The following is a 144,179-nucleotide window of genomic DNA, read 5'->3' as shown; positions in this document are numbered from 1 at the left end:
AATCACGTCTATGTTCCTATAAGCCTGACTTTGAAGCTGGAATATGCGACACATCCTCACATATGGTGGAAACCCATTTAGTTGATTCTCTGTAATGTGGTACCCCTCAGGCAGAACTGTGACTGTATAAAGAGCTTCATATCTATCAGGCTGGGTGCAGGGCAATGTGAGGTCCTTGGATCAGCAGCAGCAGCAGCAGCAGCATCACCTGGGAACTTTGTTAGAAATGCAAGTTCCTGGTCCCACCCCAATCTACTGAATTAGAAATTCTGTGGGTGGGACCCAGCAACCTGTGTTTTAACAGGCCCTCTTGGTGAATCTATTGTACACTTAAATTTGAGAAACACTGCATTCGCTCAGGTGAATAGTCTATTCTTGGCCCTGAAAAATCTTTTTCCTAAAATATGATTTTCAGAATGAAACTTTTTTCCCCACAATACTATAATCGCTTCCCCCCACTCCTGTCCGCCCCCACCAGCATAACCTAGCAAAACAAAAATGCACAGCCACAACAATAGTTTCCTGTTAATTCATTCTTCAGTTTCCTTGAAATTTTTCTCATGCAATAATTGCTAACATTTTATGACACTAGTATTCCAGGAAACATAATTCAGAAATCATTGCTCTCTTGCTAGAGTAACTTTCTGAAATGCATGCATAAGCAGGACACATGTTCCGTGAACTAGAGAAAATGGCCACTTACCACAGACTGGCCACTTCTTGCCCTTTCTCCCAAGAAATGGAGGGGTTTCCATTCTCCTTTCCCTTTCCCTGCAGAATCTGGGGAGCTCTATTTTTAAACCTAAATCTTTGAGTATTAACCATTTTAAAATTTGCAAAATTTGAGGTACATACTCCTCATAGCCAGTACATTAACCCCAGAAGCCCAGGAAGGTGCAGGACCCTGTTCACATGGGGCCATTAGAAGTCACCTTCACAAATACTCCCTGTTTAGCATCATTGGTCTCTTCTGCTCTCTCTGAGTCCTTCCAGGGGCTCAGAAAGGCCTCTCTTCCCCAGGAACTGGAACAGTCCTGAACACGGAATCCCTGGCCATCCAGTATACTCTCAGTGCTCTCTGACGGCCCCTGAGCCAGTGAGGGGCTCCTGAAGCCCTGAAGCTCAGGGTAAGAAGCAGCCACCAGAAGCTTTACAAAGAGCTCCCCCCATCTCAAAAAAGGTCCTCATTCCTTTTTTGAAATAGAATTTTAATTCTATTCTCTTATTTTTGCTTTCTTATCTTTCTTTTTTTTGTCTTTTGGAAGTTTTTAACTTTTTAAAAAGTCTTATCTTTTTGATGAAAAATAAAGCTTTTTTACAAGTTACAGGTAAGGTTATTATTCCTGCTCTTATCCAGCTGTGCTCATGTGTCGATTACAGTAGACCAAGGGTCAGCACACCAAGCCAGTGGACCAAATCTGGCCCACCTGTTTTTGTAGTTTTCTTGAAATATAGGCATGCATATACACTTGCTAAAAGGGTTGCTTTGGGGCTAAAAGGGCAGATCTGAGTAGTGATGGTTTGGTCCATCCAGGGACTGTTTGGTCCACAAAGCCTGAAATGTTAACTGTTTGGTCCTTTACAGAGAAAGTCTGTTGACCCCTGGATTACATGGAACATGGAGAAAACTCTACTTTTGCCATGACTAGGCTGAGAGTTTTGGAAATAGTTATGTGCCTGGTGTGAGCAATGATTTCTGCAGATTAAAAGGAGCTGACTCCACTAGCCTTCTCAGAGGAATGAGTTCAACAGTCTGTCCTGTGGCCGAGAAGCAGGTCACTTCTTCCCCCTGGTTGCCATCTGACTCAGGAGGTGTCAGGGGTGGTATTTGTTTACCATCTGTTTGCATGAACAGAGTAGAGTGGGTTGTCCAGTGGGACTCTCCCCACAGTGAAAACACTTTAGCTAAGGATGGGAAGTCCAAGCTGAGAAGCTGAATCACCACCAGCAGCAATTTCTGCCCCCATCAACACTGCCAAATGAGTCAGTTCTCTGGGAGCCAGCTATCTTCCTGTGAAGATGACTCTGAGGGAGGGTATGACTGCTGTGGTTTGGTTGGGAAACAGAAATACCACTACCTCCCATGTAGCCCATGCTCGATCTGGTGGGGGATGGGTGGGGGTGCTGTAGGCCTGAAAGAGAAAGCCCAGGGCTTCCAGTGAAGGAAGAAATGTCCACTCTGGAGACCATCTTAATTCTGCTCCTTCATCGTTGTTGTTGCTGTTTAGTTGCTAAGTCATGTCCAGCTCTTTTGTGACCCCATGGATTGTAGCTTACCAGGCTCCTCTGTCCATGGAATTCTCCAGGCAAGAATACTAGAGTGGGCTGCCTTCTCCTTCCCTAGGGTATCTTCCCTTTCTTGACCCAGGGATCGAACACAGGTTTCCTGCATTGGTAGGTGGATTCTTTACCACTGAACCACCAGGGAAGACCCTCCCTCATTGTTGGATGGGAGCAAATTCCCTGGTAATGTTGTTCTCTTGCATTTTCCTTCCTCACTATCTTCCCCTCCCCTCCTTCAAGGTTCCACTTCCTAATATCCCGAGGCCCAGAACTGGGTGCCTGGGCTGAGATTAGAGGAGAACATCAGAAGTAGAAAAGGCTGATGTAACATCCTTTGGCCAAGGAACACCAGGATGGGGCGGAACTAGGGTGAGGAAGGAGAGGCAGCAAGGGTGCAAAAATGTAAAAGGCGCTGCTTGCTATGGTGGCCCTAGTCCCACCCTGCTTGAGGAACACCCCTGCAATTGGACAAGGGGGTTCTTTACTCACTGCAGAGATGTAGACTGTTAGCAAGGACTTAACAGGGTTGGGGCTTGTGCGTGGTGATTTGGGGAAGGGTTTAAGGAAGCAGAGCTTGCTTGCTGTCAGGAGCAGGGGTCCTTCTATGATTGTGTATCTTAGTAAATTTTGTCTAGAAGGAGGAAAGACTCGAGTGAAGCTGAAGCTCACTCTAAAGAAGCAGCAGTCATCTGAGCCAGGATAGGGAGATGTTTGGTCATTTCTGAGGTTTGGACAGTGTTCATTTCTTTTTTTTTTCATGTCCAGATGTGACTGTGGAGTGGAAACAATGTTAATGTCTTTTTTTTTTTTTTTTGGTCCATGTTCATATGTGATCACAGAATGGCCTATTTTTCTCCTTATCCATCAGTCACAGAATGGCCATGTTGGACGGTATTGTTCTATGAAGTGGTTTATGTGCAACAGAAGAACACCAGGGTCTCACTGACAGTGCCACCCTGCTCCTGGCTAGCAGCAGCCATTTTTTTTCTCTTTCTTACACATCACTTCACTTTTTTCAACGTCACAAAGTCACTGGAAAGTGGAAACAGAGAGAACTTTAGAAACCAACTGGTTCAAAGTTCTCATGTTTAAGCTCAGGAAATGAAAGCTCAGAGATGCTACCTGCCTTACTAATGTCACACAGTCAATTAGTGTCATAGTTGGCACTGGGATCCATGATTCTTGACTCTGGAAGCGCTGAATACACAGGCAGCCTCATCCGGAGGTGCAGAGAGAGCCTACCCTGCTCTCCCTCTTTCTGTGCTCCAGCCTGCCCAGTCCTTAAGTTCCCCCAACAGGTTCTTTATCATCTTAGGCTGTACCCACTAGCTGTTTCCTCTGCTTGGAATGCTCTTCCTCCCCTCCGATCTGTATCTCCTGCTTAATCCATTCCATCTTGTCCTTAGTGACTGGCTCAAACACCACCTCTCAAGAAGGCCCCTCCTGATGCCCCAGGTCTCACTCTCCTGTGCTCCGTGCATCATTCTAACACTTCCCAGCCAGAGTCCTTCTGAGTCTCCATGCAATCAGGGGTCTGGTCTATCAGGTTCCCTGCTCAGGACACAGAAGATGCTCCCTAATGAATGGACACTTTACCCCAAGCCTGCTGGAGGCTCTGCTACTAGAATTCTTTTTGTAGTTAAAAAAAAAAAAAAAAAAAAGGATTCTGAAATCCCTGGGGCTTCTATATAAACAGTACAGTCTTATTGCAAGTAAAGAATACAACAGGCTAAAGTAAAAATGCTGAGGTGTTGCAAGGAGGTGGAGGTTGAATTTGATGATCTTATTCCAATGTCGTCTTTCCTGTGATTGCTATCTGGACATGCGGGTGTGCTTGAAAGGACTCCTTGTGCAGCCAGGAGCCCTTCACATGCCTGAACCAGAGAAAGGTCCTAGAGTCTGCAGCTGTAACTGCATCATTGTCTAAAATGTCAGAAGAGAATTTGGAGTACACTGGCATGGAAAAGGGTAGAAAGTTAAGATAGTTCAGACAGCTCTTACACATACAAATTATTTTTTGCAGGGGAGAGAGGGTATATGAATCTAACTGAGATTCAGCTGATGAAAACTACGGCTGCTCATCCCAGAAACATGCACATAATTCTATATTTCTCAGGGGTTTCATGTACCTGAAAAACAAGGTGAGGTGACTTGCCCACAGAGGTAGAGCGCAAATGGAAGGCTTGTTTCCTCATTCCTCATGGAGCATCCTTTCCTTTATACCAAAACATTTATTCTATTATGAGCAGCAACAGGGCATAACCTTTGAAGGCACAGGTTCAGGATGAACCTGGGATTCAAATCTCTGCTTCAACAACTACTGTTGGTGACTTGGAGCAAGTTGTTTAATTTCTGTGACTTTGTTTCCTCATCTGTATAACAATACTGGAACAACAATAGCAGGGTTGCTGTAATGGTAATATTAAAGTAACACTTGTGAGAATCTGGCAGAGAACCTATCACATAGTAAATGCTCAAGAAACCTTGGTTCTTATATGATGAAGATAGTGACTCCCCACTTGAGTTGAGCAGAACTGTCAGTTTGTCAGGGCTTCCCTGGTGGCTCAGTGGTAAAGAATCCACCTGCAATTCAGAAGCTGCAGGAGACATGGGCTCAATCCCTGGGTAGGGAAGATGCCCTGGAGGAGGGCATGGCAACCCACTCCAGTATTCTTGCCTGGAGAATCCCCATGGATAGAGGAGGCTGGTGGGCTGCAGTCCATGGGGTCGCAGAGGACACGACTGAAGTGACTTAGCCCGCACGCACATCAGTCTGTCATTTCCCTCTGGTCCTAGAAGTCACCTGGTTTAGTTCACTTGCAGCATGGCTACCTTCAAACAGCAAGTGTATGATGATGAGACAGGACTGCTTCAGAAAGCCAGGCAAGCCACCCAACAGCTTGATTAGAGAAATGGAACCGTCCCAGATGCAGTTAGCCTCTTGTCCACAGGGTGGATGAGATTAGCCGTGTGACACACTCTTAACATGTAAATCCATGGCTAATTCATTTCAATGTATGACAAAAACTACTGCAATGATGTAAAGTAATTAGCCTCCAACTAATAAAAATAAATGGGAAAAAAAGGGAAATAAATAAATACGTTTGATTAAAAAAAATAAAAAAATAAAGTAGTTAAAAAAAAAAAAACATGAGACCACGGTCAAAACATTTGCTGACATCTCTAAGGTGACGCAGGGCAGATGGTTACACTCATGAAGCTGCAGAAAATCTGAACTGACGGCAAGCAGAACAGCAAGGAAAGTCTGTTATAGATTTCATAGGGAGATTCCAAACGTGCAAAGCCACCAATTTGACGGGTGAATGCAACAACTTGGAAGCCTGCTAGTGAAGAATCCAAGAGAAAGCCCTTGGGCTAAAGGAATCTGGTGGAGGAGACAGTGGTCTAGACAGGGTCTGGAGACCCTGGTTCTAGTCTTGGCTTCGCCCCTGGCCCCGGAGACCAGCTGCTGCCCGCACCCTGGGCATTGGTCTCTTTATTTGTATGCTGGTTGAGGATCCGTCTACGCAGGCGGAGCCTCAGTAGAGGCTGGGCCTAGAATGGCCACTCTTCCTGTCCCCTCCCCTCGTTTGTGACAGGGTCCCTCTTCTCCTTCCCACCCACCGTCCACCACCTGGGGACTCAACCACCGTCCTGTGGCCAGCGCCGTGCGGTGAGAGAACGCCCCACCGGACGCGGGCTTGCTCGTTTCCCCGCCGTCAGCAGCCCGCCCGCCGCCCCTGCGCAGCCCTCGGCCTTTCAGCCTGCCCGTCCGCGCCCGCATCCGCGGCGGGGCCGGCTGTGCTGGAGCAGAAAGATTGAAGATCGATTTTCAGCCCCATCACGGCCGTGGCGTCAGCAGGGAAGAGAGGCTGTTTTGACTTGAGATGCGGTGGGGCTGGAGGAGAGGCCCTCCGGCCTGGCCCTGCGGAGAGGGGACGCTGTTTTTGAGCCTTCCTGGTCCAGGCTGGCCACTCCTCCAAAGGGACGCCCCTTCGCGCGTATGCTGGGCTTAGAGGATCCCGGCCAAGGGTCCTCGCTCCTCCAGGGGTTATTGATAACGTAAGACCAGTGACATACTATAAGCAGAACGAATATGTAATTAGAATCCAGTCATACTTGGGCCAGAAGGCATCTTAGAATACATTTGGCTTAAATCTCTCATTTGTAAGTAAGTACAAAACTTTTTTAGTGTGCACTTTTTACGAGAGGAAGTATAACAACAGAAATGAAATAATTCATATTTTAAGTCAAGACAAGAAAAATTTAAACGAAAAAATTTTCTCTTCCAGTTTTTGCCTTCTCCATGCTCTCTGTTGTGCATTATGCCTTAACCAGACCTCCCCAATGGCAGAAATACCCTCTTAGCAATAAAAATTAAGTTTTCTTCTGGTATCAGCCCTGTAGCTCCCTAGACAGTAACATTTCTTTCTCAATCCTGTAAGGATGACCTTACAGGTCACAATGTTTTACCACTTGCCCTGCATGTGCAGACATCTTTGATGAACTTTATGTACAAATGCCAATATATTATATTATTTCCCTTAAAGATATCAACTAGTGGAGACTGGTCAGCTGACTTGGGAAGATACTGGGCACCACGTAATGGAAGTTCTTAGCTTAAATACTTACTTATGATCCTATTAATGTTACTAGCTATATTACTTGTATTCTGCCCATTTTATAACGTTATTATTTCTTGCATTACCAAATGTGTGACTGAGCCTCCAATAAGATTAACAATGATTAGATGACTTGAAACAATTGACCAAATATATAGTCCTATAAGATCAATGATTGTAATAGTGTAGCTCTAGATACAGAAAGAAGTGATAAGAGAGAATCATTTTTCTTAGACTATAAAAGACTAGTAAGACAGGTGATTCAGAGGCTTTTGACTACTGTTAAAAAGTAGCCAAGTCCAGTAACAGCACATGGAGTGGCCTATCAATAAAATCCTCACCTGACCTGGGAATGAACATTCCTAACACCATGGGACGAACTGGTCACAAAATGCCACCCAAACCTTGGTCGAAATTAAGACTGAAGGGAAAGAAAGGAAGCGCAAGTGTTAATCACTTCAGTCGTGTCTGACTCTTTGCAATGCCGTGGACTGTAGCCCACCAGGTTCCTCTGTTCATGGAATTCTCCAGTCAAGGATACTGGAGTGGGTAGCCATTCCCTTCCCCAGGAATCTTCCCAACCCAGGATCAAACCCAGGTCTCCTGCATTGCAGGCAGATTCTTTATCGTCTGAGCCACCAGGGAAGCCCATGAAGGGGAAGGGATGGCAAAATAAAGAATGTTGCCCACAACCTAGTACTACATGAATCCAGTCATTTGCCTCTGCAGGGCTGCTGACCTACAATACACCCTGAAAGGAATTCAGGGTGAAGTTCAGGGTGAAGTTCAGGATGAAGCACTCTATGCTCTGGGAAAACTGACAGAACTGGCCCTAAGATACATATTTTCAGGAGAAGTTTTTTATGAACCTGGATTCTGGCATCTTCCCATACTTAGGAAAGCACTACTATAGTTAATTAAGATGTCTGTTCCTCACGACTAGCAGCAACCTTCCACCAAGATGTGTGCCTGAGTGCATGTATCTCTTTCACCAAAATCACATACTTACTTCAAATCACAAAATACCCCCTTATTCTTCAGAACAGTTCTCTGTGCTCTCTGAGAGACTGTTTTCCTGGTTATAATCCTCAGTTTGGCTTGAATAAAGTGTTCTATTTCTTTCTTAGATTGACTATTGGTTAATTTATTTTTGTTGACAGAAAGATCCATCCCACTGGAACATTTACACATTATGTCCAAATAATATAGAATTTTACATTTAGAAAGGATATTAGAGGTCTTCCAGCTCACTCCCTCATTTCAGTTATTGTGACTTAGTGACAGAGAAGAGCATCATCTTAATAGAAATGCAAATAAACCCACACACTCCAGAAGAAAGTAAAAAATTTTGCTTCTAGTGTTATGTCCTGATTTTGAAGGTGAGAGGGAAAAGTGCGCGTGTGTGTGTGTGTGTGTGTGTGTTAGGCACTCAGTCATCTCCAACTCTTTGCAACCCTATGGACTATAGCCTACCAGGCTCCTCTGTCCATGGGATTCTCCAGGCAAGGATACTGGAGTGGGTTGCTATTGTCTTCTCCAGGGGATCTTCCAGACCCAGGGACTGAACCTGGGTCTCCTGCATTGCAGGCAGTTTATCGTCTGAGCCACCAGGGAAGTCCCAAGGAAAAGTACAGAGGCTGGCAAAAAGTGTTTAGCAGACTTAAAATGTATTTAAAATTTAAGACTGTTTACAATAAAATATGCACTTAGTATAGAATATCTTTATAGTGTTGTGGGATCATTAAATTTTAACCTCCAAGTGTCTGTCTATCTTGTAAGGACCTGATTGCACACAGGCAAGGCTGTGTGAATAAATGGTGGTCATCCTAGGAATCTGAGGATTAGGTCATTCATAAAAAAATGCTAATATGTGACTGAGAATTGCAGAGAGGATAGATCAGCAGGTATCTGAGGGATGTATTTGAAAGGAGTGGTGTTAGGGGATGGAAAGTGTGGACAGGGGGCACAGCAGGGGTGGCACAGTGTGGTTCTGTTCTTAGGCGACAACCTTTACATTACAGAATTGTTGTTCTAGCACACGTAAAAGTGTCGGTCCTCAATAAACAGACACAGCTCTGGCTGTGTTCTAATCAGCCTTCTTCCTAAGTCACCAATCCTTCAGTCCCTTGGGTTTTCAGGGTCTTGATTCCAGCCAGAGACAGATACAAAGATGGATCTATTTATGGAGAGAGCAAGAGGTGTGATCTCAATTTGAGGAGCTCAGATTCCTTCCTTTTCTTTGCATCTGGCAACACTATTTCTAAATGATGGAACTCCATGACCAACAAGTGAGGACTGGCATGCAAAGACAGTGCAGGATCACAACAGAAGACTGTGCAGTCCTAAAAAACACACAAGAAAACTACCTGAAGACATGGAACAATACTCATGATATGTTGTTAAATAAATTTAAAAAGCAAATTTACAGAACAGTATATACAGTGAAATTAATTTGTTCTGAAAATATGAATAGACAAAGGAAGGAAATATGGAGAATTATTCACATCCTTGTGAGCTAAATAGGGAAGAGATTATTAGTGACAGTTCCACAGTGCTGAAAACAAACAACAGGAAAAACAAAATTACTTGAGATTCATGGGGATTAAGCAATTTACTTGCCCAATATTATATAACTGGCAATTGACAAAGCCTTAGCTGGAACCGGATTTTACATTCCTGATTCAATATTCTTCCACTGCACCATTTTAATCCACTCCTTCTCAGATCGTTGGTGTCCCTCTTAAGTACATACATTTCAGGAAGGGCACGTTCCTTTCACGTAGCCATACTGACATGGCCATGGGGTCATTTAGGTGTCATCCTCCTGGCTTCCTGAATCTCTCATGGGCAAGTGGTGTTGGCAAGCTGCCAACTTTATGCACACATTCTCTGCACCTCGCCTCTCAGAGCTGATGGGGACCTTGAGAATTACTTAGCAAATGAGAAAACCAAAGTTCAAAATAAAGTGAATAGTGTTTACCCCTAGCTGGGAATGGACACTCCCAAGGGCCTCTTTGAGTCCCCATTACCTCACTTTGTAGAATCTACTCTGAAATAACGCTGTTGTCTTTTGAGGCTATCCCAGGAGAACAATCCCACCTTAAACTCGGAAGAAAGAGGCCAGGCAGTTCTCCTTTTCTGATAGAATTCTCAGTTGATGTGCCTGGGTTAGGACCTCACATACTTGTAGCCCACTAGGCTCCTCTGTCTATGGGATTATCCTGGCAAGAATACTGGAATGGGCTGCAATTTTCTCCTCCAGGGTATCTTCCTGACCCAGAGACCGAACTCGAGTTGAGCCTGCATTGGCAGGCAGATTCTTTACCACTTGAGCAACCCAGGAAGCCCCTTAGATAGGGAAGAAGGGGTTTAATAGATGTGGATGCAGATGTTTTAAGTAGAGAATGTGCTAGCTTACTGGATTTCAAAATATTTGGGAGAAGATGGGAGCTAAATAGACAAACAAGAGAGAGGTGAATAAAAGGTATTTGCCAAAGCTGTTCATTAAATCCTCTAACAATCTCCACAAATGCTTTCCTTACTCATAGGATAAATTTTGTGAGATTCAGAGAGGTGAAGCAACTTGGCCAAGTCACACTGTAACAAATGATGGAGAAAGAATTTAAACCTAGAGTGAACTGTTCCCAGAAGACTTCACCGGTATACTGGAGATTTTTGCTGTTTTTATTGTTGCTCTGGCCACCTGATGCAAAAGCCGATTCATTGGAAAAGACCCTGATGCTGGGAAAGATTGAGGGCAGGAGGAGAAGAGGGCAACAGAGGATGGGATGATTAGATAGCATCACTGACTCAATGAACACAAATTTGAGCAAAATCCAGGAGACAGTGAAGGACGGGGAGCTGGCATGCTGCAGTCCATGGGGCCACAAACAGCGGGACATGACTTAGCCACTGAACAACAAAAACAATTGTTACATCTTTCTAGCTGTAATAGATCAGTGAAGATTCTATATCTTTAACAAATACTTGACTTTGGGTGGCTTAATAAAAACTGCAGAATTAGAGTCTCTGCCATACCAATTGGATTCACTCTTCATATTCATCGAATGAAAGATTATTAAATTCGAAGTTTCCTCCAATCCATGCTTCTCTGTGCAGTGGGAGTGAACTTTGAATACAGGAATGTGGTCATTTCATGTTCTTGTTTAAGTCATTTCAGTGGCTTCCTTTGCTGTGAGGGTCAAGACCACAGTTGCTGTCATGGCCTACAAGGCCCTGCTTGTTTCAGTCCCTGCCAGCTCCCAACCTCATTTTCTGCTCCACAGCCCATCACTCTCACTTCTCCAGCCATGACTATGTCCTGTTCTTCCAGACTCTGGGCCTTTGCTTCTTTCATTCCTTCCCCTGGGAATCTGCTTCTCCTTATCCTTTGCTATGTTTGTCCTGATCGTTATTTGGATCTCAGCACATCTATCATTTACTTAAGGAAAATTCCCCTGAATCCTCCCTACCTGCTCCCCATCCACCCACATAAGATTAGGTCCCCTCAGCTACTTGATCACATAGAATACTACTTTCCCATCATTGCATTTAAGTTCTAACAGAAGATTCATTTCTGTAATTATTTACTGCTTGTCTCCTTCACTAGAAAGTAAGCTCCATGGGGATGAGGGCTGTTTGGTTCTCTGTTGTATCTCCAGTGGACACACAATGCCTTACATATAGTAAACACTCAATAAATATATGACGAATGAACACCAATAACGATTTCCCTGATGATGAAATGGTTACGAATCTGCCAGCCAATGCAGGGAACATGAGCTCTATACCTGGTCTGAGAAGATTCCACATGCCTCAGGGCCGGCCACTAAGCCTGGGCACCAAAACTACTGAATCTGTGTTCTAGAAACAGCAAACTGAAATTACTGAGTCCACATGCTGAAACTACTGAAGCTCATGCACTCTGGGGCCTGTGCTCTGTAACAAGGGAAGCTGCTGCAATGAGAAGCCCACACACCGCAACTAGAGAGTAGCCCCTGATCATAACTAGAGAAAACTTTTGAGCAGCAATGAAGACCCAGCACAGCCAAAAATAAATAAATAAATAAAGTAAAAAAGAATTAAAAGTAGAATACAAATAAAAAAGCAGACATTCCAAAAGGTGAAATTATATCTATAAATTACTTTTGAGTAATAGTAGATCATTACTGCTGAGGTACTGTTTCATGTATCAAAGTCACTGATGACATATACACTGACACCTTTCTTAGAGAGTCAATAGAGTCCAATCTTTTGTAATAACAATACCAAAAGTAATAACTAGCATTTACTGAGCACTCCTGATGTGCCACACTGTACCAATACCTAAAATTTAGCCCAACTCAACCACTTATTAGGATGGTACATTTATTACTCCCATTTTTATGTGAGATAACTGGTAGTTTTAAATCTTCCCTTTTTAAATGCATCATGGGAATTCAGATTCCCTTGTTCTGAGAAAGGTGATTTGAGGAGTTTCAAATGTCAAAAGAACTTTCAGGTAAATAGTAAATTGACCAGATCCTTTTAGAATTCCAAGATAGACACTCCAGACTGAGACCACTCACACCTTTACCCGCACCGCCTGCCCTCACTGGCTGCTGAGAGCTAGAAATGCCAGGGGTAATGAGTCAAACAGTGTCCCGCTGGCCTTCTCTGATTCTCCTTGTCCATGCTCGGGTATTGGAAAGTCAAGTAAAATGAGCTTAAGGCCAAGGGCAAAGCAGCCTTGAAGGGATAATAAACCTGCAACCTGAGGAGAGCAGAAGGGAAGAGAATGGACCTACCCACTTATGCTTTGATGATGTGATCATGGAGTGATTGTGTTTGTAGGAAGTGTGCCTATCAAAAAACAAGATTAATTTGACAAACATACTTAAGTAATAGTGCCTTATATTTGTGCAGGGCTTGCCAATTTGTAAAACAGCTGTCACAACCATGACTTAATTTGATTCTCATAACAGCTCATGAAAAGTGGACATTATGAACATCTCATTAAAGATGAGCAAACAGAGGCTCCACAAGGGTAAGGACCTTGATTGAGGTCACAGCCCTCAAGTCAGGGCACAAGTCTGGCTCGGTTCCAGAGTTTATGGTTCCCTAGGCTTCTGCCACTCTGTGCACACCGTCTTCAGAGACAGCCCTCAGAGGGCAGCTCTTGTTGATGCTCAGAACAATTCTGATATGGGTGACCCTCTTGGAACCAGTTTCTGAGCTGTCCAAGAAAACCAATTACACCTGACTTGGCAATAAAGTCTTGTTACTTAGCTTAATCATTACCTTCACCAGACTTAGCTGGTTCCTGGCAACTTGGACCTATTTCTGAAAATCAAATCCTCCTTCAAAGGTGGAAATTTGGCCAAAACTCATATTCAAAGAATGGCAAATACAGAGAAATGCCTGGAATCATGTTTACCAAATAATTAGTGATAAACTTTTAGGTATTTAAAAGCAATCTTTTAATTTTTGTTTCTTTTTCTATATTACTTGAAATCACTACAATAAACCATGTTTCATTTTAATGAGAAAAATAGAAAGGAATTTCTTAAATGAAGAAAAATGACAGAAGCAAATATGCCAAAATACTAACAGCAGCTAATTCTGAGTTGTAGATATAGCTGGTTGTCATTTGTGTATGTTTTCCTTAACCCAATTCCCAACAATCTTTGGAGCAACAGAAGCATCATGGAATAAGTGGAAAGCCTTTCAAAAGCCTTTTCTTAAAAGGAGACCACACTCACATGGCTGTGCACCCAACAGCGTGTTGGTAGAAAATCAGTAAGTTAGTTTATGCTTCATTCGTAGTCCAACCGTCCAGTTGTACCCTTGGTTCCTAGAGAGCGGTAATCATAACAAGGCCCAGCTTACACATATGTGCAGGCAAGGCTCTTTCTCCATTTGTTAGATGGTGCAGCTTCCATGTTTGAGAAAGTAGCAAAGGCAAGGATAACACTACTTCCTCCTTTCTTCTACCCTCCCCCTTACAGGTCCAGAAAACTCTGGTTTGTGTCCTTTCAGTGATACAGATTAGTCTCTTGGTGATGCATTCCACACTCCTGAGGTTAATAAATGACTCTGAAGAAAAGCAAGTCATTTATCATGGGCTTTTGTGTGACCCTCAGTCCAGTCCATGAAAAAATACTGTGCTATGGGCGCTTTCAAACAAGGCTTTGGCCTCACTGACCCATTGCCACGTGTCCAGTTAGGGGATACGTTCTTTTTTGGTCATTTTCATTCCAAGGACTCCTGTGCAGCCAAGAGAGATTTTATTGGGCTAAATTTTAGCCATTAGAGTCTAACCTGTAAAGTGTTCCTATACAGTCCAAGTTCAAAGTGAATGACAACTGAGCTTACTTGAATAGTTGGTCACTGTTCCCTGCTGGTCTAGAGTTGGGACTCAGATGTGGCATTAGATGATCCTGATGTTTCCAGCCCAGCATTCCCACCTCCCACCCAGCCCACTATCTCCCAGAGGTTTATAAACATTCTTAACGAAGAGGGAACAATAAGGTTGTGTCTCTATCCTCTTGTCCGTGACACACAAATGAGAAACAGGAGAACTGGGTTCTCTTCTAACTCTGAAACTGCTTGTTCACCACTTCCTCTCCCATTTAAGACATCATGAAACTACTGTGACATATTTTAGAGAGGATCTGAAGAAAGCCCCCCCCCCCCTTTTTTAGAAGACAGCACAAAATAAAGATTTTAATGGGTAAAATGTATACTCTCCATTAAAGAATCTTCAAATGGATACTGCAGGTAGAAAAAAATAACACAGTCATAGTAGAGTAGAGTAGATTCAACAAACCTAAAAGAAAAAATGATAGACTGTGGTGAGACTGTGGTGCAGAGATCAGAGGGACGAAGAGATAAGGAAACAGTATATAAAACAACAAAAATGCAGGCCCTTGTAAAAGTCACCTTGGAGTTTTCCAGAAGAGGGGCTGACACAGGATCACATGTTGAGGAGCTAAATGTGGACAGACAATGCCCTGATACAGGTCCTGGATAACAGGCAGAATCTGGTTGAGAGCAGCAACCACATGGGAGAAATGAGAAAGGCATCTTCAAGAGGAGGCTTGTGCCTCTTAGAAACCATAGTGAAATAGTGAGGTGCCACCCTAAGCAAGTCATCCTAGAGTATCCTTGACCTTTTCTTGCTGAGGTTGTCAAAATGGCAGACAGAGAATAAGTGATTTCAGTAGTTCAGACAGGTTCTTTTTTTCAAGTATTTTAAAAAAAGTCTTTACTGAATTTGTTACAATATTGCTTCTATTTTATATTTTGGTTCTTTGATCTCGAGGCATGTGGGGTCTTGCTCCCCGACTAGGGATTGAACCCTCACCCCCTTCACTGGAAGGTGAAGTCATATCCACTGGACTACCAGGAAAGTCCCAGATAGGTGTTTTTGACACTGGCTTAGTAGCAGCACATAAATAGAAAAAAAAAGAAGGGTCTATAATGCCTCATAAAGACAATATATGAACCTCAGGGTCAGGTGATTGCTAAAGCAATGGATCATTAGCAAGGACCAGGGGAACCAAGAACCTTATCAGCAGCATCTCGGCCTAGACTTCATACGTGGTATGGTGTCCAAGTATATGCACTTCACTCTTAGAGAAGGGGACCCAGACAAGCTGGCTTACATTCAAAGAAGGCAAGCAGGACAATGAAAGCTTGGAAATGAAGCCATGGAGAGGAAACAACTGTGGGAATGCTGAGAGTTTGCCTGGAGAAAACAATTCTCACTTGGACCATGATTGGGATCTTCAGGGTGCCAAGAGAAATCTTAGATTTTTTTTTTCTAGATGAGTATCGGGAATAGGGCTGGACAGATAGGCAAAAATTCCAGGGAGACAGATATTGGTGTGATGTAAGGAAGAATATTCTAACCATCAGAATTGTAGAGCAGTGCACTAGGCTTCCAGCACAAGAAAAATCTCTGATTACAACAAGAAGGACTATTCAACAATGGAAATAATGCCTCCCAAAGTGAAGGTGAAAAAGTCAGAAGGAGGCTGGATAATCAGGTGAGAGGGAAACAGAGAGGTCACTGGCACAAGGGTGAGTGTGGACATTAGATGCAGGTCCAACTAGAAGAACTTGCAATTCTAAGAACCATCTCAAATTTACACTGAGCATTTTTCTCTCTTGAAACTTGAAGTTCTTTTACCTCTAGTTTCACAAGATTCAGTGAATCACAGACAGTGTTAGGCAACTTGCTTAAAAATTGTTTGTGGCCAGTTCAGATCAAAACTCTTCCTAGGGACTTTCTTCTTGGTTCAGTGGTTAAGAATCTGACTGACAATACATAGGACATGGGTTGGATCTCTGGTCTGGGAAGATTCCACATGCCTCCGAGCAACTAAGCCCATGTGTCATAATTACTGAGCCCATGAGCTGCAATTACTGAAGGCCACACATCCTAGAGCCTGTACTCCACAACAAGAGAAGCCACTGCAATGAGAAGCCTGCCCACTGCAATGAAGAGTAGCCCCCACTCACTGCGACTAGAGAAAGCCCTTGCATAGCAATGGAAGCCCTAGTGTCATCAAACAAAAACAAAATAAAGAAAACCTTTCCAGGAGCTCCCACTTTGGGCCTCTCATGAGCACCAACAGTGATGGTGTCCACGGGGCAGCACAGCCTTTCTGAGTGCTTGTCAATTGGCGGCCAGCGGGCTCTGGGCCTCTGAGAAGGTATCAGTGGCTTCAAAGGGTTTAACCTATTGCAGGTTAAAGCAATGAGTTATATTGTTGTTAGTGGGGGTGACAGAAGTGGTCCTTGGCAAAATAGATTTAATATTCTTAGTTTAGAAATCATAACATTTACTTTGACAATGCAAATAACATTGAAGGAGAGTGATTTAAAATTTTTTTAAGGTATAGCTTTTGAATGGATTTCTCTGGTGGCTCAGATGGTAAAGCATCTGCCTACAGTGTGGGAGACCTGGGTTCGATTCCTGGGTTGGGAAGATCCCCTGGAGAAGGAAATGGCAACCCACTCCAGCACTCTTGCCTGGAAAATCCCATGGACGGAGGAGCCTGGTAGGCTATAGTCCATGGGGTCTCAGAGAGTCAGACACGACTGAGCGACTTCACTTTCACTTTTGAATAGCTGACAAACATTTAATTTAAAAGAGCTTTTTGGATTGCTTTTTTAATGCTTGCATTTTTTCCCTTAATGCCTTAAAAATATAAAAGCTGTGAGATGTTCCCTTTGACACACGGTACTATTTCCGTTTCTCTTGAAACATTGGGCATAATGTCATTTACTCTGTGATCACAGTAAGAAGAATCTGGGCTCCAGTGAGCTGGTGGGATCAAATGTATCAGTCTGAGAAACCAAGATTTATTATTAAAATGAAGCTTCATCATTAAAATAAGCTGAAGACAAAACAACAACAACAACAACAACAACAACAACACCCAAACCCTTCCTAGGAATATATTTCTCCATGGTTTCTATGTACTTATACCAATGAAGCTACTTGAGTTTACCCAGAGGCAAGATACTATATAAATCTAAGACAAGTTTTTCAGATTTTTTACAGTAAATATGGGGATACTGATTTTTATGTTTTAAGTATGTCAATAAATTGAATCAAGCAGTCCTAATGACAAACTTGTGAAATAAAGTAAGTGAATGAATTCAGTTACTCTGGTTGACCTTTGGCAAGTCACTCCTGCTGTCTGGGCCCTGCTGGACCAGTGAAGATCACCTCTGCAGATCTTTCCAGCTCTGACATGTTATACACTACCAAACCTAGAGGCAGCTTTAAGACGTGACACCCCAGAGAGCCAGCTAGCCCTTGACTGGTTGGCAGCAGGTATGGAAGGGGAGAAAAGAACTCACACCCTTCTTATTTTTATCAGTTGCTTATTCACACTGTTGATGAGTAAAAACCCAAATTTGAAAGCATCATATGCTTCCAGTCCTATGTGCAGAGTAAGTCTGTGGCTCTCTTTGGCACTTCTGGTGTTGCCTTCCCTCCAGCTCGGCAAAGCCCCAACCTCCTCCTCCTCCAGTGACTCCCTGTCCCACCCTTGCCACCTTGCAGGCCTGAGCCCAAGTCAAAGCCTCTGGCAGGAATTACAGCTCCTGAAGTGAGGAAGGTGACTTTGAGCCTTGTTTGTTTGTAATACTCCCCTCTTTCCTTTCTACTTTAAGACTAAATCCAGCTTATCTGCTTAATAGGAAACTTGCATTAAGCCTGTGACTTCTTGGGGCTTGGGTTTCTGGTTTATACAGCACTTACCAGCTTACCTGGCGGAGGCCCATCACTGTGTGGGACAGATCGTTTAAATGGCCATGCTGCCACTTCTTCCCAGCACTACGTGGGTCTGTCATTCTTCCCCTCAATGTTCTTTGTGGGATGCAAACTGAATGATCTGCCCCACCTGATGTGTTTGTTTACTCATGGCTCCTTTCATGCTTTTATGTGAATTCCTTACACTGTTCATTGTCTCAAATCTCCTGCACTTCCCTCTTTTTCCATCCTCCCATGTTTGGAGGTAGCTGACTGTCATCCTCCAGGGATGCTACTCATGGTTAGCTGCTGTCACTCTTTGGAGTTTTCCTTGTCTCTGTTCTGCCCACTGTTAGGATATTTTAAAGAGAGTATTAGGACATTGTTTTTCAAAGCATGATTCCAAAACCAGCAGCATTAGCATCATCTGAGAACTTCTTAGAAATGTGAATTCTCAGGCTCCAATTCAGACCTTCTGAGTTATAAACTCTGGAGTGGGGCCCAACAATGTGTGATGCTGGTACCCATCCATTGTGTTATGACATGGCTTTGGTTGGGAACCCACAACCACTCAAATCTTTCCCTCAAGGTTTCAGAGGAAAATGCATGTGCAGAGAATATTAGTTGGGCTTTGCCACTCAACCCCAATGTCAAACTCTAGTGACTGAAGGGTGGACCACACAGAGGATCCTCTTTCTCCACTATGTTAGCCTAAGTAATCCAGACTAAGGCAAGAAAGCCTGACTCTTTGTCTGAGGTTAACTTTGAGTTGAGTTCTTTCCAATCAAGTACGAGAAAAGTGGACTCCAAAGTACACAGAAACTCGGTGCTAGAGGTGCTGAACACAGCATGTAATGATAAAATGTTAAAAGCCTTCCCTTTAAAATCAGGAATAAGACATTAACATTTAACATTTTCCCAGAAGTTTCAGACAGTTTAGTAACTTAATGAAAAGATGTAAGTGTAAGGTTTAGAAAAAAAATAAAATTATCATTAATTATAGACAACATGATAATCTAAGAATCTATGTTCAAATAATTGGAATTACTAAGAGAAATTAGCAAAGTTACTAGACATACTATAATACAAAAAAGTCAATTGCATTTCTATAGTAACAGAAATATATACTTTATAAGCAGATATTATTTATAATAGAAAAAAGTAAGTTTCTCAAAAATAGAATGAATTATAGATGTGCACGAACTTTATGGAAAATTTCAAACATTACTGAAAAACTTTAAAGAAAATTTAAATAAAGGGAGATCTCTTTTGTGTTCATGGATATGTTATGATATCAACATTGTTATGATGTCAATTCTTCCCAAGTAGATCTATAAATTCACTGCAATTCTAATAAAAATCTCAACAGGTATATGTGTGCATGTGTGTACTTGATAGTGGGTATGTGTGTTGCATGTGCACAACTTGACAAACTTCTGGAAATTATATGGATGAGCAATGGGCTGAGAATAGTCAATACTCCTGAAGAAGAATATAGAAGGAAGACTCATCTTACCAGCTGCCAAAACAACATTATGCTGGAATAATTGAGACAATTGATAATGGCAGAGAAGACAAATATTACAGAACAGAGAGCCCAAAAGCAGATTCATGTATACATGGATGATTCATGAATAACTGGCAGCATTTGTACCAGTAAGGGAAAGGGCAGACTATGCAATAAGAGTATTGGGACAACTGGTTAACCATGTGGGAAAAAATCAATTGGATATGTACTCAGATTATACACAAAAATCAATTAAAAATGGCTTGAAGATTTAAATGTGACAGACAAAAAATTTTAAAATTTAGGAGAAAATATAGAATGTCTTTATAACCTTAAATATAGAAAGATTTCTTAATTAAAAAAAAGCACAAACAACAAAAGAAAAATGAGAAATTCAACTATATTAAACTAAGAACTACCATTCATATAAAGGTCCTATAAAGTGAAAAGGTAAGCTGCAAGTAGGAAGAGGATAGTTGCAGCACTGTAACTGAAAAAAGTGGTATTCAGAATATACAACATTCCTTTGTAAGAAAAATAGAAACCTCCCAATAGGAAAACAATGGGCAAAAGACATCAACAGATATTTCATAGAGGAAAAAGCCAGTCAACAAGGAAAGAAACATATATATATTTATAATCAAATTAAAATCATAACAATTTAGCGGCAACTCAACTGTTGGCAATGATGTGAATAAATGAGAAGTCTCATACACTAATGGTGGAAGTCTGAATTGGTCAAATCACTTTGCAAATCCATTTCACATTATCTAGTAAACATGAAAATGTGCATACCTTAAGCCAAGCACTTCTACACCTAGGTAAAATACACTAGAGATTTTTGGACAATATGTCAAGGATTAATGTACAAAAATGTTTATAACAACTTTTTTTTTTTTAAACAACAGCAGGAAACTACAAATATTAGTTGCTGGTTGACAGGAGGATATATAAATTTTAGTATACATGAACAATAAAATTCCATACAGCAGTGAAAATGAATGAACCATAGCTATTGCCATTAACATGGATTACTCTCACAAATAAAATATTTTTTTAAATGTACATTGAAGAAGAATGCAAAGACCATGACTCTATTTGTACAAAGTTCAAAACAATGCAAATTAAACAATTTAGGGATTGTTTAGGGATACACAGGTGTTTCTCATAAAAGGTAAAACACAAATCTCTCATCCTAAAAAACCAAGCATTAACAGTAAACCAGAGATTATGGACTGTTTTCCTATGGAAAAAAAACAGAAAAAAAAAATCCTACATCATGTTGTAAATAGAATATTAATAAAACCAATAGAAATCCTATGTTTTTATATTCTATTATTTTATTTATATTAAAATAATTATATTTTATTAAGAATTTATATTCTTAATAAAAAAATACTACTGCAAATGCTGGGCTTCCCAGGTGGCACTAGTGGTAAAGAACCCTCCTGCCAATGCAGGAGATATAAGAGATTCAGGTTCAATCCCTGGGAGCATCCCCTGGAGGAGGAAATGGCAATCTACTCCAGTATTCTTGCCTGGAGAATCCCATAGACAGAGGAGCCTGGTGGGCTACAGTCCACGGGGTCACAAAGAGTCAGGACATGACTGAAGCGACTTAGCATGCGTGCATGCTCTGCAAATATGAGAAAAGAGAAAGACAGCTTTTTATGAGAAGGTTTAAAAGAGGCTGAGAAAGTTGCCTCAGGACAAAATGCCTGAAGATCAGGGAATGTGTAACAAGCACTTTCCATACAGGATATGATGCCAAAGTTAGCCAAGAGGAGAACTTGGCATGGATGAGCCTGGTGAGCAGAGATTCAGAGCATGCTGCATCCAGCTGTGTTAATATACTCTGTGGTCAGTTGCTGATCCTTGGTGATACAGAATGTTTACGTATGGGTAAAAATATTGTATAAACAATGTGACATCTGTGTATAATGACACAATTTCCTTATTTATTGCAACTTAAATATTTATTGGTATTTGTTTATTAAATATTTATTTACTGATTGCATATGAACTAACGTTCATTACAGTAACACCAAGTTGTAGAATAATGAACTGAACACGTGTATTCCATAAAACTATAAGGTAAGGGAATGTGAAATACAAATTTGGGAGTGAAAAAATGAGTAGGACTTGATTAGAGGCATATATGGGTCCCAAAAAACTAATTTTCTTAAGCTGGATTTTAAGTAATCAGGAATCCATTCTATTATTATTCTTTAAACTATCATGTAAATTATCTCCAGTATGAATGACAGATTTCATAATAAGAAGCCAAACAAAGGATGTTTGATGCTTTCATAGTAAACATTAGCAACCTAAATAAAAAACTGAAGTTAGTTATATAATTTACTAAGAAAAAAACTTCAGACTATTTTTGTTTAAGAACAAAATTTGCTAACTGTAAAATAGGCAAGCAATATAAAAAGGTATGAAGAAGAAATTAAAAGAAACAGGAAATTAAAATTACCCAAAAAATCCATCATCAAGAAACTTCCCTTTGGTGACTCTATACAGACATAGATGTATAATTTTACAGAAATGGGATCCTCATTTATTCCAGTCTGCAACCTCATTTATTTATTGCCATAAATACAGAATAATCATATTCAATGTCTTTATAGTAGTTTATGGAATATATGAATCAAAATGTACATAGCTAGTGATATACTCCTGGGCATTTAATATATTTCTTATTTTTTACTATTACAAACAACATTTCAATCAACCTAGTTTTAAATACTTCTTTTTAACACATAACAGAGATCTCCTTAGGATTATTCTCAGAGGTGGAAATGATGTGTCACAAACTATTTTTTTGGGTAGTCAGGGAAAATATGTATATATTTTATAGAGGAAATGCTAATTAGTATTTTGTTTAGTATTTTGTTTTTCTGAGGTTAAACTGTTCCATACACAGCTTAGGTCCTAAAGAAAAAGGCACATGTCAGAAAACACACCCCTCTCAGAAGAGTGTGTGGTGAAACTTGTTTGTTTGTTTTTTCCATAAAAGAACTGAATTCCTTTTGGGAGGATTGCTTTTAAATTACCTGAAACAACGCTTCAGGAAGGCCCAAAGCAGAAGCTGAGAAGATCAGACCAAGGATTGCCGGCTAAATGGAGAATATAAATAGTTGAGAGAGACAGGTGGGCCCTGTTGAAACAGAAAAGGGAAATGCAAAAGGGCTGGTGAAGGAAGCAGCAGACAGATGGTGAGAGTGGTGAGAGAAGAAAGAAGAGCTGAGGCAAGAATGAGGGCTGTTCGCAACGACGCCTTGAGGCCTGATGGAAGGGGAGGCAGTGTATGAGTGCAGATCAGTGCGAGTCAACAGCGCAGGCTGTTTGGAAGTGACTTGGTCAGAACACCAAAGCACAATAGGCCAATGAGAAAAAGTGAATGAAAACCTGCACTAACCAACCCCCCTCCCGCCCCTCAAAAAACCCCTAAAACAACAACAACAACAAAACCGAGAAGCTAGAATTCGGTGTCTGGAGAAATGCTTGTTTGTGGGGGAAATTGTAAATAGAAAGTGGGAACACTGGTAAATATGAACAAAGTCCACACGTTCAAACAACGAGCAGCCATTTTCCTAATCAAAAAATAAACAAATAAATAAAAATTAAAAAACCTCAGTGTCAATTTAAAAAGTAATTATTACATATAAAAAAAGATACAAGAAAATAAAAAATCAGTCTTAATTCTATCCCTTTAATCTCACAAACTCTTCATAGTTTTTATATATACTACATATCTGAAATCCTATAGTATGCTAGTTATTACATAATGAACACATTTCTATGCCACCAAATGTTCTTTTTTGCAAATAATTTATAATGACTGCTTGGTATTTCACTGTCTCTATGTATCATACTTAATTTAGCTAGTTCCTTTCTGTTGGACATGGAGCCTGTTTCAAATTTTTCATATTATGAAAATTGTTGCTCTGAACGTCCTTGATATCCCAGGTGGCTCTGTGGCCAATGCAAGAGACTCAGGAGAAGCCAGTTTGATCCCTGAGTCAGGAAGATCCCCTGAAAGTAGGAAATGGCAACCCCCCTCCAGTGTTCTTGCCTGGAAAATTCCATGGACAGAGGACCCTGGCAGGCTACAGTCCATGGTGTCACAAAGAGTCGGACACAACTGAGCACAGCACAGCAGAACTTCCTTAGGGTTAAATCTTCACACATACTAATGATCATTTCCTTAGCACAACTTCAGTCATGGAAATCGTTAAAGTGTAAGAACATTTTTAAAACTTTTAATATGCACTGCCAAATTGCCCTCCAGAAAGGGTGTACCCATTGACACTGTCACAACCATGTATATGAGAGCTTTTGGCAAAGTCATATTTTCTGAAGGATGGAAGAAAGTTCTCAGAAACTAAATTTTGACTATGAGCTTTTGAATCTAGCCTGTTCCACTTGCTGGCCATGAGACCTCAGGCAAGTCCCTTAACCTCCTAAACCTGTTTCCCCACTGTATTGTGATAAAATCTAACTAAAGTTTTTGACAGGCTTAAACAATATATATTCAATATATTCAAACAAATATATTCAATATAAAAATGCTTAGTACCACGACTGATAACATTGTAAACCCTGAGGAAATAGTAAAGGGCAGTCCTCACAATGACTTTTTTCCTAGAGTTTCACTTGGAAATCTTCCAAGAATATGGAATGAGGCCCCAAGGTGAGGGAATGGAGGCCCCAGGAGACACTGAGGGAGGGTGTCAGGATCACCCCAGAGCTGGCTCATAACCAGGGTCACAAAAAGCCTTCTGAATGAGAAACCTAACTGAATGTAAAATCATGGACTAATGCAGGTGGCAGTTTAGCAGTGCAGCTCCATGAGGCAGATACAACCAACTTTTCATACTAATCGACAGGGAGGAAATGAAAGCATCACAGAAATCTCAGCCTTCGCTACGAGGCCCAGCTGCTCGGCAGACCCTTTACAAATTTTTGGGAAGTTACAAGGCCTGAGACATGTAAGCCATCAGAGTCACTTTATAATGCCACCTGTACAATATTGGGAAAAGTGACCTCAGAAGAAAGAGGGAGGGAGAAAGGGAAGGAAGGAAAGAGTGAAACTGGGAAGTAAAACAAAGGACATGAGATTTGAAGAAATATGAAAGGAGAGGATGTCTAGAAACCCTCAAGAAGATCCAAGGGTTAAAGGCACCGAAGGTTCTTGGCTGCCCAGCACAGGACCCCATGGAAAAAGTTCCTTCTCATGACACTGTGGACATGAGCAAACCACCCACAACTGCACTGCAGGGAAGGGCATTAAGAAGGGTTCAACCTCACCTATTTTCCACCTTCTCACTGATGTGGCTTGATTTTACCAAATTAAGCAGGGACAGGAGGAGACTGGGAGGATAGGAAAGGAGGACAGCAGGAAGCAGGGTAAGGCAGGCATCAGTCCCCATCCCAGCTGTTCCAAGGGGGACCCAGAGATATAACAGACGGGCCCTTCCTTTAAGGAGTTCCAAGTCCAGTTAGGAAGACAAAATCCCTTGGTATGAAAATGCAAACATACAGGCTAAATGGCCAGATAAGAATAAAAGATGTAGAGGGGTGTGGGCTGTGTCAGGACAAAGCTAGGAAAGCTTCCTAGTGCAGAATGCCTGGATGGGATCTGGATGGGTGATGAGAAGAGGGGTGTTCTACACTGGGGAACTAAGCAGCTGGGGCAGGACTGAGAAAGCATGTCACGGGAGACTTGGTGACGTGTACCACTGTACTAAAGAGGTAGGACAGTAAAATGGAAAGTAAATTGTTCCTCTCACTCACTGGGAGTCCTAGCACCTCAGTTTTCTCACCTCTAAAGTCAAGATAACATGTCTTCCTTTCAGGGTTGTTGCAGGATGAAAGAATAATATGAATAGAGCACTAATACCATTACTGGCGCCTGATAGGTGTTTAGAAAGTGATAGATAAGTTTATTATATTACTACTCCTGGACATAAAAACACAGCATAGAAATAAAAGGACAGGAGAATGAAAAACTAAAAAGCAAGCTGAAGATATCCAGAAATGAAAATGTTCACATTAAAAGGATGCAACATAAGGGGTGTTAAAAATTAAGGCATGGATTACAGCAGGACTACTTAGTGTGTGATCCATGGATCAGCATCACCAACATCACTTTGGGAGATGTAAAAGGTGGACATTTGTCTTCTCCCCAGACTTACTAACTCAGAACTTCTAGGGGTGGAGCTCAATAATCTGCATGTTAGTAATATTGTTTTTGCTTTTCAGTCGTCCAGTCATGTCCAAGTCTTTGCAACCCCATGGACTGCAGCATGCCAGGTCTCCCTATCCTTCACCATCTCCCGAAGTTTGTCCAAGTTCATGGCCATTGCATCAGTGATGCCGTCTAGGCATCTGATCCACTGATGCCCTCTTCTACTTCTGTCCTCGATCCTTCCCAGCATCAGGGACTTTTCCAATGAGTTGGCTGTTTGAATCAGATGACCAAAATACTGGAGCTTCAGCTTCAGCATCAGCCCTTCAAATGGGCATTCAGGGTTGATTTCCCTTAAGACTGACTGGTTCGATCTCCCTTCTGTCAAAGGGACTTTCAGGAGTCTTCTCAGTTGCACCACAGTTCGAAGGCATCAATTCTTTGTCACTTTGCCTTCTTTACAGTCCAGCTTTCACAATATATTATTTCCAAAGAAACTTTGGAAAGAAGAGGTTAGCTCAAAGTAGATACACCTGATTTCAGTTAGTTTTGCCCTCAAAACTAATCTTTTCACTTGTGCATGAGGGTTATTAATTTATAAAAAGAATCTTAGAGATTCTATAAGGAAAGTAACAGTATAGAAAAGAATTAATATTCAATCTTAATTATGGTAGTAGAAAATAGCCACAGTAAGTGGAATAAAGTTATGGTAGTTTATGTTATTTAATCATGATAATTAAATTCTAAAAAAGCTTTGTTTTTAGAGCTTTGAAGATTTGAGAATTGTAAACATACAATGATTCATTCAAGTCACAAAACAACCCTTTTGTGGTAGGTACTTTTGTCATTCCCAGTGTATAGATGAGCAAAGTGAGACATGGAGAGGTATCTAAGCCTAAAGGGCTAATAACTGGCAGAGTTAGGATTTGAATCTAGGTCATGAGACTCTAAATCCACACTTCTAGCTGCTAGTCTGTGCTGCTTCACCCCCACCATAGTTTATTTAACCTCTACATTATTATTGGACACACAGGTTGTTTCTAGTGTTTCACTTCCATTAATAAACACTGTGAAGAACACATCTGGGTATAAATTTTTAACCATATTCCCAGTCATTTCTTTAGGATAGAAATTCAGAAACTGAAATCCTTGGTCAACCGTGATCAACAATTTTAAGGCAGTTATTTTACAGACAATATGTTAAAAGAATAGCCATTTCCTCACTGCACCAGCATTATCTTTACAGTCTTAGTGTTTTGTTTTTGGCTGCACCATGCAGCATGTGGGATCTTAGTTCCCTGACAAGGGATGGAACCCTCGCCTCCTGCACTGGAGGCACGGAGTCTTAATCACTGGACCACCAGAGGAGTCCTCAGTCTTGGTATTCTTGACAAACAAACTGGTATATCACTTAAAAAAATTCTTACTTCTTTTATTAAGTAAAGTTAAAATATTTATATATGTTCACCAACTATGTGCTTTTCCTCATTTAAAAACTCTTAATATCCTTTGCCCACTTTTTTGAATCCATGGTTTTAAATTCTAAGAGTTCTTTCAAAATATTGAAACTTTTAACCATCTGGCATACTTGCTGCAATAGTTTTTAGTTTATTTTCTTTTTAATTGTGACTTTCTATATATAAGTGTTTTAAATGTTTATGTAATAAAATCTAACAAAATTTTCCTTTATGATTCTCTGTTACTTTTTCACTTTGAAAGAACTTCCTAATTCTTGTAAAATATCCTCTGCTTTCCTCCCCACCTCCCAAAATAGAAACTTTCCAATCCTCAAGTTTTAACTTGAGGTTACTCTTTTGAGTATATTTACAGTAAGAAGGGGCAGCAGAGGGTTAGATGGTTAGATAACATCACTATCTCAATGGACATGAATTTGAGCAAACTCTGGGAGACGGTGGAAGACAGAGGAGCCTGGAGTGCTGCAGTTCATGGGGGTCACAAAGGGTTGGACATGACTTAGCAACTGAAAAACAATAACAGGAGTAAGAAGTTGATTTTTTTTCAGAAAGCTAAACAAGCCATGTGTGTTCATTTTTTTTCTTTTCAGTTGGACATCCTTTGAGTTCCACTAAACATGCATAGGACTGAGAGACAACCAAAAAATGGGAAGAGGAGAGGGCTAGAAATAGAGTCGGGAGAGGAGAGGGCTAGAAATAGAGTCGGGAGAATTAATCAGCTCTGTCATTTATAGCTGTGCTTCCTCTGGCAAGTCATTCTACCTTTCAGTGCATTAGTTTTCTCATTTGTAAATAGAGATGATGACACCTGACCTGCCCATCTCCCTTATTCATCGTGTGAGATATTCATCATGTGAGGATCAAATGAGTTAATGATGGAAAAGTGCTTTGTCAGTCACTGACTACTATACCAGCCTATATATTAGACTTGTTCACTCGGTATTCTCCTCCAGTGTACCAGGTAATATGCTGGATTCTGGGGTTTCAATGTTAAATAAGACATGCTGTCTGTGCTTGATGACCTTGAACAATGTGTATTAGCTCAGTTAAGTCCTTTAATAATCAATGAGGTAGATAATATTAATAACCCCAGTTTATAAATAAGGAAACTTGGACATAAAGAGATTGAACAACTTGTCTAAAGTCACACAATCAGTAAGGTGTAGAAGTGGGAGTAATCCAGGCAATCTAACGATAGAGCCGACTTTTAACCAATGTACTGCACTGCCTCTCCAAAGACAAGGCTGAAAATTGGCTGACAATTGCACAGAGCCAAACTTTAGTTGAAATATTTTCATTTTTAAGTGTGCAGAAAGAGAAGAACACCTGGCTTCCTCACTACCTTCTTCTCCTGGTCTCTCACATGAGAAACACTTAGGACAGAAGGGTCCCTGTGGGCAGTGGCTGTGGGTGCAGGGATGAGCAGACTGGGATCCTGAACCTGAAAGTGCTCATGATCTGACAGACTTGTGGTCTGAAGCTGTGGTGGAGAGCCTCGGCGTGTGTGTTCCCCTCTCACCAGCTCTCTCAGATCAGCTGGCACCCCCGCCTCTCCCTGGACACCCTCTTCCACAAAGGCTACCAGACTGGAGATCTAGGTAACACGTCTGGTGTCTCTGAGTGAACAGTGCCAACTCAATGTCTGACATGCAACTGGAGCTCAACTGAAGCTTGTTGAACTAAACTATGTCAAATTACAGAATATTTAGCAAGACTGAAGAAATGATCATTCTTTCAACCATCAATCTCTATTATGAGAAGAAAAAAAAAACTCCCCCCTGCCCCCTCAGTACAAGCAGTTCACCATTATGAGGGGGAACAATTAGAGTCTCTTTGAGCTTGCTTCTTTTTTTCCACATGAAAAACAATTTAAATAAGAAATACGCATGTCAGGAGCTCCAGCAACAAAAACGTGGATGAAAGAAGTCAAATAACTCCATTTTGCTATTTGATAGTAATTTTGCTCGTGTGTATTGAAAGATTTGTTGAAAGAAGAATATCTAAAATTAGCTTCCTCTCAGCAGGTTCATATTACCTTTGCCCCCATCACTGATAAGCATTCCCTGAAGGTGGAGGAAAACAGGTTTCTAACCAGTTCCCAGGGAGAGGGGGTGGTGTGTGTGTGAATCAGTCATAGATAAGAAATACATAAAAGTCAATTAATTCAGGTTACATAAACTAAGAAATCCTCATTCATCTTACTTTTTCCATGTAAGCCCCAGAGATGAGCTGTGGCAAAGGATACAGGCCAGGTAAGCAGCTACCAAATGCCAAGCACTGTATTAAACACTTTCCGTATCCAGTCCATAAGGAAATATTACCTCAGTTTTACAGGTATCAAAGGGATTTGTTGTTGTTATTAATATTTAGTCGCTAAGTTGTATCCAACTCTTTTGTGACCCTGTGGACTCTAGTCCACCTAGCTCTTTTGTCCATGGAATTTTCCAGGCAAGAATACTGGAATGGGTTGTCATTTCCTATTCCAGGCCATCTCCTCAACTCAGGGATCAAACCTGCCTGCATTGGCAGGCAGATTCTTTACCACTGTGCCACCTGGGATATCCACCAGTAAAAGCTGAGGCTCACAGAGCTTAGATATATTGCCCAAGGTCACAGAGACAGGAAGTTCACTTTTAACCAAACTCTAGACCATCCATGGCAGAGGCAGACCTCTTTTCCCCTTCATTCACATTTTGCCACCTTACTCCTTGAAAATGAAAGTCATTCAGCTCTGTCCGACTCTTTGTGGCCCCATGGAATAGTCCATGGAATTCTCCAGGCCAGAATACTGGAGTGGGTAGCTGATCCCTTCTCCAGGGGATCTTCCCAACCCAGGAATCAAACTGGAGTCTCCTGCATTGCAGGCAGATTCTTTACCAGCTGAGCTACCAGGGAGCACTTTATTCCTTGGCCCTGCCTAATTTAAAGTCTGTTCATCTCTCTGTCTTCAAGTAATCAGACAGTTGTTCAAGCAGCTGAATCCAAAAGAAAAGAATTCAATCAGCATTCCCCAGGATCCACATTTGGAGGGAACAGGCATAAAGCTCCTAGCAACTTTTCAGTAAACACTATCATATACATCTGGATTATTTTCAGTCTTATGAATGGGTGATGTGGCTACCAAAACTACACTGTATTATAAAGTATGTGTGTGTGTGTGTTTGTGTGTGTGTGTGTTAGTTGCTCAGACTCTTTGCAACCCCATGGGCTATAGCCCACCAGGCTCCTCTGTCCATGGAACTCTCCAGGCAAGAATACTACAGTGGGTTGCCATTCCCTTCTCCAGGGGATCTTCCCAACTCGGATCAAATCTGGGTCTCCTGCACTGCAGGTGGATTCCTTACAGTCTGAGCCAATAGGGAAGCCTGTGTTATAAAGTAGGGACCACTTAAACCCTCTAATTCTCACTGGCTTTAATAACATGCCTCAGCCAGAAGTTATTGGATTGTGTGAGGACACTTGAGAAAAGAGAAGGAAAAATTCAGTCATGCTAGTGTCAGGCAAGAGTTGCACCAAAAGTATCAGACATAAGCAACCTTTATATGTGCCACTTTATGACAATGGCAAATAAATGAAGTCTAATGTTCATCCACCTGGAACTAAAAGCCTCCCAGAAATGAGACAAAGAGAGAGAAAACGAAAGAGACAGGGTGAATGAATAAGTGAAATTCATTATGGATGAAGTATACCTTCTTGATCCTATCAAAGTTACAACATGGAAGGTGTCAAAAGATCTCTTAAATCAAAAAGACAGCTTTTCTGGGGTACCAATCATTAAATCCTCAGCATATAAACTAAATATCTGATCCGCAGTCCTGCTTGATACCTGGCTTCCTTTTGTTTATCCTAGGAGCACCTGGATGACAGTACCAAAGGATGACAGATCAGAATCCCACTGCTCACAACTAGTAAGTAATTGAGTTCTGTGGCATCTACTTTGCAGTTGTCTCAAGCACTTGTCTCCTTTTCTTCATGGTTCAGGCCATCATCACTATCATCTGAATGGCTATAATCTCTTTAAATGATTGGTTTAGTTGCTAAGCTGTGTCTGACTCTTGCGACCCCATGGACTGTAGCCTGCCAGGCTCCTCTGTCCATGGGAATTCTCCAGGCGAGAATACTGGAGTGGGTTGCCATTTCCTTCTCCAGCTTTAAATGACTGCTCTGCTCCAAACTTAACCCCCTTTCACCCAGTATCCACATGGAGCCAGAATAACTGTGCTCTAAATAAAACTGCTCCCTAAGTTAACTTCTTTGTGTAAAACCCTTCAGTGGCTCCCTTAGCCCTAGGATAAAAAATAACAGCCAGCAACAAGTGGGTGCATAATCTGTGCCAGGTACTCCATGACATAACCTCAGTTCCTGCAGCAACCTTATGAGGGAGAGACAACCTTCATTACCATTACTTATTACTAAATAAGTAATTATTATTTATTTATTACTAAATGACTTGATCAAGACCCCACGGCTGGAAAGTGGTAGAACCACGATGCATACCTGGGGCTGTCTGACCTCAGAGCACATACTTTAACCACAATGCTATCAACTGATGGCATGCAGGTTCTGTGACCTGGCATGTCTGCCACTCCAGCCTCATCTCTTAATGAGCTCCTCTTTGTTCCTCATGCCTCAGCTCTTCAAGCCAGTTGCATGTGCTGGACCTTGACACTCTGTTTCATGCCTGTTTGTTTTGGCACATGAATTTCTCTTCTAGAATGCCCTCTTCCCTTTGTCTATCTTTTGGAATATCTCATCTTTCAAGATTCAGCTCAAGTATTAACTCCTCCATGAACCTTTTTTGGACCCCCTCTCCTTTTCTGGTAGAAATGACCACTCCTTTCCCTTGTGCATCACTGTTCTCTACTTATGCTTCCATTACAGTAACCACAATACTTTCCCACCCTTACACAGATGAGTATGACTCTCTCCTCTTGGACTTCTATGAAGTCTCATCATCTTACTAATCCATCTTACCCACAGTATCTCACAGAGTGCTAGGTACATTGAAGGTTCACTGTAAATGTTGTTGAATGAATAAAAATATTTGTTTGCACATGAAATATGATGCCTGGTCAAAGCTCACCATGCCATTACATTGTGAGATTTATATTAATTTTACTTTATTGCATCAATGCAACTAGTAATTTTTTTTCTTTACCTAACAACTGTATATGAAACTTAAAGAGATACATGCAGCTTTAGGGCAACTAAAATCAAAGCAGTAGATAGGACTGGAGAGAAGACACTGTAGCTGACCTGCCACACCTGTTTTAGCTTGGGAAAGTATTCAGTGACAATAATAAGCTATCACCACACAAGCCAAATTTGGTATGGGAGTTATGCACATATCTACCTCAGCAGTGTGATGATTCACATTTGAAGCACAGTGCATACATTTTATTGTGCACAATAAAATAAACTGACAGACTAAAACTAATTTAAGCATTAAATTTAAAAGCAAGAACATCAGCAAAATGTTATGGAAAACCATGACCAACTCAGGGCAGTACAAAGGATGCTGTGATAACAAAGCATCTCTCCAAAATTCCAAAAATGTTAACTCTACATCTGTACATATGCAGTATTGCAAACACTACATCTGCTTTCATGACTGTTGTTAATGCTGTTCAGTGGACCAGTTGTGTCTGACTCTTTGTGACCTCATGGCTGCAGCACTCCAGGCCTCCCTGTCCCTCACCGTCTCATCAAGTTTGCCCAAGTTCATGTCCATTGCATCAGTGATACCATCCAGCCATCTTATCCACTGACGTCCTTTTCTCCTTCTGCCCTCAATCTTTCCCAGCATCAGGGACTTTTCCAATGAGTCGGCTTTTTGTATCAGAAGACCAAAACAACAAAATGCCTTCTTGATTACTGGCAACCAAATTGAATTTCTAACTGATTCCGATCCTACCTCAAAGCCACTTATACCCCCAACATTTCCATTTACTCCTGAATCTCAGCTCAAGGGAAACTTCCTTTAGAAAGTCTTCCCTGATCTCTAGGGTAGTCTATATATACACCCTCAAAGACCTTTATTTCTTTCCTTGACAAAGCTTATCTTAGTTTGTAATTACATATATTCAATACTCAGTTATCTTACTACTGGTTGCCTCCCTGAAGCATCTATAAACCCTAGGAGATCAAAGACCTCGCCTAGTTTCATTTATCATCTTTTCCTCAGTGACTGGTACATAGCCAGGCACTTTGCAAACATTTTGAATACATAAATGAGTGATGAATGGATTCCTTCACCTCTTATTTATTTACTGCCTTGTCCTAAGAACTATACCTGATTCCTTACCAGTCTGAAGGTGGTACTCAAACCATTCCTCTTCATTATTCCCCCACCTTACCACAAGGCTCAGTCCTTATTTTCTAATCTTCTCTCCTAATCCCCACTTCAAAAAGGTTCTTAAAAGTGGCAGTTTCTATCCAACCTGAACTTCCTGAACTGTGTGGGGTCAAGGTCATGCAACATAAAAAAATGAACACAGCAAAAGAAAACATTGTGACGGGAGTAGCTATTAGGTTATTTTAAATAGTCTACACAACTCCTAAAAAAAAACCCCATTAATTCAGTAAAAATAATTTAAATCGCTTCTATTTTATCACAAAGACAAAAGTGGCTTGATTTTCCCACTTCTTAATGTTTTGTTCCTGCATAGTTCTTGGAAACTAGTTGCTTGTGCTGGTTGTCAGCAAGAAGTAAGCTGACTCTGTGGTCTCCCAGCCACATCATCTGGGGCTCCTTCTTAAATGACAGGGTCCTGCCTCCAGAATTCTCTTCAGGGTCTTGATCTGCTCCCCCCTTCTAATCCCCTAACCCCCTCTAATTCCTTCTTCTATCCCTTCCCCTTTCCTCTTGACTACCACAAAGCTATGTCTTGAGCCCCTTCACATATATAAAAATCCACCCTATTAGGTTCCTACTGATGAAAAATCCTATGCCTGTTTCTTTGCTGGTCCTCGGTGGAGGCAACAGAAGTAATGAGCGCTGTGATTGGCAAAGCTCTGCTTTCAGGAACAGGAACTAGTGAAGTGTTAACTTTTGGAAGTCTAGAGCATTTCAGGAAATTTCCTTCATAAATTTTCATCAGTACCAGACTACTTAAATTGCATTTGGAAAGTCCAGTTTAAGGAAAAGAACTGGTAGTATAAAACTCAGGGACCTTTCCCCAAAGCCCCTTTCTTCGAATCTCTGGGAAAGTTAAGGCAAGTAAAAGAAATGTCCTCTTGGAAGTGGACTCACTACCCCAAGGGCTACTCTGGTGAAAGACGTTTAAAGAGATCAGGGGTGGGGCCAGCAAGGAACCCTAGAGATTAAGGGATGCAGGCGGTGGTGGTGACGTCATTTTCTTTGGATAGTTTCATTAGGCAGGAGGTGGGATAAAGAATCAAAAGGAGGGGACGGAAGAAGTAGGGTAAAAAAAGATATGGGTTAAAAAACAAGGGGGTATGAGTAGACACAAATGCTAGTATAGGAATATCTCTGGAAGATTTATTTTTTTATAAACAATGTATTGAAACTACAATTTTAAAAAATAAATAGTAAAAGATCATCAACCTGGTACTTCTTTTTTCTTCCTAAGAAATATGGTGTATGGTGAAGAGGCCTGGGGACTGACACCTTAGCTTGGTGTCAGTGAGGCTAGGTCCCCAAGGAGGCTGGAAGCTTAGGCCAAGTATCCTGAGAGGGGACTCATAGCCCACGAGGATGGATTCTGACACAGTAGCCTTCCATATGCATATGCTCCAGAAAACTGACTGTTCCCTGTTAACACACAGACAGGGAATACTTTATGACCATGGTTACAGGCAGAAACAAGGCGGAGGCAGAAGGTGGTACCCCGCAAGCCGCGTCTTGGTACGCACTCCCCTGTATCTAAGAGAGTGACCCACTGCCGCTTCTGAGGAGCGGTAAGCCTTTGGTCCTCTAAACTGGACCCTGACGTCCCCAGTGCCCTGAACTCAGCGTTCCCAGGGCTGAGCTGGTCCAGCTTGCGCCCGTTGCTTAGCCCCCTGCCCGCGACCCCCAGATCCTCCATTCCTTCTCCCCACCCGGGCCCTTTCTGCCCACCCTCCTCGCGGCCGGGGGTCCTACCTGGCGTCCTGGCCCAGGCTTCCTCACCCCGGGCAGCGCCGGCCCGTCGGCCGTGGGTCTCCACGAGGCGCGCTCAAGACGGCGCGCGGGGCCCACTCGCGATGTCAAGGTCACTGGCTCAAAGAGGCGCCAGTCCTCGGGGCCGGCCGAAGCAGCCCCCGCAGACCCTCTGGACCGCTGCCGCGGCCCCTGCCTCGGAGCTCCGCCCCTCTGGCGCCCGCCCCCTCGGGGTCCCCAACTGCAGAGCCCTGCTCCGCTCCACTTCGCTGGCGGGCTGCTCGCTAACCCTCCACCCGGAAGCCCCGGTTCCCTCACCGGCTTCCCAGTCGTGCTGAGCTGAGTCCCCCGGACCCGGCGCCAAGGACCGCGCGTCGGGTCTGGTTCTCCCGGCGGCGGGCCACGGGCTCGCCTCCTCTGCTGTTCTTTCCGGTGCTGTCTTGGGGTTCCCGGACCCCAGATCCAGCTCCCCAGGTCGGAAAGAACCCCCTCTTCCCTCCTTCTCCTCGGAGATGCAAAGAGGTTTAAGAGGCTGGGGGCTTACGACTCTGCCAACCTTCTCTGTACTAAGAGTGGGGAACTTTTTTTTTCCGACGAAAGGCCGGAGAGTCAAGGTAAAATAAATACAAATCGCGTACCAACATTCTTACTCATTCTGCAAGACTCAGTTCTAAGCTGCAGAAACTCCTTCGTGTTTGCAGGCAGCTCCCTCCTTCCACTCTCCTGCGCGAAAGGGCACTTCGGTCCTCCCTAGGCAGAGGCAGACACCTGTTGGGTGTAATTTCCTCTGCCCGACCTGACCGCCTGACCGTGAGCTCCTTGGAGACCGCGACCGGCCGCCCCTGCTCATTCCTGTCCCCATCCCCTGGCATGGCACCTGCCACCTATCAGGGGCGCGAATACTTTATGAGTAAGTGGAAAATTAATTTCTTTTGTAGAAAGCCAGTTATTTCCTTTTATCCTCAGATAACACATACTGTTTTACGTGAGCAATTTGCTACTCTCTATAAAGAGCCACAAGAGTTGTTATCCTCTTTGATGCATTAATTCCATTCTTGGGGAAATTTCCAGAACAAAAGATACTTATGTGTAGATGTTCATAGCAGAATTTTTTTTTTTTACAGTATGTTATAATTTAAAAAAAACCACAAAAGCAAAGAAACAAAGCCAACCTGTCAACAACAGGAAATTGGCAAAATAAAATATTTTCATATCTTTGGGTAACTTAATGAGCTATCATATAGTCGTTAAAATGATAAACATCAAGGCAGGAGTGCCTCAAAATGTTTTTAGAACAAGGAGCGATATTTATTTACTTATAAAACCAAAAAGAAAAAAAAAAGGAAAATATGAAGCAATGTGATAAAGTGTTTACAAAATAACATTAAGCCAAAAGAGTAAAAAATTGCATAGTTACCATGCTTAAAAATGTCAAGTAAAGAAAAATGCAGATTTTTTTCTCAGTAGACTGGGGTTAACACTTACCTTAAGGGATTCTTGGAGCATTAAATGAAGTATTGGAGAAAATTACCTGATACTCAGCAAACAGTTTTCCTTTTCCTGTTCCAAAGGGACAGACACTCACATCTAGAGTCACAAATACATTGTCATTCTAGCTCAGTTCTGCTGGTTTGACCCCCTTCCGTTCAAATGTAGGGTAAGAGAAGGAGTTGAACAAATGTGGAAGCACCAGGTTAAAGTGAAAGGCAGAATCTAGTTAATAGGAATAAATGTCAAGTCCTGACTCATCTCCAGCAGCACAAGTTCACAATGGGGGATTTGGCTCAGCAGCAGTCCGAATCAAAACATCTTAGAGATTTTAGTTGACTACCAGCACAGCCTGGTCTGTGCCCAAAGGATGAATTAATTCAGCCCCACACTGAGTGACACTGCAGTCTTAGCCCGAATTTGTATTCTTCAGTCATCAAGTTACAACCGGAGCAAAACGTTCAAGTATCCTTAAGAAAATCACTCTGAAGAGCTAGCGTTACTTCCATTTTAAAGATGAAGAAACTGGTTAAGGTGTTTAGGATTGTACAGCTAGGAAGTGGCAGAACCATGACCTGAATCTGATCAGGGTGAACACTGTCAAGGTGCTTTGCCAGTGGGTCCCTGAGTGTACACCTCCCATTAGAGGTATAGGCAATGCTTTTGAGTGGTACATAGACAATGGTGTTAAGTAACAGTGGATCATGTGGTGAAAAAGTTATGCTGTCTTCAATTCTGTTGAACCTATAGATGTTAAGACTTTGCTGACAAAGGTCCATCTCGTCAAAGCTATGGTTTTTTCAGTAGTCATGTATGGATGTGAGAGCTGGACTATAAAGAAGGCTTAACACTGAAGAACTGATGCCTTTGAACTGTGGTGTTGGAGAAGACTCTTGAGAGTCTCTTGGACTGCAAGGAGATCCAACCAGTCAATCCTAAAGGAAATCAGTCCTGAATATTCATTGGAAGGACTGATGCTAAAACTGAAACTCCAATACTTTGGTCACCTGATGCAAAGAACTGACTCATTGGAAAAGACCCTGATGCTGGGGACGATTGAAGGCAGGAGGAGAAGGGGATGACAGAGGATGAGATGGTTGGATGGCATCACCGACTCAATGGACATGAGTTTGGGCAAGCTCTGGGAGTTGGTGATGGACAGGGAAGCCTGGTGTGCTGCAGTCCATGGGGTCACAGAGTCGGACACGACTGAGCAACTGAACTGACTGATAGATGTTAAGAAAGAGGTATCATTCTGTGGTGCTCTTTGGGGTTTATCCTTCAAGGGAGTTAGTGTAACTTACTCCAAAATTCAGTCTCTTCAATGGCCAGATCCCTGGGAAGCTCTGATTTCAAAAATTTCATATTTTCTGGTTGGCAACTTCTAGCCTATTTGGTGTTTGACTTCCCACAGTATTATTCGTAACAAACAGGCATCTAACCTCTGCTTCAACCCGCAGAGTGAGGGGGTTGTGGTTAACACCCTTAAGGCAGCCCTTTTGAATCTTCCTAGACAGCTCTGATTGTCAGAAAGTTCTCATTTGTTTTGAACTGAAACCTGCCTCACCACACCTTGCATCCACTGATTATAACGAAGTATAAGGCATTATTTCCCAAATGTCAGGCACTTATGTACCAACTCTGTTCTGCCCTTTTTACCATATCTAAATATTACTTGTCCATTTAGCTCCTTAATATCTTCCTTTATAATTACCCAATTTTCTTAGCCAAGTAATTTCACCTTAATTGGAAACCACATCACTCTGTAAGTGAAAAACATACACCAATTAGAAAGTAGCAGCATAAGGAATAATATCAGAAGGAAGAAAGAGTGATGTTAATTTCTGCTTCGGAACTGATGCCTGGCAAAAGTGTTCATCCTGAGGCAGGCTCTCTCTTTGTTAGAACAGATTAGCAAGTGTTTGGGGGAGAATGGATACATGTATATATAGTATAGCTGAGTCCCTTCACTGTTCACCTGAAACCATCACATTCTTTGTTAATCGGCTATACCCCAATACAAAATAAAAAAAATTTTTTTTAATACATGGGAAGTGAAAAAGGTCAATAACAGTTAAAAAATTACTTTGGTGTAGGAAATTTACTTTGCAGTCATTTAGCCTAAAATTTATAGTGTACAGACCATTGACTGCCTTAGAGTTCTAGAATATTTTGCACATGACCTATCTTAGAGGTCACCTGGGTCTATCACCTCAAAGGTGAGAGTTCCTCTTGGGAGCTTCTTTGGCAGGTAAGCTGGAGAAAGAAGAGCTTTCAGAAGGCCCAGTGAAGGAATAATGGCTTCCACTCAGATAACTGCATCAAAGGAAAGCTCAACCAGTTGTCAGCTCTTTGGCTAGGAAGTTCTTTCCTGAGGCATTAGTGATGCCTTTCTTTCTCTCACATTCCATGTCCAGTCCATCTGCAAGTCTGTTGACTCTGATTTCCAAATACATCCAGAGTCATCTTATTTTCTCCACCTCCATCACTTCCAGTTCCTCTAAGCCAGCATTATCTTATCCTTAGAAAACCTTCTAACTGGTTCAGCACCTACCCTTTGCCGAGATCTCAGTTCTTCACATGGTAACTGGACTGATAGATTTAAAACAACATGGATATGTCATTTTCTTTGTTCAAAACTTTGTGTGTAATGACTTCCTGTCTCACTCAGAGTAAAGCCTAGTAAAATCCATGCCCCATGGAGACCAGCATTATCTGGCTCCTGGCTATTTCTTTGACATCATCCCCTATAATCTATCTTGGCTCCACACACACTGGTTCCTTTACTAGTTTTTGAATGTGCCCAGCACATCCTACCTTGAAGTCTTAGCATTTTATCAGCCTGAAACACTTTTCTCTCTCACTTCTTTTTCTCTCTGCTACCTTTGCAGAGATGCCTTCCTTTGGGATTCTTATCCTTTAATAGCAGAACCTCTCTTTCATCCCTCCTCATCACTTTTTTTTTTTTAATCTGTTTTACTATTTTTAGGCTCAGAGGTTAAAGTGTCTGCCTGCAATGTGGGAGACCTGGGTTCGATCCCTGGGTCAGGAAGATCCCCTGGAGAAGGAAATGACAACCCACTACAGTATTCTTGCCTGGAGAATCCCATGGACGGAGGAGCCTGGTGAGCTATAGTCCACGGGGTCGCAAAGAGTCAGACACAACTGAGTGACTTCACTTTCATTTTCACTATTTTTAAAAGATGTTATAAACTTTACTCATGGTTTGAGAGCAGTAAATTTGGGATCATAGAGAGGTTAGAGCAAATCATAGCGCAAAAAAACCAACTTGAAATGAATATTAAATACTCTATTCTTTAAAAACACTTAAGAAATTCAGCTATTGTGAATTTCTTGTTGGCTGTCTTTCCTCCTCAGTTCCCAGTCTCCTGTTTCATTACTGTTGGGTTTTCTCACAGTCTCACTGGTAGCCCAAGTTCTCTTAGTATTCTAATACCTCTCAGGGTGCTCTAAAAACTTGAGTGGGTCCTATATCTTTTGTTCATTTTTGTTTTAATTAACTAATTTCATTAAAGTGTAACATATGTTTAGAAATATGTACAATTTGACCAGTGCTCATACCCTTTTCCATTCTCTAAACACCCCAGAGAGTAACCACTAGCCTGACCTTTAACACCATATATTATTTATTTATAGTAATGGAATAATCCTATAAATACTCATTTATGCCTAGCTTCTTTCAGTCAACAATTTGTGAGCTTCAATCATACTGTGCTTTTTTATTGCTGTGTACTATTCCATTGTGTGACCATGAACATGTCACAATTTATTGATTCATTTTACTATTGATGGGCATTTGGATTGCTATCAGTTTTGAGCTATTATTAATAATGCTGCCATGAAATTATTTTTTAAAATATCAATAGAAATGTTTAATGTACAAGAAGAGATTTACAATAAAAAGATTTCCAGCCAGTGATAATTTCTCTTTCATTCGACATCTCCAAACCATTGCCATTGCTACATTTGGAAATGTTTATGTAACTGAATTGATATAAATAATCCAAAGGAATTCTATTTTTGATGTACAAGTGAATTTTCCTCTGAAGTTACCTTGGATAGTATTGGGCGCATTATTTTTTATTTTTAATTGGAGGATAATTGCTTTCCAAAGCGATGACAAACCTAGATAGTGTATTAAAAAGCAGAGACATCATTTTGCTGACAAGGTCTGCATAGTCCAAGCTATGGTTTTTCCAGTAGTCACATATGGATGTGAGAGTTGGACCATAAAGAAGTTTGAGAGCCAAAGAATTGATGCTTTTGAATTGTGGTGTTGGAGAAGACTCTTGAGAGTCCCTTGAACTGCAACGAGATCAAACTTGTCAACCCTAAAGGAAATCAAACCTGAATATTCATTGGAAGAATTGATGCTGAAGCTGAAGCTCCGATACTTTGGCCACTTGAATCGAAGAGCCAACTCATTGGATGTTGGGAAAGATTGAGGGCAGGTGGAGAAGGGGGCAACAGAGGATGAGATGGTTGGATAGTATCACCAACTCAATGGACATGAGTTTGAGCAAACTCTAGGAGATAGTAAAGCATAGGGAAGCCTACTGTGCTGCAGTCTATGGGGTCACAAAGAGTCAGACATGACTTAGCAACTGAACAGTAACAATTGCTTTATAATGTGTTGGTTTCTGCTATAAAATAACATGAATCAGCTGTAAATATACATATGAAATTCTTGTTTATATCTCTTCTGTTGGACAATACATAGGAATATAATTACTTGGTTAAAAGATTTGCATATGTTTAGTACTAGAACATATTGCCAAAGAATTTTCCAGAGTCACACCAATTTATATTTCCACCAGCAGTAAATAAGAATTCTTACTTATCTCCTTACCAACACTTAGTATAATCTTTTTGAAAAAAATTACTCTTGTGTATATAAAGTGATGTCTCTTTGTATTTTTTTTAATTTTTATTTTTCCATTTATTTTTATTAGTTGGAGGCTAATTACTTTACAACATTGCAGTGGTTTTTGCCATACATTGAAATGAATTAGCCATGGATTTACATGTATTCCCCATCCCGGTCTCTTTGTATTTTTCTTTTTTTTTTTTTTAATTTTTTATTTTTTTTATTAGTTGGAGGCTAATTACTTTACATCATTACAGTAGTTTTTGTTATACATTGATATGAATTAGCCATGGATTTACATGTACTCCCCATCCCAGTCCCCCCTCCCACCTCCCTCTCCACCCGATCCCTCTGGGTCTTCCCAGTGCACCAGGCCCGAGCACTTGTCTCATGTACCCAACCTGAGCTGGTTATCCGTTTCACCCTAGATAATATACATGTTTCAATGCTGTTCTCCTGAAACATCCCACCCTCGCCTTCTCCCAGAGTCCACAAGTCTGTTCCATACATCTCAGTCTCTTTTTCTGTTTTGCATATAGGGTTATCGTTACCATCTTTCTAAAGTCCATATATATGTGTTAGTATACTGTAATGGTCTTTATCTTTCTGGCTTACTTCGCTCTGTATAATGGGCTCCAGTTTCATCCATCTCATTAGATACACAAAAATAAACTCAAAATGGATTAAAGATCTAAATGTAAGACCAGAAACTATCAAACTCCTAGAGGAGAACATAGGCAAAACACTCTCCGACATAAATCACAGCAGGATCCTCTATGACCCACATCCCAGAATTTCAGAAATAAAAGCAAAAATAAACAAATGGGACCTAATGAAACTTAAAAGCTTTTGCACAACAAAGGAAACTATAAGCAAGGTGAAAAGACAGCCCTCAGATTGGGAGAAAATAATAGCAAACGAAGCAACAGACAAAGGATTAATCTCAAAAATATACAAGCAACTCCTCCAGCTCAACTCCAGAAAAATAAATGACCCAATCAAAAAATGGGCCAAAGAACTCAACAGACATTTCTCCAAGGAAGACATACAGATGGCTAACAAACACATGAAAAGATGCTCAACATCACTCATTATCAGAGAAATGCAAATCAAAACCACAATGAGGTACCATTATACGCCAGTCAGGATGGCTGCTATCCAAAAGTCTACAAGCAATAAATGCTGGAGAGGGTGTGGAGAAAAGGGAACCCTCTTTGTATTTTTAATTTGCATTTCCCTGATGACCACAGAAGTTGTACATTTCATATGTTTATTGACTATTTTTTTTTTATTTTTATTAGTTGGAGGCTAATTACTTTACATCATTACAGTAGTTTTTGTTATACATTGAAATGAATTAGCCATGGATTTACATGTATTCCCCATCCCGGTCTCTTTGTATTTTTAATTTGCATTTCCCTGATGACCACAGAAGTTGTACATTTCATATGTTTATTGACTATTTAGATATTCTCTTTAGTGAGGTGTCTATATCTCCCTTCCCTTCCCCCTTTTAAAAATTGGGTTATGTCTTTTTCCTTATGAATATTTGTTTTTTTCTGATATTCTAGGCTTTTTGTCAATTATTTATATTAAAAATATCTTTTTCAATTCTGTGGTTTGCCTTTTCACTCTAGATTGTGTCCAACTGGTCTATTTATCTATTCTTTTGCCAAAACACCACACTGTCTTATTTATCATGGCTTTATAGTAAGTCAAATAAGTGAAATCTGGTTCAGTAAGTTCTCTAACTTAATTCTTCTTTAAGATCATCTTGGCTACTCTTGGACCTTTGTATTTCCATATGCATTTTTAGAATCAGCTTGTCACACACACACACCAACACACACAGACTAATTTTTCATTGGGATTCCATTAAATCTCTAGAATAATTTTGGAGAAAACTGACATTGTTAAAACATTTAGATTTCTAATCCACAAACACTTTTTCTTCCACTTTAAGTTTTCTCTCATAAATAATTACAGTATTTTGTGTATAAGTCATGTACATATTTTGCTAGATTATTCCTAGGTATTTGATACTTTTTGTTGCAGCCGTATTTGGCATCCTTTCAAAACTGTATTCTTAATTGTTTGTTGCTGATACCTTGTTATATTTAACTTCTTAGGATACATCACCTCATCACCTGATATACTGTGTATTTGTGTCATTGTTTATCTCTCTAAAAATATAAATTGTGTGAGGATAGATAACTTTGTACATTTTGATCACTTCTTTATGCCCAGTACCTTAATAGTTCCTAACACATAATAGACTTCATACGTGTTTATTGATTTGGATCAACTTATACTGAGGTGAAATCTTCTTGCAACTCATACTTCCTTCCTCCAGAACAATACAGAATAAGTTTCCTTCCTCTTGTTTATGATGGGTCATCATCTATACCCAGCACCATTCCCTTCCCAAAGCCAAGTGCTTCAGTTCTTTCAGCAGTTTCTCATGACCCAGCTTTTAAAGACTCTCTCATTATATTCTCTCTCTCCCGTTAGTGCATGCTCTGGTTTGCCAATATTCGTTTTTAGTCTGGGCTCCCTGAATTGATCTGATCTATATATATGGTAAATTTAAAATATTACTTGCCTGAGCCGGATCATTTTAATTTGCTGTCACAATATTGATGCATAGTAAGATTGTGGTCAAACAGTATCCCCCAGCCTGTATTTTTGAAATAAAGCTCAATTATTTTAAAATATATGAAGAACTATTGCCAGAAGTGCTTATACACTGAAGCTAAAAAAGTTTAAGCTTTAGGGTCTTCTATTTGTATGACCCCTGTGAATGTAGGGAGATGTTGGGAGTTGGATAAAAAGATTTAACTCCAAGGCTTGGGTGATTTCTTTATCATGCTAATAAATATTCACTCCTTATTTTATTCCTTTATTTTTCTGTATTCATAATTTTTTAAATTAAAGAGGCCCCTCCAAATTCTATAGGCTTCAGGCCCCACAAAACCTGCATCTGCTCCCATTAAACTTTAGCCTAGCATTCCAGTTCATTGTGATCATTTTGAGTCTTGACCCTATCATAAATCATATTACTAAACTCTTATGTATCTAAAAAATTTGATAAGCAGGTCCTCCTTTATATTATTTTACTAACTCAAAATCTACAAACCCAGACAGTGTTAAAGACCAGGCCTTGCAGTTCTTTACTTATTTACAGCTTTGGGTGAATACCAATCTCTTTATCAACCCTCTGTAGATATCTAGTATATACTTGCTCAATCAGCTGCAGAATTTCTGACCCTATTATTATCTAGCTCTTATTTAACCATACAAGTGACATTACTATCAGGAGAAACTTGCCAGACTCAAGGAATCTAATACCATCCTTCTTGTTATAATCCTAGTTATTCTGTAAAAACAGAAATAACATTCATTTAGTTCAACTTGTATTGGTGAATTCCATGACTTGTCATTCTAAATACTAAAAAGAAAAAGTTTAATTTTTAAAAAATTTTTGCTTGAATTCAGCACCCTACCTTGTTTGTCTTTTGTGTCCAGAATCCATTTGTTGCCCATTATTGAAAATAAGGAGATTATTTGCCTTCTTTATCTATTCTTTGTGGTTTCTCAGTGTTGCATACAGGGACTTTTGTATTATACCTTTAATTTTTCTACTTCATGAGAATGAGATTTTCTGGAATTTGAGGAGTCAACCTGTTCCTAGGGGTTTGGTATCTTTATTATCTTTCTATCTACCTCAGACCTTTCTTTCCGATGTTAATTCTTCCCTTTTCTATTGGAAGTCCATTTTGATTAATTGAGAAGATAGAAGCAAACAGATCTAGAATAGTTTTTGCTTTTCTGCACCAGTAAACAACTACTCAAGCAATCTCTTGGAGGAAATTTAGTTTTCCTCTCTTTGCTCCTGTCCCAACAGAGCGTCTTCCTTGAGCCACAATCCTTTAGGAATATTAGAATTTTAATAAACTTTTAAAATTTACCAGTTTCTATTGTCCTAACCCAACTTTTTGCCACAGTTTCTCATGACTCAGCACTGACAGCCTTGTTATAAATTAATTTTGAACTAGCTATTCAATTCCTTTTTCATAAAGAGTTTTAATCTCATTGGGAAAAAGAGACCACACTCACGCAAGTATCAGAGAATTAGAAAAAAAAAAAAAAACCCCACACAATGAAGTCTTTTGTTTAGTGGAACTGGCAAAAGTCCTAGGACAGACAGACTCTACTCTTCAAAGAAGTGTAATTTGCAATTTCAGACAGCTCTCTCTGGACCCAAGCTGTTGACCATCACTCTTCTCTAGCTTCCATACCTGTAAGAACATTCCTTCACCTTCCTAACTCCAGGTACTAGTGTTGATGTCACCTGTAATAATATAAGGATCAGTTGGGCCAGTGGTAGATGTGCTGAAGAGAATATACACTCTCTCCTGACCTCTGCTTCTCTTTCCTCCCTCTGATTCCACCTTTTGTCTTTTCTCTCAAGTTTCCTCCTTTTCCAGCTTGGAGGAAAGGGGGGAGGAATTGGAGGAGCTCCCAGGTACTGGAGAGAACTTTACGGTGGCATCAAAGGAGAGCTAGCAGATAACTTTTTAAAAACCATTAGAGGAACAAAAAGTGAACAAAGTTTCTTTTTGATCAAGAAACAAAGAGCATGAAATAGAAAAACAAGACCCAAGAAGAATCACAGTAAATGGAGAACGTAAAAGAACATGACTTGAATGGATTCAACACATCACTAATCATAATAAATTATTAAAAGGCAGAAAACTGCAAGTATAGTTTTAAAAGAATCCAGCTATATATGTTGTTTCAAAAGACACACCAAAATTAAAATAACACAAGAAGATTTAAAATTATTGAATTAAAAATATATCTGATAAAGAGACTCATAGACTTAGAAAATGAACTTATGGTTGCCATGGTGGTGGTGGGGAAGGGCCAGCTACGGGGTTTGTGGTGGTCATATACACACCGCTATATTTAAAGTGGATAACCAACAAGGACCTACTGTATAGCACATGGAGCTCTGCTCAATGTTATGTGTCACCCTGGATGGGAGGGGAGTTTGGGGAAGAATGAATGCATGTATATATATGGCTGAGTCCCTTCCCTGTTCACCTGAACTATTGCAACATTGTTAATTGGCTATACCATAATACAAAGTAAAAAGTTAAAAAAAAGAAAAGCACTAAATATTAAAAAAAATACATCTGATAAATGCTTACAAAAAGAATATTAGTAACAGAAAAGGCTGAATTAAAAGCTAAAAGCATCAACTGGAAAAAATTTTACATTTTGTAGAAAGTATAATCTATCAAAAAGACAGGGCAATTTTCAATTCTTTATGCATCTATCAAGTTAATTTTGAAATAGATCTTGTGGGTGTTTTTTTTTAAACTTTAGGTATAAAAATTAAAATCAAAGTTTTTTTGTAAGTGAACTTTTTGTTTCAAGTGTTCATGTTTCTAGATAGCAGAAATGTAATCTTATTCAGTTCAGGCTTATGTCAGTTAGCTCAGATTTTCCATATTCCATTTACACTACCTTACAAATTCTTGGAGTTAAATTTGTTTTTCAGGGGACATACTTAATGCTGGGGAAGCGGGGCATCATTTTCTGTCTATTCTAGCATCTGCTTAGATGCTTATCGCTGACTGTTCTCTGATCATTAGTCCATGCAGATCAGAGAGGCAGTATTTTTATCTTCATTGCAAGGCCTTTTCAGATCTGACTCTCTCTTGGTTACTTCCATGTCCCTCTTGGAAAAATTTTGGAAGCTCCTATGAAATATTTGCCTGGTCAGTGAATGCAACCATCTCTACACTATGGCTTCCATTCCATATTTCATGCTAGAGAACTTTGAGTTTTTGCCACTTCTTCAAGGTTCACCCAGGAAGCAACAGGCAGATCCTTTCTGATTTTGGATTCTTCAACTCTGTCTGGAGTTTTTAGTGTGTCCTCTAACCAAAGGAAGTTAGCTCAGAGTGGGGAGGGGTAAGGAAGCTGGTCAGTTTCTCAAGGAGACACATCAGTCTCCAACTTTCTTAATTCCTTTCCAGTCTCCTGCTTCTAGCCTGAGGAATACTAATCTACTCTGAGGTAGTAAAAGCTAGCTATTATAACATCAGGAATTCTTGCAAATTTATTTTATGACTTTGGGTTGCTAATTCATCATGATTTAGACTGTTGAAACCCAAGCATGTGCAACTCAAAAGTTTTTGACTGATATTGGACTTTCTTTGCCTCTGTTTTTCTGTAGCAGCCTTCCTCACACAGAGAAATGAATGATTCAAAGTCTAGTTTGAACTATATATAAAATAGATAGCTAATAATACGGACCTACTGTATATAGCACAAGGGACTCTTCTCAATTCTCTGTATGCATAAAACTTTGTAGTCAATAGAGAATATTAATTCCTTTTAGTAATTTCTAGAATATATTTTTTAAGTTAACTATGTATTAAATCACAAAGAAAATCTCAACATTCTCCAAAGTAGACCTCATAAAAGCCACATTTCTTAAATATAATAAAATAATGAAATACACAGACATTTAAATTCTCTATGGTTGGATATTTTAAAATCTTTTTATTTGAAGTATAGTTGATTTACAGGGTTGTGTTAGTTTCAGGGTTACAGCAAAGTGATTCAGTTACGCATATAAAATATATGTATATTTTTTCAGATTCTTTTCCCTTATAGGTTATTAAAAAATTGGGTATAGTTCTCTGTGCTATATATTAGGTCTTTGTTGGTTTTCTATTTTACATATAGTAGTGTCTCATATCTGGAGGAGGGCATGGCAACCCACTTCAGTATTCTTGCCTGGAGAATCCCTATGGACAGAGGAGCCTGGTAGGCTACAGTCCATGGGGTTGCAAAGAGTCAGACATGACTAAGGGACTAAGCATAGCACAGCCCAGTGTCTCATATAGTCGCATCTACAATTGGACATTAACAAAAATTATTCTAAATAAAACTTAGGTTAAAGAAGAAGCAAAAACTGACATTATAGATTATTTAGCAATAAGTAGACCACATAAAAACCTGTTGAATTTAGTCAAAGCATTATTCAGACAAAAGTGTATAATCTTAAATTTTCTTCTTGGGAAGAAAATAAAAGCTAAACATAAAGTAGCTAAACATTTAAGTCCATAAAAGGACAGTAAATTCTCTAAAAATGTAGAAGACAGGAATTAATAGATGTTAAAAATGGAAATGAACAAAATACAAACATACAAAAAGAAATCCAGTGCTTCAGTTAAATCAGATACTATTTTTTTCTGGAGAAAACCAATAAAATAGATAAATGTGGTCAATCAAAAACAGACCAAAAAAATCACAAACTCGTTAGAAGCAAAAAAAGAACACATAACTACAGTGGTTTAAAGGAAAATTATTATATCAATATATTTGACAATATAGATAAAATGGAAAAATTAGTAGGAAAACATAAATGATCACAATCAAGCTCTTGACTTCTAGAATGACAGAATAAGAGCTTCTGAAAATCTCCTCCATAAAAGCATTTGGAACACTGGCAAAAATGGAAGCGGCCAGGTTTTTCAAAATTCTGGAAATTCACTACTGTCGAATAACAATCAGAGAAGTGTTTATTTAAGAAAACTTTCTGAACCTTAATTGAAACAGCAAATCTTGTGGCATTTTACCTTGCCTTGATCCTGTCTCCCTCTCCTCACCTGTGCCTTATGCAGCCTTGCAAGTGAAGAGTCATGCAATTACAGTAGCTGTGAAAATCAGCAACCTAGAAGCTACTGAGTGAACAAAAAGAGTTTGGAACTCCCCAAAGCCCTATTTCTAGAGAATAATCACCATTTTATGTGCTTAATAACTTGTTTAAAAGTTCCATTCTCAGGGGTTTCTTTTTTATTTTATTTTTTTAACCTCACTCTGAACTCATCACTAGCAAACTGCTCTGACTTCTGGACATTTGTTGAAAACAATCAGCAGTAATTAACATTACAGCTGCCTGATGTGGTATTACCAGTCAAGGCTAAGAAGCAGTTGAAAAACGTTTAAAAAGATGAGGAATAAGATGTTATCAGTTCAGTTCAGTTCAGTCGCTCAGTTGTGTCCGACTCTTTGCGACCCCATGAATTGCAGCATGCCAGGCCTCCCTGTCCATCACCAACTCCCGGAGTTTACTCAAACTCATGTCCATCGAGTCGGTGATGCCATCCAGCCATCTCATCCTCTGTTGTCCCCTTCTCCTGCCTCCAATCCCTCCCAGCATCAGGGTCTTTTCCATGAGTCAACTCTTCTCAAGAGGTCGCCAAAGTATTGGAGTTTCAGCTTCAGCATCAGTCCTTCCAATGAACACCCAGGACTGATCTCCTTTAGGATGGACTGGTTGGATCTCCTTGCAGTCCAAGGGACTCTCAAGAGTCTTCTCCAACACCATAGTTCAAAAGCACCAATTTTTTGGCACTCAGCTTTCTTCACAGTCCAACTATCACATCCATATGCATGACCACCGGAAAAACCACAGCCTTGACTAGACGGACTTTTGTTGGCAAAGTAATGTCTCTGCTTTTTGATATGCTATCTAGGTTGGTCATAAATTACCTTCCAAGGAGTAAGTGTCTTTTAATTTCATGGCTGCAATCACCATCTCCAGTGATTCTGGAGCCCCCCAAAATAAAGTCTGACACTGTTTCCACTGTCTCCCCATCTGTTTCCCATGAGGTGATGGGACCAGATGCCATGACCTTAGTTTTTTGAATGTTAAGCTTTAAGCCAACTTTTTCACTCTCCTCTTTCACTTTCATCAAGAGACTTTTTGATTCCTCTTCACTTTCTGCCATAAGGGTGGTGTCATCTGCATATCTGAGGTAATTGATATTTCTCCCAGCAATCTTGATTCCAGCTTGTGCTTCTTCCAGCCCAGCGTTTCTCATGATGTACTCTGCATATAAGTTAAATAAGCAGGGTGACAATATACAGCCTTAAAGTACTCCTTTTCCTATTTGGAACCAGTCTGTTGTTCCATGTCCAGTTCTAACTATTGCTTCCTGACCTGCATACAACTTTCTCAAGAGACAGGTCAGATGGTCTGATATTCCCATCTCTTTCAGACTTTTCCACAGTTTATTGTGATCCACATAGTCAAAGGCTTTGTCATAGTCAATAAAGCAGAAATAGATGTTTTTTTTTTAAACTTTTTTTAAACTTTCTTGTTTTTTTGATGATCCAGAGCATGTTGGCAATTTGATCTCTGGTTCCTCTGCCTTTTCTAAAACCAGGTTGAACATCTGGAAGTTCACGGTTCACGTATTGCTGAAGCCTGGCATGGAGAATTTTGAGCATTATTTTACTAGTGTGTGAGATGAGTGCAATTGTGCAGTAGTTTGAGCATTCTTTGGCATTGCCTTTCTTTGGGATTGGAATGAAAACTGACCTTTTCCAGTCCTGTGGCCACTGCTGAGTTTTCCAAATTTGCTGGCATATTGAGTGCAACACTTTCACAGTGTCATCTTTCAGGATTTGAAATAGCTCAACTGTAATTCCATCATCTCCACTAACTTTGTTCATAGTGATGCTTTCTAAGGCCCACTTCACTTCACATTCCAGGATGTCTGGCTCTAGGTGAGTGATCACACCATCATGACTACCTGGGTCGTGAAGATCTTTTTTGTACAGTTCTTCTGTGTATTCTTGCCACCTCTTCTTAATATCTTTTGCTTCTGTTAGGCCCATACCATTTCTGTCCTTTATCAAACCCATCTTTGCATGAAAAGTTCCCTTGGTATCTCTAATTTTCTTGAAAAGATCTCTAGTCTTTCCCATTCTTTTGTTTTCCTCTATTTCTTTGCATAGATAACTGAAGAAGGCTTTCTTATCTCTCCTGGCTATTCTTTGGAACTCTGCATTCAAATGGGAATATCTTTCCTTTTCTCCTTTGCTTTTCGCTTCTCTTCTTTTCACAGCTATTTGTAAGGCCTCCTTTTTGCATTTGTTTTCCATGGGGATGGTCTTGATCCCTGTCTCCTGTACAATGTCATGAACCTCCGTCCATAGTTCATCAGGCACTCTGTCTATCAGATCTAGTCCCTTAAATCTATTTCTCACTCCCACTGTATAATCATAAGGGATTTGATTCAGGTCATACCTGAATGGTCTAGTGGTCTTCCCTACTTTCTTCAATTTAAGTCTGAATTTGGCAATAAGAAGTTCATGATCTGAGCCACAGTCAGCTCCTGGTCTTGTTTTTGCTGACTGTATAGAGCTTCTCCATCTTTGGCTGCCAAGAATATAATCAATCTGATTTCGGTGTTGACCCTCTGGTGATGTCCATGTGTAGAGTCTTCTCTTGCGTTGTTGGAAGAAGGTGTTTGCTATGACCAGTGAGTTCTCTTGGCAGAACTCTATTAACCTTTGCCCTGCTTCATTCTGTACTCCAAGGCCAAATTTGCCTGTTACTCCAGGTGTTTCTTGACCTCCTACTTTTGCATTCCAGTCCCCAATAGTGAAAAGGACATCTTTTTTGGGTGTTAGTTCTAAAAGGTCTTGTAGGTCTTGATAGAACCATTCAACTTCAGCTTCTTCAGCATTACTGGTTGAGGCATAGGCTTGGATCACCATGATATTAAATGGTTTGCCTTGGAAACAAACAGAGATCATTCTGTCATTTTTGAGATTGCAGCCAAGTACTGCATTTTGGACTCTTTTGTTGACCATGATGGCTACTCCATTTCTTCTAAGGGATTCCTGCCCACAGTAGTAGATATAATGGTCATCTGAGTTAAATTCACCCATTCCAGTCCATTTTAGTTCGCTGATCCTAGAATGTCAACATTCACTCTTGCCATCTCCTGTTTGACCACTTCCAATTGCCTTGATTCATGGACCTAACATTCCAGGTTCCTATGCAATATTGCTCTTTACAGCATTGGACCTTGCTTCTATCACCAGTCACATCCACAACTGGGAATTGTTTTGCTTTGGCTCCACCCCTTCATTCTTTCTGAAGTTATTTCTCCACTGATCTCCAATAGCATATTGGGTACCTACCGACCTGGGGAGCTCCTCTTTCAGTATCCTATCATTTTGCCTGTTCATGGGGTTCTGAAGGCAAGAATAGTGAAGTGTTTTGCCATTCCCTTCTCCAGTGGACCACATTCTGTCAGACCTCTCCACCATGACCCTTCTGTCTTGGGTGGCCTCCACACAGCATGGCTTAGTTTCATTGAGTTAGACAAGACTGTGGTCCATGTGGTCAGATTGGCTAGTTTCCTGTGATTATGGTTTCAATGTGTCTGCCCTCTGATGCCCTCTCACAACACCTACCATCTCACTTGGGTTTCTCTTACCTTGGATGTGGGGTATCTCTTCAAGGCTGCTCCAGCACAGTGCAGCCGCTGCTCCTTACCTTGGACGAGGGGTGTCTCCTCACGGCCACCCCTTCTGAGCTTGAACGTGGAGTAGCTCCTCTCGGCCCTCCTGCGCCCTAGCAGCTGCCACTCCTTGGACGTGTGGTTGCTCCCCTCGGCCGCCACCCCTGACCTCAGCCTTCGGGTAGCTGTCTCAGCCGCCGCCCCTGCCCTCGGACGTGGGGTAGCTCCTCTCGGCCGCTCCTGTGCCGTCGCTGCCTGGCGCTCTTTGTTGCTGCCCGTGACTTTGGACGAGGGGTAGCTTCTCTAAGCCGCTGCGCTTCTGCGCGGTCCGTCGCAGCCACCGCGCTTTTGCGCGGTCCGTCGCAGTCATGGAGAACTTAAAAAAGTTGTGACATATTATTTGGAATTTAGAGCGTTGCATCTATGTGCAGAGCTATGCATATGCTCAGGAAAGATCCGTGAAGGCTTCAACTTCTCATTTCTGGGCTTGAGACTCTGTACAAACAGGAAGCAAAGTCTAAAACAGAATTGTAAACTGCCTGTGGGAGCATTGAAGGCATGCCCCAACACTCAAAGTCCTTCAGCAAAGGCTGAGAGCCATTTAAGAAAATCCCTGTCCAGTCATAAACTGATAAACTTACCTAACTGAGCAGAGAGTTCAGTGGCAGCACACCACAAAGAATACAGATTTTACAGTCCAGGAATGTTAGCAAACAAACAATACTTAACAGCAGCAACACACTTTGCAAGGAACAGGATTTGATTTCCATAATTTACACACTATGTCTTTTTAAATGTCCAGTTCTCAATAACAATAAAAAATATATAAGATGTGCAAAGAAAGAGGAAAGTAAGGTCCATACAAAGAAACAACAACAACAACAACAACAACAAAAACAGTCAATGGAAATTGTCCCTGAGGAAGCTAAGACATTGGACTTCTTAGACAAAGATTTTTAAAAAATTAGCTATTTTATACATGTTAAGAGAACTAAAGGAACCCATGTTTGAATAAAATTTGAGTTGTGTCTTCTCAGATGGAGAATATCAATAAAGAAATAAATTGTGAAAAGAAACAAATAGAAATTCTGTCACTTAAAAGTGAAATAATTGAAATAAAATTGTTAGTGGATAGACACAACAGCATATTTAAACTGGCTTAAGAAAGAGTCAGCAAACTCATAGACAGATTAATTGAAATTATTTATTTTCAGAGAGAAAAAGACTAAAGAAGAAATAAACAGAACCTCATAGACCTGTGGAATAATATCAGGAACATCAATATACACATAAGTGGAGTGTCAGAAAGAGAGCAGAGACAGAAAGGCTATAAAGGATGTTTGAAGAAGTAATGGTGGAAAGATTCTCAAATTTGGTTTAAAAACACATTAAACTGCACATTCAGCAAGCTCAATGAATCAAAGTAGAAAAACTCAGATAAACCATTATCTAGCCATAATAGTTGTGGGGCCCTATACTGAGGTCATAGGGAAATAACTCCAGAATTAGTCAAGTTCCATGACAACAATTGCCATGAGCCATCCTGTCACTAACCAGCCAACTCCCATCTCCGTATTAGGCAAAGTGAGCACCAAAAGACCACTGACCAATGACTTAACACCACCCTTCCCCTTAGCATTTTTTTTTGTCTTGAGACTATAAAAATTGGCCTTAAGCCAAACTGTTGGCTTTCCCTTGAGCAGCCTGCTGTTCTAATAGCATCCTGTTGGCTCCTCCTGGTCTGTCAGGAAGCTGGCCCACTGTCTTTGCAGCAGCTCTCACTATCTAAGCCCTTTGTTCTCAATAAATTCTTTCTCTTCTAAGATATACTGTGTCTTAAAATTCTTTTTCCCACCCATACTGACTGCCTTGACCACAATCATACTGTCGAAAGGCAAAGACAAAGAGAAAATAACTAGAGAAAGGCAACTCATCAAATACAAGAGGTCTTCATTAAGGTCACCTGCTGATAGAATTTTCAGATACTATAGAGGCCTTCAGGCCCCACATGATATAAGGCAGAGGGATGGTGTGTTCAAGCACTGAAAGAAAAGAAAAAGTCAAACAAGAATTCTATAGTCAATAAAATTGTACTTCAAGACCACAGGAGAAAAAAGACATTCCCAGAAAAAAAGTGAGAAACATGAAATATTAACTGTTGTACTTTAGGTTCAAATGAAAGAGCACTAGACAACAACTCAAATCCATATAAAGAAATAAAAGAATACCAGTAAAGATAATTACATATCAGCAGATAAATATGAGAGGCTATAAACATATTTTTATTTGGAATGCTTTTCTTCTATCTAATTTAAATGATATATATAAAGAAACATTATTCAACCTTTAAAAAGAAGGAAATTCTGCATTTGTGACAACATGTATTCAGTTGCTAAGTCATGTCCAACTCTGTGACCCCATGGACTGCAGCTCGCCAGGTTTACTTGTCATTCACAATCTCCCAGAGCTTGCTCAAACTCATGTCCGTTGAGTTGGTGATGCCATCCAACCATCTTGTCCTCTGTCATCCCCTTCTCTTCCTGCCTTTAATCTTTCCCAGCATCAGGGTCTTTTTCAACAAGTTGGCTGCTCGCATCAGGTGGCCAAAGTATTGGAGCTTCAGCCTCAGCATCAATCCTTCCAATGAATATTCAGGACTGATTTCCTTTAGGATTAATTGGTTTGATCTTGTTGCAGTTCAAGGGACTCTCAAGAGTCTTCTCAAACACCACAGCTCAAAAGCATCAATTCTTCGGTGCTCAGCTTTCTTTATGGACCAGCTCTCACATCCATACATGAATGACTACAGGAAAAACCATACCTTTGACTACATGAAACTTTGTCAGCAAAGTAATGTCTCTGCTTTTTAATATGCTGTTTAGGTTCGTTGTAACTTCTCTTCCAACGAACAAGCATCTTTTAATTTCACAGCTGCAGTCACCATCTGCAGTGATTTTTGGACACTAAGAAAATAGTCTGTCACTGTTTCCATTGTTTCCCCATCTTTTTGCTATGAAGTGATGGGACTGGATGCCATGATCTTCGCTTTTTGAATGTTGTGAGTTTAAAGCCAGCCTTTTCACTCTCCTCCTTCACCTTCATCAAGAGGCTTTTTAGTTCTTCTTTGCTTTCTGCCATGAGGGTGGTGAGAAATTTAAGAAAACCTAAATAAATAGACATATCATGTTCATGAATCAGTGGAGCTATATTATTAAGATAACAATCCCTATATTGGTTTGCAAATTCAGTGTAATTCCTATTAGAATCTCACATGGCTAGAAATTGATATCTTGATTCTAAAATTCATATGGAATTTCAAGGCACTGAGAATTGTCAAAGCAATCTTGCAAAAGAAGAACAAAGCACTCACATTTCTTGATTTCAAAGTATCTATAAAGCTACAATAATCAAGATTATGTGGTACTGATATAAGATAGACATTTAGATCAACAAAATAAGATGGAGAGCCCAGGAATAAACCTATGAATTTATGGTCAACTAATTTTCAAAAAGGGCGCCAAACCATTCCTTGATAGAAAGAATAGTCTTGTCAACAAATGATGCTGAGAAAACAGATGACCACATGCAAAAGAATGAAGGTAGATTCTTACTTCAAAGATCATATACAAAGATTAACTTAAAATAGATCATAGACCTAAATATAACAGCTAAAACCATAGAGTCCTTAAAAGAAAATATAGGAGTAAATGAAGACATGAAAAGATGCTTAATCTCATCACTCATTTGGGAAATGAAAATCAAAACCACAATGAAATACAACTTCATTCTCCCTAAGATGGCTATATTAAAAAATGAATGATAAGTATTGATGAAGAGTTGAAGAAATTAGGATTCCCATAAATGGCTGGTGGGAATGTAAAATGGTGTAGTCATTTTGGAAAACAATTTGACATTTCCTCAAAGTGTTAAAAGTAGATTTATTGTATCACCCAGTAATTCCAAATATATATACATATAAGTATATATACCTATAACTATACCCAAGATAATTGAAAACATACCTCCACCAAAAACTTGTACACAAATATTCATATAAGTATTACCATAATAGCCAAAAGTGGAAACAATAATGTAATGATCTGAGAGTATAAAACTAGATTCAAAGGAATTTCCTGGTGGTCCAGTGGTTAGGACTTGGCACTTTCACTACCAGGGCCCAGAGACCCAGGTTCAGTCCCTGGTCAGGGAAATAAAGTCTTCTAAGCTGCACAGCCAACTGCTCCCCTCTTCCCCCTAAAAAAAACAACAAAAAAGTAAATCCAAGAAGTCTATGAATTTATTTTGTGATAAATGGACAACTGCTAATGTTTCTTTGAAAAGTAACATGAAATCACACTTTACAAGTATACAAAACTGAATTTCATATAAATTAGCTAAATAGAAAAAATATTAGAATAAAACTTCTGAGAAGATTTTTGTAATCTTGGATGGGTAAGGCCTTTCTAAGGTAGATTAAAAAAAAACCACAGGTTTCAAGAGGGAAATACAGAGGGAACCGACTACATACAAATTAAAATTTTCTGTATAATAAAAAGCACTAAAAAAGGGAAGGAAATAATTACAATACATTTAATAGACAATATATTTTTGTAATATTTAGAGGATTTCTACAACCAATAGGTAAAATATGAACAATCTAATAGGATAATGGGCAAGGTATGTAAACAGGCAATTCACGGGTGAAAAATGCAAATGGCTAGTAATATGAAAAGACAGCCTTTCTAGCAGTTGTGGAAATGTAAGTTAAAAAAATAATAAGATATCTTTGACCATCTGATTGACCAAAAGAGCTATAAATTTTGTAATACCCATGTCTGCAGAAACGTGGAGGAATGAGTATTTTTCTTAACAGTTAATGGGAGTTTGAGTAGTATAACCTATTTGGAAGGTAATTTGGCATTATCTACCAAAAGTTCAAATAGGCATATCTTTTGACTTAACAGTTGTGCTGCTAAGAATACCAGTCTTAAAAACATCTCTCTTCAGAGAATAAGTGGAAGTTAATAGAGAGCTTCTTTTGTGCAGAGAAATTAGGATTCCCCTCAGTATTGATAGAAATAGAAACGACTTTACCAATATTAGCAAAAGTTAAAAAATTTCATATCATCTGAACTAGTAAATTCTATCACAGGCAATTTGTCATGAGGAAATTATTGTAACTATGAAAAAGTTTTTTACTTAAAGATACTCATAGCATCATCATCCTTAATAGCTAAAAATTTGAATTTATTTAAAAGTTTAAAACAGGAAAATGTTAAGTAACTGATGGAAAATTTGCTCAATAGAATATTATGACACCATTGAAAGTTATATTCATGAAGATAATTTATGGTTAACATAGAAAGTGCTTCTGAGATTGTATTTTACAGAAGATTCAAGGTACAAAATTTTCATGAATTTGCATCCCAGTAGTGTTAAATAAGTACCTGCCTGTCGCTTGGAAAGCCCCTTTCCATATAACAGCCTCAGACCTTCTAGCCTGATATAGCTTTTTCCCTTCCCTGCCTCCTCAGCTGCAGTTTCCCTTGTGTCTGCCTCTCTCTGAGTTAGTCCACAGTGCAGCCAGCCTCTCTACTGCTTCCTGGCTTTTGCGTGTCTTTCAGGTGGCTCAGTGATAAAGACTCCACCTGCAAATACAGGAGACCTAGGACTCCCTCTTAGGTTGGGAAGATACCCTGAGAGGAAGTGGCAACCTGCTCCAGCATTCTTGCCTGGAAAATTCCAAGGACAGAGGAGCCTGGAGAACTCCAGTCCAGGCTGTTGCAGAGTTGAATGCAACTGAGCACTCACACACCCTGTCTTGCAGCATCTGTTGCTGTGGTCCTAACTCCTCCTGCTTCATTCTACCCAGGCACCACCATTCTTTCTGTATTCCCCAAGGCTTCAGAATACAAGGTGGTTGTCTATAATAGACTCTGACTGAGGAGTTAGGGATAACAGAGGGCAATTTGAAAACAGCACTGGAAAGATCATCAACACGAATGTAGAATACCATTGCAAGAAATGGGTTGTGCTCTTCAGTGGAATTCTGGAAAGTGAAAGTGAAATTCGCTCAGCAATGTCTGACCCTTTGTGACCCCATGGACTATACAGTCCATGGAATTCTCCGGGCCCGAATACTGGAGTGGGTACCCTTTCCCTTCTTCAGGGCATCTTCCCAATCCAGGGATCAAATCCAGGTCTTCTGCATTGCAGGTGGACTCTTTACCAGCTGAGCCATAAGGAAAGCTTGGTGCCAACTATTAAAATAGTAACACGCTTTCTTCTCTTATTGAAAAAAATATGCATCTTTGAACTGAGGAAATATGTGGTGGTTTTAATCACACATGCCTCCTGCGGTTGGTGGTCTGCCAAGAGCTCTGTATTCTGAGACTGGGGCTAGGTTCAGCGACAAGGATCCTTGCTGCTGTCTCTGGTGGCCCAGGGTCGGCGTCTTAGTTAGTGTTAATAGTCGTCATTAAATAGGTTTATATGCTGAACCTATTTCCACAGGCAAGAGAGGAAATCAAATTCTGTAGCCTCAGAATAGGGACAGCTTGGGCTGTCTCAGAACCACATTAGGCAAAATAAAACAGAATTGTGCTTTCCTGTGAAATGGTGCTGTCCTCATATCCATGCACTGGAAGATGACTCATGTGACTCCGTGCCCTGGTCAGTCGTGTCCACAGGCTGACAGTAGTCAAGGACAGGGCAGGAAACGACCTTGAGTGGCTCACCACAATTTGCTGCTGGAGAGGTAAGCAGCCGGTGTCTGCAGGATATTTAAAGGGTCTGCAATCTTATTAAACTCATGCTAATAAGCACAACTTCCTTATTTATCAGGATAATATGGTCCAGGATTAGAGAGAGAGAGCCTAGCCTTCAGCTTTCAGGAAATAAAACTTTTTTTTCCTGTATTACCCCACAGCTGTGAACCCAAAATTAATCATTTTACTTTTTCAGTATTGACCTTAACTGTGAGGTACCAAGCTCATATCTGAGTGCTTAATTCTATCTCAATTCTCGATTTTAAAAATTATTGTCAGCTGATTACTAAGAAAACCATCATAATAAATACAAGCTTCCATTCTAAGTAGTAGTTCAGGCTACTTTGAGAAGAAAAATCTGGCCTTATTTCTTTTTGTGGTAGAAGAATATCTGCTTGAATTTCAGATGATCTGTTGATTGGGTCCATCAAAATTTCAATCAATATCTAGGATGGTGGCTCAGTGGTAAAGAATCAGCCAATGCAGGAGACATGGATTCAATCCCTGGTCTGAGAAGATCCCACATACCACAGGGTAACAGCTTGTGTGCCACAGCTACTGAGGCTGTGCTCTAGAGCCCTGGAGCTGCAACTTCTGAAGCTTGTGTGTCCTAAAACTGGTGCTCTGCAACAAAAGCAGCCACTGCAAAGAGAACACTTCACACCGCAGCTAGAGAGTAGCCCCCACTCACTGCAACTAGAGAAAAACCCACTCAGCAATGAAGACCTAGTACAATAAAAAATAAATATAAAATAAGTCAATAATCATGTCTCATTAAAACAAAAAGAATACCTAGGATGACTCTTACCCTTTCATGTAGGGAGTTGTGCAGCCTGTTTCTCTCTTCGTTGAGAATCCTTTCTTACTCCATGTTAGAGACTGGTTTGGGACCAAATGAAGTTCAGAGGAAGCCTCCTGGGCTCCCCCCTGAGCAGAGCTCCCTGCAGAGCTGAAGCTTCTGTTAAACACTCAGGGAAGCAGTCAGAGGCAGTGGCCTTGCAGGCAGGTCCCCACTCCATCCTCTGCAGTTTGAATTTGACATGGGATCATGGTGAAGCAGGTGGCAGGATAGAGAAGATAGTTCCTGCTGTCCCACTGGGAAAGTTAAAACATGTGAGTTGATGGAAGACCACCAGGGCATGAAATAGAGCTCTGGTTAGGAAAGAAAGCTCCAGATGTGGGCCCTGAGACTGGGTCAGTGTCCAACTAGCACCATATAACTTTAGGTGTTGAGCAGTTGGTTGCAAAGCCTCTGGCCAGCTTGAGCTTTCCTTTTAGCTAAGATTGACTAGGGCTTCACTGGTGGCTCAGTTGGTAAAGAATCTGCCTGCAATGTGGTAGACCTGAGTTTGATCCCTGGGTTGTGAAGATCCCTGGAGAAGGGAACGGCTACCCACTCCAGTTTTCTGGCTTGAGAATTCCATGATTGACTAAGAGTGTGCATAAACATTAGCCAGTGCTTTTAATTTATTCATTTAAACAAAGAATATCCATATTGCTTTCTGCTTCAGTGACTAGGTCTGTTTAGGAAGGTGGAAGATAAGTAAGTCCAGCAAATCTTTTCTTTTCCATTGCTAGGGGCCTTAGCTGGACCTCACTGTCTTCTAATGCTCCTGGGTCACTCTTTGTAGACTTATCACCAGGCCTCTGAAAGCCTCTGTGGAGTCACAAGGACCACATAACCATTTATCTCAGAGATGCAGCCTTACCATTTGAGAGAGGCCTTGGTAATAAAAGCACAGCTAATCAAACAATAAAACATATATTGGGTACCAAATGTGTGCTCAGCAATGAGCTGGGTGCTGAAGAAATTAAATATTCTAAAAGTATAATACTTAATATGGTTTTTCTAGTAGTCATGTATGGATGTGAGAGTTGGACCGTAAAGAATGCTGAACACTGAAGAACTGATGCTTTTGAACTGTGGTGTTGAAGAAGACTCTTGAGAGTCCCTTGGACTGCAATAAGATCCAACTAATCAATCCTAAAGGAAATCAGTCCTGAATATTCATTGGAAGGACTGTTGCTGAAGCTGAAACTCCAATACTTTGGTTACCTGATGCAAAGAACTGACTCATTAGAAAAGACCCTGATACTGGGAAAGAGGGAAGGCAGGAGAAGAGGACGACAGAGGATGAGATGGTTTGATGGTATCACCGATGCGATGGACGTGAATTTGAGCAAGCTCTGGGAGTTGGTGAAGGACAGGGATGCCTGGTGTGCTGCAGTCAATGGGGTTGCAAAGAGTTGGACACGACTGAGCGACTGAACTGATAGTGCATACCATGTATTAAATATTTAAAAACCCTACAATTCTTAATAAAACTGGGGCAGGGTGCAATACCATAGGAGGCCCATTATTCACATTTTATGCATGAGAAAGCTGAGGAGTGTAAGGTTAACAATCTGCCCAAGACAATGTGGTTGGTGGAGAGATTTGATCAGAAATGCCAGGCCCTGAGTTCAGGGAAAACAGTGGAAGGCACTTTCCTGTCATTTTAGGACTTCTAAGATCCTGAACTTGGGCGGACTCCAGGAGATCGTGGAGGACAGGGAGATCTGGTGTGCTGCAGTCCATGGGGTCACAAAGACACGACTTAGCCTCTGAACAACAAGATTCTAAAACCCTGAGGATATAATGGCTTGTTTCCCAGATGAAGGTGGCAGAGAAAATGTGGATTCATTGACTACATGTTCTGTTTTTTTTATTTTTATTTTTTCACAGTCCACATATATTTTGGTTTGGTTTCATGACAAGATCTCTCTTATTTTTGTGAAGGCCTTTCTCAAAGTCTAGGAAGCATTCCCATGCCACTGCTTCACACAGTACTAAAAATGTACTTTTATTTACCTCACTATCTGTGTGTTCATCTAAGCACAGAGCATTTTATCTGGATCGGGTTCATCTGACAACTCCAGAGTGGTTTTTCCACCCCTACCTGCTCCAAACCCCTTACGCTAGGAGTTTTCATTTTTCTGTCACCTCTTTGTTGGCTCAGTTTTCTCAGAACCTTGTTTCTTGGAGAAAGAGTGACCCAGGCCATGCTAAGTCAGCAGGGCAGCCAAGGGAGAGGGAAGCAGAGTCAAGCCAGAGTCTGTCTCTGTTCAGGAGGAAAGGTGTCAGGCAAAGTGACAGCTCCAGGGGTCAGACAGTCACGGTGACAGCTGTTGTGGAGGTAAGCCAGGTGCAGTGGAAGCGCCAACACTCATTCTCTCTCACAGCACCTTGCTTTTCTCTTGCATCATATTTGCTACAATATGAGATGAGTGTGCTTATTTACTTACTTGTTTCATGTCTGTTTTTTTCCACTAGACTGTGAGCTCCATGACAGTGGGGGTCTTGTGTGCTTTATTTACCACTGTATATCCAAGGCCTACCACGGTGCCAGGCACAAGGAAAGTACTCAGGAAATATTAACTGAATACATGAATGATTGCCTGGCAGCCATCCCATCCTGAGAAGGACCTGGGATTATATCTCATAGTAGATGTAATGTTGAAATGCTTAACAGAAGATTAGATACAGGTAAAGATACAGTTAGTAAATTACAAGATAGGGCAGAAAACGATGTCTAGAGGCAAAAAAACCTGGGGGAATACAGATGAAAAGAGACAAGGAGGATAGTGTGGGAAGGTCTAAATCAATTAATCAGAGTTGTAGTAGGAGAAGAAGGAGAAATTTGGAGAAATAACATGAAAAGATAATGGATAGCTCACTGGAAATAAAAAAGAGACAGCAATATACCAACTTAAGAAGCTAAGCAATATAAATAAAAATAAATCTGTACCTAAGCACTTCAAAATGAAACATCAGAAAGACAAAGACTGAGAAGATCTTAAAAGAAGCCAGAGGGGGGAAAATATTAATACAATCTGCTTTCAAGAAAGTTCAGCTTGTTAGTCGACTTCTCAACAAGGAAAGCTAGAAGACAGTGAAGTAGTATCTTCGGTGAAAAAGAAAATAATTGCCAAAATAGAATTTTATATCTGTCAAGAATAAGGGTAAACAAACAATAACAGGTTTTCAACAGCACACATCATTAAAGAAATTCTAATGTTTGTAGTGATGGTTTGACTGAAGTGTACTTTTTTAAACTTATTTTTAAGTTAATTAATTATTTTATTTTTTGACTGCACTGCAAGGCATACAGGATCTTAATTTTCCCACCAGGGAGCAAACCCATGCCCTCTGCAGGGAAGTGTGGACTCTTAACCACTGTACCACCAGGGAAATCCCTTGACTGGAGTGTACTTATCTCTAAACTCATTAAGTTGTATACATTAAATATGTATAGTACCTTGTATGTCAGTTGGGTTTCCCTGGTGGTGCTAGTGGTAAAGAACCCGCCCGCCAATGAAAGTAGATGTAAGAGACATGGGTTTGATCCCTGAGTTGGGAAGATCCCCTGAAGGAGGGCATGGCAACCCACTCCAGTATTCTTGACTGGAGAATCCCATGGACAGAGTAGCCTGGCAGGTTACAGTCCATAGGATTGCACAGAATTGGACACGACTGAAGTGACTTAGCATGCATACATGCATGCAGTTTGTATGTCAATTACATATCAATAAAACAGTTTTTAGAAAAAAAAAATTCTGAAGCATGTACTTCAGATAGCCAGAAAATGATCTGACAGGGAAGGTCTCCAATATAAGAGGAAATAAAGGATGAGACTTCCCAGGCAGAAAAGGTAGGAAAAATAAAAATCCCAAAATAAAATTATAAAGTGATATAAACTGAAATGTATCAATAATTACAATAAAGACAATAATAATCGATAAACTGAATTTATAAACAAAAATAAATGTTTATGCACATCTAAAATATAAAGACACTGAGAGGTTAAAGGACAGAAAAAGATACAGTATGCAGATACCAGTCCAGAAAAGCTGGTATGTTAGTTAACATCACACAAAGAAGATTTAAAGGCAAAAAGAAATATTGCATATAATGAGTATCAGTCCATAATAATAATAAAGGGTTTAGTTCATAGAAAGATATTACAATTTAAAATTTATAATATTCCTAACTATACAGCCTCTAAATATACAAAGAAAAAACTGACAGAATTACAAGGAGAAATAGAAAAACGCACAATTATAGTGGGAGATTTTAAGTTTCTCTTAGTAATTGATAGAACAATAATTTCCCCCAAAATTCAAGAAGGATTTAAATGATTTAACCACCATGATTAAGAGATTTTTACATAATGAACTTGTATAGTACTCTGTATCCTACAACTGAAGAAAGTACTTCCTTTTCAAGCCCAAACAGAACACATGAAAAAGTTTGACCACATACTAAGCCATAAAGGAGTCACAATAAAACCAAAGGCTGGAAATTATGCAGATCATGTTCTCTGACCACAACATAATGAAGCTAAAATTGGTAAAAGCAAAAAGAAACAAAAAAAAAACTAAAAAAATCCCTAAATGTTTAGGTAAGAAACACATTTATAAATAACCCATGTGTCATATAAGAAATAACAGTGGAATTTAGAAAATATTTTGAACTGAATAATAATGAAAATGCTTCATAGCATATTTAGGGGATACAATTAAGACAGATTTTAAAGGGAAATTTATAGCCTTAAGTAGACCAGAAAAGAAAAATGAAAAGATTGGAGAAAATGGGAGAAAATAGTTGCAAACAATGTGACTGACAAAGGGTTAATATCCAAAGTACACAAACAGCTCATGTAATTCAATATAAAAAAAAAAATTCACCCAATCAAAAAAATGGGCAGAAGATCTAAATATGCATCTATCCAAGAAGACATACAGGTCGCCAATAGGCACATGAAAAGATGCTCAACATTGCTAATTATTAGAGAAGTGCAGATGAAAATCACCATTTTCATTTTTTTTGAATGTGAGGTATTACCTCACAACTGACAGAATAGCTACAATAAAAAAGCCTATAAACAATAAATGCTGGAGAGGGTGTAGAGAAAAGGGAACCCTCTTACACTGTTGGTGGGTATGTAAATTGGTGCCGCCACTAAGGAAAACTGAAGGTTCCTTAAAAAATTAACACTAGAGCTACCATATGATCCAAGAAGCCCATTCCTGGGCATATGCCCAGAAAAGATAAAAACTCTAATTCAGAAAGACACACACACCCCAAAGTTCATAGCAGCACTATTTACAGCACTATTTACAATAGCCAAGGCATGGAAATAGCCCAAGCGCCCATCAACAGAAAACTGGTTTAAGAAAATATGATACATATATATATTCCAATATATACATACAATGGAATATATATATAATGGAATATTAGCCATAGAAAAGAGTGAAATATTGCCATTTGCTGCAACATGGATGGACATAGATAATATCATACTAAGTGAAGTAAGTCAGAGAAAACAAATATATGATATCACATACGTGGAACCTAAAATTTAATACAAGTGAATCTATATTTAAAATATAAACAGACTTACAGACATGGGAAACAAAAATAGATAAGCAACAAGGGTTTGCTGTATAGAACATGGGACTATATTCAATATCTTGTAATAACCTATAATGGAAAACAATCTGAAAAAATATATAGCTGAATCACTTTGCTGTATACCTAAAATGAACACAATATTATAAATCAATTATATGTCAATAAAAATAAATAAAACATTTAAAATATTTTAAAACAGAATAAGTGGATTCTCAAAATCATGCTGAGTGGAAGAATCCAATTACCAAGGAGTACACAGTGTACAATTTTATTTATGTAAAAGTCTTGAAAATCAATCTGCTACCTATAAACTAATCTATAATAAAAAAAGCAGATCAATAATTGTCTGGGATCAAAAGGGATAAAAAAATGAATGGGATGAAAACTGGGATCAAAAGCCCACCATTCCCCCCAAAGGTAATTTTTATCATACCTTTGTGATAAACCTTTTCTTTTTTGACTTGTGGTGTTACAGTCTACGCTTGCACCCTAACCAATATACTTTAATTTGCCCAGGACTCTAAATTTTAGACAAATAGAATTAGATTGTATGGTTTTTTTTTTATATGTGACTAATTTCTTTCACACAATATTGTATTTCTGAGATTTATGGTGTGTGTGTATGCCTATAGCATCTTCCTTTTGGTGCTGCATGTTGTTCCATTGTATGAATTTTTAAACAGGGTTGACTCATGGGGCATGTGACCAGGACAGTTACACAGGGCCCTGATGGCAGCCTATCTCCTCGCCCCCGGGAATATTGTGTTCTATGAGCCATCTCTAGGGATCTCTGAGGCAACCCCTGGCTGCTGTTCCAAACTTGCTGTCCATTACATTAACTATGACTGTTACCTCTGACATTTAGGGGGGATTTCTTGGTAGCTCAGCTGGTAGAGAATCAGCCTGCAATGCAGGAGACCTGGTTCGATTTCTGGGTCGGGAAGGTCCGCTGGAGAATGTTTAGGTTACCCACTCCAGTATTCTTGGGCTTCCCTGGTGGCTTAGCTGGTAAAGAATCCACCTGCAATGCAGGAAACCTGGGTTCGATTCCTGGGTTGGGAAGATCTCCTGTAGAAAGGAACGGCTACCCACTCCAGTATTCTGGCATGGAGAATTCCATGGACTATATAGTCCATGTGGTCTCAAAGAATCGGACAGGACTGAGTGACTTTCTCTTCATTTTATTTCTGATATTTAAGTATTGCCCCTGGTCTCTGGTATTCCAGAACTGTGTCGTCCCCACTGATACTGTGAAGCCCACTTCTGTAACAGTTTATTCTACTGTCAGTCCTGGCCGGTGGAAAATAGATATGATTGGAATTTTGATGTGTGTCCCTCTTTCGTCAGCATGTTTCTTATCACCTCGGTTAATGAAGTTGTCTTCCAAGCCCTGCTGAGAAACACGGATAGTGATAGGTTGTCAGGTTTCTAAGTTGGCTCATTCTAGCATTCCAACTTCCCAAAGCCCTTTGAGACTTTCCTCCACAGTTTGCATCTCTACTTCATTTGCTAAGTACATGTCATGTTTTCTTCTAATTTTCAAGTGACATCCCACTGGTGTATTAAAACTGTCACTCAGGACCCTGTAATAGCCAAATGTTAAATCCCTGATTTAGATATTTATTCTGCCTTCCTTGACCCAGCACCCCCAGGATCCACTCCCAGTTCCTGCCAATACATGCTAGCCAGATTTGACAGCTCTTTTGGAATATTTTCTATTATCTAGCAAGCCAGGTATTCCCTCAGTCAGATTTTGCAGAGTCTTGGTCTGAACTATGTGTCTGGTGGCCAGATGGAGGTAGGAACAGTTCCTGGAGAGGATAAGGATTGCCTTGAAGGTATGGTTTCCAGGTTTAGCACACACACACACACACACACACACACACACAACAACAACCAAAAAACAGGATACAGAAGATTAGGATGCTAAAAAAAATTACTCATTGTTTACCTGAAATTCAAATTTAACTATTCATCTTGCACATTATCTGGAGACTCTATTGCCTCATTTGAGGTTTCTTTATATCCTTTCAGTGGCGGAAGATCTCTCTTCCAACAAGGGAGAGTTGGTCACTTCTTAAGCCCTGAGGTTTCAGGCAATTCAAAGCTCTCATTAAATCCTCAGGCTGATCTTCAGCTGTGCCTCCCCTCCAGCTGCAGGATATGAAGGTCTTTTTAAATGCTGCTAAGGAAATACTCTGGCCCTTTCACTGCTTGAAGTTGTTGATTAATACAGCTGAGCCTATGATTTTCTCTCTGCAAAGAATCAATAGTGATTACCAACAACCATCTGATTCCACTGCCCTTTCCTTATAGTTATTGTTGCTCCCATACCCCTCAATAGCCTGACACAGTAGTACCTGAATTTGTCAGCACATTAGAATTATCTGGGAGCTTCTAAAAATACTGACGTCTGTGTCCTACCCCAAGAAATTGCGACGTTGTCAGTCTTAGGTGTGATCTTCATTAGGAATTTTTAAGAGATTGCCAGGTGACTTTAATGCTAGGACATTGCACCAGTTACTACATCCCCTTGCACCTGTATCCTTTTATAGCTCACTACAGGTAAGTCTTAGTGATCTACTACCACCAGCATCCAGACAGTCTCAAAATCTAGTCCTTATTGTTATCCAGTTGGTGAGTAATCCAACTACAAAAATCTTACCCTTAGTGGCTTACCAGATGGTACTAGTGGTAAAGATTCCTGCCAGAGTAGGAGACATAAGTGACATGGGTTTTATCCCTGGGTTGTGGAAGATCCTCTGGAGGAGGGCATGGCCACCTACTCCAGTATTCTTGCCTGGAGAATCCAGTGGACAGAAGAGTCTGGCAGGCTATAGTTCACGGGGTCTCAGAGGGTCGGACATGACTTAGTGACTTAGATCGCAAGCATACTACATCCTAGGACCTTTCTTGGTATTAACCAGATTTAGTAGAATTCCCTGAAGACAGGGAATCTTATCCAAGTAACTTTCCATGAATGCTCTCAGTAAAAGAGAGTGTGAGGAAGGCAGGAACAGGGCAGGAATGAAAATCAGCAGAAATGTGGTCCTAGCGGGAGACTAGCTATAGAATCTGACTCCATGGGGCGCTCTAGAGCAAAGTTCTACTGCAGAGTTAGCTCTATCTTGAGGCAAGGGGGCTGACCTTTTGTACCCCTACACGAGTTAATCATTGCCTAGGTCTGCTCCCAGAGAAGGCAATGGCAACCCACTCTAGCACTCTTGTCTGAAAAATCCCATGGGCAGAAGAGCCTGGTGGGCTGCAGTCCATGGGGTCGTGAAGAGTTGGACACGACTGAGCGATTTCATTTTCACTTTCACTTTTCACTTAAATGCATTGGAGAGGGAAATGGCAGCCCACTCCAGTGTTCTTGCCTGGAGAATCCCAGGGACGGGGGAGCCTGGTGGGCTGCCACCTGTGGGGTCGCACAGAGTCACACATGACTGAAGCGACTCAGCAGCAGCAGGTCTGCTCCCAGAGGGGATGGCAGAGGGCTGGAGTGTGGCTTCTTAGCCAGGGCAGGACTAGGATGAGGTAAGCAAAGTAAGGTTAGAGGGGTACCAAGATCTCAGCAATCAAGATGAATTATATTTTAATGCAATATTTTATCTTTTTTATTGGCATATAATTGCTTTACAATTTTGTGTTAGTTTCTGCTGTACAACAAAGTGAACCAGCTTCATACTTACATATATCCTCTGCCCCTTGAACCTCCCTCCAACTCCCCCCAATGTAACATTTTAAACAAATCAAAATTAACTCCCCAAACTCACAATGAACAAAGCCTGACTTTAAATAAAGAGAATTAGGGGAGGAGGTTCCTACTTGGCCTAGGGCAAGTCTCAGAGAGGGCATCTGTGGCTTGTTGTCAGTCAACATTCACAGCATCAGGGGGATCAGCACAGATAAAGGGGCACTGGGCAAAGCACCAACAACATCCAGTACACTGCCTTTCCCCAATTCCATGTATTTAAGTTTGGGTTGACCCCACTCCCCTAGCATTTTGGGGAGGGAGTAGAGGAGAATAATACTTGGACCTGTTTCATAAGGTCAAAAATCCCTGGCCATGGTTACTATTTTAGGGATGAACGTGGGACCCAAACAAGCCCAATCAACTTCCTCTCAAGAATATTTCTGCTGGAGCTAACAGAAAAGATGCTCTGGACAGCATAAGTTAGAGTTCCTTGTGGCCATACTTCCCAGCTGCACTGAAGGAATCTGCCCATTCAGGAGAAGAAACCAACATACAGAGAAATCTGGGCCAAAAATGAAGCTAGGAAGACAAAGATAGTGGCCTAAAAATATTGGTTGTGCTGGACTCAGGTGAACCAAGGTTTTTCTGTTTTATGATATTTCAATTAGGAATATTTTTTATTTTATAGAACATAAAGTCTGACCTAAGGAATAAAACCAACCTGAGGAATAAAGAAGGGGTAGGAGAAGAGAAGAGGGAGACAGACAGAGAAACATAACTGGAGAGCCCAGGAACAGATATGTTTCAGGTGTGGCGGGAACAGGGCCTGCATGTTATCACCAGGTTCTACCTCCTAGATCTGCTCCTTAGGACTGGCTCCATTATCAGGTTAAACATGAATCAGACAACAAGCTCAGGGACAGATGCTCTGGTTTCCCCCAAATCTACGTACCTCTCTTGGCAATAGTTCTGTGATTCTTGAATCAAGCATCTGTGTCTGAGTTCTCTCTTTCTTAAGCATGAGATATTCCCTAGTATCACCAGTTCTTTCCCCTCCAAGACTTTCCTCTTGATTACTTACATGCAAGTCTTAGCATAAGACAATTAGGGTTTGGACGGCACCTCTCCAAGTCACCCCACTACAGTAACATATTTGCTCACTGTTCTACAGTTCTCATAATTTTTTTCTTCTCTAAATTCTCATACTATCACATATCACTACACATTCTTTTTGTTTCTCCTTTCTCATCTTAAAATGAGTTCTTTAACTTCTATAAGATGATGCAGCATTTCTTCTTCTTCCCAATGTAAGCTTTTTTTTTTAACACAGTGCCTGTCATATAGTGTGCTCAATAAAAAGCTATGATGAACAACAAATTCTTACTGCATAGCACAGGAAACTATATTAAATATCCTGTGATAAGTCATAATGGAAAAGAATATGAAAAAGAATGTATATATGTAAAACTATGGAGAAGGAAATGGCAACCCACTCCAGTATTCTTGTCTGGAGAATCCCAGGGACAGAGGAGCCTGGTGGGCTGCCGTTTGCAGGGTTACACAGAGTCGGACTTGACTGATGTGACTTAGCAGCAGCAGCAGCATGTATAACTGAGGGGCTTTGCTGCACAGCATAGTTAACACAACACTGTATTACTAGTTCAGCTATGTCAATTAAGAGAAAATTTAAAAAATAAATAGCTATGAGGATGATGACACTGACAACGGCAATGAGGCATCATTGATCACTTACATAGGGTTGAGATTTGAGGATTGTTTCCAATGCTAACCACCCTGATGGAAGATTTTCTTCATATCTTACCTATATTTCCTGCTGCAAACAAACCATTTTTATTAAGTTCTTAATATAAGCAATTACTCAGGGAGAATAAAAATTCTTAAAATTCTCATTGATCTGTCATCTTGTTTCTTTAAGTCTTGCTACAGTATTTTTTTTTTCCAGCTGAAACTTTAAACCTCTAGGACATTCATACATGTTAATATGCATGGCTGGTTTGGACACAGGAACAGGATTTATTTTTAATGTTAAAAAAGCATTCCTTCTTTTTCCTTTCTTTTTAAATTGATAATGAGGGTCTCAAGTAATACTCTGAGACTGTGACTCCAAGACGGTTCAACAAATAAATTAAAATTTAGAGGGAAAAAAATATGAAAGGACTGATTTAATTGTTTGATTTGGTCTTTTATTTTTTTAAATGGAATGGGCTTGATGTTTTCCCATCAAGTGGACACAGCTTAACTGTTCTTGCAGAGGCTGTGAAGCCTGAGGGTAAATACGTGATGTGTGCAGTTAAAAAGTGGCAGGTGGACTGGTGGAAACAGCATGTAGCTAGTTTCTGTTACCAGTCAGCACAGCAACCATACCCTGACCTGTTCTAATAATAAGCTTCAGGTATATGCTCTGGTTTGCAAATATGAATTTTAGAAAGAGTTTTAATTTTTTGGTAACCTGTGTTCTGGGAGCGCAGAGCCCTGGCTTCCTGCTCTGCGTCTCTGGTCTCTCACGTGTGAGGTTAACCTCTGCCCTAACCCCATGCTGGGTTGATGATACAGAAAAAAGATTTTTTTCACCTTGGTAACTAAATCAAAGACTGTGATTGATTAATCTGTTTTCAATCTACTGGCTATGCCTAAATCATGTAGCTTTTCTAATATCTGATGTTAGGATTTCTTTCCTCCCATTATGATTTAGTGCAGAGAACTCCTGTTGTTCATCTCTCCTAAAGAAGCTCACTTAAGTTTTAATTTTCCTGCATTTGCATCTGCTTCTGTAATCCAGTCTACTTGATCCTGCCTTTAGTCTGATGAGCATGAGCACCGTAATCTAGTCTGGAAATGTTAGGAGGCTTCTCCTAGTTCATCTCCTTAGCTAATTGTGTCAGTTTCCTGTTTTATTTATTTATTTTTTTTTCTGCACACCTCTCCCCACACAAACCATCCTCTGCGTAACTACCCTTTAAGACTAAGTCCTCCAAAATCTTAACAGGGATCCCCTGACCCTTGAGAAATCCCTCTTTCCCTCTCAGCCCAACTGCTTAGAATCTTATGTTACATTTAGTAAGGACAGACCTCTGCCACCATGACAGAGAAGGAGATATAGTTGCATGTCTGGAAATAATCTTGACTAAAGGAAATGTAAAGGGTGTGTTAGAAAGATGTGTTTGGCCTCAGACGGTAAGGGTTGAGAGTCCCCCGTGCATAACATGATTGCATGAATCATCTCAGTCCTGTGTTGGGATGCTGAGAGAGGGACTTCTTCAAGTGAGGCTGATGTGGGAGGTGTTGTAGGAGCATTTCTGGCTTTTATGAGGGTGCGAAGAGACTTCTGGGCTGAGTGTTATATGAAAGAACCCACACCCACCCCTATTACTTCATGATGGCTTCCTGTTCCCATTTCTCCCACTACTAATGCTCCCTTACCACCACCAGCTCCACCTTGCCAGAGCAAGACACCCAGTTGCTTGTTTGCTGAGGCTCCTCCCCTTTCCTTTCCTTCCCTCCCCTTCCTCTCCTTTCCCTTCTTTAACTGTATAATCCTTGTATCTTTTGGATTGCCCTTGATTCTGTGAGGTAGGTAGAAAGGTGTTATTAACCCTATATTACACATAAGAAAATCTAGAATCAGAAGGATTAAGTAATTTGCCTAAGGTCACATGCCAACTAATAGCAGTGTCAGGTCTACTTGATCCAAAGTCCATGCTCTTAGTGCATTATACGCTGTCAATGCCCATTTTCCAGATGGTCTAGCTAATAGGAAGTGCAGAAAGGCACAGTAAGGTGGAAAGTACCCTTGACTGAAGCTGGGGAACCTGACTTCTCGTCATAGCTCTTTTTAAGCTTAAAGAGGAATCCCTCTCCTCTGCCCTCACTTGCCATATAAAATGGAAGGGCTCTACTTGATACTTTTATGTTACTTCCATTTCTAATAAACTGTTAGGACTATTTAGTGACTCCTAATATATTTAGGGAATCCATGGGTTCACAGCATTTAATCTCAGAAACAATGATTCACAATCAGATCATGGGAAGAGAAGCCACTTTGCCACATGTAGTATCAAGCTGGCACCACTGCCAGGGCAGAGAGCTACTTTCTGAAATTAGTTCATGTATATTTTTAAAAGGCATCTTTTCATGCTAAAAACACTCGTAAAGTACTGAGCCCTCTAATCTTTGTCCAGTTACACTTATAAAAAATACTTCATTGATCTTGTGTATTAATGTGTATGAATGGGGAAAGAACATAACTGATGCCAGATGAGGAGACTGGGTACTAGTTTTCTCTGAAAGCATCATTAGTAGACAGCCTTGATCCAAGACATAGCACCTATGGTTTCCGCAACTCTGTGATTCTCATTGAGACTAATTTGGGACGCTATACATACTGAGATGTATTGTCTTTGTCCACTAAGGAAAATTTATTTATCACTATAATCTAAAGTGTAGATTAATAAGAAATAATGTGAAAAGTACAAAATCTTATATGCTTATTCATTAGATGTGAAAACTACTGATTCTGATCTCTTTTGTTTCCTTCATTATCATGCCTTTTATCCTTCATGTTTGTTAATGCACTGTTAGCAGAAAAATATTTTCTTCAGAAAGTTATAAGAAACAGATAGATAACTGCCTACATAATTAGAAACATTTCATTACATGCTGGCAAACTTAAAGTGTAGCAAACTTTAGAAATGTTGCTCTAAATGGATATTTTTGCTTTTCTAGCCTAATTTAACCTTGCCATCACCCCTCCCATCTCTGAATGAATCTTCACTTTCCCATCTCTCCAGACCCTGCTTCCCAAATCATGTGGTACACAGCCTCCATCTCTCAAGAGAGCCAAGGACTATTTGATTTCTTTTAAGCTCTTAAATTATATGGTTTCATGAAATGAGAGGCTTTACTTTAGTTAATAAGGATCTCTACTAAAATTGAGGGGTAGATTCAGAGTAGGTACTACTACCTCCTGTGTAGAGTCCAGTATGTACTCTGTAATCCTGCTTCCTGGTGGCTGGGAGGAGCTGGTTCAGTGTGAATGCTCTGAAATAATGGGTTCTGAAGGCTCAGATGGTGGGAGGATGATTATCCTGGGTGGCCAGAGGCAGCTTTTTTAAGGGAGTGAATCCACGTCATTCTTAGAGTGGGAAACTAAAGTTCTAACTTGGGAGGTGGAGCTGATCGTCAGATCTAACTGGTATGGCAAGGACAGGAGGTGATTAGGTGGCTGAAAGCTAAGAGGTTTGGGGAGAATTTGGCAGATAGAGCATGAATCTGCCCAGACCAAGAAGTTTAGGAGTAGGGCTATACAAAAGAACACTTGCTTATTTAGTGGCTTTAAGTTCCCCTTGGCAAGTCTGGGGCTGCTCTATATACTGGCTAGTGGCCAGAGTTGTGCTTGGTGGGGAAAGGAAGTGTTGGGACAGGAATGAATTATTGTTGGAAAGGGTATTCTTGGATCACAAGATACTGTGTTAATTATGTGCAGCCTGGGTAGTGGTAAGGTATGTGGCCCAACAGAAGTAGTGGTATTTGAGCTGAGCTCTAATGATGAACAAAAGTCTAATAAGCAGAGGGAGATGTGGAGAAATATTCCAGAGACACAGAATAGCACAGGTGAAAACAACCAATATAATATAAGCTATATTTTGGGAACTATTAGTAGCTAAACATGGCAGCATCATGGATATTCGAATATGAGAAGAGAGGAAAAATAAAGTTGGTAAAGAATTGAATTAGTTTAGAGTCACATTATTGATGACTTTGGATTTTAGGCTGAAGGCAGTCAATGGTAAAGTCCTTGAAAATTTTGAATAGTGGAGTTCCAAGTAAGAGGGTAAATTAAATATACACATCTAATTCCATTGCCTCCTGAAATTCTACTAAAACTAAAAAAATTATTTTAAATTTCTTTTAAAAAATTTATATTTATTTATTTTGACTGTACTGCATCTTTGTTGCTGTGCATGGGCTTTCTCTAGTTGTAGCAAACAGGGGCTACTGTAGTTGTGGTGAGCGGGCTTCTCAATGTGGTGGCTTCCCTTGTTGCAGAGCACAGGCTCTAGAATGTAGGCTCAGTAGTTGGGGCTCCTGGGCTCTAGAGCACAGGTTCAATAGTCGTGGCGCACAGGTTTAGTTGCCCTGTGGCATGTGGGATCTTCCCAGACCAGGGATCGAACCCATGTCCCTTGCATTGGCAGGTGGATTCTTAACCTTTGGACCACCAGGGAAGTCCCTGTTTTTTAATTTCAAGTACAAGAATATGAAAGGAGACAACAGTTTGGAATCTGAAAAATAGCTAGATGCCTGGTAACTAACTTAGCAAGGAAGGATAGCCAAATCTTTCCTGTCAGTGTGGAAATCAAGAAACAACTCAATTTATACCCTAGGGTTATCAAAAGCCTCAGGAAACAGCGAGACTGGGAACCAATTGAGGATGAGGGTAGGGGACCAAACAAGGAAGACTGGGTAAAAGTTACATGAGAAGCTGAGCTCTCTTTTCCCCCTCTGCACTACTGGGCAACTTTCCTCTCCCACCCTGGCAGAAATCTGGAGTCTTGTTAGCTGGAGATGGAAAAGCAGAAGCTGTTTGAAAAAAAGATATCTCACACATTTGAGAATGGTGTTACCATACTGAAAACATATGGACAAAGTAAATTTACACAGACTGAATAAAGATTGCAGATATCCCACCACTAGCACATACACAGTCACATGTGCACATATCCTCCTCTTCTCTCACTTTTCTCCCAAAATTCTGGCAGAGAAACTTCCATCTTTCAGGCAAGATATTGGAAAACCACCAGCCCAACAGGAAAGACTTAAAGATGGTTTCCCAGTGAAGTCCTCCTACTATTATGCCCATTTTGCTAATGAGGAAACATAGGCACAGAGATGTCAAATGATTTACTCAAGGTCATTCATTTAGTATTTATTTGTATGTAAAGTATGTATGTATATGTATATACATATTACATATGTGTATGTATATGTATATTCATACTAAACACTGACACATGCACATATATAAGCATAGTGTATCAATGGAAAGAGGCATAAGAAGCTGGAGATCAGAGCTGTCTTTATGTGGCTAAGGAAAAGGAATGTGAGGGAGACCTTCCTACTTATTGCCTTGTTCCTTTTGATGTTTGGACAAAATGTAGGGTAAGAGACAATAGACTGGGATTATTTTATTGGTGATTGTCATGTTCTCAGGATGAGGAAATAAGAGCTTGAATGAGAAAAGAGGGGGTGGATGCTAAAGCTGGAGGAATCTTTGCCTGGCCTGGTGATGACCAGATGTGGCAGGTGGGTGGGAGTGGGCAGTGGGTGCCAAGAGAAAGGCCAGAGGGCAGTGGTCAGAGATGACTCCTTGCTTTCTAGTCTGGGTTCACAAACATGGGGACACTGAGTAGACAAAACTGGCTTCAGAATGGCAGAGGAGGGTGGATTGCAAAAGAGTAATAAGTGACAGGGATGGTGGGAGAGGAATTAGAGTCAGCAACAGTAGCTCATGTTTTCTCTAATCATGCATTTGTCATGTCATGTGCCTTATCACCCACATATTCTGGACTTATGAGATGATGGAATGGCTCCTGGAAAATTCAGTGATCGGTCTTTTGGAGGCACCGCCTTTGGAAGGCTGAGGTAGTGTAAGATGGAGTGTGGACATTCAACTGGCAATCAACCAAAATGCTGCCTGTCCCCTGGCCAGAAAACACAAGGCTGGGAAATAGAAGGGTGGAAGGGGCCACGATTCACAAAATTTTCCCCAGCTCTGTCACTCACTAAGTTAATGACCTTGGGTAAATCATTTTCACCTCTCCTTGCCTATGTTTCCTCATCAGCAAAATGGGCAAAAGAGCCCAATACCTTCATCATAGCATTGTTGTGAGGATTAAATGGGATAGTGAGTTTAAAGGTTTATAAGAGCGCTTGGCACAGAATAAACACCAGTAATAATAGCTAGTACTGTTATTACAACTCATGATCACTTTTCACCTTACTTGGGGTTCTTTCTCCCAGACTTGGAACACGGAAGGCCTAGACAATTTAATACACAAGAGGAGATGTTTTCACCAGAGGGTATGCTAATGTTCTGTTCAGTCCTTATACAAATGTTTTTGAGGTACTATCTTAGGTGCCTATCTTAGGTACTATCTTACTCACTGGTGAAGAAATTAGACACATCCATGCCCTCATACAACCTGGATAATTTTCTTTTTTACACAATTTCCCTAGCTCTTCTCATATGCCATGTATTTATTTCTAATTGGAATATAATTGTCATATAACACTGTATTCACTTTATGTGTACAACATAACAATTTGACATAGTATTTATTAAGAGATCACCTCAACAATTTAACATTCATCACCACACATAGTTACACAATTTTCTTCTTGTGATAAGAACTTTTAAGACGTACTCTCAGCAACTTTCAAATATACAATACAGTTATATGCATTTATTTTATAATCAAAGTATTTTCAAGGAATACATTTTTACACTAAGCTTTTGTTTGATGTACATACAGTCACACATTACATGGTATAAAACATTACAAACTGAAAGGCAAGTATCCCTTCCTTAACTTCAGATTTCCTGGTTACCCTGAGAAACAACACCCCTTATATCTCAGTACCTAGGTAAACATAGAATCATGTAAGACACCCTTACTTATCCAATGGTTAAAGGAAAGGGAAGAGGAAAGTGTTTGGAGTGAGTCGGGGCTTTTAGCTAGGTGACTGGAGACTGGGGCTATCTTAGCACTATCAAGAGGAAAGACATAACTTAGGAGGATATAGGGAGTGATGTCAGACTGTAAGTATTGCTGAAGTAGAAAATTTAGACTTTTACATCATTTTAATGGGCTTCCCAGGTGGTGCTGGGGGTAAAAAACCCACCTGCCAATGCAGGAGATGTCTGAGACAGGGGTTTGATCCCTGAGTTAGGAAGATCCTTTGAAGGAGAGCATGGCAACCCATTCCAGTATTCTTGACTGGAGAATCCCGTGGACAGAGGAGCCTGGAGGGTTACAGTCTGTAGGGTCGCAAAGAGTCGGACACGACTGAAGCGACTTAGCACACATCATTCTAATAGAAATTCATTGAGACTAGATACATGTGTATGTGTAACTGAACTACTTTACTGTACACGCAAAAACACCACAACATAATCAGCTATCTTCCAATATAAGCTAAAAAGTTAAAACACACACACACACACACACAACATGTTGGAGTCTAATGAGGATGCTTAGAGTCTAATGAAGGCGAGGGCAGGGCAGAGAACACAGCTGTTAACTATTACAGGTTTAAGCATGGCTAGCGTAGCCATCTACAACGCTTCAGGGTCCTTTATGTAAAACAAACGCGCCATGACTGAGCAGCTGAACAACAACAACAAAGTGTAGAATGAGAACTACTTTCTGCAGCGTGGGCCTCCCAGAGTTCTCTTTAGGTTTGGACTGAGGCTTCTCCATCCATTAATGATGCTGTCTTAGAGCCAGAGTCCTAACTCATTTCTACTGGGCTACTATATTCCTCTCCTGTGCCCAGTTTTCCGGTTGTTGAGAGATGACACATAGAGAGTCCCCAGAGCCCTGCTCTGGGACAGCTGGTATGGGCTTAGTCAGCCTCTGGGCAATGTGCATTTTGGTCCTCTTAATTATGTTTCAACTCCTTCACTCTCAGTCATTCATTGAAAGAGACCTAGGCCTCCTTCCATCACCCCATTATTAAGATGATAGCTCTCCCTCTCCAGCTCTGGTGAAACATTACAACAACCTGGCTATCATCAAAACCCTTTCCAACCTCCAAGGAAACTGCTGTCGGCCTTAGGTCCATTTGGATAACTGTCCATCTGTTGTTCTTCCCGGGGCTTGTTGAAGAATTGCACACACTTAACATTCATTTGCATTTCTATTGGTCAAGAGCTTTCATTTTTTTTTTTTTTTCTTATTTTGAGTATTGTGATCTCTCTGTTGGCTTTCTCACAGTTGCCCCAGGCCACTGTCTCATTTTTTTCCCCAAGAAGAGAAGCAGAGTTTATTATGCACAGCATTCTTCAGCTTTATCCAACAGTCTTTGCTAAGGCTCAGCAGTAGCTTCTTGGGCAGGTGGATCCTCCTTAATATTAGCATCAGCCCCGATGGTAATGGCTACAGAACTGGTTCCTTCTCTGTCTCTCTAATTTCCCAGATTTTGAGTTGGTCTGCTCATTGTCAGCACGTTGGACCATCATTTTCCTTACTGACCCTCACAGAGGGACTAGAACTCCTTAGCAGAGTGTGGACTTTTCTCAGTAATTACATTATTATAGTACATATTTCTCTATACTTCAAAACATTATAAGGCCATAAAATACATAACTCCCACCCAGACTGAAAAGGTAGTTGTTCAGTCACAGGTATACAAGATGGAATGAGGTGCTATCTGAGATTCAGAGTAGATAAAAGCCATGATTCCAGGAATTGGGAGTTCTACGTAAAACATTATTTATAAAATTAAGAAAAGAGACCAAATCTGAAACACGAGTTGTTAATCTCACACATGATTCCTGAGCCAGGAATCAGTTAGATGGGCTTGACTCTTAAGTGTGTTCTGAAATGAAAAGAAACAGTTAAAATCTGCTCCTGTCAATGAGAGCAGAGCTGGCATGGTACGAGGCTATTTTACTTGGAGGGAATTCTGAACCCCCTTGCTAATAGTAATAGTAATATTTTCTTGCCTTCTGAGAAGGTTTAGAGAGACAAGAAAAGGTCAGTCAAAACTTGAAAAGGAAAGCATATAAAAACAGATAGTTATATGGCATTTACTCTTTAATTAAAAATCTGTAGCACTTTTGTTGCCTGAGGCTGTCTTTGAAATGTTAACATCACACTGGACTTCATCAGATCTGTCAGGTTCTTGGAGTTCTACTCTGGAAAAATAGAGAAAAGAATTTGGTGAGATTTCACAGTATTATTTTTCTAGAGCCACATTCTAGAGCCACAGTATTCTTTTTCACAGAGCTACTTTCTTTCTCTAGCCTTCAGCAATGGAATATAACATAGGAATGAGCAATGGCATTGCAATAGCAATGAAGAGAAATAAACAATTGAAGAGATGTGCCATCCATGCTTCCTATTCACTCTGTCTGATTTTTGTCTGGGCCTGCCACTGCCAGATGCTGATTCCCTGGTGCCTTCTCTCTGTAGGCTCTTCCAGACCTTTTCTGAGCTGGCTTTGACAAGGGAGCGTAGCACCTGGGCTCCATCCAGGATTCTGAGCCTCAGTATCCGGTATATCCAGGTGAGTGCAGGGCACACTGGAAGCAATGTATGCTGGGGTCATGACTGTGTCTTTTTTTGACTTAGGGCTGCTTTGACTTCATGACTGTGTGACTAGTGCCTCAATATTCTTGACAGCCCAGTTTCTCATGGTGTGTGGAGGTATAATCTGACTACCTCATTGTGTGAAAAGGTGGATTGGCAGGAATCTTTGTGTATTCCTCCATGCATCCATCCATTCTTTCAAGAAATATCTATTTTAATAACCAAGATATGGAAACAACCTAAGTGTTCACTGATGATGGATAAAGAAATTGTCACTTATACACACACACACACACACACACACACACACACACTCAGTAGACTACTACTCAGCCACAAAAAAGGAATGAAATCTTGCTATTTGTGACAAACATGGATGGACCTTGAGGGTATCATGCTAAGTGAAATAAATCAGACAGAGAAAGACAAATACTGTGTTATTTCACTTATATGTTGGAATTTAAAAGTAAAAAAAACAAATAATCAAAAAAATCAAGCTCTCAGATACAGAGAACAGACTGATGGCTGCTAGAGCTGGGGTTGGGGTAGGGAGGTGGGAGAAATGGTTTATTTAAACTAAAACAAACTAACTTTTTTTTTTGTTTTAATAAATTACATAAAAAAACTGAAAACTTGAACCCCTTAAAAAAGAAAAAAATTACCTCACCAAATTCTGCATTCCATAGCCCTCATATGTGAACAAAAGATAATGCAAAGGAAAGGATATACACATTGCTCCCTATGCCATATTTAGGGTTACTTAAGTGCTGTTCTTGTTTGGATTTGATTAGGTAAAGTATCTACAAAGAAAGCTAAATAAGTGAAAAATAAATACAAGTCAAACAAAAAATTGTTGCTCAGCTGAAAGCAAACGTAAGAGAGACTAAAACTCCAATGAACAATGTTTATTTTTCCACAAAAATCCTTTCAACATTTTATATACTTGTCAAACCATTAGATTGTAAATTCTATAAATAAATCTCATCATCTTTCAATGAATTTTCACCATGAAAATTACAACTACTGAAAACTGTTAGTATTATTAAAAAGCTACTTTCTATAGATTCAAGCATATTTGCTGTTTCAATTTCACAGTTTAAAAAATTATTGAGTACCTACTATCCTATATGCCAGACACTTTTCTAGGTTCTGGCAGCACAGTGATGACCTTCACTGATATATTCCCTGCCCTCTGTAGAGTTTAATTTGGTTAAGTTTGTAGAGTTTAGCCTTATACCAATATATAAGTGTAACCTGGTGCTATAAAGAAAAGGCACAGGAATCCATAAGATACTATAACAGGATGACATAATCTAGTTTGGGAAGGGTTTTTTAGAAAGTGCAGCTTAAGTCAAGATCTGAAGAATGAGGTACAGAAGTGGCAAAGAACATTCCAAGCAGAGGACACAGCAGATGCAAAGACATTGAGGCTAAAGGGTACCTATTATCACTTCTCACTTATGTATTTATTCATTCCACAAATGTAGGACACCTACTGGTCCAGGCATTGTGCTAGGTACTGGGGTTGCCATGGTGAATAAGATGCAGTCTATGCTCATCACATCAGACCCTTTTGGTATTTTTTTCCCTTGAGGACGACTGAGCTTGCCATGACCCTTGGGCACTGTGCACAGGGCACACTGCCATCCATTTATAGCCATGATGTTTTTCTCCAAGTCCAAACCAGTCTCACTTTCCTTTTCCTCTCCAAATATGCTGAGGTCCCAGCATGCCTCATACCAAGCCTAGTTAAATTATAGACTCTGGGGATTGTACCTCTTTCAATAATGTTGTAGGGTCAGAACTCACCTTTTCTCAGTCTGTTCACTCTCTTTCCCCTCCACTTTGATGATTTCTTAAAGAGACAAAAACAACTTCAGAAAACGTATTTCCCATAGATACTATAAGAGGGAAAGTTTGAAGAGGCTCCTAAGTCCTAGGACCCAGAGAAAATTGTTGCCATATATATGGAATAGATGGTTCCTTGATGAAATTTCGTGGGGACTGAGAAGGAGCTTCTTTCATCCCAAAAGTAAATGCCTTCTTTTGCTCATTGTGCCTTAAGTTCTAACATTGGGGATAGGTTTTACTTATAGCTCTATTCTTTACTAAAATAAAAATGCTACTGAGAGGTGTACCACATATAGTTTTAGCAAACATTTAATGATGGGGAAAAAAGTTTCCAGTCCTTTTCTGAAAGTAAGGTTTGGAAGGAGGCGGAAAAGGAAATATTGAATATGTTGACACCCTACTGGGTTATCCAACTGGTGCTACTAAATAATACACAATATTGTATGGACAGGATCAAGTGGGAAATCTCTAGTGAGCTAGACCTCCAAATGCCTGAGTTACTACTGGCATGGACTCACTACTGATGCAACTTAGGGAGAAAATTTCTCTGGGTTGACAGTTGTGATGGTGCTATTATCCCACTGACAGCCTTACAGCAGGGGTTGTTAACCCAGGGTCCATGGAGGAATTTAGAGACCACAGCAGTCCTTTCAACAATACTGATGGTTTTGAACACTTCCTGTCTTTAGTGGTTCTGTTTATGTGTATATGTCTGAAAATAATCAGCTTTATTGAGATAAAATACTCAGTAAAATCCAATCATTTTTCATACAGATTTTGCTGTCTAACAAATGTATGCAGTCACATAACTACCACTATAACCAAGATATAGAACATTTATATAAGCACAAAGAGTGCCCTCTGGCCCTTTTCAATCAATTTCTTTCTCCCACCCATCCCCTCTAACCACTGATCTGCTTAATGCCACAATGGTTTTGCTTTATTCTAGGATTTCATGTAAATATGATCATATATTGTGTAGTCTTTTCGTGCCAAGTATCTTTCACATAGCATAATATTTTTGAAATTTATTCATGCTGTTTCATGTTAGCAGTAGCCCATTCCTTTTTATAGCTCAGAGATATTTCCTTGTATGTATATGCCACCATTTGTTTATCCATTCACCAACTGTAAAAATTCAGCATGTCAGGTTTTCAGTATTATGAAGAAAGCTGCTATGGACACTTGTGTGTGTGTGTGTGTGTGTCTCTGTGTAGACATATGTCTTTGTTTCTCATAGATAACTACCTAGGATTGCTGGGTTGTATAGAGGAACATGAGAATTTCATTTGCTTCATATCCTCTCCAACATTTGATATTTACCAGTCTTTCAAATTTTAGCCATGTTAGTGGGTGTATGGTGGTAGCTCATTATGGTTTGAATTTGTGTTTCCCCAATGACTAATGACATGTGACTGAGTGACTGTTGCTTATTGGCCACTTGTGTATCTTTTTATGTGAAGTATTTTTTCAAATCTTTTGCTTTGTGACTTTTATATGAATTATCTTCTTATTGAATAGCATCACATAATTATATATTCTGCCTATAAGTTCTTTATTATATGTATATTTTGCAAACATTTTGTCATAGTCTGTGACTTGACTTTTCATTTTCTTAGTAAAGTCAAAGGGCAAAATTTTTAATTTTGATGAAGTTCAGTTTACTAATCTTATCTTTTTATAATACGATTCGTGCTTACTGTGTCCTAAGATTTGCCTAATCTAAACTCACAAAATTCTTCTGTTTTCTTTCAAAAGTCCTTTAATTGTATCTCTTATTTTAGGTTTATAATCCACTTTGAGATATTTTTTGGGTGTCCAGGTCCACTGTCTACCATTTGGATACCTAACTGACCCAATACAATTATTGAAAAAACTATCCTTTCAGCTTGGAATTAACTTGGCACTTTTGTCAAAATCAGTTGACAAAATCATGTGAGTTTATTTTTTGACCTTCTATTTTGTTCCATTGGTTGATTTGCCTGTCCTTTCATCAAATGTCACACCATCTTGACTCCTGTAGGTGTAAAACAAATCTTGAAATTAGGTAGTATAAGTCTTCCATCTTTGTTCTGACATTTCATAATTATTTTGGCAATTGTAGATCCTTTGCATTTCCATATAACTTTTAGAATAAGCTTTTTAATTTCTACTAAAGAGTCTGCCAGGATTTTGATATTGCATTGAAATCAAATATCAATTTGAGAAGATTTTATCTTAATAGCTAGTCTTCTAAACCATGAGCATTGCGTAATTCTCCATTTATTTAGATCTACTTTGATTTCTGTCAGCAGTAATGTTTTTTAGTTTTCCCTATATATATATATAGGTATCTTGTACTTGTTCTTTTTAAAATTTATTCCAAAGCCTTTAAGATTATTTGATACTACCTTAATTGGTATTAAAAATTTCAATGTACAATTGTTTGTTGTTAGTATATAGAAAAACGATTGATTTTGTGTATTGACTTTGTATCCTGTGACTTAGCTACACTCAATCAGTTCTAATAGCTTTTAATGGATTCCTTAGGCTTTTCTATAAACATACTCATCTTACCTGCCAAAACAAGGCAGTTTTACCTCTTTCTTTGCAATATGTATGCCTTTTATTTCTTTTTCTAGAGTTGTAGCACTGGCTAGGACTTCAGCACAACGTTGAACAAAAGAAGGGAGAGTGACACACTTGCCTTGTTCCTAATCTTAGGTGAAAGCAGTCTCTTATCATTAAATATAATGCTAACAAAAGATTTTGGTAGATGTCCTTTAAATTCAATTCAAGAGTATTCCTACTTTTATGGGAATTTATCTTTCTTTTTAAAAATTATGATGTGTATTAATTTTCCCAAATGCTTTTTTCTGTATCTATTGACACATATTTGGTAGGTATCCCCTTGATTTCTCTTTTTAGTTCTTCAATATGTTGAATTTTATTGCTTGCTATTTGGATGTTGAACTTGCTGTATATTATTAGAATAAATCCCACTTAATCATGTTGTCTAATATTTTAATACGTTGCTAAATTTCATTTGCTAATTTTGTTGAGCATTTTGGCATCTATGTTCACAAGGGCCATATGTGGTTTTCTTGTCTTGTAATGTCTTTTTCTAGTTTTGTTTGGTATTAGGGCTCCCCCTGCCTTCAGAGCAGCCTAGAAACTGACTCCATCCAGTAAGTTGTGGACAATCACAGGGCTCACCTCATCTTTTCCCTTCTCTTAGGGACTGCAGTTTTCTGTAGCCTGTTGTCCAAAGTCTGAAAACAGCTGTCATATCTATTTTGTCTGATTCTAGTTGTTTACTGCCGGAGGGCAATTTCTATAGCAGTTAATCCTTCATGGGAGGAAAGAGAAGTCTATGTCTTCTATATAATTTTGAAAGAGCTTTAATTGTTAGAAAAACCTCTTATTTCCTTCTACCTTCTTATAACCTTTGTCATTAAGATGTCCTTTAGAGCTTCAGTTAAGTATGATCTTGCACCCTATGGCAGTTTTCTGATATTTAAAGGCAGCACTTGTGTACTCCTTAAGGCTTTTTGTCCTGGCTGAGCATTCTCAGTTATTTCTTATTTGACTGATATTCCAGATACTTTATAAATCTAGTTAGGTTCTATTTTTGTCAAAGTTTCTCTTAAAAATAACAGTGCTTATAGGTGAATGTAGTACTTAAGGATATCTGTACACTAACACAAATAATTATATTATCCTTTCATACTCATGACAAAATCATCACCATTTTTTAAAAGGCTTGTTTTAAAATGTAAGCAGCAATAAGAAGATGGATTCTAAACTTTTGGATTTGATTTCAAATTTAGCATTTTGAAGGATAGATATGATGAGGTCTCCTGGTTTCATTTTTTAAGCCCTGTGAAAGTTTCTGTTTAAATGGTTAAAAATGATTTATTTTGGAAACTACATTTGTCCTTTAAGAAATCATTCTTGAAAGAGCTGAGACTGTCCCAGATTTGGTAGAGGGGGGCAAGTTATAAAAACTGGAGGTTGCTAAGCACTATTATAATACAAATTTTAGTCACACAAGACACAAATGAGGAAGTAAAACTTTAGGAGGAGCTATTTTAGTCTTTCTCCCCAATAGGTAAGCTGACAGGGTAACTTCTGATTGGGAAAAGACAGTAATTGAAGGTTGCAATTTCTCATGCCTTCACTGCCCTATTTGACAAAACCAAAATAGAGAAGAGGGATAAGAAACCAGCTAAAACAACCATGGCCTTTCCCTTTTATTCATTTAACAACCTAAAAAGGGTAAATATGTATGGCCGAGGAAGAGAAAAACTGGAATTACCAAACACTGGAAAGGACTTTTGACACCAAGTTAGTTAGTTGGAGAGTTGTGTACCCTGAGAAAAGGCATATTGGATTAGGAGGAAGCTGCATTGTTGGAGAAATTTCTACTCATCAGTAAGCTTGTTTCTCTGTGGATAGGTCATGACTGTTTCCATAGTCATTGGCAGAATTTTGTCCCTTGTGGACTGAGATTCCCATTTCCTTGCTTACTTTCATAGCCAGCTGAGGACCGTTTCCAGTTTCTAGAGGCCATCCACATTTCTTGGCTCAGGGCCCCTCCCTCTGTCTTCAAGAGCAGCAATGGTGGGTCAAGCTTGTCTCAAGCTTTGGCTCTCTCCTTCCATTTTATCTTTCTAATCCAGATGGGAAAGCTTCTCTGATTCATATGATTAGATTGGGTCTACCTGGATAATCCAGGATAATCCCATCATTTTATACTAATCATATATGAAAAAATCTTTTTCCATGTAGGATAACTTATTATAGATTTTGGGGTATATGAGATGGATATCTTGTTGGTGGCATTATTCTGCCTATCATATAGCCAATGCCAAGGGTATCCACAAGCAAGTGCAGACATCGCTAAAGTTATAGAACCCACTTTTACAGACATCTCATATCCATGTGGCCTGGTTCCTGAGTACCTCTCCCTTCTCCAGTGATATCAAGGCTATTCTCTTTGACCAAATTTGCTGGCACAGGTTATTATCTGACCAAATGATGTTTCCTACCAGTATTCTCTGTCATATTCTTGAGAGGCTTGTGTATGTATTATGCTCTCCCTTGTGGTTTTCTGCCTTTTAACACTCATATCTCAATGTGACCATCTAAAACGCAACAGATAGCTTCTTGAACATCCTTCCAACACTCTCATGTGTACAGACACGTCCCCTTTAACTTCCTTATCTAGTCTCCTGAATTTTTTCTGACTGCTTATTAGGGGAAGAAACATTTTTACCTGCCTTTCCTCCATCCCTTTGCTTTGTTTCATTTGTAAGCTAATTGCGTGTGGGTTCTCAGTCACTAAATCATGACCAACTCTTTGTGATCTTATGGACTGTAGCTGGCCAGGCTCCTCTGTGGGATTGTTCTCGGACATTTCCTCTGGCAGGGAACCTTCCAGATCCAGGGATTGAACTTGAATCTCCTGTGTCTTCTGCACTGGCAGGTGGATTTTTACCACTGAGCTGTCTGGGAAGCCTGCATAATCTAATCATTTCATTGCAAAAGCAAATTTAGGAAACATCTTATTTCCAAGCAGAGGGTGCATCTGCACATTTACCTAAATCTAAATGGCAATGAGATTGAGAGAGAAATAGAAGTTAAAAACTCTTGCTTTGAAAAGTCAAAGCCTGGACAAACATGATACATCTGTAATCTGACCCTGTGCTGGGAATTTTACACTTTTATATCACAGAAATCTCTCAGTACACCCTGTACTTTGGCAGTTTGAATGGTTCTGCCATATGCTTTGTGTCAATGTATTGAAATTGGACTATCACCTCCAAATTTACTGTTTTTGGAATACAACAGGATGAAATGAATGACTACTAATGTCTCTATTTATTTTCTTAAAATCTGTACCTGAAATCTTAAGATGATGACCAGAAGCATTACTTATCTTGTGCTTTTTACCATAAATGAGTGAGAAGGATGTACCTTAATTATTAGCACCAACCAAACTTTTACTGGAGGCAATTAGTGAGATAAAGTCCAACTTTATCTTACAACATCATCCAAACCAGCCTTAATCACAAACAGGCATGGTATTCTTATAAAGGCAGGGACCACTTTGCTCACATTAAACATAGGACATTTTTACAACAGAAGTCAATGAGAAGGCTACTCAATGCAGTGCTGTTTGCAATAGAAAACTATAGGAGCAACCCAAATGTCCAACAGAAAGGACTTAGTTAAATCAATTAAGGTGTATCCACATAATGGAGTATGTTGGAGCCATTTTAAATGATGCTACAGAATAATACTTAGTGGCACTAAAAATTTTCTTCCTACATTTAGTATAAAACAGTTTGAAAACAGTATGTTACATTATCCAAACTGTGAAAAACAGTCCTCATAGTACTATCCCATTTGTGGAAAAGTAACAGATTAATACATAGAAAAATCTGGAAGATATACACTAAAATGTTGTCTGCATAATCATTTTTTTTCTTACCAGTGGAACTTTAGAAAATTTTTATGTTCAGTGTATGTGGTAATGGATATACTTGGTAATCATTAAGAATTAATATTATAGTTTAAAGTCAGTGGGGCATAATTCATCTAACTTACTTCTTAGGAAACCAAGACTTTTAATAGATGAGAAGGAAAATCTTATGGTCACATAATCCTCCCCTTCTCCCACCAAACATCCTTGCTTGAACACCATCAGGTCCATAATCATGAATGTTTAGGAGAGTTTCGCCCTTTTACTTTGTTGAATTCTCACAGTGACCTCATGAAGTAGGTAAACCAAGAAACAATTAGGTTTGGCTGGAAATGAGGAGTACATTTGTAAACCTTAGGTTAGAAACATTGCCTTTCCTGGAAAGCCACAGCCACCTTATTGGCTCTTACTCCCACCTATATGGGCTCCAGACCCTGGGAGAAACTTTTCCTCCAAAAACTTGCTGACTCTTTGCTGGTCTGGGCTCAGCCAGGGAGCTCCAGAAGGCAGCTGATCAGGAAACAGCTGCAAAGTGGCAATCTGCAGAAAGGACAAGCACTGACTCACCACATTCATTAGAGGGGCCAGGCTGCTGCTTCTTCCTTTTCTTTAGTGTTAGAAACACCATCCCACACACAATGACCACTGTTACAAGCACAGCCGCAATCCAGAGGATGTGGTCTGGGACAGGGGGGCTTGGCACAGGTGACTTTGCATCTAGAAATGAACCCAAGTTTGCAATCAGCCAGGAAGGTTGATTATAAAAGTTTTATAATTACTGCTCTTCTCTTTCTTTACAAGCCAGCATCTCCTCAGGGCTCTACTGCCAGAGGAGCCTGAAACTCACATGATTTTGGCCAAAGAGAATCCCAGTCTCAGGGCCTCAGCAGCTGACTAAGAACCAAGCCAGAAACTCTGATCCATTGCCTGGACTAGCTGTCTTGCCTTCCCTTCCCAGAGGCTGGGATGACAATGACCCTGATGATCTAGAAGAGGTTCAACTTGGCCTTTGGTTGTGGAATCTGGGCAATGTATGTACACTGAGGCTCTGAAGGTACAGACAGCTGGGCAGCATCCTGCTTCCTCAACCCCCTCCACGGTCCTGAATTTTCCCTTAGAATAAGTCCTCTGTCCAATACCATCTGAGTATCAGGCTCCAGACACTTCTCACCCAGACAAACACAACAGCCGCCTCACAGGCCTCCAGTCTCCACATTTATTTGTTTGTCCCCCTGATGTCACAGTGGACTTTCTCAACACAGCTTTCAATATGTCCCACCTACGGTAAACCTTTGATATTTCTTCATGCCCTGAGGAAATCAGGGTCAGAATCAGCTCCTGAGAAATCAGGACTTACTTCCAAGAAGTTAGTAAAACAGGCTTTGGGAAGGAGAAATAGAGCTGAGTGGCCCATTTTATAGACATTTATGAGAACAGGTCTGGTAGTTAATCTCAAATAACAGGAGACTAGGACCAGTTGACCTCCCATTAGCTTAGGGGCAGTTTGTGGACCCACACCGAGTTCCTGGGACCTTAAGAAAAGGAGTTGTTGGCACTGCAGGTCACATTCAATACTTTTTGAGTCTGTCCCAGTTTAACCACACTTGAGCCTGTCTGGCATCCCAGTAGAGGAGGGTAATACTTGTTGTCATGGAGGCTGCCACATTTGGATACCCCAAAAATGTTCCTTGATGTGGGGCCTAACCTATCTCTGATCTAGCCAGAGAATAGGGACCCAGAGAGGCAAGCCCCATCTTCCTGAGGCAGCTGGAGCTGAAACATTTCTGAATATGGTGGCAGTGAGGAATATTTTGGTAGCAGTTGAGAAGCAGCAGAAAGGTGAGCCATGATGAGGCTGTAGTGATAGAAGGGCCCTGTACCTGTGGGAGTCATGGCAGAGATCTGCAGGGTGTTTCATCTGTGGTGATGGTGGCAGCTTCAGGAAGTTTCTAAATCTCAGGACAGTGTGGGAGAGGCTTCTGTCAGCCCAAGAGAGGCTATAGTAGAAGCAACCAGGACAGGTAGAGTGACCATGCCATTTACTTAACTGTTAAGAGTCAGAGGTAATCAGAAGGAAATCAGCATCAGGAGAGAGGACTGGCCTACTGGTACAGCTAAGTTGACTGGTGGGGGTGGGCCCCAGGGGCTGTCCATAGGAATGCATGCAAGGGGACTTCCCTACGGGTACAGTGATTAAGAATCCACCCTCCAATACAAGAAATATGGGTTTGATTCCTGGTCCAGGAAGATTTCACATGCCTCGGAGCAATTAAGCTCATGTGCCATAACTACTGAGTCCCCACTCTAGGGGCCACATGCCACAACTGAAGCCCATGTGCCTAGAGCCCCTGCCCTGCAAGGAAGAGCCCCTGCCCATGCCCCTGCATGCATCAACAAAGACCAAGTGCAACCCAAAATTAAAATACATACATACATATATATATATATGTATATATATATATGTATATACACACACACACACACACACACACACAAAAGAATGCATCTGGAGGCCAAGTTATATTTAAACAATGAGACACCAGGAGAGGGGAGCCATCAAAGCCAGAGGATGGAGCAAGGAACTGGAGGGATGCTTAGGAGGGGGCAAATCAAGGGGCCAGAGCTGGAGGAGGGGGCCAAGGCAAGCAGAAGGCTGATGGGTGGGGGGAAGGGTTGGGATTGGAATAAGCAGTGTTGAAGGCAGAGTGGGTGCAGACTGCCTTTATTTCAGAAGAATTTTTCAGTTATCGCTCCTCAGAAGTGGAGTCTCAAATGGGGACGTATTCCAGGGCAAAGCCAGGAATTTAAGATCGCAGGCTCCTATTAGTGGGCACTGCTTAGTTTCACCCCTTTCCTCCGGTGGGACTGGTCCCACATTACACCATCAACATGCCACAAGCATTTCTGCTTCTGAGCGTTTCCTTGACACATGTGTATGGATCTGTGCCCACAGCAGGTACTACTAATTGGTTGTGGCCCTCTAACCACCCAAGTCTGGATGCTGTTTCAGAATTTTCAGAAGCCACTACAAGTACCTGTCACCTCTTTACCACACTTATTCAGCCCAGTTATTTCTGTTACGGTAATATAAGATCCCATTTCCTTTAGGAACTTGCCTATCTCTGAATGCCTATAAATCTTATTGTCAGTCACCCTTGTTTTTAAATTTAGTTGTATATTTCCATAGGATATAATTTAGATTCCAATTCAGTCTTTTTAAATCCAGTTTACCGTGTGTGTACAACATGGGGTTCTGGTTCTACAAGAAGGTTCCTGAGAGCAGAGAGTATGTCTTATACCTTTTGGTTTTCTCCTCTGCCACCAACAATGTCTAGAATGGTCCTGTATTCATAACATGTATGTATGCATGTGTGTGTGTTTTAATGAATGAGAGAATTCTAGCCTGGAGAAATGCTGCATTTTCTGACCTAAACTTCAAAATCTTCTATCAAAAGGCAGCCCAAAACACCAGGTCAGCATCAGAGATAAGAATATGCATCCTTAAATGCACCATAGGGTCTTAGCCTCCTGTACCTTGTAACAGTCAGATGAAACAGGAGCTGTCTGTCTAGGTCCTTCCTTATATTATCCTAAAATGGCCCAGTTGGAGGCTTCCTGGCAAGCAGGGGACATTGGATGATCTGCCTTACCCATCTGTGTATTATACCTGATAAAAAGAACAGTCTGGGGAAGCAGGCTTACCTATATTGCAAGGTAGGGATAAAATTATCTTCCTTGGCTCAAGTTGCAGGACACAGATGATGCTCACATTTGTTTCAGGAGGGATGGGAAAAGACACGCTGATAGAAACATTGTATAATTCTGTGATATTATTTTGATATTTCTTCATGACAGCATCATAGGTGATAGTTGAATTTTTAGTTGTTAGATTCACATACATCCCCTGAGGTTCTGGGTAACCTTGCATAGATGAGCAGGTCAAATTGATGATGTTAGGCTTTTCTGTTTGGTTAGCAATTAGACTTATTTCTGGTTGACTGAAGTTAGCTGAAAGCAGAATAGAGGTACAAAAAAAGAAAGAAAGAAATCAGTTTAAATTTGATGTATCTGGAATGGAATAGCAGATAACTAGGTACCCTGGGAACTCATTGGGAGTATACTTGGCAGCCTTAGGGTGTGTAAATTGTGGGCCTTGACCTATGGTGAAAGCCACATAATGATTCCACATTTATTTTCAGGAATGGAGTTTGGGGCCACCATGCTTCCTGCTTACCCCAATCAAGGAGGTGCTCTCTGAGCCACAGGAGGGCTAGCCCCTTCTGCCAGCCAAATCCCTTACTCTCCTTCTCTAATCACTAGGTATTGTACAGGTTCTACGTACTAACTAATAGTTGAGTATATTTTTCTATAATTTCAGTGATTTGTGTGCTATCTTTACAAGTTTTGCTCTATCAACCCACTACTTAAGCATTCTGCTTGTATTTGATGTGGCAATAGAAGGTACATTGCCAAGGTGTTATCTACTTTAAACCTCATTAACTATAGTTATTCTGGATCTAGTAATTCTGCACCTGGGTATCTATCCAGATAGAGATTTACATGAATGTTTATAGCAGTTCTATTCATAATAGCCCCAAACTTAAAACAACCCAATGTCTTCCATGGGTTGAATGGATAAACAAAAATGTTGCTATTCATAGTAACAAGGAATAGACTTTTGACACATGTGACAACTTGGATGACTCTCCAAGGCATTATGTTAAATAAAAGAAGCTGGTCTTAAAAGATTACATACTGTATGACTTCATTTATTTGATAGTCACAAAAGATAAGTCTGTAGGAGGCAAAACAGGGGTTATGGGTATAGAGAGGGTATGATTAAAAGGGCATAGCATGGGGAAATTTTTTTTTAGAGTGCTGAAAATGATTTGTATCCTGTTTATATTGCTGGTTACTGACCTCTGGTGGCTCAGATGATAGAGAATCTGCCTGCCGTGCAGGAGACCCAGATTAGATCCCTGGGTCAGGAAGATCCCCTGGAGAAGGAAATGGCAACCCACTCCAGTATTCTTGTCCAGAGAATCCCATGGACAGAAGAGTCTGGTGAGCTACAGTCCAAGGGGTCACAAAGAGTTGAACACGACTGAACAACTAACACTTTCACTTTCTTTGTGTTGCTGGTTACATACATCTGTACCTAAGTTCAAATTAATAGAACTATACACCCAGATAAAAATGATTAATTTTATTGTATTTTAATAAAAAAAAATCTGTAGTGTCATTTAGGTTTTTTCAAGGCTTGGAAAAATAGAGGAGCTGGTTTGTCAGCTTTTGGATTGTGTGCCTTGGGTTATTTCCCTCCTGTCTTCTGGGCTCATGATTGGGCAACAAGCAAGTTGTAAGCAACTTGCAGGAGACTGAGGGAAATCCCCAATTATCCAGTTGTCACCCTTGCAAAGAACTCCAGGTAAAGATTTAGTGGGTGAGAAATCTTGGACTAAAAGAAAAAAAGGATGTAAAAGAGATTAGAGACCTGTACGGTTCATATAAACTTAATAATGTCCAAATCACCCATGGTTTTCACTTAGCTGCATTACCTTGGCTTAGTTAGCTCTAGCTGGTCCCCAGAGCAGATTCTTACAGATCCTTCAGAAGTAAGCCATAAATAGTACAAAGGATTTTTAGTTCCCTACTCCCAAGCCCTGCATTCCCCTCAGGCGGGCTTCCTAGACTTGGCTGTCCTCTGCCTCTCTCTCGAGGTACCCCCTTCCCCACCTATTGAAGTCTTATCTGAGAAGGCCTGGGATCTGAACACACCATTGACTACATACCCAACACTATCAGGTCAGAACTCATCTGGTGGATGGAAATCAGTCCTTGGGACCTTTTATGATGGATGAAACATTGATATGAGCCTGTGTCTTTGATTTGAACGTTGTGGAGTCGCAAGGTCCAACTGTCCTGGTCAAAGCTTGTGCGGCCTATATACTTGGGATGAACATTATTTGGCTTCTCTTGGCCTTTGAATAGCTCATAGAGAACCAACTTATTCTGATCCTGCCAAAATATCACCAGTTCGTCCAGGCTGAGGTTTTGAGTGTTTGGAAAGTGGCATGGCAGTTCTCCAGTCTCGTTGAAGAAGGCATGACTTTTCAAGGAAGCAGCACCTGAAAAAGGAATGGTGGAAACTGGGGAAGGAGAAACAAGAGGGAAAAATAAAAACCTCAGAAACTCCATTTCTCTTTATACAATACCCAGTTGCTATCTTCTTAGTAATGATCTTGAAGAAGAAGATATTAAACTCTGGAACAGTGCATACACACTGGTATGTGGAGAAAGGAAGGGGTTTTTGTTCTCATTCTACTGCTAACTGGTTGGCTTTGTGCAAACTGCAACTCCTGTGCAGCTTGGTTTTCTTATCTGTTTAATGAATGGGTGGACTAAACATTCTAATGTTTCTTCCAGTACTGTGGTTCTGTGAATTTAAATGCCAGAACAGGAAAAGCCAGCAGAGTTATATAACTCTTTCACCCACTGGTTACCTTTCTATAATCTGAATATTAATTCTTTCCACCGTAGCTGTTATAGGCTCCAGTACTGCTTTACCATGACTGAAAGTTTCCCCCTCCCTTCCCTATTCCCTAATTCCTTGACCCGCTATGGAGAAAAGATTTCTGACCATGGTAACAAATGTGATATCCTTCCTTTCATTATGTCTTGTAGCTGGGAACCACAGTGAATAACATCTTTAAAATTCAAATAGTTCCCTTTATAGAGCTTTCCTCATGACTGCTTCTCCCACAGCCAGCTCTTTCAAGGATATAAAACAGTTTGGAAATGACACAAATGGTCAACCAAGGCCTCTATTCTGTAACCTATCTAAGCTCTTTCAGAGATCAGAAAGAGAACTGGGCAAATATGATGGTTGTTTTGGGATTGTGGTGGTCAAAGACCATTTTAGTACATGAATGAAATGCTGGAAATGAATCACAAGTGGGAAGGTGAGGATGTACTTTTGGAGTATTGGGGAATCCCCAGGTACCACAAACTTGCTCTCCTCAGCATGCATGCATTTGCTTTTGGAAACTTTTTCAAACCCTAGAGAATGTTCTGGGAGAGTTCAGAGAAAGGTTTTCATTCCTGAGGGCATATTGGGGTTTATATTTGGGCCACATAACTCCTTAAATGCGATGGATTATAGGGTTTTGTAGGATTCATTCTGGATCACAGAATTACTTGAAACTTGCCAAGAAATTGTGGTGAGTGAGAAGTACAGGGTTAGGTGGTGAAATGCTGTTTCTTAGTTAACATGAAGTTAGATGCCACTTTGGGAAGGGAATTAGGATGGGTTCTAACTAAGCTTCATCATTCCAGACTTCAGTAAAGGGATGTTGACATTAAAAAGGAAAGGAGAGGTAGGTTGGCGAGGGAGATGAGAGATGTTACTTGAGGTGTTCTTGGGTGGTAGTAGGAGAACTTAAATTGATATGATCAATGGGTTTCTCTTCTTAAGAGAAATGGGTTTTTCTTTCTAAAAGAGAAATAGTGATATGCACTTGGCAAAACTGAAGTGGGTACAGAGTAGCCCAGTGAGAATGGATAAGCAAGGAGGGGATTGGGGTGGTCTTGAACTCTATGGGAAGGGACTCCAGGCATCACTGAGAGTCAGCACAAGTTTGAATCACTGCTTGTTGCGTTATACTTGCTAGAATACTGTGAAGCCCTTGAAAGTATAAAGTACAGTCTCTGTACAGCATGTATTTCCATAGTGGAGAGAGGTGGGAAAATCTACCTGGATACTTGGAACAGTGAAAGGGGGACTTAAAGACAACTTTCTGTTTTCAGTAACCACCTTACCAGGCACTCCCGGGATAATGTTCCTTTGCTAAACTCTGAGTGATAATCTAAGGGTGCCACCTGCTGTAAAAGCTTCTAGCAACTATCTCTGGGGAAACTCATGCTGGTTTTATCACAAATTTGCCATATGATATAGAGCAGATGACCTAGTGGAGAAACCAAATACATAGTTGAAAATTCTGTCAGTTAACTGACATGGTATATTATTACTCAGCAGTCAGTTGTGCCTCTAGCCTGGAAATTACTTTGCCTTTGGCTTCTTCTGTCTCCCTGATTTAGGGTTGCATCTCTACACAGCCTCACAGTACTTCTTCTCCTGTCTGCCTGCTTTCTCCACCGACAGACAGATCCATGACCCAGGCTCCCTCTCTCAAAGATAAGAAGGAATTTTTCTTCCACCCATCCAACCGCTCCCCTCTCATCTAACAACCGAAAGTGTGATCTGTGTTTTAAAGGCATCAGCGTCACTCAGGGACTGTCAGAAATGCAGTATCTCTAGCCCTACTCCAGACCTTCTGAGTCAGAATCTGCATTTTTAACAGACCTCCAGTTTGAAAAGCTGCAGTAGAGTATTTCTATCTCTGTCTACAGTGGAAAAGAGTGATGATGAAATAGGAAATATCTGTTTCCACCCATCCCTCCCCAAACCTTCTCTCTACACCCTGGAGTGGAAATCACTCTGAAGTTCCTTTTGAGTGGAACTGAAAGTATTTCACAACTTAGACTCCATAGTTCCCCACCAACCACTGGCTTCCATGACTTAACTCAGAGATATGCATGCTAATCACTTCTCTGACGATATAGGGAAGATTTAGCTCAAAGTCTGCTCTCTCTAAGTGGCTTCAGGCTTCCCCTGTTATGACCCTAAATTTAAGGCCACCCAGCTACTATATTCACTGGGCTCCCCTGGAGATTAAACATTGAGATTCTCTCTCTTCCCTGGCACTTGAGTCATAGAAATGGTCTGGGTCTAGTTATAACAGGCTTCCCAGGTGGTGCTAGTGGTAAAGAACCCACCTGCCAGTGCTGGAGACATAAAGGATCCCTGGATCAGGAAGATCCTCTGGAAGAGGAAATGGCAACCCATTCCAGTTTCCTTGCCTGAAAAATCCCCTAGACAGAGGATCCTGGTGGGCTACAGTCCATAGAGTTGCAAAGAGTCAGACATGACTCGAGTGACTTAGCACTTAGCATATAAATATGTTAGGAGATGGCCACTCAAGAATCCATTTAGAAACCTCCAATGTCTTTATCAGGAGGACATTGACGATAAAGTCCACTTTATCAGCCGAGGACTTTATCACCAAGATACTGTTTGGCTTTCACACAGAAACTATAGTCATCTAAACTTGTGAGGTCTCTGACCCCACCCAGGACTTCAGTTTTCCCCAGCTACTACCCAAATGCATATCTTATGTATTCTAGGTCATCTACTTCTCATATTACTATGCTTATCTGTACTCATGAATTTCCCTTCTTTTACTAAACTTCCTCCAAAGCCCTACCAGTGTCATTCCATTGTAATAAACTCTTTTATGTCTTCAACCTCTTCATCAAATGTTTCCCATAAGGTTGTGCTTTTGCCCCCAGCCACTGCTTGTTTTATGACACTTTACAGGGACCTTTAGTAACACTCTTCCGTCTTTAAGGTATTCTTCTCTTTCACTGCTGTTAGCTACTAATCATTTGTCACTACTTCCTTACTCACTGAAGATTTTTGGCATTAGATGTAAGGTCTTCCTTTTCAATCAATTGTTCCTATCAAATATCAAAGGTGGCTTTGGCATGGATAAGTTTACCAGCAACCATGACTCAATGTTCTTTGATCTTTGCCACTTGAAAGATCTTCATCCACAGGCTATTTCAGCAACTCCTTTCCCATGGCATAATCCTAAATATTATTGCTAAGAACATCTCTGTCCCTAGAATCTTAAACCTCAATGTACCAATCTCTGTCTGCAAGATATCATCTTCCAAGATTTGCTCTTGATTACCTTCATCTGTTTCTGAACTTCCTCATGACTTCAGCTCTATCCAGTCTATACCTTATAATGCAGTGCTTTCCAAAAGCAGTCTCTTAGTAGGTAGGAGGTATGACTAAGATACTTGATTTTCATTTTACTTAATTTTAGCTAATTTAAATTTAAATAGCCACATGTGGCTAGTGGTTATCATGTTGGATAGTGCAGCAATAGTATATTTTTTCAATTATTCCTTTGTAAGAAACTTCTGTAAACTTGCCCTTTTGTGCAGATTTCATTCCAAGAACAATCTACTTTTGATCTACATATCTGTTCTCATGACAATGTTTGAACGCTCCTGGAGAAAATTATTCAACTGATTAGACTGGTGACATTACAAATCACTTGTCTCTAGTTCACTTAACTTGGCCTCTGGGCTGCTCACTCTACTTGGTAAACCCTCTCCCTTCCTCCCAGCAGTTACTTCAGCAGTACCCTCTGCTACTGCTTGTAGTTTCTCTTTCTCAAGTGAACTTTCTTAAAGACTAAGCAGTGATTGCTGTCTCCACCCTTGCCTCTGTCTCCACCTCGCTGATGAAACGTCCCTGGCAAGTGTTGTCAGTGGCTTCCCCCCATTGTTAAATGCAGAACACTTTTTAGACCTTATCTTATCTGACCACACTGTTGAACACCACACTGTTGGCAGTTTCTCCTTCTTGAAACTCCATTCTTTCCCAAATTCTGACATCCTGGTCAATTTCCTCTCATCACCCCTTAAGTAGTGACTAGGGCAGGGATGGTTCTCTAGGAGTTTTCATGGCTGAGATGATATTTCTGTTAAGACTAGCTTTGCTTTGATCTCATGCTCACTGTGGATCCCACTATAGATATAAATACATACACAGTTATGTACATATATTATAGGTATATAATATCTGTATATTTTATCAAATATATAACTATACTATATATTATATGAAATATGGTCTATTAAAATATATGAAGTATCATATAAGATAAATGTAAAACATATCACTACATGTCAAAAAACTCAGCTCCTGGCAAGTCCAAGCCCTCAGATTGTACCACCCGCTGCCCCTTATAGTTGTTGTTATCCATCTTGTCTTAGGCACACCCTTATTCACTGAAGATCTGAGCACCTAGCTTCCCCATCACTGCCTTTGTCTAGGCAATTCAGCCCATTGCATACAATGCCCAACCTCTCTCTTTCTTGTCCTCTTTTCCTCCAGTATCTTGTCCTTTCTACCTCAGTCATCTCCTCCCTGGACCAGAATTCAGATCTTATTGTTATCACCTCACTTCCTAAAAACTCTCAATAGCAAGCATCTCACCTTGTGGCCACCACCTCTTACCTTTTCATTTTATTCTTTCTCCTACCACCACTCCATAAATTCTCTCACCTCATTGGGATATGTTATGAATTGGAATATTTCTCACTGTATCTGCAGATAGTACCCTAGGTCAAACCTCCACTACCTTTTGATTGGATAATTGCAATTGCCTCCTCACTTATCTCCCTACTTCTACCCTTGTTCCCAAATCTAATTCCTTAAGCCCAATTTATCCTTAAAAATGCATCTCAGATAGTATAACACTCCTGTTCAAAAGTCTCTGATGGCTTCTCATCATTCTGAAAATTATATCCAAATCCCTTCCCATCAGATGGAGAACTATACCCCAATCCTTCCTGTGAACTATGAAGTCTTATGTAAGCTGATCCCTGGTAACTTTCAGATGTCTTCCCTTCACTTACTCTGCCCCAGCTATACTGGCTTCCTTGTCATTCCTCCAAAAGGCCAGGTACAGTCTATCTCAAGGCCTCACCACTTCAGTCTTTTTGCACAGCCAAGAAGACATTGCAGTCTTGGAAGGGGGTTGCAGTCAAGGATTTGCCCCCTTCACAGCCAGTCACGCTCTTTCACATATTTGTATTGTAGCCCAGGCACCTTTGTTTTACAGTTTCTTTATTTGGGGCCTTGGGCAGAGGTCTTCTTGAGATGCCTCTGATGAGGCTGCCTTATGTTTGGAGGCATTTTCACCTTGCAGGCTTACTTTTCTCCAGCAGACTCAGTATTTCCATTCTGAGCCCTTCCCCCTCATCCTTCCTTTCCACCTCTCCCCAGGGTCCATAAAACTGCTGGAGCCTTTTGATCTGAGCTCCCTCAACAGTCTGAAGACCCCCATGTCTGTGCTGACCCACTTAACCCTTGACTGCTCTACTGCACAGAGAGAGAAAGAAATGAAAATATGGAAAAACAGGTTAAGAGTCCAGAGGAGTTAGTCTGAGAAGTACTAGTAGTTCCTAAAAGAAGAGAATGGGAGGAATGGTAGAGAAACAATATTTAAAGATTGTGATTATTCAAAACTGAGAAAGACACAAGTCCTTAGATCAGAAGTGCATTCTCAGTACCATGACAATAAGTGAAGATAAATGACAATAAATCTGTACCTAGATACATTGTGGTGAAGCTGCTAAACAAAAAACATCAAATACTTTTTCAAATTTATGAAGAAGTGAATCTTTCATTCTTAAAAAGAAAATGAAGAAAGGACACCTATAAAACAATGACATTATTTGTTCTAGTTGTCTGAAAAATACCATTGGTAGCTTGATAGGGATTGCATTGAATCTGTAGATTGCTTTGGGCAGTATACTAATTTTCACTATATTGATTCTTCTGACCCATGAACACAGTATATTTCTGCATCTATTTGTATCATCTTTGATTTCTTTCATCAGTGTTTTATAGTTTTCTATATATAGGTCTTTTGTTTCTTTAGGTAGATTTATTCCTAAGTATTTTATTTTCGTTGCAATGGTGAATGGAATTGTTTCCTTAATTTCTCTTTCTGTTTTCTCATTGTTAATGTATAAGAATGCAAGGGATTTCTCTGTGTTAATTTTATATCCTGCAACTTTACTATATTCATTGATTAGCTCTAGTAATTTTCTGGTGGAGTCTTTAGTGTTTTCTATGTAGAGGATCATGTCATCTGCAAACAGTGAGAGTTTTACTTCTTTTCCAATTTGGATTCCTTTTTATTTCTTTTTATGCTCTGATTGCTGTGGCAAAAACTTCCAAAACTATATTGAATAGTAGTGGTGAGAGTGGGCACCCTTATCTTATTCCTGACTTTAGGGGAAATGCTTTCAATTTTTCACTGTTGAGGATAATGTTTGCTGAGGGTTTGCCATATATAGCTTTTATTATGTTGAGATATGTTCCTTCTACTCCTGCTTTCTGGAGGGGTTTTTTTTTTTTTATCATAAATGGATGTTGAATTTTGTCAAAGGCTTTCTCTGTATCTATTGAGATAATCATATGGTTTTTATTTTTCAATTTGTTAATGTAGTGTATTATATTGATTGATTTGCAGATATTGAAGAATCCTTGCATCCCTGGGATAAAGCCCACTTGGTCATGATGTATGATCTTTTTAATACTTTGTTGGATTATGTTTGCTAGAATTTTGTTAAGGATTTTTGCATCTATGTTCATCAGTGATATTGGCCTATAGTTTTCTTTTTTTGTGGTATCTTTGTCAGGTTTTGGTATTAAGGTGATGGTGGCCTCATAGAATGAGTTTGGAATTTTACCTTCCTCTGCAATTTTCTGGAACAGTTTGAGTAGTATAGGTATTAGTTCTTCCTAAATTTTTGGTAGAATTCGCCTGTGAAGCTGTCTGGTCCTGGGCTTTTGTTTATTGGAAGATTTCTGATTACAGTTTCAATTTCCGTGCTTATGATGGGTCTTTTGAGATTTTCGATTTCTTCCTGGTTCAATTTTGAAAAGTTGTACTTTTCTAAGAATTTGTCCATTTCTTCCAAGTTGTCCATTTTATTTGCATATAGTTGCTGATAATAGTCTCTTATGATCCTTTGTATTTCTGTGTTGTCTGTTGTGATCTCTCCATTTTCATTTCTAATTTTGTTGATTTGATTTTTCTCCCTTTGTTTCTTGATGAGTCTGGCTAATGGTTTGTCAATTCTATTTACCTTCTCAAAGAACCAGCTTTTGGTTTTGTTGAGTTTTGCTATGGTCTCTTTTGCTTCTTTTGCATTTATTTCTGTGCTAATTTTTAAGATTTCTTTCCTTCTACTAACCCTCGGGTTCATAATTTCTTCCTTTTCAAGTTGCTTTCGGTGTAGAGTTAGGTTATTTATTTGACTTTTTTCTTGTTTCTTGAGGTAATTTTTGAGAGAACTAGAACAAATAATTTCACAATTTGTATGGAAATACAGAAAAGCTCGAATAGCCAAAGCAATCTTGAGAAAGAAGAATGGAACTGGAGGAATCAACCTGCCTGACTTCAGGCTCTACTACAAAGCTACAGGCATCAAGACAGTGTGGTACTGGCACAAAGACAGAAATATAGATCAATGGAACAAAATAGAAAGCCCAGAGATAAATCCACAAACCTATGGATACCTTATCTTTGAGAAAGTAGGCAAGAATGTACAATGGAGAAAAGACAATCTCTTTAATAAGTGGTGCTGGGAAAACTGGTCAACCACCTGTAAAAGAATGAAACTAGAACACTTTCTAACACCATACACAAAAATAAACTCAAAATGGATTAAAGATCTAAATGTAAGACCAGAAATGATAAAACTCCTAGAAGAGAACATAGGCAAAACACTCTCCAAAATTAATCACAGCAGGATCCTCTATGACCCACCTCCCAGAATATTGGAAATAAAAGCAAAAATAAACAAATGGGACCTAATTAAACTTAAAAGCTTTTCCACAATGAAGGAAACTATAAGCAAGGTGAAAAGACAGCCCTCAGAATGGGAGAAACTAATAGCAAATGAAGCAACAGACAAAGGATTAATCTCAAAGATATACAAGCAACTCCTGCAGCTCAATTCCAGAAAAATAAATGACCCAATCAAAAAATAGCCCAAAGATCTAAACAGACATTTCTCCAAAGAAGGCATATAGATGGCTAACAAACACATGAAAAGATGCTCAACATCACTCATTATCAGAGAAATGCAAATCAAAACCACAATGAGGTACCATTACATGCCAGGCAGAATGGCTGCTATCCAAAAGTCTACAAGCAATAAATGCTGGAGAGGGTGTGGAGAAAAGGGAACCCTCTTACACTGTTGGTGGGAATGCAAACTAGTACAGCCACTATGAAGAACAGTGTGGAGATTCCTTAAAAAACTGGAAATAGAACTGCCATATGACTCAGCAACCCCACTCCTGGGCATACACACCGTGAAGCCAGATCTGAAAGAGACACGTGCACCCCAATGTTCATCGCAGCACTGTTTATAATTGCCAAGACATGGAAGCAACCTAGATGCCCATCAACAGACGAATGGATAAGGAAGCTGTGGTACATATACACAATGGAATATTATTCAGCCATTAAAAAGAATTCATTTGAATCAATTCTAACGAGGGGGATGAAACTGGTGCCTATTATACAGAGCGAAGTAAGCCAGAAAGAAAAACACCAATACAGTATACTAACGCATATATATGGAATTTAGAAAGATGGTAACGATAACCCTGTATGTGAGACAGCAAGAGAGACACAGATGTACTGAACAATCTTTTGGACTCTTGGGAGAGGGCGAGGGCGGGATGATATGGGAGAATGGGATTGAAACATGTAAATTATCATATGTGAAACGAATCACCAGTCCAGTTTTGGTGCATGATACAGGATGCTTGGGGCTGGTCCAGAGGGATGGGATGGAGAGGGAGGTGGGAAGGGGGTTCAGAATGGGGAACACATGTACACCTATGGCGGATTCAAGTCAATGTATGGCAAAACCAATACAATGTTTTAAAGTAAAATAAATGAATTAATTAATTTTTAAAAAATTAAAAAAAAATGACAATTAGAATGAAAACTTCTCAGCAACCATAAATCAAAGAAGACAATGGGGGCAATTACTTCTGAATGAATAAAACACACACAAATAAAGCAAATTACAGCATTTTGACTCACTGAACTAATAGTTTCAAAAATTATAAAAATGAAAAGAACTTAGAATCTTGAAACAGTGTGTATGAAACAATACTGAATAAAACATATTCAGGGATTTGCATGTATATTGTGGTCATAACTATACATAACTATTTTTATTCTCTCACCTGTTACATTATTGTAAGGACCACAGAAGTGATTTTTAAATAGTACAGAGAGCAGAATACTTTTTAATAGAGACATCTACAGGGAGAAGGAATGAAAGAAAGTGAAAATGAAACCAAGGATGGGTAAATACTGTTAGAGGATGTTGAAAGAGTTTTTGTAATTGTGAGGCCCTGGAATTTGGCCCTGTGGCTGCCAATGGCTATAAAGGAAGGGTTACAAGTATTTTTGTTTCCGTAAATCTCAACAGTACCAAGGGGACTGAAATCCTGAGTTGCATAATTTGGAGATGGTATTAAGATCTCTCACAAAGGAAAAACAAGCTACAGTCTCTCAAACTCTTGCCTCTTCCCGAAGTAGTTTGTTCGCCATTGGAGCCTCTCTGTTCCCTACAGATATCACCCCTGCTCCCAATCAACCCCATGCTTACCCTATTCAGTGACCATCTTCCAATAAATTAACTTGTCAGACAGCCCATTCTCTCTGGAACCTACTAAACATTAAAATGATCCACTACTTCAGAAGTAAGATACTCCTTACTGGGAAGCACACAAGTATTTCAAATACCCCTGAAACAGTACCTTAATTTTAAAGGAGTGACTCCAAAAGGAGAACCATGAGGCTCCATGACACTTCTTTGGGAATTTGGGAATTAGGTCTGAACTATCTATCCACCTCTGTGATTATAGTGACCACTATCAACAGCAACAGGAAGTGGGAGTCAAAGTAGCCATATAAACACGCAACCACCCATATAGGAACCTGGAAAAATCCGGGAGAAACAATAAACCTTTACAACAGATACAAAATGAAGGTTTGAGCCAATTTTATGTAAATCTTAACAGTGAAGGAAGAACCCCCAACTACTCCTTGTATATTAATTGTTCAACCAGAAGTATTGTTCAAGAGAAATGAGAAGCCCTAGGACCCAGAGAACCTCCAGACAATAAGAGAGCATCCTTCAGAAGTCAAACTAAGAAGAAACTTCCTCCTGATGTGTGAACTATTGATTTCCCAAATACCACTCTGACTCCAGATTTAAGTATTACTGGAGGTGCTGGGATAGCAGCAAACAGAGCTGGACCTAGAGGTACCTTTGCTCGTGGCAGCTCAACATTCCTTTAGCTTTATAAACACAAATTTTTATCTAATAAACACAAATTTTAATCTAAACACAAATTATAATCTAAGCACAAATTATAATCTAATTATGCAAGAAGGCTGCCTTCTTGCCCTTTTAGGTTTCAAACTCTCATCCAATTTTTGCCTCATGGGCAGAGTCAGCAAATACATTGTCTGATTTCCATGACTAGGGGAAGACACAAAACATATTAGGGAGAAAAGGAGAAACAGAATTATTTCACTGCATTGTTTTATATCTGCTGTCAAATGAATTATTCAGCCCTGTGTTTTTGCTGGGTCAATTGCATCCCGTTTCTCCCTTTGGATGCCTGCCTATGAGTAGGTCATTGCTCGCCAACCCAGTAAGCAGAGATGTGCCCTGAGAAGAAAGATGAGATTCAGATGGATTCCTTTTCATTCTTTTTTTTTTTATTGGTCTTGTTTAATCTCACAAGACCTCCAAAAATTATTGGGAAAGAAAACTTTTTTCTTGGTTCTACTTGACTTAGTCTGCGTGGCAGTACCAGAGACGAAGCTCAAGTAGAAACAAGAAAGGGAGAACGGTTCCTTTTCATTCTTTACATAAGAATGAAATCTGTTTTGTTGTTGTTATTTTTAATCCTGTGTGAAGTACTGGCAATATTATCTTCTAATCAAGTGTCACTGTCTTCTATCCCACTTTAAATTTGTACTGCCAAAAATATAACCACTATTCTCTCATCACCATAAAGCTTAAATGACTTCTATTTGGAGGAGTTATTTTTAAAATTTCAGTATTGACAACTCTTTTCAGAAGTCAGGAAGTGTTGAAGCAATTTCAAACGCAAAGCAAGGGCAAAAGTGACACCTGGACTCAATTTTGGTGAGGTTTCTCAGTTTTATTTTCACTTTCCATGGCCAGAGTCAGAAAGTTTAGGGGGAGAAGGGGTGAATGATATCTCAATTCAGACTTTTCTGTTTTCAGGCCATTTTTCTTTCTTCTCTCCCAAGTTATAAGACCTGGGCTGGTCACTGTATGACAAAGACCAGGGCCCAAGCTGTAGGGACAGCTAAGGAATTGACTGCAGGGAACTTGGAGGATGTATTTGATGGGAAAATTGTGAACTTGACTAAGGCACAAGCCACATGATCTATCAAACCTGTTCGGGTGCCCAAGGGACAAATCCTACTATATGAAAGGTTCCCTAGCAAAAGTTAGGAGAAGTAGCATTGTGTTAAGGTGAACTGAACAGATGCTGCATCTATACTGCTGGGTATGAACTCAAGCTCTGCCATTTATCAGCAATGTTGTCTTAAGCAGATTACTTAACCTCTCTGGGTTTTAGTTTGTACATTTGTAAAATAGGGAATCATAACAATACCTAAAGCAGAGTTATGATGATGTTTAAATGAGTTAATATCTATAAAATGCTTAGAATAGCACCTGGCACAAATTTTTGTAAGTGCTACATCTGTATGCTTGTCAAATAAAAAAATCAGAAGTGGGATGGGAAGAGGTTCTTGCTGGATAATGTTCTCCAAAGCTTTGCTTCAACCCCTTTCTCTCTGCCCCTGCTCACACATAACTTCTACTTTCTCAAGAGTTAAAATAGCAAATCATATTGGTCCTGGGAGGTGAAAGCTAGTATTATGACCAAAGCCAGTGATCTGTTAGCCCATCTGTAGATCAGGTAACATGTCTATAGCACAGACACAGAAAGCTCCAGGGTGCTAAGCAGAAAGCACATCCCCAAAAGCCTGTCCCAGCCAGCATCGATCTGAGGGAGACTCTTTCCCTCGTAGCCTGACTCTTTGTCAACTACAGCAGGGATGAGGTCAGTGGCCAAGGGCCTTCTGCGTGGCCACTGGGAGGAGGTGAGCTCATGGCCAGTCTAGTTAGTTAGGGGCAGCCTGTGCTCTGCTGCAGCCAAACAGCAGGTGGGCTACCCCTCCCCGTCTGCCCCACACCAGGACCAGGACACTTCCCTCTCAGCGCGGAGGGCGGGGAAGACAAGCAGCAGGAAGAGCATGGGTCAGGAGAAACTAACAGCACCCAGTCCCAAGATGAGTGGCAGGAACCTTGGCCAGCCCCAGTTTACTGATGAAAGTAAACTGAGAGAAAGCAGCAAACAGGGAAGGTTGGAGTTTTCTGAGGCCTGACACTTCTAAAATTTATTTTTAGAGAGAGGAGCTCTTTAAAAAAAAGAATACAGAACACAAAACAAAATGCCCATGGTCACTGCAACGCTGCTCAATAGGGGGAGAATGTGACAGAGAGACAAGTAAAAAAAGTCACAGTGGAAAGAGACAATGGTCTTAACTTATTGTGGTTAAAATATCTTACTAATGAAAACTTTAGTAAGACCTAAGACCCGTGACTGCACTGTTAAGGCTCCTTCTGAGGTCTTGGAGTGGTTTGGAAAGAACTGTGCAGGTGAGAAGCCCTGAAGCTTAGCCCCTTAGCTTGATGGTAGAGCAGCTGATATGATTAGCTGAGGGGCATTTAAGCAGGTGTAAGATGGCAGAAGGTGTGGGCTCCATCTCAGGTTGGACCTGCCATCAGCTGAGATACCTGTTCTCAACTATGATGCTCCCTTCTTCTCCATGAAAGTCTTTTTGGCTTGTGGTCTTGTGAACACTGAATAGAAAGTGAGTAAAACCCATCAAGTCTAAAGCCCCAGCTTGCAGTTCAGGTTCATGGGGAGATAGTAGGAGGATTCTAGGACTTTATAAAGCCAAAAGTGTGCTTACCAGAGAGCAGGAGGGCCATCACAATGAGAGTGTTTCGCAGTCCCATGGTGCTAGAGTTAAAACAGAGAAGATAAAACTCGATTAGAAAATGAAACCAAAAACCAAAATGTCACAAAGTGGAGCTTGAAATTCACTTCAGCCCATGGGTGTGGCAAAGATGATACAGTGTGTTCATCAAAGCCATTTTCTTTTTCTCCTAACCCTACAGACATATCCTATTTCCCAACCCCCACCCCCACACTAAGTAGGCCGTGTGACTGGGTTTTGACCAGTGGAATTGTGAGCAGAAAAGATGGGCATTACTTCCAGGTACCACAGCGCTAAAGCCTTTCTCTTGCCTCTATCCCTTGCCTTCTTTGATGCAGAGGATCCAGAGGAGGAGTCCAAGCAGCCAGAAGATGGTAAAGCCTTACTATGAAAGAAGCTGATTGGCTGAACAAATTAATAAAACAGCTCTTAACACCCCCACAGTGATCTATATTGGACTGTGAAGTGAGCAAAAACTAAAATTTTGGTGTGTTAAGTTAATGAAATTTTGGGAGTTGTTTACTGTAGTAGCTGAGAAAGAAATGGCAACCCATTCCAGTATTCTTGCCTGGGAAATCCCATGGTGAAAGAGGAGCCTGGTGAGCAACAGTCCACAGGGTTGCAAAGAATCAGACACAACTGAGCAACTAAAATGGCAATAGCAGCATTATTATCTTGACCAATAAAAGGGTATGGTGGGCAAAATAGAAAGTATTTATGGTTTCCCTGATAGCTCAGTTGGTAAAGAATCTGCCTGCAATGCTGGAGACCTTGGTTTAATTCCTGGGTTGGGAAGCTCCTCTGGAGAAGGGATAGGCTACCCACTCCAGTATTCTTGGGCTTCCCTGGTGGCTCAGCTGGTAAAGAATCGCCTGCAATGTGGGAGACCTGGGTTTGATTCCTGGGTTAGGAAGATCCCCTGGAGAGGGAAAGGTTACCCATTCCAGTATTTTGGCCTGGAGAATTTCATGGACTGTATAAGTCCATGGGGTCTCAAAGAGTCATATACGACTGAGTGACTTTCACTTTCATGTTTAGAAATCAATTTTTCTTTGGCTTCCCTGCGGTTTCAAATATTAATGTGCATAAAAATTATCTGGAGGGCATGTTAAAGCAGATTCCTGGGCCTTTTCCACAGCAATTCTGATTTAGTAGATTTAGTGAAATCCATGACTCACAAACTCACAGATGATTAGTGATGCTTCTGGTCTAAGGAGCCCACTTTAATAATCCTGTACTAGTGTTCACTTAATCTATGTGATGGAGCCAAGGAAAATCATAGGCATTGCTCTATAACCTCCATGCTCTCTCTTTTCTTTTCCTGCCCTCCATCTTTCTTCATTCACCCATTTACCCCACCTTAGACCAAAAAGGCTGTAGAGTGGCTTACAGGGAAGCATAGACTAGGGAAGATGACCAACATTACAAACAAGGGAAAAGCAAACCAGATGCAGGAATACAAAATGGAGTCAAGTACAATGCCAAAGCTAAATGGTTACCATAGAAATCTGCCCACTTTGTATGGTATGGGTCACAAGTTCGGCTTGTTAACTTTTTAACAGCTAAAGTGATAAGGAAACTCTAATTGGTGAATCAACTTCCAGATCTGTCCATGAGATAAAAATAAACCAACGCTCAGGTGAAAGTATACAACTATTCCTGATCCAACAGCATACACTTCTTCCCTGCAGGTGATTTGTCTAGAAGCCATCCTTGATGCCCGTGGGTTATGCCAGACACCCTTCCTTTCCTTTCCCATAGCACCCAGTGCATGACTTTAGGCTGAAAGTATTTGTTATGTTTCTTTCCTTCTGGACTGTAATTTCTTTTTTTAAAAATAAAAAATTTTTAATAGATCATACCTGCTTATAGTACTAAATTTGAAATACAAGGGCATTAAACAGTGGAAAGTAACTCCCTGCCAACCCTGCCCCCTAGCAGTTTGATTTCTCCCCATAGCAATAAGTGGTGACCACTTTTACCTGTTAGCAGTTTCTTGCCTCTACTTGCACTTATTTGAGGCAAAGAGAAATGAAAACTTAGACCCATTTTTTTTTCATTTTATTATAAAGCACAAATGTTAGCACACTATAATGCAGTTTTGCACACTAACCACTCCCTTGGAGATTTTTTTTTGTGTTCACACATACTGGGTATCCTCATTCTAACAGTTGCATATTATTCTGGTGTTTTCTATTGGATGGCAATAATCTACTTTACCAGACCCTATCAATAGACATTTGGGTTTTTTCCAATCTTCTGCTGCAATGAAGAGCCTTGATCATATGCCAAATCATATATGTGAGAATAAGCTAGCTTCCTAGGAGCAGAATGGCTTGACCAAAATGTTAAAAAGTGACTTCAATTTTAATCTTCACACATATTGAAAAATTGTTCTTCCCTAAAACTAGATGCTTATGTTTCCACCAACAAAATCACAGCATGAGTGTCCTTATTTTCATATAGATTTTGCCAAAAAAGATTTCTAATTTGTAATCTTTACCAATCAGTTCAGTTCAATTGCTCAGTTGTGTCTGACTCTTTGCGATCTCATGGACTGCAGCACACCAGGCTTCCCTGTTCATCACCAACTCCTAGAGCTTGCTCAAACTTCTGTCTATCGAGTCAGTGATGTCATCCAACCATCTCATCCTCTGTTATCCCCTTCTCCTCCTGCCTTCAATCTTTCCCAGCATCAGGGTCTTTTCCAATGAGTCAGTTCTTCGCATCAGGTGACCAAAGTATTGGAGTTTCAGTTTCAGCATCAGTCCTTCCAATGAATATTCAGGACTGATTTCCTTTAGGATTGACTGGTTGGATCTCCTTGCAGTCCAAGGAACTCTCAAGAGTTGTCTCCAACACCACAGTTCAAAAGCATCAATTCTTCTGTGCTTAGCTTTCTTTATAGTCCAACTCTCACATCCATACATGACTACTGGAAAAACCATAGCTTTAACTAGAAGGACCTTTGTCAGCAAAGTAATGTCTCTGCTTTTTAATATTGATCTTTACCAGTAGGGAAGGTTAAAATGACATCTCATTGTAATTTTTAAAAAATTCCTTTTTTGTCGTCATGAAATACACATAACATAAAATTTACCATCTTACTCATTTCTAAAGTGTGCAGTAATATTAAACACATTTACATTTGTTGTGCAACCATCACTACCACCCATCTCCAGAACTCCTTTCATCTTGCAAAACTGAAATTCTGTACCCATTAAATACTAACTCCACACGCTCCTCCACTCCCTCTGTCCCTGAAAAGCATCATTCTACCTTCTATCGCCATGAATTTGACTACTTTAGGCACCTCATATAAGTAGACTCATACAATGTTTGTCTTTTTGTGTCTGGTTTATTTAACTTAGCATAATGTATTCAAGATTCAAGCATTTTGTAGCACGTGTCAGAATTTCCTTCCTTTTTAAGGCTGAATAATATCCTATTGTATGTAAATGCCACATTTTGTTTATCCGTTCAACTGTTGATGGACATCTGAGTTGCTTCCTCTTTTTGGCTGCCGTGAATTATGCTATGATCATAAGTGTACAAATATCTTTTCCAGACGTTGCTATCATTTCTTTTGGGTATATACTCGAAAGTGGAATTACTGGATCATATGGTAATTCTATTTTTAATTTTTGAGGGAACTGCCATATTGTTTCTCCCTGGATATACCATTTACATTCTCATTAACTGTGTACAAGAATTCCAATTCTCCACATTCTTGCCAACACTTGTTATTTTCTATAGTTCTTTTCTTTAGTACCCATCCTAAAGGGTGTGAGGTGTTTCTCACTATAATTTTTAAATGAATTTCTTTTATTTTGTGTATGAGCATCATTTCAAATGTACAAGAAATAATATTTTCTATTCCATATCTATACATTTCTTTTGCCTATTATTAATTTGGGTCACTGGCCTTTTTTTTTTCTTATTGATTTGTAGAGCTCTTTTATATTTAAAAAATTAGTGCTAATTAGTCACTGGCCTTTTTTTTTTCTTATTGATTTGTAGAGCTCTTTTATATTTAAAAAATTAGTGCTAATTAGTGAAAAATGAGAAAATTTGTGTTTTGTGACAGTGAGTTACAAATATATTCAGTTGCCAAAGCACATAGTAGGTGTCCAATCTGTGTACCTCGCACACTCTCCCAATTGTTCTGCCTTCCTTCTAGTATTTTAATAAGTTTCAGAACTTGGGCACTATCTTTTGGGCCAAAGCTGACACCAGTAAGTGGTAGAATCTGGAAAAAGAGCTCTCTTTTTTAAAAATTGAAGTATAGTTGATATATAATGTTGTGTTAATTTCTGGTGTACATCAAAATGATTTAGTTGTATATATGTATATATTCTTTTTCAAATTATTTTCCATTATAGTTTAATACAAGATACTGAATGTAGTTCCCTGTGATTTACAGGAGGAGCTTGCTGTTGATTTTATATATAGTAGTTTTGTATCTGTTAATCCTAGACTCCTAATTTAATCCCTTCCCCTCTTCTTCCTTCAGGAACTATAAATATGTTTTCTATCTGTCTGTTTCCATTTTATAAATAAGTTCATTTGTATCATAAAGATTCCATATGTAAGTAATAGCATATGATATTTGTCTTTTCCATGTCTGAGTTACTTCATTTAGCATGATAATCTCTAGGTCTATCCATGCTGCTACAAATGGAATGATTTCATTACTTTTTATGGCTGAATAATATTCCACTGTATATATATACTACATGTTCTTTATCCACTCATCTGTTGAACATTGCTTCCATGTCTTGGCTACTGTAAGTAATGCTGCTATGAACACTGGGTACATGTATCTTTCTGAATTAGAGTTTTCTTTGGATATATGCCCAGGAGTGGGATTGGTGGATCATAAGGTAAAGGAGTTCTCTATTTAATTTTTGTGCACTTCATCACCCTAAATCACTACCAATATCCAATTTGTCATAGATTCTGAGGACTGCGAACCCTGTGAGTCTGAACTCCTACCTAGCATAAAAATCTCACACTGTTTGCAAACCAAGTATCAGTATGTTTGATGTAATCAAAGTTTTTTTTCCTCCCTGGGTGATGTATCAAACAGGACACACCGTCAAAAGTATACTTTGGTATAAATTTAATGAATCACCTTTAATTCAAATAGTTTACATGAAATCTGTATGGTCCTGGGAAATTCTGGACAGATGATCCCTGTAATTTATTCAGTGGGAAGGAGCACTGGGTCTGAGAAGGACATCAAAATTATTTTTTGCTTCTCTATTTGGAATCTCTGTCTTCTCCTGGGTGAGAAGCTGCCTCTCCTTAACTTACTCTCATTGATACTGGTATCATTCTCTCAAACTACGCAGAATAAACCTAACAGAGAATAGAGAACAAATCTAAGCCTAACATACTTCTATCAAAGCCTTTTATGGATTTTTGGGAAGAGCAATCACGTTTGTCCTTGAAATCATGCCCCAGAAGTGATATTCCTACTAAACTTCCCTAACATTAACTTAGAGACTGCATACCATCCTGACCAACACTTTAGACACCTGGTTTACTAGAGGCCCTATTAAAATAAGGGCTAAAACTCGAGAGTGTCATGACACTCTTTTAGACAGTATGAATGTATAAAAATATACTCTTTTATACATGTGAAAAATTTCTCTCCACTCGAGCCATGGAGTGTGTGTGAGGGGCCAGTTTCCTTCAATGTCACTGGCGGTGAGGCAGAGCAGAAATGTCACTGCTCCCTGTGCAATGAACTCTTAACCACAGCTACGAGTCATGACTTTCTCCAGAGGGCCTGAGAAGTAGAAACTCTAGGTTTTGGAGGGAGAGAGCAGAAAGGGGATTGGGAGAGGAAAGAACCTAAGAATTTACAGGGGAGATTCTCTGTGAGGATATTTCTGTCAGTTGTGAGCAGAATAAAGTCTGTAGGTGACTGAACTGGCCAAAAACCTAGAACAAGTTTCAACGTTTTATTTAGCTGGAGGTTCACCTCCAAAACTAAAGAAAAGCACCCATTAGACACTATCTTCTCTCACTTTACATACCTGGCTATCATAGAATGTGAGTGAGAGTCAACTCAATGATCAAGTATATTATTCCTCCCAGCAAGGTGGGATTTTATTTCCCCATGTTTCAGGTAACGAAATGGAGTTTCTTCCCTGCATTCTTCTTCAATTTTATTGAGATAACTTGGTTTATAGCATTTTTTTCATGTATACAACATTATATTTCCACTTCATATGACATTATATTTCCACTTCATACGACATTATATTTCCATTTCCATATACACTACAGTTTGCTCACCACCAGAAATTTAGTTTCCATCCATCATTCACTGTGTTCTTTTTAACTCTTGTATAGTTCCTTTAAAAGTTCCAGTTGGTTTCAGATGTGCTGTTGTTATTGCTTAGTCCCTCAGTCATGTCCAACTCTTTTGTGACCCCATGGACAGTAGCCTGCCAGGCTCCTCTGTCTATGGGATTCTCCAGGCAAAAATACTGGAGTGGGTTGTCATTCCCTTCTCCATCTCCCCGAACTGGGGATCAAACCTGAATCTCTTGTATTGGCAGCCAGATTCTTTACCACTGAGCCACCAGGGAAACCCCAAGTGTGCTTTAGGAGCAAGGGAAAAAGATTTCAATTCTACCCACTCTCAGCGTAACAAGGGAACAGCGCACATCCCTGGATCCAGGTGTGATGGCAGCTCCTAGAATCAGAGTGAGACACTCAGGGGGACAGGCAGGGCTAGATGTAGGATGGACCACAGTGTCCCTGTGTATCAGGGACATTTCTGCCCTGAGCTGCCATTCAGTCCACAAATATTGCTTGAGCACCTATTATGTGCCAGGCAGAGAATGCTTCTCTCAACCCCAGCCCTGGACAGGTAATGAGTTTGTTGGCCTGGGCTGACCTCCAGACACACATTGCTGTGTTTCAGCTAAGCCTCACCTAGAAGAGTTCTGGCAACTACGTGCATTGGGACAGAACAAAGGGGATTAAGAAGAGCTCTTTTTCGTCTCAAGTCTGCAGGAGGATGTGGGATCTAGTTCAGGCGAAAGGCCGTACGCAGATATGGTGAGGTGGTGTTGGCCAGTCACGGGGTGGGACAGGGGAGTACACATATGATGGCTCAGGAAGTGAAAGATTCCAAGGCAGAAGTTGGGGAGCAGCAAAAAAAGTTCCCTATTTCACTACTTTGTCTAGAATAAATGCTGATAGGTTTTCTGGTGTCTAATGAAGGTTGTACATTGAGACAGTCTCATGCAAACATGTAGTGAATTTACTCAGTGTCAGGCTTGTTCTAGAGGTTGTGAGGGAGTGTAAAGATGTTCAGGCCTTGATCCCTAACCCAGAGCTAAAAAGAAAAACAGAGTGTCCACAAATAGCTACCATTTAAGCTCCAGGCCAGTGTGGAAGGTGGACTCATTCATCTCCTCCCAGCACATATGAGAGTCCTTGTTCCGAACAAAGCAAAAGATGTCATAATTTCCATGGAGGGAGGACTAGGTTGGCCTCAGTCCAATGTTCAGATCCCAGTACTTTGTTTTCTGCCAGCTTGTATTGTGACTGGCCAAGCAAGCATGCTGGATGGGCACTGCCAGCTTAGGGAGAAGACAGTGAAGGCAGAACAAGCTGCCCAGGGCCTTGACTGGCCTCAGCGTGACACGCTGTGTCAATCACTTCTCAGGGCACCAGAACCTGAAGCTCTACCCTTAGAACAGCTATGATTACCTTGTAGGTCCTTGGAGGAATAGGGTAGGTTTATTTCCTTTTTCACAAAGTTTCTGAACTGCAAAATAAGAAGGTTGCTGGGAATTGACTGTATCTGAATTTTAACTTCTGACAGGGTGTCTCGTGATATGCTTGAGAACAGTAGAGAAATGTGGGGATACATATTCATATAGATACTTGGCTGTGCCCCATTTAACAGGCCTTGTTCGAGGTGCTGGGAATGTAATGATGAGCAAAACCGGAAAGGACTCCTCTTCCTATAGTTGCTTATAGGTTAGTAGATGAGCAGGATGATGATCATACAAATAAATGTAAAATTACAATGATGACAAGTGCTACAGAGGAGAGCTTCATAGTGCTTGGAGGGCCCATAATAGGTCTAATCTAAACTGAGATTTGAAGAATGATGTGATAGATTAAAGATGGACACATATTCTTTGCTACTCCTCCCTCCTACCCCTTTGTGACCGCTAATTTCCTCTCCTTGAGTCTGGGCTGGCCTTAGACATTTGTTTGACCAATAGAGTGCACTAGAAGGGATGTTTAGGACTTCTGAGGCTAGGTCAAAAGAAGCCTTGCAGTGTTTGTCTTTCTTGGAATATGGGGCTCAGAGCCACTATACAAGATGTCCCACTACTGAGACCACCATCATGGAAATGCCGTGTGTAGGTATCTGGGTCAACAGTCCCAGCTGAAACCAGCCTTCCAGCCATTTCTGCCAACCCATCATATATGTGAATAAAATTCTGAATCCTTTAAATCAAAGGTCAGCAAACTGCAGCCTGAAGACCAAATCAGACCACCACCTATTTTTACAAATAAAGTTTTGTTGAAATGCAGCTATAACCACTACTTTAATTATTGTCCTTGACTGTTTTTTGTACTGCAGTGATAGAGTAGAGAAGCTGTGACAGAGATCATATGGCCTGCAAAGCTGAAAATATTTTCTATCTGGGCTTTTATAGAAAAGAAAAAAAATACTGACACTTGTTCTAGATCAGCACTGTCCAATAGAAATATAATGCAAGCCAAATATGTAATTTAAAAATGTCTGATAGCCACATTAAAACATTTAAAAACAGATGAAATTAATTTCAGTAATATATTTTATCTAATCTAATATATAAAATATTATTTCAATATGTGATAAATATAAAAATTATTAATGAATATTTTACATTATTTTTCCTGTACTAAATCTTCAGAATCACATGGGTATTTTGTACTTACAACACAGCTCATTAAGATGAGCTATATTTCAAGTAATCAGTAGGTACACGTGGCTAGTGGCTACTAAATTAGATAGTATACATCTAGACTAGCCCATTCATCAGCTAAGTGACCAAGTTGATGCCATGAGGACCAGAAAAATCACTCAGAAGGCTGTCAAAACTTCTGACTCACGTGTTATGAGAAAGAGTAAAATATTCATTGTTCTAAGCTGCTAAGTTTGGGGGCAGTTTTTGATGCATCAACAGGTAAGCAGAACAGATTGAATAGGTGCTAAGTAGGTGAAGGTTGGTAGAGTCACTTGGAAAGTACTAGGCAATGGGACCAGCATGTGCAAAGGCCCTGAGCGCATGCACGTGAGAGAAGGTTGATGTGGGTATAGGGGTGGAGGACAAGATTGGAGAGGTCAGCAAGGGCCAGACTGTGCTTATATTGTGGGTCAGTTAAAGATTTTGTCCTTTAGTCTGAGAGCAACATGACCAGCAGAGGAGTAACATAATCAGGTTTGCGTTGAAGATGACTGGCTACTGTGTAGCAGATGGATAGTAGAGAAGCCAGGGCAGAGGCCACCAGACCAATCAGTTGGCTACTGTAGTCATAAGTGAAAGAAGATGGCTTTTTGTTGTAGGTTGTGGTGAGAAAAGTAGATAGAAATGGATAGGTCCAAGCAGAATTTAGGATTATAACCAGCCGGATATGATGATGGATTAAATATGGGGGATGAGAACAATGTATTGATTGATTCATTGACTCAACAACTGAGTACCAGAAATCATTCTTGTTTAATAGGCTGATACTAGGTGGGTACTGTGGGGCTCTCTGTTTTTTACTTTCTCATTTTTACATGTTTAGTAAAACTATGAATGAAAGCACAGAAGTCATACTTCTGCTTTCAAATGTGCAGATGTACATAAAAATGTGCATAAGAATAAGCCAGATAGTTATTGGTCAGTTGGTCAGCTGAAAAGAGAGTATTATACTAGCATGCTAAATCTCAGGGTACACATAAAGATCCACACTTAAGTGAAGTAGAATAGTAGAAAATAGAGAAGAGCTTATCCGCAGTAAATATAAAAATCATACAAATGTTAGCGTGGCAAGGCTAACCAAAAGTTAATTCGCTCTTAGAATGTGGTCACTGTGCTCTGTGCTAATCAGACCACATCATTTGTGGTATCACATTCAGTGAGGTCTGTTATACTTGAATGACCGTGGCAAATTAGAGTTTATCAAGGGATTCACCAGGGAATAATGAAAGTCTGTCAAATGAGGAACAATCGAAAGGCCTGGGGGTAACTAACTTTAAGCAGAGAAACCTGCAAGTGCCCAAAGCTGTCTGCAAATATTTAAGGGCCCTCCCACAGGAAGACACTTGCACTGTTGTTAAAGGGACAGTAGTCCCAATACTGAAAGATACAGGGAGCCAGATTTCAGCTTCAGGTGATCAAGAACTTTGAATAGAGTGCTACCACCAAGGACTGGACTTTCTTGTGAGATAATGAGCTCCTCATCACCAGAACTGCTCAGGCAAAAGTAGAGTAATAATGCAGAGGAGACATTTTAAAAGAGATTCTTTAATTGAGTGGGTGGTTGAACTGCATAACTTTGAAGTTTTCCTTGAAGCTTCTCATTACATTCCCAGAAAGGAGGAAAAATAAGGGAGAAAACCTGGACACACCCACATTTCCAGGGAGAAAACTGGACACACCACTTTTCTCTACTCCCATTCAATTTCATTCCTCCAACTTTTAGCATGGTACAGTCGCAAAGAGTCAGACACAGCTGAAGTGATTTAGCACAGCACACATAGTGTGGTGGTCTTCCCAGGCGGCACTTGGGATAAAGAATCCACTTGCCAATGCAGGAGACATAAGAGACTCAGGTTCGATCCCTGCATTGGGAAGATCCCCCTGGCACGGTAACCCACTCCAGTATTCTTGCCTCGAGAATCTCATGGACAGAGGAGCCTGGCAGACCACAGTCCATAGGATTGCAGAGAGTCAGACATGACTGAAGCGGCTTCACACACACACACACACACACACACACAATGTGGTATGTTTAAAGGATCCCAGGTCTGTGGAGGACCTTCTGAGTTGACAAGTGGTCCAAGGTTTCAAAAGAGATAGAGAACAGCAAGTAATCCTATGGTCCAGAAGGGTGGGGTAAAGATGGTGATATCTAACCTGGGACTTAAAAGTAGGTCAGTTTTGGTCTCAGAACTGTACCCTGGTGACAGGAACAGAGTGAGCTAGGAATATTATTGCTTGCTGGAAAAAGTCAAGTTCAGTTGAAGCAGATGAGGCTTCTACCCCATGCTCCCAGCCCGCTCAGTCTGATCCTCTCAGTCCAGAGAGCTGTCAGCCTAGGCCATTGCATAAGAGAATCTTTCTCAGAGAATTTCTGTCTTCCTTTCATATGAGCAATTACTGATTGTCCAGAACTTGATGTGGTGGTCATCTGCCTCTGTCCTTGAAAGGCTCTGTAGGCTTCCGACAATTCTTTCCTGGACAGCCCTTCAGATAGATTCCTGCAGAAGTACTATCCTAGGCATTCAGTTAATGTGGCTCAGGGAACTACTGCCTCCTGATGAACTACTTTCAAATGTTTGATTGAGTTTAACTGGATACATATTTCAGCCATATTCTTGAGGTACACACACATGTATAAGAACAGGATAGCTGAACATGGCCTAGAAAGTCAGATAAGGAATTTATATTTGTTTTGATAGAAAATTGGGAGTTTGGGATTAATAGTGTGGGAGCAAAAAAGTTATATAATGAAAGTTTAAAGAAAATAAGCCTGTCAGTGGCCTGAAGGAGGCAGTGAGGACTGGTATGAGGGTGATCAAGAAAGCCAATATTAAAAGCTTATAGACTTGAGATGAAGAGGCTGAACCCACTTAGGGGGAGCAGGCATGACAGGAAAGAGATGGGCCTGAGTGATGCCTTGATGAAAATGTGAACATTTCCTGGTGTCCGGTGGACATGGGAAATGACTGGTACTGATACACATCACCCATCCTCAGCTCTGCTTTCCTTGAGATTCCCAACCAGCCACATCTCCTTGCTGAGGCTGGATCATATGTCTGACTTGGTTTCCAGTCTCTTCTTGGAGTAAATCCCTTTGGGTCCTCATTAGTAGAGAATTTTCTTACCCAACACTGCTTTCATTCATTAACTGTCATCTTCCTCACCCATTTGGGAGCACAGTGTTTCCATACAGGTACAAGGGGAGTAGCATCAAAGAGGCATAGGTACAAAGAAGAAATGTCTAAGTAGGTTCATAAGGAGCAGGGGGATGCTTTTCTTCATTTCCCAATATTGTACGTAACTAAAGCATTAAAACTAAGAGTCCATTCCTCTCAGTTGCCCAGAAGAAGGAGTATAAGATGGCAATAGTAATTAACCTTTCCCATCCCCCAACAGCAAGTCTGTGTATAAGACAGATACCCAGTTTTTCTAGTCATATCTAGAATCGGACCTTTCTGAGTCAAGAAATACTGCTTTTTTGATTTATCAATGGTTTTGGAAACCATTTCCCCCCTTTTGCCAAAAAGTTCTTATGGGTAAGCACCATGCAAAATTTTGTAAGTTCCTCTCTCTGTGCACATCCAGTCAAGGGCTCTGCCTGCCATGAATAAGACCCACAGAACTTACCAAAAGGCAGCCATGCCAATTCTGGCCCCCTAAGGAAGCCCCTTCCTGCTCTCTCAGAACCAGAATCATGGTCAAAAAGAGAAAACCAGTGTTTCAAGGGCACAATCTGAGGGACATCCCCTTCTCCCCATTCCACGCGCTAGCCCTACCCTGGTGCTTGGAATTCCCAAATTACTCATTCCTTGGGTAAAGGCATTTTTGAAAGCCCCTATTAAAATGCAAATGCTAGCTGGAAAGGAGAAACATCTTTTGTTTTTAGCTATTAAGAGTTAAGTTTAATTTCTCTAGGAAATGGAACTTGGAAAGAAATCATATTCATGAAAGGAAGGAGAACAGGGAATGGGACCTCTCCCATCTTGACTGGGAGATGGAAAGTGACTGGTACAGTTTTCTTTGTCTACATATATTCAAAATGGCATCTTTCTCCCAAACCCAGCCTAAGTAAACTATGATGGGTAGCTCAGAAAGTCTCTGCATTGATTAGAGATGAGGACAAGGGTCTAATAAAGGGTTAGGTGCTCAGCCTAGGGCCCTATCCTTCCTTCTTCCCTGACCATGAAAGGTGAATTATCCATATTTGCCTGGACTCTGAATGACTCCAGAAACTTCCCTACCACCTCCTCATTTGTTTCAGACATATTTGTTCTAGTTCTATGTCCTTACAGCTTCCATCTTCTGGCCCATAGACCCCTAAACTCAACTCCTACCTCTATCTGATTTTTGAAACATGGTATTTGAACCTTGAATTTCTCCTAAGGAGTCTAGCTTAGCCTGTCTTTTCACCTTTCATGTTCTCTCCCCTCCCTACTCTAGCCTCAATTCCATGAAATCTAATCCTCACCTCCATCATGAGGGGACATGTGTTATCTGGGAATACTGTAGTAAACAAAATATCAAGCTCAAAGACAGTTCTTGAACAGTGAGCACGATCACAAAACCATTTCTACTCTTCAGAGCATTGTTGCTACACAGTCATTTTTAGTGTGACTATTTAATTAGTACTGTTTTCCTGTTAGGCTAGAAGCTTCAAGAGAACAGGGACCATGTCTTTTATTCTCCTTGTTAGAAACCCAGAACCTGGGATATAGTAAGCATTCAAAAAATATATTTAGGGTACATGAATGAGCAGAGATTTATAAATGCTTTCATTATACACAGAATAGCTCATGTAAATAGTAATATCTGTAACAGTAAACAGAATATCACACTCTGAACTTGTGCACGTAATTAAATAGACATTTTAATCCAGAGCCTGAGTCCTAAGACTGAGGTTGGGAGGAACAGGTCAACTCCTCAGTTCTTACAATTTGAGGAGTGGGAAGTTCCCTTGGTCAAAAATTATTTTCACCTGTCTCTCCAGAACCTTCAATAACTATTAGTGGAGGCACTATTTTAAGGCTATTTGCAAATGCAAATAAGTTCATGGTATACAGAACACGATAAACCACTGCCTGGGCTCTTTTTGACCCAGGACTATTTCTTTCCAAATAAGCTATTGGTCTCTGGTGCCAGGAGGGGCTGATATTGGGATGGGGCACTTGGATTGGAAGAAGAAATAGGCAATGGTTTCTGGCAAATGGGCAGAAATGGGCAAAGGGAAAGACCAAACAAGAAGGCAGAGGCTGTTTCAGAGTGTGTAAGTTTGGGCCCTGTCATCTGGGCTTTCCACTGGCACAAGGGGCTCAGGCAGGGCCAGCACGCTTGGCTAGCTTCTCCTGGAGCATAGCTGCTTGGAGCCCCCAGCACTGCAAGGCCAGGAGTGGCTTCCAGTTGTTTGGTAAGTGGTGCCTTCTATTCCCTGCCTCTTATGTCTCTCAGCTCATCAAAGCAGACAAAGGGATCTGACTTGAAGAGACACATTTTTGTCACGTCCCACCTCCAATGCACACAGTCCAGGAACCGAGCCTGATAGTCAAAGGGTTTAATCACATGCCGCTCACCCCTTCTTACCCACTCCCTTGCTGGCTGTCAGCACCAACTTTGAACATCTGCCCCAGATGCAGCCTGACCCCACACCACACTCCCCCAGGCATATGAGCCTCATGAGAACATACCTGTCACAAGTGCCCATCCACTGCAGCTCCAAGAGACCAGAGGCATAAGCCCAGTGGCATTCCCAAGGAACACAGAAGCAAGGGATCAAGAATAAATGAAGAGGAGCCTTTGTGAGCTCCCCATACCTCCTAACACTCCTCGTAGAGAGAGAGAAATAATGTCAGGGCTGAGGCAAGATCTCAAATGCAGAAAGGGGAACTGACTAGAGAGAAATAACACCACAGACAGGGGCAGTGTTCTCTCTGGTTCCAGATAACTTCTGCTGGCAGGTGGGCATTTCCACTGATGAGAATGACTACAAACACACTCCTGAGAGCTAGTGACTGTAAAGCCCTGAGGAAACCCCCCGAAGACAGCCCAGCCAACAAACATGGCAAAGACACCTTCCCTGACAGATCACAGAGGTCCGTAGGTAAAAAGAATCAGCTCAGTTCAGCAAATGTTTTACTGGGCAGCCACATGTCAGACACTGTGTCTGGCTGAGCAGGGCTGCAGGAGACAGCCCTCAATCAGAAACAGCAGAGAGACCTGACACTTCACCTGTCACCTTGCCCCAAATCACTCATTGAGTACCACTCCATGAATCCTGCTAGCAGTCAATAAACCCACATAGCCCCTATTTCAGATTATCCTAATCTAATCCCAGTTGTCCTCGTAGAATGTCTCTATTATCTTGGCCCACTATTCCTGGAAGTGGATGGTACTCTTTGTTTTGGCCACACCAGGTGGCAGGTGGGATCTTGGTTCCCCAATCAGGGATCGAACCCATGCCCCCTGCATTGGGAGCACAGAGTCTTAACCACTGGACCACCAGGGAAGTCCTAGTGGATGGTACTACTGAATCTGGGGAAGAGTCACAAGAAGTATGAAAGGTATGTGAATTCCATGTGGATCTTTCCAAACCCTGTGCTTAGGCAGAAACAGGCTTCACATATATAATCCTGCCCAGCACATGGCTTCTTTTTTCAGACCTTATCAGGCCTTACAATACCTTCTGCTCAATTTGGGGGTAATTATGTGCCTCTTTGTCTGCAGCATTAGAGTCCAGAGGAGAGACAGCCTGCCTCTGAGCAGGCCTCCCCCTTCTCTTAGAGACTGGTGGTGCCCTGTGAGGCTGGAGACATTGAAAGTGACAAAATGAAAACTGCTTGATGTTGTCTGGATGGAGGAAGTACAGGGGAAGTAGCATCGGTTTTTGAACTGGTGGTCAGTCCAAGGTCAAATCTTGGCTTGATCCACTGGGCCCTGGGCAGATTACAGAATATCTCCCAGCTTAGTCTTCTCATCTATGAATTGTGACTAGTAATAGCTTCCTTGCTATGTGGTTGTGAAAACCAAGCGAGGTCTTGCATGTAAATAACCTGGCACATAGCATGCTCTGCTGCTATTTAGTCTTCATCACTGCTTTCCCATCTTCTTTTTGGACTTTCCAATCCTCACTTTGACCTTTCCACAAAGATCTTCCTTCCGTCACTGGAAAGATGATCATTCTTCCCCCAAACAGGTTTGTAAACCCCTTCACCTTCCACTGTGGCCTCTCAAAACCTGTGTGGGTCCTGGGCCTTCACTCACGCTTCTTCCCCTCAGCCACTTTAAGTGCGTACTTTGGAAACTTCATCCTTTATTCGAATAGGCCTCACCTGGGGTTTTCCTCTGGATTTTACAACTGTATGGTTTTTAATTTGAAAGGGTCTATTTGGTTTCCTTATTGTAACACATGAAATTACCCCACCTATCAGAGTACAGCAAATTAATTCATATTCCATGTAGTTTTCAAATTTTCTTCTCTTCCTTGTACTCAGCAATCAAAATATAAGACTGACTAAATTGGAAAGTCCTACTATCAAAACATTTGGAATAATACTTCCCAAACTTCAGTCATTCTGGCTACTAGTCTCACTTCATATCTGTGCAAAATCTGTACTATCTTTTGTACAATATTTTTCTCTTAACTTACTTTAAGTAAATTTGTTTAAAAAGGAATCCTTATGTCAATATTAAAATTTTTAAAAAGCAGTATCATTTGCCATAAATAAAGGATGAGTAAAAATAAAAAGTCACACTATACTTCAGAATCAAAGATAAGTGTGTTCAAATGCCATCTTCTATAGTTAATAGCTGTGTGTTCTTAGGGAAGTGACTTAACTTCTGTGAGTCTTGGTTTCCTCACAGAAGTAATGCTAAATATCTTCTAATCTCATCATAAGGGTCAGAGAGGATGACATAATTATACACATAGTACCTAGCACAGATTGTGGCATATAGTAGTTTCCTTTAAAAAAAACAATGTGTTTTTTTTTTTTTTCATTTTTTGTTTTCCATGTCCCTTCTTTCATCTGCTTACTTTAGTTCTTGCTTAGAGCAGCCTCCTCCAAAGCTGTAACATAGAAGTGCAGGGAGATGAGGCAGGCAGCAGAAATAAAGGACAATACAGTGTCATGGAATTCTCCTACTCCATGACTTAGAGATGCAGAGTTGTTTAAGGCACCTCAGAAGTCATTCCAGTCTCTTACACAAGCAAGGAACCCCCTTGATATCATCTCTGATAGATGGAGGTGCAGTCTTTGCTTTTTCACTAATGTTGGAAAACTCACTATCTGATGAGACAGCTCTAAGAGAAAAGCCTTCTTTATAATAATCCTGTCATCCACCTTTCACTCCTCACTCCCAGAAATACAATCTACTTGTCCCTGTCATGTTTTCTAAAACTACCAGAATATATGTATCTATATCTAGATATAAAATCCTCCAAATCCAAAGCAAATATTACAAATTTCCTTAATAGTCTCTTCTTGAAACTAAATATAATCAGCTGTTCCTCGTATGAGTTTTTCTCCAGAACCATAATCAACTGGGGCTTCCTAGGTGGGGCTAGTGGTAAAGAACCTGCCTGCCAATGCAGGAGACATGAGAGATGCAGGTTGGATCCCTGGGTCGGGAAGATCCCCAAGAGGAGGGCATGGCAACCCACTCCAGTCTTCTTGCCTGAAGAATCCCATGGACTGGTGGGCTACAGTCCATAGGATCATAAAAAGTCAGACAGAGCTGAAGCAACTTAGCACACGCACACATGTGCACACTAATCAACTCAGTGACTCTCACACTGGCACCCATCTCCCTGAGTTTGTCAACTATATTTTTGCTCACAGAATGAAACAGGCAGTGACAAGATCACTTTTGTAAATGGGTCTGAGATCAAATTAGCCTATATACATTTCCACTGTGAGGTTGGCCGACCATGACTTTTTTTTCACATGTCAAGTCAGATCACCACCCTCTGGCCCCATCTTGTTTGCGTATCAGTATTTGAGGCCAGTGTTCAGCCAATCAACATTACTTTGAATCCCACATATTTCATCCATTGTAAATTAGCCATTCCTTCCAAGCCCGTGCCACTCAAAAATCTTATAAGGCAGACTCACCAAGGCTCATCAGAGCCAAGACACAGAGGGTTCAACAGTGATGGTGGCCAGCAGTTTCAAAGGCTGAGAAGAGGTCAAGCAAGATGAAGACCAGTTCCTTGTGTTAATGAGGAGGAAGTTGCTGGTAACCTCAGAAATCTGCCCTCTGTGTGGGGCTGCTTCCTCTACTGCCTCCCTCCCAGACGTCCTTAGGTCTGAGGAGGCCATGGCTGCCGGGAAAGCAGCAAGAGGGGAGTGGCTTATAGACAGTGGCTGAGTGGAGAAGATGGACCCCTTCCCCATGTCCTTGGCCAGCTTTGCTCAAGAGATGTTCCTCTGGGACCATGTAGTCAGGGTCTACTCTGGGAGGCAAAGCTAGAAACATGCGGCATTTGGAAAGATCCGAACACTTAGCTGAATTTTCCAGTTCCAGTTGTATTTGCTGTTTTGTATATTTGGCTTTCTGTGGCCAGGGGCCAGGAGGCACTCTAGAAGCTTTCGTGGTGGTGGTGGTGGAGGTTCTGATACTAGCTAAATCGTTTCCACACATAATTGTAGAGGCTTAATTCATTGAAATGTTAATTAGTGTTTGTTTTCTGGGCTTCCTTGATGCAGAGATTTTTTACAGAGGAGAAAGCAGAAGAGACCTAAAGTCAAAAGCACTTTGGACTTTTGTGAATGCCCCTGGAAAAGACAATGTAGGTGCCCCAGAAGGTGAGAGAGAAGACAGAGAGTGGCTTTTGAGATGCAGAAGGAAGAGAGAGAAGGGCAGAAGTGTGTGAGCCCTGTGCATAGTAGGATCCAAGCAACCCACACACTGCTCCCAAGGGCACAACCTCATGGGAGATGGTTCATGCAGGAGACCCACTCTCAGTGAATGACCTCATTCCCCACTGTGGCGTGGGGGCAGAGAGCTGCCAGATTTCACAGCCCCACTGTGGGCTAGAGAGTAGGGGGGCTGATAGCAACCAGTATAGACCAGGACTTCCACCACTTTTTAGGCACCAGGTAAGCTTCTGAATTCTGACTGGGCCACAAGCAGGGGAGGGCACCCCTGTATGATCAATCTGGAAGGAAATTAGCCCTGAATATTTATTGGAAGGACTGATGCTAAAGCTGAAACTCCAATACTTTGGCCACCGACTTGATGGATATGCGTTTGAGTAAGCTCCGGGACTTGGTGATGGACAGGGAAGCCTGGTGTGCTACAGTCCATAGTGTCACAAAGAGTCGGACACAAATGAGTGACTGAACTGACTGACTAACTTGTCTACCTGTCAGAATGGGGGCTCACAGGTGGGATTAAGAAATAAGAAAAGTGATGATGTCTTACACACTTGGACTCATGGACAGAACTTCACACCCTATGTGTAATGTAATCCATGCATGGAGGCCCAGGATTGAACTGTAGACACAGTTTCTGAATTGTCCTTTATTTAGAACTGCTGCAGCCCAGGGCTGGGCCCTATTCTTATTGCCAGACTTGCTGCACAATCTCTAATGATGCAGGAGAGTTAGCCATCCCAACATCTGACTCTAGTTTTAAAAAGATTCTGCTGGGTTCACAGACAGGTTCCCTAACACCGCCTGCAAGAGAGAGCATGAAACATCTGCTATGAAATTTACCTCTTACTGCTGTTGTAAAATTGTCTTTTTAGAACCCTCCCTTCTTAACCGTGACCGCAAGAGAAAGAAAACACAAGTCACAGACTGGGAGAAAACATTTGTAAAACACAAATCTGATAAAGGACTGGTATCTAAAGTATACCAAGAACTCTTAAACTCAAATATAAGAAATCAACTCAATTTAAAAATGGCAAAAGATCAGATCATACAAAAGTCATCGAGGATATACTGATGGCAAATAAGCATATGAAAGGATGCTCAGTTTCATATGTCATTAAGGAACTGCTGATTAAAACAACAATGAGCTACTAACTACATACCTGTTAGAATGGTTAAAATTCACCAAGCTGACAGTGCCCAGTGCTGATGAGAATGCAGGGCAACAGGAACTCTCATTCATGGCTGGTAGGAATGAAAGGTGCTTTGGAACAGTTTCTTATAAAACTTAATATAAGCCTACCATATGACCCAGCAGTCATGCTCCTAGATATTTACCTGATGAACTGAAAATTTAGGTCCACGCAAAAACCAACACACAAATATTTACAGCAGCTTTACTCATTATTGCCCAAAACCAGAAGCAACTAAAATACCCTTTAATAAGTGTATGGATAAGCTAACTGTGATACATCTATACAATGAGATATTATTCAGTGATTAAAACATAAGCTATCAAGCCAGAAAAAGACATGAAAGAACTTTAAATGCACATTTTTTGATGAAAGAAGATAGTTTGAAGAGACTCTACACTGTATGATTCTGATTAGATGACGTAGAAGACGCAAAAGCATGACAGACAGTATGAAGATCAGGGGATGCCAGTGTCCGTGAGGAGGGGTGCACAGGTGGAGCACGGGGGGTTTTGAGGGCAGAGAAGCTGCTCTGTGTGATATTATACTGGTAAATATGGGTTATTATAAATTTGTCAAAATTCATAGAACACAAAGAGGGAGACAAAGTACAGGAAAGAATGATGATAGAAAGTACTAGTTGCTCAGTTATGTTCAACTCTTTGCGGACAAGATGCTATCTGCCAGGCTCCTCTGTCCATGGGATTTCCCAGGTAAGAATACTGTAATGGGTAGCCATTCTCTTCTCCAGGGATCTTCCTGACCTTGGCATTGAACCCAACTCTCCTGCATGGCAGGAATATTCTTTACCATCTGAGCCACCAGGGAAACCTCTATTAGAAATTCATCAAAATTCGTAAAACACAAAGGGGGAGACTTAAGGTATGGACTTTAGTTAATAATAATATAGCAATACTGGTTCATTAATTGTAACAGATATACCACACTAATGCAAGATGATAATAATAGGGGAAATGGTCTACAAAACAGGGGTCTTATGGGAATTCTCTGTATTATCTGCTTAATTTTTCTGTAAATCTAAAACTATTTTAAAAATAAAATCTATTAATTAAACACACAGACATATTAACCTCATACACTGATTCCTGGTAAAGCAACCAAATGAATGTTGTGACATTTTAGAGGGTTTCTAGACTAGTGAGTAAGAAATTAGCATCAATTTCACAGTCCAAAGATTCACTTCTCCATGTTGCACACTTGTAATCAGATGCCACACATAAAATGCTGCAGTGGAAAATCTCCAGTTTTGTATTTCTGCCTTCTATTTTGACATTTTTTTTCATCTTTCTGGTGTGAAGCTGTAGATTTTTATGTCAGTTCCTTAGGTAAATTAAAGGAAAAGCCCCCATTGTTTTCTAAGGGCCAGATCAATAAAAATAGCTTTCAGTTCCATGTTTCTGGAGGAACATTCTTAGAAATAAAATAAGTTTCTTTTTTCTTTGGGGGATACAATCTTGACTTATACTTGAAATAAATTTTATATAGTTAAGCATTATTGAATATTTTTCTCTGAACCAAATTTCTGCAGCCTCAGTATTTATATCCTGCAAGTGGGTTGACAAGGTAGGTGAGACCCTCACCCTTATAGCCTCTAACACGGCTCCCCTTCCATCTTAGCTAGCTTGTTTGGTCTCTCTAGATGCCCCTCCTTTGTTCACTTTCTCATGATGCAAATTCACATCTATCATTCATGCATGCTAAGAAAGAGGCCATGTGTATTGTTTCTTAACTTGTGTTTGATCAACTTCTGAACACCAAAACTAGGACGCATGATACGCTTTTGCCTAGATATCCTCTAAGAAGTCAGAAAGGCAAGTGGCACCAGTGGTTATTTGCAAGATTCTATCAAGTGAATGCAAAAGACTCTTGTGGGTGCTTTCTCTCAAAATCATGTGGTTGCTTAACAAAAAATACCCGAACTTCAGCAGCAAAATACGTTTCTTTGTATTGAAGATTATATTAGCACGTACTGAAAAGCAGGTTAAGAAAAAAAAACTGTCAAAAGGGTGTCAGGATACATCCATTTTAGAGAAAGATGTTCTGTTGTACCAGAGATGGGGGTGAGCTTCGGATGAGCTGTTCCTTTGTTGGTCTGGGGTGAGTGAGGAAGGGGAGGAAGATGGAGTTGGGTACAACAACCCCAGCATGTGAGGAACCAGCTATTCCATACTCAGGATCTGAGAGCAATCTGTGGTCTGGTGGAGACAGGGCAGAATGGGGTGGGGGTAGGCCTCAACACACCCAGAAATCAGAGTTTCTGAGAAGTGTGATGTCTGCAGTGTGAGGAGTGGAGATATTTGTCTCTGTGGAACAAGGCCCTTCACTGGGGGACAGGTCCTAGCGACTAGCTGGGAACTGGACTGCAGGTCAGAAATAAGGTGAAGTCACAGAATAACTGCAGTTTAAGGGAACTGAGGAATTCATAACTCCCTTGGTGGGTAGAGACCAGGATTAGAAGCAGCAAGATAACACCCAGAGCACCCCTCCCCACCTGCCTGCCTGCTGTGTGTACACACACCTCTTGGAAGGACTGGGCAGAGCATCAGGGCTGCTGCCAGAACATCCATGGGGACTGCCAGTGGCTATAGACTCTAGTGGCAGCCAAATATGCATATTTTATGTTTCACCTGTGTTCCCACCCGTCTTTGTATCTCAGTTAACATTTCCCATTTTCCAATAATTCTTAAAAACCCACAGATGGATTTAGAATTCCTATTTTTTAATTTGCCTTCATTTATCAACAAATGCTTAACCAGCCTTGATTGAGTGCAGGCCTTGGGCTAGCCCTGGGATCCAAGGTGAGCAAAAGCCAAGGGTCTCTGCCCTCCCATATCCTGTAGGAGACCTGCACAGTCTAATAATGTCAAGGCACGTGCGTGCTAAGTCGCTTCAGTCTTGTCCAACTCCTTGTGACACTATGGATTGTATCCCTCCAGGCTCCTCTGTCCATGGGATTCTCCAGGCAGGAATACTGGAGTGGGTTGTAATGCCCTTCTCCAGGCAGGAATACTGGAGTGGGTTGTAATGCCCTTCTCCAGGGATCTTCCCTACTGAAGTACTGAACCCATGTCTCTTACGTCTCCTGCATTGGCAGGCAATTTCTTTACCACTAGCGCCACCTGGGAAGCCCCAATATTGTTAGGGTACTTGCCAGCAGCTGATTTTCAACATGAACAACTTCAGTTACATATGATGCCCTAATGATCAGATACCATCATGAGATAGATTCTAACTAGATCAGGTAGGCCACAATTAGGAAAATTTTCCCCAGGTCCTCCATCTCAAGGATAGGCTATCTGAGAGATAATTCATATTTTAAGTAGTTACAGTGTCTGCATGACTATTAATCATGGGTGGCCCCAACTGAGAGAGCTCACTTGAAGGAGGGGTAGACTCAGTGATCCTTAACTAATTTAGTAATTCTATACTCTAGATATTCAGGTTTATTACAATACAATTTTATAATCTTAGGGCTTCCTCTGATAGTTCACACAAAAGATGGCCTATTAGTTAACAAATAACAAAACTACATAAAATCTTTCCAAAAAGAATAAAATCTATACAATGGCAAGTTAAAAGATTGATACAATAAACTGCCAATATTGGTGATGGCACTTTTCAGAATCTAACGAAATGAATATGATTCCAAACTGATATCATTCCAATCTTAGCATTACCTGGGAATATCGAACCTTAATTCGGAAGATTGTGATCTCTGAATTTAAAGTGGCCCCTTGCTTAAGAATAGGTGCTTACACATTCTGAGAAACTGTTGTTTCTTTCTCAATAGTTTGTGAAATGACAAAGCATTTGACATTTGTCATTTCCTTTATAACCTCAGTTAGAAGAAATAAAATGAGGTAATATTCTAAAATGTAAAAGTTGCTAGAAGAGTTACTTCCATATATTTTTTCCTATGTGTGCACAGGAGAGAATATAAACATAACAAAACTAACACATTTTAACAAATGGCAGCAGATTTCAACTTTAGGGAAGCACAAAGATCTGTGAAAGCACCTTTTTATGCAAAATATTTATATATGAGTATAAATAAAATGTGCACTACAAAGTGAAATAAAGTAGACTGGGCATACAGAGCACAGCTAATATGACTAAACTTGTTTAAAAAAAAAAAAAAACCACTGGATTTTTTAAAGCTTCCATTTCACAACAGGGTTGAAGGAGGGGGCACTGCATTACCCAAAGGCTCACTTCCCTGTGTCATCTCTGTAACCAAAAGCAAAGCACAGAAGACTTCTGCGAACCTTTAAAATATGCACTTGTCAACTTGGATTTGCAATTTTCAAGTTGGTGGTGCAGAACCATAGAAGTGTAATTTTTGCAGTTCCCTTTACACACCTTTATCTGGAAAATTCCAGAGGCCCACCACCACAAAGATGTGTTGCTACCTAAAAGAAATTTTCCAGTAAAACATGATGCTGCTCTTCCTACTCTTCAGCAAAGTGAGTAAAGCTTTTTTTGAAAAGTGCCCTAAATAGACTCCCACATATCTGGTTTAAGACTAAAAACAATTTCAAATAAGACTTGCACTGGTTAGCTAGTTTTAATGTGAGGAGTTGGAATTTTTAAGAAGGACAGCACGTGTAAACCAGTTCCATCTTCATGTCTCAATGTCTCAAGGAGTGAAGACAAAATATTGTATTTGTCATCACACTTGAGTTGCATTTTCACTGTGCATGGCCTATTTGCATACAAACAAAAGAGATTATTTTTAAAAGAGGTTTTCTGTGTTTTTGTTTTGGTCCTTTGGGATGACTGTGGTAAGACAGGACCAAGCCATTTTCATAACTTGGATTTCACACGTAAGTTTAAGTGACCCCCTCACTTCCCCTTCCTCACCACCCACTTCCAATTCATTGGTGGCCCATGTTAGGATCTTGGTCACCACTCGTCAGGACTATTGCAACAGCCTCCAAGCTGATTCCTTCTCACTATGCTTTACCCCAGTGGTCCCCAACCTTTTTGGCACCAGGGACTGATTTTGTGGAAGACAATTTTTCCACGGACCAGAGTTGGGGGATGGTTTCAGGATGATTCAAGCACATTTCATTTATTGTGTGCTTTATTTCTATTATTATTACATCAATTCCGCCTCAGATCATCAGCCATTATTAGATCCCAGAGGTTGGGGTCCTCTGCTTTACCCTACCATTATCTTTCATCAAGAACAATCTGATTATGAAATGTCCTTGCTTTAAAGACTTACTCCCTGTTCCTCATGGACAGTTTTCACACTTTTACTTAGCAAGACCGATGAGGCCCTTCACAGCCTGGATCCAAGGTTCTCTTCTGCTTTTATTGACCAGCTCATATAACTCACCCTCTAGTCACATGAAGTGTTCTCTAGTTTTGGACCCTCGCAAACCCTCTCATGACTCTTTTGCCTTCTTTACCTTTACACAAACTGTTCCTTCTGTCTAGAATGCCTTTCCTGCCTTCTCTGTTTGGAAAATACTTCTTTTCCTTTAAGATTTAATCATTCCACGGTTCACAGTTGAAAACGTTTTTGTATAAAATAAATGAAAAAAAAAGAAAAGAAAACGTTTTTGTTTTTTTGGCCATCCTTCCCTCCTCTTTTCACAATATCTCTATCGTCCTTGCTCCAAAATCACATTATGTACTCTTCCATGATAACAATTTCCTCACTGTGCTTCGGTCTCACTGCTCCTAAGGCTCTCCTGTCCTGCGTTCCGCAAGTGCAGCGGACGTGTTTCACCCCCTTTGCATTCCCACTGCTTAGCAGAGGAGCAGGTCCCATAAATGTCCTTAGAGCTAGCATCTGTTAGCTGACTGCTTATGAGCTAGGTGCTCTGCTCAGTACTTCCAATCTGTCACTTCATTTAATCTGCACAGCAAACCCACAAAGTTTACCAAAGAGGAAACTGTTTCAGAAAAGCTAGGCCCCTTGCCCAGGGACACACAGCTGGGGACCTCAAGATGTTGGTGAGATATAGAATCGAATCTTTTGTGATTTCTAGCTGATAATACTATGTGGCCATCGTTAGAATGTCAGGTGTCAGCGTACTTTTTTGGTGTGGTTTGGCACTTTTTGAGTAAGTCTCTCTACTCTGCCCCTTACTAATTTTGTGATGCTGAGTGACTTACTAAACCTCTCTAAACCTCAATTTCCTCATTTTGTTTTCAATGGGGAAAATAATACTCAGTTCACATGGTTGTCGTAAGGATCCGGGGATGACACCTTACGTACGTTCCTAGCCCTGTCCCTGCCCATCACAGCTATCACTGCCACTGTTCTGAGCCACACATTTCATATTCCTGCATTAGCTCACTTAATCCTTTTCCTCTGAAAAACGGAAACTGTTAAACCTTCTAACTGATGAATTAACTGAGACTTAGAGAAGTAAGTAACCTGCCCAAAGTTCCTTTAATCTAAGCAAATGTTTTGCCTAAAGCCCCCCACCACTGAATGAGCCCCTCAGATCGATACCTCAGTAGTGTGTAAAGGGATAATTCTGCCTGAATGTGTGAAAATTCTGCTAACTGGGTTTCAGCTTGTTTTTCTTTTTTTAACTTTATTTTCTTACAACTTATTAAGCCTAACTTACATTTATATATTTTAAGTGGCTTTTTTTTTTTGGTTTGGCTTTCACTTTATTCACTTGCATTGAGCCTGGCCTTCTCTCATCTGTAATTAGGAGGTCTATTATAGCAACTTCTGATTTATAAGTAAGAATTCATTTGCTAGAATTCAATCAGAAAAGGTAGAGCCAAAGAAATTAAAGACTTAATTTCAAATATCAGAAATAATAAATTTTAAAGAATGTGAAGCCTCAAGTATTTCATTTTCACAAGACTTACATCCTTTATAAATGCTTATAACCCTCATAGCATTGATAAGTACCAATTTTACCTTATTTTACAGATGAAGGTGCTAAAGTTCAGGAAGCTGGATGGCTTCCCCAAGGTGACACTGCTAATAAGTACAAAATTACTTATTAACTTATTATTTGACACCAGCCCGACTGACTCAAAACTCAAGCATTTATCCAAGACACAGACCTATAGACAAGGGTAAACAGCCACTTTTGTGCTCTTGGGGTTCCCTCCCACATGTCACTCTTATAAAAATGTCATCATATTTGATATTTATACCACTAAGCTGAACTCTTTGAGGGCAGAAATCATGTATACTCATCTTTGGTATACTTCTAACATGTGGCACTGTGCCTGGCATAAAAGTACAGAATGAACTGGAAAAAATTACTAAGAACAGAGAAATAAGCAGTGGTCAAGTTTGCCTGTATATGCTTTTTTAAGGCTTTTGATATAGAGTCTTAAATTCCAGAAAAGTTATAGCCATTCACAATCCCACAATCTGTGGTATATGACAGTACCATTCTTCATATATACACTGAGCATTTTTACCCTGACCCCCTAATAAAACATAAATTGTTAATTTGATAAATGAACACATCTCATTGGTGTTTCACTGTCATTTTCCTTAATACTTAGTGAAGATGAATATTTTGTGTGTTTTAAAATTACATTTTAAACTTTTTATTTGAAACAAAGATTCAAAGGCAGTTGGAAAAAAGGGTACAGGGAGGCTCTTGTATCTTTCCCCCAGCTTCCCCCAGTGGTATTGTTTTACATAATGCTAGTACAATGGCAAACTCAGGAGACTTACATCGGTTTAATCTGCAGAACCTATTCAGTTTTCACCAGTTTTAGGTTCCATGTGTAATCCTTGTGTGTGTGTGTGTATGTAGTATTTCTCTGCCATTTTCTCACACACATAGATTCATGCAACAATTGCCATTATCAGGATACTGAACTGGTCCATCACCACAAAACTCCCTGGTGTTACCTCTCTGCAGCCACACATGTCCCTTCCTTTCCCCACCACCCAGAGCCAGGGCAAACACCAACTGTTCTCCTGTCTGTGATTCTGTTATTTCAGGAATGTCACACAAATGGAATCACATAGTAACATTTTGGGATCACTTAGCATTATTTCCTGGAGAGTTGTTCAAGTTTGTGTGTGTATCAGTAGTTCATTCCTTTTATTGCAGGGTAGTATTCCATGGTACATGTGTGCTTCAGTTTGTTTAATCATTCATCCATGGAAGGACATTTTCACCCTAGTGTTTGACTATTAGGAATAAAATTGGTATGAATATTCATGTACTGATTTTTGTGTGAACATAGGTTTTCATTTCTCCAGGATAAATGCCCAACAATGCAATTGTTGTTATATGATAAATGTAAGCTTAGCTTTGTAAGAAATTGCCAAACTGCTTTCCAGAGGGGTTGTACTATTTTACATCCCCAATAGCAATATCTGAGTGATCTAGTTTCTCTACCTCCTGCAGGTATTTGGTGTTACCATTATTTTTTACTTTATCCATTCTAATAGGTATGTGGTAATATCTCAGTGAGGTTTTATTTTCATTTCCATAATGGATAATGATGTTGAATGTCTTTTCATGTGCTTATTTGTCATCTGTATATCTTCTTTGGGGAAATGTCTTTATATCTTTTGCCCATTTTCTAATTGGATTATTTGTTTACTGTTTAATCTGATAAATGAAAATACCTCATTGATGTTTGAATTGGCATTTCTTCAATTTCTATTGAAAACATTTTTTGTTATTTATATATTTTTAAATCACATAATTATTAACTACATTGGATTGCTTTTGTCACTTCATGGTTTTGTTTTCTATTCCCAGTTACACTATAAAAATTATACATCAGCTTTTTATTCTGTACTCTCCATGCTGCCTTAAAACTATCAGTTTCTTGATCAAGATTGTTTAGTTGGTTGAAAATAGTCATAAGATGGAGGTGATGATCTAGGTTTTCTTTTTGGGTCCTTATTATATCAGGTTTTACCCCATGATTACTTCCTGTCTGGTACTAATTTATTTATTTCACTAAATGCTCATTTAACAAATTTTTATTAGATCTTTAGTAAGGTCAAACCTGATGAATTTGATCCTCAATAATAAAGAAGTGTGATATTTGGGTTGCTTGGCAAAAAATATCCTGAGGCTACAGAAAGCAAATTTTAGGCTCATTTTGACTTTAAAGCTTTCTAAGAAAATGCTTCAGTACTTCCCTATTCCAATTCTACTATGCTTTTTTCTTGCTTATTGACATACATTATGAGTGATCCCCAAATTCCACTCAGGCTTGTCTTTTCCTTTGCATCATCAGATTCACCACAGGCTTACAACATCCCCTTTACAACATCAGATTCATCATGGATTTCATCTCTGGTAAGCTTTAAATAACACATTGCTTAGGATTTAACAAAAGAGAATGTAATCTATGTTAGTACCAAAAATCCAACATGTAAAATGACAGCTGGGAAAAGCAGAGGAGACACCAGGTCTGTCTGGCTGACTCCAGGCTGTCTCCATGTGGCTCCTTCCGGGCAGCACAGATGAGTCTGGGCCATGAAGAAGTCCCCGTTCATCACTCACTGTTTTGTAGGAGTGGTTTATCTGCTGCCTCTCTTCTCAGCTCTCTAAGACCTACTCCTCTGCTTAGCTGAGTGCTCCGCAAAGGTCACCACAGACCTCTGGACTGATATTTTCAGTCACTCTCCTACTTCACCTTTCTGCAGAATTAACATTGTGACTACCCTCTACATTGTGGAATATTTTTCTCCTCTTAGCTTAGGTGACCTAATCCTTTTTTTGGTTCCTCCCTCACCTCTCTGAAATACTTATTCATGTTTTCTGTCTCTGTCTATCTGCACTCTCACCAAAGGATTATTTACACCTACCAAATGGATTAGATTGTTAGGGATGTGGTAACAAAGTACTGAGTGGCTTAAACGGAAATTTATTGTCTCAGTTCTGGAAGCTGGAAGTCCAAAATGAAGTTATCAGCAGTGCTGATTCCTTCTAAGAGTTATAAGGGAAGGATTTGTTACAAGGGCTCTCTTCTTGGTAGATGGCTATCTTATCCAGGTTTCTTTACATTGTCTTTCCTCTATGCCTGTTTCTGTGTCTAAATTTCCTCTTATTGTTAAGCATATCAGTCATCTTGGATTAGGGCCCACCCTAACGACCTCATTTTAACTTGATTATCTCTGCAGAGACTCTATCTCTAAATACAGTTACATCCTGAGGTCCCATTAAGAAGAATGGTACTTATATATACTACTGACTGTGGGATTGTGAATGGTTATAATTTTTATGGAAAGCAGTTTAAGATTGTACAAATTTTGAGGGGACACAATCAACCCTTAACCCTCAGTCCCTAGAATCACTTTTTCTGTATCTCAGGTGCTCAGTGTAGAAATTCAGTAAATATACTTTGTCTTTCTGTGGCCAAGTCCTCCTCTTTTTTTTTTTTAACTGAGGTATAGTTGATTTACAATATTGTGCTAGTTTCAGGTGTATAGCTGTCCTCTTCCTTGTATCTCTCTCTTCTTTGGGTTCCAATGACACCACTTTTTTCCTACCTTGTTCCACTCTCTCAAATCCCTCCTTGATGTCTATTGTGGACTCTCTATCCTCGTATATCCTCCTCGATCTTGAAGTTTTCCAGGTTCTATTCTTGGCTTCTTCTTACTCCACCATCCCCTCTCCCTAGTGATCTCACCCACAAAGAGAATCTCAACTATACCTATAACTGATGCTGAAGACTAATGTTTTCTGCAGCCCATACCTCTTTCTTGAACTTTACACCTGTATATCCATCCGCTTGTCTGCTTGGACAACACCATCTAGCTGCTCCAAGAGATCTCAAATTCAGCATGTTAAAAAATGAATTCAACTTCCGTCCTCTTTCCCCCTGGCCCAATCCCATCCACATTTTGGGAAGGATGCCACTATATACTTAGATCTCTCCATTCAAGCTCCATGCAAATTCTGCCAATTCTAGTTTGTAAATATCTCCCAAATGCATCCTCTCCTCTCTGAGCCCCGGTCTCATGTTCTCAACACCTCTCCTTGAATTAGTTTCCTACAGTCCTATTAGTCTAATATTTTCCTAAGTGATTTCCTTGTTACCTCAAATCAGTTATGCATTCTGTTGCCCGTGGAATTAAAAAAAATTTTTTATGGTATTTTTGCTTGTTTATGGTTCTTCAAATATAGGCTGTGACTTTGGGATAATCACAATGGATGCCTGGGCTTATGGGGGTGGGGGCAAGGGGGTGTCTTTGTTCTGGCCCCTCCCAGGGTCCACCTCATCCTCTCTGAGAACTATCTGTCAGGCATCTTCTTGCAGTATATCTGCAATTCCACACACCCCATCTATCTGTTTGATCACCCCAACCTTGCAGGAGAGGGTTTGTTTAAGTTATGTAGACTCCTCGTGAAGCCTGTGGCCTATGAAAGCCTCAGGAGTGTTTCTGAGCCATCTTTTCTCTCCTGCAATAGCTCTTTGCTCCTGGCTTCATCTCTGCATCTAACTCAGGTCTCAGCTGCTTTACCTTCATCCTCCTTTCCAGCGTTTGATTTCCTGCTGTCATCAGAATCATTCTCTGGAAGTGGCTGGACTTGTCTTTGGACTCTGCCTGTTTCATGTCAGCTCCCCTGGGAACCCAGCCTAGGGTTGCCCTGAGAGGCTCAGAGCAGATTGCATTCTTATGCTGGACAAAAATCTTCCTGAGTTCTAGTCCTAGCATTGACATCAAGTAGCTGTATCATCTTGGACAAATGATCTCCTTTCTATTTCTTAATCCTAACTATAATAGTAATAAACAATATTAATAATCGCTGAGTACTTTTCACAGCAAGGTTCTAAGGTACTTAGAACCTTACATGGATTATCTCATTAAAATCTCACACTTATCATGATTATCCCCATTACACAGTAAAACACTAAAGAATTGTGATTGTTACGCAACAGAAGTCACACACCTAGAAAGTGAAAGAGTCAGGCACAGAAACCCCAGCACTTCGGTTCCTAAGTGTGGCCACTTAACCCTTGCACTGTTCTTCCTTTTACCATGCAGCTCTCTCTAGAGCCATACTATCCATTTGCAAAATAAGGAAATGAGCATTCTGATATCTTCCACATAGAATATTTTATGAAAATAGGCTTATCAGGATCTAGTGATTTATGGGTAGAGAGAGTATGTTTTTTGAGGTGTCAAGAAACAAAAAAGTTAATAAAGAATAACCCAAGCCCTAACAATGAAACTCCACAAATTATGAGTGATCATGTACCACTGTACAGCTGGCTGCTTTTCTGAAAGAAGCCAGCTATTGGTTATGTTTTCTTAAATATCTAGCTTTATTTCTCTGCCTGCAGATGTGATCTAAATTCAAAAGCACTAAGTAGAAAATATAAATCATCTGTATTTCTGACTAACATTGTATATATATAGGTATCATGTATAAAAGCAATAGCAGTGTACATTCTGGGTTTTTTGTTTTCATTTTTCTGTAAGCGAAACTCATGAAGAATTGTTCTACATTAGAAGTTTTTAATGATTGCGTTGTATTTCATTATGGATGTTCCATAATTAACCAACTACTTATGTTTAGACATTTAAGTTATTTCTAAGATTTTCCCTATGAGAAACAATGGCAAGAAAAATATGCTTGAACCCTTACAAGAAATTCCTAAAAGCTGAACTACTTGGTTAATAGGCACATATATTTTCAGAGCTTTTGGTATGTATTACTAGATTATCATCTAGAAAGATTGTATTATCATCAACAAGTAACAAGGGTACTTCCTCCCTCCTTAGAAACACATAGAATTCTCACTTGCTTTGCAAAATATTTGCCACTTTCCTAAAAGAAAAATGTCATTTCACTTTTAATTTCCATTTCTTTTATTTCAGATGGGACTAAACAGTATTGGCCATTTATATTTTAAAATTTCCTGCTCATGATCTTTTCAAGCACTGTGAAACAAAGAGAATCTTAACAACAACAATGTACACAGTGGCCTTTGGTTCTATACACATCTGTAGCATAATTAAGGGTATCATTTCTATGGTTCTACAAAAACTGTAAATTCTGAAATTGTTTATTTCTTATATGGGCAATAATTTCACTGGCAGGAAAAGAAGTCTTTACTTGGGAATTAAATTCTAATCTTCTGAAATAAAAGCAGAAAAACTATCTACCAAACCAGTAAGCACTGGGTAGATGAGGGTTACATAGATTTTCAAAGAACAAAGAACAATAATAACCAGTGACCCCAGCTGCCACCATCCAAGAGAAGGGTGTGTGTGACTTCTTCCAGTAAGTCCCTGCCATGGGGGCCTGCCAGGGCTTGGAGAAACCTTGTGGTGCACGCAAAATAGAAAGAAAGATCTCAGCTTTACTCCTGACCATCGTGATCTTTAGTTACTTATTTAGCTTCTTTAAGCCACAGTTTTCTCATCTATAAAACACAACGATGATATCATCTGTCTGAGAGTCATTGCAAAGACTAAAATATAATGAAATAACAGTAAACTTAGACTATATCATGCATATTTAATACCCGGTAGCAAACTGAACTATTCTACCTCCTTCTGCTACCTCGTCCTGCTCAGAATCTCCCATGGCCTATTTGTGACTCACTCTCTGGGCTCTGTATTTTCTTCCTAACCTCTTATTCCTCTCCCTTTTCCTTGGCCTTTCTTCTACTGTCTCTATCTCATTCCCCACCCCAGGCCAAACTGAACTTGGTGTCCACTGAATTTACTCCCTGACATTTGTTATACCTGTACAGACATTTAAAAGTTTCCTGATTCATAAAATCAATAACTGCAACATTTAAATATTTAAAAAACAAATCTAAAAAATTAAATCATGTAAAAAAAACCCTGACAACCAATAAACATTTTGATATATCCAGTAATTCACATCTTTAATTAGTAGTCAAATGTCTTTGGTAGGAATTTTTTAAAATCTCCTCTGCCTTGGAGGTATGGGATCAACTTAGAGTGGTAGAGCAAGAAGGCAAGAATGCCTTCAAGACTTTAGCTAACCTTCCATAGCATAGATGGAGCTTTCTCCCAAGTTTTCCTGCCACATAAATATGCCCTTAACACATAATTAGCATTCTTGGGCAGGAAGGACAGAAAACAGCACCATCCTCAACCTCAGTCTGACACTGAGATCACCAACTGCCTTTCAAAGAATAAGAATGATCACTCACCATTTGAAACGCATTTTCGCTATTTCTGCTGCTGGGGTTACTTCTGGGAATGGACTGCCCTTGTCCGTCCGTCTGTCTGTCTGTGCTAGTCTGCTTTACAGTGGCAGGAGGAGCAACCCCTCCTACACCCGTGAAAGCCTTCCTCCTCAATGACTGCATAATCTGTAACTTTCTGTATTAAAGGCTGTTCCTCTTTTTTTCTACAGATTTTGCCAATACTTGTGGAAGAAATTTAACCCTTTTCTTGCATTTGAGTGTTTTCACCTAGGTCTAAATGTATTTAAAAAATAATAATTCAGTGGCTTGAGTTCCAAACATGGCATTAAAATGAGACTAATTATACATGTAAATCCATGGCTAATTCATATCAATGTATAACAAAAACTACTGTTATGATGTAAAGTAATTAGCCTCCAACTAATAAAAAAAAAAAAAAATAATAAAATGAGACTAATTAAAAATCTCTCCTCTTGAAACTCC

The 144,179-nt window shown here is 40.2% G+C and overlaps 1 protein-coding gene across 8 annotated transcripts; it reads right to left on the bottom strand.

Annotated features, from left to right (window-relative positions):
• Positions 1-78,409: 78,409 nt before the first annotated feature.
• Positions 78,410-143,836, bottom strand: CD86 (CD86 molecule). 8 transcript variants are annotated; one of them, XM_020887263.2, is made up of 7 exons: positions 143,700-143,836; positions 109,491-109,540; positions 95,514-95,870; positions 93,424-93,729; positions 90,289-90,438; positions 83,214-83,259; positions 78,410-81,010 (listed from the first exon to the last, which is right to left on the bottom strand). In XM_020887263.2, exons 1-7 carry the CDS (start codon positions 143,711-143,713, stop codon positions 80,914-80,916), a joined length of 1,020 nt encoding a protein of 339 aa, XP_020742922.2. In that variant the 5' UTR covers positions 143,714-143,836; the 3' UTR covers positions 78,410-80,913. The 8 variants fall into 8 exon arrangements, with proteins under 8 accessions (XP_020742922.2, XP_070322156.1, XP_070322154.1 ...); XM_070466055.1 differs by having other exon boundaries at positions 95,514-95,849; XM_070466053.1 differs by lacking the exon at positions 143,700-143,836 and adding an exon at positions 124,195-124,366.
• Positions 143,837-144,179: the final 343 nt, after the last annotated feature.

Source organism: Odocoileus virginianus, chromosome 4, assembly GCF_023699985.2.
Source record: "Odocoileus virginianus isolate 20LAN1187 ecotype Illinois chromosome 4, Ovbor_1.2, whole genome shotgun sequence".
Taxonomy (NCBI): domain Eukaryota; kingdom Metazoa; phylum Chordata; class Mammalia; order Artiodactyla; family Cervidae; genus Odocoileus; species Odocoileus virginianus.
Note: the sequence above shows the minus strand (reverse complement) of the source record. Positions and strands in the feature narration are given on the sequence as shown.

Bases quoted from the DNA above. Each gene is read 5' to 3' on its own strand.
- CD86 (XM_070466053.1), bottom strand. The intron at 93,730-95,513 runs GTATGTAGTCAA...TTCTGCTTTCAG, and splicing joins TTCTGACCTGATAGTGTTGG to CTAACTTCAGTCAACCAGAA. The intron at 83,260-90,288 runs GTGAGTCAGTGC...TGTCTCTTTAAG, and splicing joins TGGCCCCTCTAATGAATGTG to AAATCATCAAAGTGGAGGGG.